The following is a 128,860-nucleotide window of genomic DNA, read 5'->3' on the forward strand; positions in this document are numbered from 1 at the left end:
AGGCTGGGCAAAAATCACCATGTCCTCAATGGACAATGATGTCTCTACCAGGACACTTGGTTCTGGTCCAAATCCTCCTGGTGTCTGAGAGCTCAACCCTATGAATGTCTACTCAGAAGTAAGTCCCATTATAGTCAATGGGGCTTACTCCCAGGGAAGTGTTGATTTGATTGGGCTGTGAGGCAGTGTGCCAAAGGCTGCCTTTTCCTTAACTGGTGATGTGCCAGTCTCTGTTCCTCCCTCTCTGTAGATTGGAAAAGGAAGAGGAGGACAGAGAGGAAAAGGAAAGAGTGAGGGGAGGAGAATGGTGGGCTAGCTAGAGCATCAAAGATGCTCTTCAGAATCAGCATTGTAGGTGGCTGGAGGTGGTATTGCAGCTACCAGCTCAGCAAGGACCAGGTGACATAATGGACCAGGAAAGTTCCCACCCTGACCTGGTCCTTTTGACTGAGCAATTGATCTGAGCTGTTCTCAGATTGACCATCCATGCTTGAAGGCTTCCCAGCTAGACCATCTGCTTGTCTCCACCCTGGCCTTGGCCCTTGCAGCTCTAGAATTCCCCTCCCTGCCATCTCCTTTCTGAATCAGCTCTCTCTCACCCTTGCTTATCTCCTAGGTCTCCCTGAGAATCCCTGGATTCCCAAGCTATGAATACGGCTATTCCCTGTGGATGGCTGTCGCAGGCAACCTGGCAGAGATCGTCGCGGCTGCTACTTCTTACTACCAAGTTGTGCGAAACAAGGTCCCCAACATCAGCCCAGCCAAGGAGCATGCTGGGAATGGCATTGGAACAACATACACATATGTGTGATGGAGGGAGTAGATAAGAGGTGTGGCAAGGGATCAAGGTGTAGATATGAGGTCTCCTATGTTACACCTCACAAGTTCCAGAGCTTTTCTTTGTGGGGACCAGAGAGAAAAGACATGAAAATACTCCCTGAAAATGAATACAATTTTTCCCTCTGCAGGAGAAGAAGGAAGGAAGCTTTCATCCACCCTCATGCTGGATTTTCAAGGTGCTTCCAGCACCTTTGAAGTTCAACATGATGTCAGAGACCAGACTGGAGGGGGGGAGAAGACGGGGACATTCAGGACCAGCCCAAGATCCCTGAACGCCAAATGCTGCCCCCCTTATCCAATAACACAGGCCAACACACATGCCATTCCTTAAATTTTACATCAATTCCTGGGTATGTTTGGGGTGCTGATTCCAAAAATGGCATCCATTTTGCCCTATCAGGTCTAGTTTCGGAGATATAGTATAGCCTCATTAGTGAATGGTTCAAGCAGCTTCCTCATGAGGAAGCCTACACCATGGCTTCCTCATGAGGAGATTGGCCCATCCATGAAGCTGACTGAGGTGGTTGCCTCAGGGAACAGATTGGCAACCCACCATCCACCCACTCACCTCCACTGCCTCCTCACATCCCCTTGATTTGAAAAGGAAGAGGGGGTTGGAACACAAAAGGCTGTGTAGAGGAGAGGAGAGTGGTGGGCTTGAGTGTCTCCACCTTGATGCTCTTCTAACCTGCCATTCTTCTCTCCTTCATTTGGGCCGGAGAACTTGGGCTTACCCTTCTTGGGTGCTACAGCTAGACAATAGCCTTTACCATGCAAACTTAGGTATGACTGTTCAGATGTCCCAATGTATCCAATGGGACTTACTCCCAAAAAAGTGCTTAGACTGAAAACTAAGGCTGCAAACCTATACACACTTCCCTGGGAGTAAATCCCATTGGACATAATGGGACTTACTTCTGAGTAGACATGCTGGAAGGCCCTGAATCCAGGCGCATTCTCTGTTCCAAACATTGTCATTGGAGGGGCCTCCAGTGAGAGGACTCTGCAGGCAGTATTTTAAAGTGGTTGGAGTAAGCCCTTTGAACTCAATGGATTTTATTTCTGAGTAAAGATGCATTAGAATGAGCTACAAGGGTAGAAGGGGGAGGCTTGAAAGAACAATTTGTTTTCAGGCACTTTGCTCCTGCTCAAAGTTATGTGCCCATTTTGGAGCTAGCCTCTGCCATAGATGGCCTCTCATCATAGGGAAGCCTCAAGCCATTAGTGAGTGAGGGGCGGGGAAATAGTAGCAAAGACTCTTGGTCAATATTATAATGCCATTAAACATATTGATGGTAAGGCCACACCTGCAGTGTTGTGTCCAGTTCAGGTTGCCACATCTCAAAAAAGATATAGTGGAAATGGAAAAGGTGTAGAAGAGAGCAACCAAAATGATTACTGGGCGGGGGACACTCCCTTATGAGCAGTAGTGTCACTAGGGTTTGCATCACCTGGTGTGGGAGGCCAGCATGTCACCCCCATGATCGACCACCTCACATGCAGTGGGCGGGATAATCCCTGGGTGGTGGGTGTGGTGATGCTCCATCTGGTTTTTTTTAATAAATAGAGATTGTATCCATGATAGAATAGAAACTGTAGATTGTAACTTTTGATGGAACAGATAATTTAACACAGTTTGTTCCATTGCATTCTGCATGAAAATATGCATTGAATTATAGGCATGCACCGCTTAACAACCATTCACTTAATGACAAACCGCATATACGATGGTGGTCACAGCACAGCAATGGTCTCCCATAGCCTAAAGCAGTGTGTCTGTTTGCACACCAAAGAGACAAATAATGCAAAGAAGAAGCAATCTATCTCCAGTAGCCTGTGCAGCCAACTAGTGCCTGGCAGGGAGTGTCTACACAATAAAGGTGCAAGATTTGGCAGTGTTCACTTAATGACCAAGTCACATAACAACAGGGATTGGAGAACGTATCCCTGTTGTTAAGTAGCACACACCTGTATATAGAACATGATTGTATTATTTGAAAATAGCAATATTTGAAAAATTTTGGCCAGTAGTGGTGTCACCTCCCCCTTTGCACGTCATCCGGTGCAACCCACACACCCCTAGAGATGGCATTGCTTATGAGGAAAGGCTAGAACATTTTGGGCTCTCTAGAAAAAAAAGACACCTGAGTGCTGGGAGAGTTAGAACAGACAAAAGAAACTATTTCTTTACCCAGTGTGTAATTAGTCTGTGGAACTTCTTGCCCCAGGACATGGTGATGGGATCTGGCCTGGCTGCTTTTAAAAGGAGATTGGACAGATTTCAGGAGGAAAACTCCATCACAAGTTTCGAGGCTTGATGGGTGTGTGCAACCTTCTAATTTTAGAAGTGCAAGAGAATGTCAGGTGCAAGAGAGGGCACCAGGATGCAGGTGCCTGGGGCATCTGGTGAGCCACTGTGAGATGCAGGAAGTTGGACTAGATGAGCCCTGGGCCTGATCCAGCAGGGTTCTTCTTATGCGCTTATGAGAGTCCAGCCAGGCTCCTCCTCCTCCAGGTGGTAAAGAAAGTAGAGCATATTTCTTTACCAAGCATGTCATTAGTCTGTGGAACACCTTGCCACAGGATGAGGCGATGGCACGTACGGTGACGTCCTTGAAGACACCCCCCGCCCAGGGACTCCCCCACACTCTCCTCCCCAGGCGCGGCGACCCCCTGCTCCCCCGACCTCCGGAGCCTGCCAGGGCGGAGCCGCGAGGCTGGGGCGGACCGAGGAGCCGGCCGTGGGAGGAGGGCGGAGCCGGAGCGGAGCCCTGGACGCAGCCTGTGTCTCGCGGAGCGCAGCCGGGAGGGACGTGCCGGGGAGCCGCGATGCGCGCGGGGCTGGGCAGGGGCGCGCCGTCTGGGCTGCAGCGGGCGAGCTAGGCGCGGCGCAGCGGGCGCCTCGGGGTCGTGGCAGGAGCGCCCCCCGCATGGCCCCGGGCGGGCGCTGAGCGGAGCGGGGCGGGGGCGGCATGGCCCTGGAGCGGGTGTTGCAGGCCGCCCGGCAGGGGGACGTGGACTCGTTGAAGGCGCTGCAGGCGGACGGGCAGCTGCAGCTGCGGCCGGCGGCGCTGCGGGACCCGCTGGGCGCCTCGCCGGCTCACCACGCCGCCCGCGCCGGGAAGCTGAACTGCCTCCGCTACCTGGTGGAGGAGGCGGCGCTGGCCGGCAACGGGCGCGCTCGCAACGGGGCCACGCCGGGCCACGACGCCGCCGCCACCGGGAACCTCGCCTGCCTCCAGTGGCTGCTGCTGCACGGCGGCTGCCGCGTCCAGGTGAGCCCCTCGCGCCCCTCCGGGACGGCTCCGCGGAGTTTAGCGGTCCCCACGGGGCTGAGACTGAGCCTGGCCACACTTTCCTGGGCGTAAGCCCTTCTGAACATAATGGGATTGACTTCTGAGTAGACTCCATTGAACTCAGTGGGGCTTACTTCTGAGTAGACATGCATGGGATTGGTCTGTAAGGCTGCAGTCATGTCCACACTTTCCTGGGAGTAAGCCCCATTGACTCGAATGGAACTTGCATCTGAGTAGATGTGCATAGGATTGGGCTTTTAGCCGCCCTGGGTCCCTTTAGGGAGAACGGCGGGATATAAATAAAGTTGTTTATTATTATTATTATTTTAGGCGACAATCTTGTCCCCACTTTCCTGGGAGTAAGCTTCATTGACTCTGATGAGACTTCTGAGTAGACATGCATAGGATTGGGCTCTTAAACTGGAGGGGAAGGCCAGTTCAAGACACTTCCGCCTCTGAGCACATGCAGAATTCCTTCCTGTCAACTCTCTTTTGCTGACAGGAGGCAGCAAAGTTTTCTTCAAAGCAGTCCTGGGGGGGTCGATGGGGGCTGTTGGCTTCTCTGAGAAGCCAGGCCAGCTTTGGGGCCATTGTAGGAAATTGGGGATGAACTAGATGGAGGGTTTGACCTCCAGTAGACAGGCTTTTCTAACGTTGTTATGGGGCACAATTTGGCCAAAGGGGGCAACCCAAGTGACCCACCTGAGAGCAGTGGGTGAGTCCTAGAAAACAGTGTTTCTCAACCGGTGGTACTTGAGGTGGTGTCTGGTGGTAGTCAAGGGATCCCCCCCCCACACACACACCTGCTACCTGGCAGCCAGACCATCAGGGCAACATGACAAGCAGCAGTAGGAGTCTCAGCTCCGTGGGCAGACTCCAGTGTGCGCTTTTCACACGGTCAGAAAAACCCTCCTGTCCACTCTGAGCCTCTTACCAGTGTTTGTTGCATTGCGTCTGATCTCCCAATCCCACAAAGTAACTGGCGGTGACATTATCTCCAGTTGCTTCCAGTGTATTTTCAATATGTGGACCATGCAAAGTAGTACAGTGGGGGACAAACATTGAGACGGTGCTATAAAATGATAGCTGGTTTAGAGAAGGAGAGATAAATCCCCCCCTTCTCCTTTCTCACAAACCTGGAACCAGGCTGAGTCACTCAATTAAACTGCGGTAGATTTAGGAAGGGGGGGGGAAAGAAGGGACTTCTTAACTTAATGCCTCATTACCGTCTGTGGAACTCTTTGCCACTAGTAGTGATGGCTTTAAAGAGTAATTGGACCAGTTCACAGAAGGAAAGGTTCATGACCACCAGTCACGAGGGCTGTGTTGAACTATCAGGTTCAGTAGAAGCTTGCTTCTGGACAGCAGAAATGGGGGAGGGGGCTCTTCCTTCCCCCTACTTGTGGGCATATCAGAGGCAGCTGATGGGGGACTTAGGGAAATAGGGTGCTGGCCCTTTGAGCCTCATCCAGCAGGGCTATTCTTATATTTGTATGGCTAAAATTGTAGGGACTCATGTAGGTGGGGTGGTGGTGGTAGATTTGGATAAGGGCCCTCAGTTCAAGTTCTAGGAACAATAGGAAGAGGAGGAATGGCCTACTATTTAGAGGGTGAATTCCCCCCCCCCCCCGTCTTGAAGCCCATGCTTGTCTGCTTCAGTTCCACTTGCTAAGATTGTCAAATGGCAAGGATTGCAGCTGATTGAAACATGGAAAGAGAGGCTAGAGTGTTGCTGAGCAAGCACAAAGTGTCATTCCTTTTCTCCTGTTAACTGGGAAAGGCTTTATAGGAAGGAGCAGCTGAGGTGAGTCAGGCTTCTGAATTGGAGAGAGTTGCTTCCATCCTGGCCTGTGTGAGTTCCACTCTCTGAAGCTCTCTGTAGCTACATCAGTGACTCTTCTGCTGGTGGGAGGAGAGGGAGCTCATTCAGCCTCCCTGTGTATGGGATCAGTGTGTCAGACATAGGGACGTGTTCTTGCAGCTCAGTCCCACGTGGCCTGCAGTGCTGTAGAAGAAGATCTCTTGTTGCTGTCTCCTATTTTGGGACTTGGCTTTCCCACACTTCACACCACAGGAAACTTAAGTTTGCCTTCCAAGTTGGAGGTTGTCTAGGAGGAGCAGGTCAGCCCTGGCTCTCTGCTGAGAGTATCTGTAGGACAGGGCTGCTTCCAAATGCAGTTGTTGTTGGCAACCTTCAGTCTCGAGAGACTATGGTATCGCGCTCTGAAAGGTGGTTTTGGAACATCGTCTAGTGTGGCTGAAAAGGCCAATTCGGGAGTGACAATCCCTTCCACAACGGGAGCAAGTGCAGTCTGACCCTGGTCTGTCTCCCTGGCTATGGGCCTTCCTTCTTTGCCTCTTAGCCTCAGACTGTTGGCCAAGTGTCTCTTCAAACTGGGAAAGGCCATGCTGCACAGCCTGCTTCCAAGCGGGCCGCTCAGAGGCCAGGGTTTCCCACTTGTTGAGGTCCACTCCTAAGGCCTTCAGATCCCTCTTGCAGATGTCCTTGTATCGCAGCTGTGGTCTACCTGTAGGGCGCTTTCCTTGCACGAGTTCTCCATAGAGGAGATCCTTTGGGATCCGGCCATCACCCATTCTCATGACATGACCGAGCCAACGCAGGCGTCTCTGTTTCAGCAGTGCATACATGCTAGGGATTCCAGCACGTTCCAGGACTGTGTTGTTTGGAACTTTGTCCTGCCAGGTGATGCCAAGAATGCGTCGGAAGCAGCGCATGTGGAAAGCGTTCAGTTTCCTCTCCTGTTGTGAGCAAAGAGTCCATGACTCTCTGCAGTACAGAAGTGTACTCAGGACACAAGCTCTGTAGCCCTGGATCTTGGGCACTTGGGCACAAAACTTCCTTGTTTTGCAGCTTCATATAGTACTTCCAGCCTGGGCCCCCACCCAATTATATCCACACCTGTAGACATTGCCTGGGATTTACTACAAGTCGCTTTCATCTGGGGGTGAGGGTGGGCTTGGAGTCCCAAAATGCCTCTTCCAGGACATCAGAGAGACCTTCTCTAGAGTAAACTACCTGAGGCTATTTGAATAGAGCAGTACCTTGACCAGTTGCCTGGTATGTATCGGGATTGACTGAACAAGACATATAGGAGGACAAGAAACATAAATGAGACATTTGCCATAAGCTTGTAAGTCATAAGTGATCATGGGATCACTTATTTTGAATTGTGTACTCTGTGTTGGGTGGTTCAGTCCAGATTCTAGGAGAACGCTGAACACATGGCAAAGCAATATATCTTTTAATTCCTTTGCAAAACACCAAGCAAGAGAGAGAGAGCTATCCTGAACATAACAGGGGGCAAATTCCAAAGTCTGGGGGCCACTTCTGTAGAGTTATCTGTTGTGAGTTATCTCCAAGCTAATGGTGCCGACTCCTGCAACAGGGTCATCTGAGATAACCTTGTGGGGTGGGTGGATTCACATGGAGGATACTGTCCCTGAAACAATGTGTTCATCTTTGAGGTACCACAAAATTCTATGTCAGTCCTGCTGTCCAAAAAATAACTGGGTTACCGACCCCCTCTGGAAGTTGTTTTCCAAGTTTGAGGAAGGAGAGTTTTTGGAGTTGGACTGTTGTGTTTAAATTGAACCAGTTTTGTCGGGGTGGGAATAGCAAATATTGCTACATTTGGCTTTCACAAAGTTTTGTGCTCAGGTCTGGGGGAGGGGGCATGATGTCGACACCCTGGCCATTGAGGTGCGGGGTGCCGCAGGGCTCAATTCTGTCCCCCATGCTATTTAATATCTACATGAAACCGCTGGGAGAGGTCATCCGGGGGTTTGGAGTGGGGTGTCATCAATATGCTGATGACACCCAGCTTTATCTCTCCTTTCCTCCAGACTCCAGGGTGGCGGTTGAGGGCCTGGAGCGCTGTCTGGAAGCAGTGAGGATCTGGATGGGGGCTAACAAGCTGAAATTAAATCCGGATAAGACAGAGGCTCTCCTGGTTCGGAAATCCTCGATGCAGGTGCTGGATTATCAGCTTGCTCTGAATGGGGTTGCACTCCCTCTGAAGGAGCAGGTCCGCAGCTTGGGGGTCCACCTGGACTCGCAGCTGCTCCTGGATTCCCAGGTGGCGGCTGTGGCTAGGGGGGCCTTTGCTCAGCTTCGGCTGGTGCGCCAGCTGCGTCCGTACTTGGATCGTGCAGACCTGGCCACGGTGATCCATGCTACGGTGACATCGAGGTTAGATTATTGTAACGCGCTTTATGTGGGGCTGCCCCTGAAGACGGTTCGGAAACTGCAATTAGTGCAGAATGCGGCGGCCCGTGTGGTCACTGGAGCTAGGCGGTTTGACTCTGTCAGCCCGCTTCTCCGGGGGCTACATTGGCTGCCCATTCGTTTCCGGGCCCAATTCAAGGTGCTGGTTTTGACCTTTAAAGCCCTATACTGCTCTGGGCCAGGTTATCTTAGAGATCGCCTACTCCCATACAATCTGGCTCGTCCTCTCAGGTCATCAGAGAAGGCCTTTTTACAAGTGCCGCCGCCTAAGGAGGTACGTGGGGCGGCGGCAAGAAATAGGGCCTTCTCAGTAGTGGCACCAACGTTGTGGAACTCCCTTCCCCTTGACTTGAGAATGGCTCCCTCTCTTGAGTCCTTTCGGCGAGGCCTGAAGACCTTGTTGTTTAACCAAGCCTTCTGACGTTCTGGCCTTTTTAACATCTTTTATATATCTTTTAGTTGCTTTTTTACAGGCCCGATTCCTCTAAGAACTGCTGTTTTATGCTCTTTTATTCTGACTCTTCTGACTACTGTTTTTATGGGTTCTGCTAATGTGTTTTTTAATATGTTTTTATCTGTGAAATTATGTTTTAATTTGTTTTATATGTTGTTAGCCGCCCTGGGTCCCTTTTTGGGAGAAGGGCGGGATAAAAATAAAGTATTATTATTATTATTATTATTATTATTATTATTATTATTATTATTATTATTATTATTATTATTATTATTATGTCCCCCTTCTTGACATCTCTCTAATGAAGCTTGCTAATGTTGTTGTGGGTCAAGGAAAGGGCAGGGTTTAGAGCAGCTGTGTCACATGCAGGTTCAATCCCTGAGATCACCAAATGGGGCTGGAGCTCTCTCTGTCTGGCGCCCTAGACAGCTGCTGATGGTCAGTGTGGACAATACTGAACTAGACGCTTCAGTGACCTGATTCAACATAGGGAGACAGCCCTATGTTCGTGTATTTTTTTTTCTGAATTAAAGCTGGTCTCCTTTGAAGAATGAGTAAGGAGCTTTACCATCCTCACTGGAAGGAAGCAAGGCATAGTAAATCAGGATAGTAAATCAAGCAGAGGTGCAACACTGCAGCCTCCTCTGTGGATAGCTAGCTTTGGATTTCATTGACTTATTACTTGTGGTTTCCATCGTGGCAAAATAGTATGTGCTGGGATACAGTTGGGGAATTCTTAGAGGAGATGTTCATGGTCTAGGTAGAGCTCCTAAATTAGCTGACTCAGCATGGCAGCCCTATCTAGCTCAATATTTCTAGACCCTGACTGGCAGCATCTCTCCTAGATTTCAGGTGGAGAAGGGGCTTTCCCTGCCCCTGGGATTGACCCTGAACTTTCTGCAAGCAGATCAGGAGTCCTGACACTGAGCTACAAGTTCTCCTCTTTAATGTCCGATTATTGTACAAGGCAGTGGTGTTGCTGGGGGTGTGGGTCTCACTAGGTGACGCGCACGCATGGGCCTCACTAGGATGAGACACCACTACTGGCCAAAATGTTTTAAATCTTTTGAATAATACCATCATGTTATATATCATTTGATGCACAAGTTCCTGCAGAATGCAGTGAAAGAAACCATGTTGAAATATCTCTATTTTATCTAAAGTTATAGCCACAAAAACCAGCGGGAGTGGAGCGATGATGCATCACCTCACCCACCATTCAGGGCATTGCCACACCGTATGTGGGTTGAGGTCCGTCAGAGGGGTGATGTCCTGGCCTCCCGCACTGGGTGATGCTAACCCAAGTGACGCCACTGGTACATGGCAAGGGCAGATGTCCTCTTTCTTTTGATGTGGATATGATTGGGGCTGTTACTCCCCCTTGGGGTTGGCTTCTGTCCATGCTGGAGGAAAACAGACAAGCCATAAATTCCATTTGTGTATGTTGACAGTTGCACCACCCACCTCATCACCCTCTGCAATTTTTTTTCCTGTTTAGAGAAAAAAATGTGATAAAGCTGTCAGGACTGGAGCATTTATGTCCAGTCCAGTTAGTGTTTATCTTTCCCTTCTTTGCTGCCTTGAAGGCTCAGTTCAGAAATCATACCCAACCTCTTCTTGCTACAGTACTTTGTGATGGCACCTAGCCTGGACGTCTTTAAAAAGGGAGTGCACAGATTTATGGAGGAAAAGTCCGTTGCGGGTAACAAGCCATGATGACGATATGCAACTTCCTGGTTTTAGAGGTAGGGACTGGCAACAGGACCCAGGGATCTTGTTGTCTTCTGTGCTCCCTGAGGCATCTGCTGGGCCACTGTGAGATACAGGAAGCTGGATTAAGTGGACCCTTGGTCTGATCCAGCAGGGCTCTTCTGATGTTCTTATGGTTTGTGTTAACCATTATGAGCACACAAACCATTTATTTTTAATTAAAATATTTTTATGCCCTATTTCTACCTCTATTTTGTAACATCTCGATCCTGCCTGTCCTAGGCCCATAGGAAGGCTCAAAGTAGCTTGAATTGTGTAGGTTCTCATGGTGGTTGATTGTGAAGGCTCAGGCTTCCAGTCTACCATCTGAGCATGTGTTGGTGTGCTTGTTTGCTCCTGTTCTCTGCTGTGCTGTTCTGGCACTGCGGGATGAGCAAGGGCTGTGACTTCAGCTTGGCCGTTCTCATATCCAACCAGAATGTAGTTGAGTTTCCTTAGGGGGTGTATCCAACTGGAGGTTGTTTTGCTTGTTTGTTTTCACATTTCATATCACCCTTCCTCCATGGAACTCAGGGAGGTGTACAAGGTTCCTCACAATAACCCTGTGAGATAGGATTCAGAGGCAGGATTGCGAGTCAAAGGCTATGGCTCTGGACAAACTATTACCCAAAAGATTAATCCATGTGGGAAGGGGATCCCTAAATGGGACTGATTTTCATAACAGAATATGTGAGCCAGGCAGCAGATCTGAACCAGGATGCTGTAGTGATTTGGAGTTGAATTTAGATATGGAAGATCCAGGTTCAAATCCCCACTCAGCCATGAAGTCTCCTGGGTAACCTTAGGCCTGTCATTATCTCTCATCGTGTGGAGGGAAGCTCATGGGAGTGGGAGGAGGTTTGGCTGGCACACCACTGGGTAAGGAGGGGCAGCATTTGGTAAGGAAGATCTTGGGCTGGCCCTAGACCAATTGCTCTTTTCCCTCATTCTTACATCATTTGTTTGTGGCTGTACCATAGACAAATTAAGGTTGCAGGCCTATGTGTGCTTCCCTGGGAGTAAGTCCCATTGACTTCATTGAGAATTGCTTCTAAGTAGACATGCATAGGATTGTGCCTTCTGCAGGCTTTCCTGCCTGGGGGCAGTCTGGGGAGGGGGATTATTTGCAAGCCTTATGTCTGTCTTAATTTTGATGAGCGTTTGTGAAAGTCTCAGCCTGGCTCTTACAATAGCATGTCAGGGCCTCGTTTCCAGTGTCTTGCTCCAAAGGAACTCTGGGACACCCAGCATTGCTGCATCCTGCTGAAATGCCACTCTCTTTACTGTGTTTTGTCACCCGCAGGACACGGATAACTCCGGTGCCACCATCTTGCATCTGGCTGCTCGCTTTGGCCACCATGAGGTGATCGACTGGCTCCTCCGCTTTGGGGGCAGCGACCCGTTGGCAGCCACCGACACGGGCGCATTGCCTGTTCACTACGCAGCAGCCAAAGGCGACTTCCCTTCTCTACGACTCCTCATTGGGCACTGCCCCAGGTAAGAGAGCGCAGGGGTGGCAAGTCTTGATGTTGGTGCTTGAGTTGACTGGGGTTCTTCTGGCTTGGCGAGTGGGTCACAGAGTCCTTAATCTGCCTTGCCGTGGTTGCCCATGAGTGTGGGGTGTGTGCGCCTGGAACTTGCACCCCTCGCTCTAGCTCTGTGTGAGTTCTCGGTAGGTGTGACTGCAGAAGCAGTTATATTTGTTTGCAAATAAAATGTGCTTTGGGGACTTTGGGTTATAGGGACCATTGAGTGTGGTTCTGCTGGAAGGAGTGTAGAACCTGCTTGAGGTCCTTGTGGCCAGAATGCCACAGTGTACACCTGGAAAATGAAGTGCAGAGAAGCTCCACCCTCCCCTTGCGCTGTCTACATTGGGGAAAGGTGACATACCATTGTGGGATCCAAACTGGCCACCAGAGTAGAAACTGGGCCACCTCCTCTTTGTCCTCCCTTGCTGAATTGGCTGTGTTCAGTTCTCTTATGCATATTTGTTTCTTTGAGGCTAGGTTGCGGGGCTGCTCCCTGCAAACAGAAACCAAGTACCTCTGGTGGAAACGTTCTGTCCCAGTCAGCTGTTTCTGTTTTTCTCTCTTCGGAGAGTGGATTGTATTGGAAAAAGGAAGATGTGTTGTCTCTGCTGTGCCTTGGGTTCCCATTCCCCACTGTACCTAAACTTTAGTACAGGGGTGCTCAATAGGTGGATCGCGATCTACCGGTAGATTGCGAGGCAAAATGAGTAGATCACAGAGTGCCGACCCCCCCCCTTCACGTGCCTCTGGGAAGAAACGCCGGGAGTAAGGCCCATTGTACTCAATGGGGCTTACTCCCAGGTAAGTGTGGCTAGGATTGCAGCCTCACAGCCTAATCCTAGGCATGTCTAGTCAGGAGTAAGTCCTGTTATACTCAGTGGGGCTCAAGGTACACCAACATACATTGTACACATAAATGTTATATGTTATGATGGCGCGAACATTGTAAAAAAAACTCTGGTAGATCTCCTGGCCTTGCTGGGTTTCAAAGTAGCTCTCGAGCCAAAAAAGTGTGAGCACCCCTGCTTTAGTATATGAAACGGAGACCATCACATCTGAGTCCCCTGCTTCCATCCATTCCTCTTTTCTCTCCCTTGAGTCAGTATCTAGATTGTAAGCTCCCCTGGGCAGGGACCTGTTGTCCTGTGTTTGATGCTTGCAGGCTGAGGTGATGTGGAAATTTGGCGTTAAGCAGTGTGTCTTGGCAGAAGGGCTTGTTTAGCAGTGCCACCTTTTGAAACGGCAGTGCGAGGAGGTGAAGGTCCATGCATAAGCCAGTCTGGGCGGTATGGAGGACACGAAAAATGTCTCTGTGTATTTTCCATATGGGAGTCTAAGGGCACAATCCAAACCACGTCTACTCAGAAGTAAGTCCTAATTTGCTCAATGGGGCTTACTCTCTAGAAAGTGTGGTTAGGATTGTAGCCTTAATGTATAAACTTGCTACCAGAATAATTCTCTGTATGGCACAGCTGTTGCCAACAGATCTTTTTGGGCTAAGGGCCCAAAATGGGAGAGATGCTGCCAATCTCTACAGGCAGTACTAAGCTAGTTGAGCCAGAGTCTGACTCTGTTTGACAGCTGTAAATGTTTATTATGGTACCCAAAGCAGACATCTAAATACTGTCCATGTTTTGGATGAAACAAAAAAATAACATAGGAAGCTCAGTTCTACTGGGTCTGCCTACCTTGGTATTGACTAGACCAGTAATTTTCAACCAGTGTGCTGTGGCACACTGGTGTGCCATGGATGGTGTGCAGGTGTGCTGTAGAAGTTTGGGCAGGGTCATTTATTAGTAGAGCAATTGGGAGATGTGAGCCCCCTACCAGCAGCCCAGTGTGTCTTGTCAGTGGTCAAAAAACTGATGGTGTGCCTTGACCATTTTATCGGCTTGTTAATATGCCCTGAGATAAGGAAGGTTGAAAATCGATGTTCTAGACCAGCCATTTTCAACCACTGTGCTGTGACACACTGGTGTGCCGTGAATGGTACCCAGGTGTGCCATGGGAATTTGGGAGAGGGTCATTTATCAAGAGGACCATTGGGGGATGTGACCCTCCATTGACAGCACAGTGTGTCAAAAAACTGATGGTGTGCCTTGACCATTTTATCGGCTTGTTAATATGCCCTGAGATAAGGAAGGTTGAAAATCGATGTTCTAGACCAGCCATTTTCAACCACTGTGCTGTGACACACTGGTGTGCCGTGAATGGTACCCAGGTGTGCCATGGGAATTTGGGAGAGGGTCATTTATCAAGAGGACCATTGGGGGATGTGACCCTCCATTGACAGCACAGTGTGTCAAAAAACTGATGGTGTGCCTTGACCATTTTAGTGCCTTGCCAGTGTGCCGTGAGATGAAAAGGGTTGATTACTGTTCTAGATACTGACAGGCAGCATCTTCCAAGCGTTCCCCCCCAACTCTACTGGCAAAGGCTGCTAAGGATTAAACTTGGGATCTTCTGCAGGCAAAGCAGAGGCCTGAGCAACTTTCAAAGTACAGAGCACAGCTGAGAGGGGACTTGAGTGCAAATGAAACATGTGCTGATTATTTGGGGCCAAAGGTGGACTCTGTTTACAGCACCTTGGAGAGCTCCATTGGGATGACTGGTACTTTATCAGACACCTAAAGGTGAGACCAGGTGATATACTTGAGATGTTAAGTCATCTATTGAGTATGATCTTTGGTAAAACTGAGGCTGCAGTGGGGGGGGGGGGGTAGAGGCAGCTGTTTAATCTTCTCTGCCATTTTTCTGCCTTCCCAATAGTATCTCTCCTTCTGCTGGGAAAAGGTATGGATCTCTTTAAAGCCAGAGGATGGAGAATTAAGTAGACCCTTCCCTTTTAATTTTTCCACTTGCCTTTCAAGTTGGGGGGGGGGAAGGATTGTTGTTGGGTTTTAACTAAACTGGTTGCAAGAGCCAAACTAGATCCTATGTTGAACTACACTTAACATGACTGTCTTTCTCTTTTTACTTTTCTGCCGTTGGCTGCTGGGGTGGGTGAGTGGGGCCTGTGGAAGGCTATGCCGCTGCCTGGCAAGTGACATCAGACCGTGATGACTTTAAAAGGGGGTTAGACAGATATGAGGGATCTTTTAGTATCCATGGCTGACCCAGTGGTCCATCAGAGAGACCACCTGGCTTGACTGACCCCTTAAGTTTTTTGGGGAAGCAGAAAGCTCCCTATTTTCAGGGAGCAGGCAGGGGTTGCTGTGAAAGGCTCTGAACATCACCAGTATTGAGCAGCCCTTGGTCACAATGACTATAGAGAACCTACTGGTTCAAAAGCAGTCTACCACTGAACACCATTGCTAGAGAGGGAGAGAGAGAGAGAGAAATTTGCCTCCTTCTCCTGCTTTTGGGCTTTGGAGAGAGATCTGATGGTCAGCAGTGTACTGGACCCATTCAGATCACCTTGGTGTCATCCAACTGGGCTCCCTTATTGGATTTAAACCAGTATAGCAAATCAGATTGTGAGTCACCAAGAGCCGCTTTTGGGAATGGGTGGCTCTGTCATAATATTGAGGTTCGTATAGAAATGTGTTGGTTCTCCTTGCATCTCTTGGCCTTTTGTTCCTATAATTGAAGCTTGGCTTTCCGTCATACATGTGTATGTGTGTGCGCAAGATTGTATATCAGAATCTGCCACCTTAGGCTATTGATTTCTGCACCATGGAAGCAAATGTGAAGACGTCTAGTATGCTTCAGGGCTCCTGGTGGGTTTCTGGATGCTAGTTTATCCATGAGAATTGCCTTCTCAAAATTGGACCCTTAGTCCAGTGAAGCAGGGCTGTGTTCTTGCACCAACCTTGTTTGGGATTTTCTTCGCTGTCCTGCTGAAGCAGGCCTTTGGAACTGCAACAGAAGGCATCTATCTCCGGACCAGATCAGACGGAAAGCTCTTCAACCTCTCCAGACTGAGAGCAAAATCCAAAGTCCAGCTGAAATGTCTGCGTGACTTCCTCTTTGCCGACGATGCAGCTGTCACTACCCACTCTGCCAAAGATCTCCAGCAGCTCATGGATCATTTTAGCAAGGCCTGCCAAGATTTTGGACTGACAATCAGCCTGAAGAAAACACAGGTCATGGTTCAGGATGTGGCCTCACCTCCCTGCATTACAATCTCTGAACATGAACTGGAGGTTGTCCATGACTTTGTGTACCTTGGCTCAACGATCTCCGACACACATTCTCTCGATACCGAGCTAAACAAGCGCATCGGTAAAGCAGCTACCACGTTTTCCAGACTCACAAAGAGAGTCTGGTCCAACAAGAAGCTGACGGAACATACCAAGATCCAGGTCTACAGAGCTTTCGTCCTGAGTACACTTCTGTACTGCAGCGAGTCATGGACTCTTCGCTCACAACAGGAGAGGAAACTGAGCGCTTTCCACATGCGCTGCCTCCGACGCATCCTCGGCATCACCTGGCAGGACAAAGTTCCAAACAACACAGTCCTGGAACGTGCTGGAATCCCTAGCATGTATTCACTGCTGAAACAGAGACGCCTGCGTTGGCTTGGTCATGTCGTGAGAATGGATGATGGCCGGATCCCAAAGGATCTCCTCTATGGAGAACTCGTGCAAGGAAAGCGCCCTACAGGTAGACCACAGCTGCGATACAAGGACATCTGCAAGAGGGATCTGAAGGCCTTAGGGATGGACCTCAACAAGTGGGAAACCCTGGCCTCTGAGCGGCCCGCTTGGAGGCAGGCTGTGCAGCATGGCCTTTCCCAGTTTGAAGAGACACTTGGCCAACAGTCTGAGGCTAAGAGGCAAAGAAGGAAGGCCCATAGCCAGGGAGACAGACCAGGGACAGACTGCACTTGCTCCCGGTGTGGAAGGGATTGTCACTCCCGGATTGGCCTTTTCAGCCACACTAGACGCTGTGCCAGAACCACCTTTCAGAGCGCGATACCATAGTCTTTCGAGACTGAAGGTTGCCAATACTAATAGTCCATCCAATTAAATATTGCTGGACTCCAGCGGGCAGTGGCTCTCCAGGGTTTCAGGCAATGAGGGATTGTGGCCAGAGCCTAGATCCTGTGTTGCTTGTGTGGTGTTACCAGGCAAAGAGGCTGGTCCAGTCACTGACACCAGAGAGAGGCTGCACCTGGTTGTACTGGTGTGAAAATTTGTTTCTGTTTGTTCACAATCCAGTCCCCTCTTCCCCACCAGCTTTTATCCTGGTGTGACAGTTTTATTGTGGCGGGAAGTCAAATTGCTTGTCCTTTGTAACGGTCTGCCAACAAAGCGAATTTTAAATCTTGATGGAAATATTGCTCTCCAGGAGACGCAGGACCGTTGAGGATTTGCACATGGGGCTTTTGGAGAGGGGCGATAACACAGCTGTCTTTGTTTCAACCGGAGATTATGTAAATGGACTAAGCCACTCTCAGGGAGGTTGGCCTGTTCCAATGAGTGGCATTGGAGTGGCTCCCTTTTTATGTTCAGGACGAGTGGAGAGCCGTAGGTGGCTTCAGAGACTTTTTGGGGAGGGGGGAATGCATTGTGGTGCACAGGGGTGGAACTGGGACCATATTGACTGGAACTATACATGGTGTAGCTGTGCTTGGAATGTCTGGCACAGTTCTGGGCATTGCATTTCAAAAAGGAGAATGTGGAGTTGGAAATAGTGCAAAAGAGGGCAAGCAAAATGACCAGATGCCTTGTTTATAGCCTTTTAGCCGGGGGGGGGGGGGAGCAAATATGGGGTGATGTGATTGAGGCTTATAAAAATGGGACAAAGGGTGGACAGAAAGAAGTTTTTCTTCTTAACTCAAAGACCAAGTCATCCAATGAAACTCATTGGTGGGAGTTAGGATAGACAAAGTTAGGATAGGCAAAGCATAATTAGCTTGTGGAATTCCTTGCCACAAGATGTAGTGATGAGCCATCGCTTGGCTGACTTCAAGTTTGGCCAAATTTATGGAGGACCAGAGGTTGATCAGTGGCTACAAGTCCTGATGGCTGTGTGAAACCTCCATGTTTGGGGGCAGGCTATCTTGGAATGCTGGTTGCAGGGGCGTAATGACAGCAGAGGGGGTGGCCTTCCTCTTTTGCTTGTGGGTTTGACAGAGGCAGCTGGTGGGCTACTGTGGGATATGGGAAGTTGGACTATACGGGCCTTTGGCTTAAAAGTGGAGTGCAAACAGGTGAAAGTAGCCTGTGGACAGTGGCGTAGCTAATGATCGTGTAGCCCGGTGCCAAGTGTTGCCCCGGAAGTGATATCACAGCTGGAAGTGACATCACGCCCGGACATTTAAAAAGTGAAAATTGGGAGGAACCCACCTCCTCCCCCCAGCAGCTCACCACCCACTTGCTCTGCTGTCTCCACCCAGTCAGTGGCATAGATAAGGCATATATCTGCTACCTGGGGTCAAAGATTTTGCAGCCCCCCCCACAACAAAATCAAATTTAATTAAGTAAATAAAAAGTTATTGGTTCCATGCTGAATCATAATACCATCTCATTGGCACTCAGAATAATCAGTCTCATAGGTCAGTTTGGAGTTAAGCAAATCCACGTTTTGTTCCACAAGGCAGTTGTGTTTTCATTTTCTGGTTAATCAACCGTAACTTTTGATAGAATACAGATATTCCAGTGCAGTTTGTTTCATTGCATTCTGCATTAAATTACCTTTCCAATGATCTATAGCATGGTGGTATTATTCATACAAACCAAGATTTTCACAATTTTGGTCACAAGTGTCAAGCTCAGCTTGTTGCCCCCCTAAAGCTTGATGCCCGGTGCAACTGCTACCCCCTGCACCCTCTTAGCTACGCCACTCCCTGTGGATATGGCCATCATTCCCACACTGTGCAGTGGGGCACGCTAGCATCCCATGAGGGATAAGCTCCATTTGAAAACACGAGCCCCAAATATTCAAATCATCCTGATACATCTCTGTGAGCCACTGCTCTAGTTTGACCTCCTTCCAAGCAGTCTCCTCTGGGGCAGGTAACTCTGTCATGTCTCTGTGTCAAGTGTGATCAGTTAATAAGTCTTGAGCACAGTGTGACTGGCCTTCAGAGGTTGCTTGTTGCTTCCATGCTTTCAAGCCATTTGAACCTGTCTTCTCCTGACTTGGAAGCTGAGTGAGAAGGTTCACACTTGAGCCATTCGTACCTTTTCGTAATCTAAGCATCAGTCTTTTGGGGACCAGAGAAGGCTCCAGTGTGGCTTCAGAAAGCAATGGTTTGATTTTGATTCTTTGCCTTGCTGATAATCTTGGGGAACAATAATTCACTCAGTAGAATTCAACTTTCTTGTGTGATTCTGCTGCACATTAGAGCAGAATTTTACAAAGTGGTGAGGGAATGCTCCAAGGGAGTATTGGTTGCTCTTTCTTCCCAGGGAAGTGGGGGAGGGGGGGAATACAGCACACAAGGTCAGTTTCCTCATGAGATGAGAATCCTGAGACTGGTTGAGGTGCTGTCATGTCTCCTGGTTTTGCTCAAGAATTTGAGAGCCCTGCCAGGCCAGACCACATCCGGGCCAGTTGTCTGTTTCCAACAGCAGCCAGCCAAATCCCTCTGAAAGCTCACCTGCAGGGCACAAGATGAACAGTGTCCCCCCATTTGTCCCCAGGTCTCTGTATTCAGAGGTATGCTACTCTTTTATATGGAGGTTCCACTTAGTCATGAACAGTCCTATTCTCTCTGAAATTGCAACGTTATGTGTTGAGCAAGTGGAAAGCAGCTATTTATTTGAGCAACATTTACGGTATATCCTGCCTTTCTTTCTGTGGTGGAACTTGAGGCAGCCTCTGTAGAGTTCCCAGCCACCTTGTGTCCAAACCCTGAGCAGATAGAGACCTTTTTCTCTTCTGCAAGGTGACTCTATCCAGTGCCTTCAGACCCCATCCTCTTGCTGTAGGAATCTGTTTGGTACAGTTGTCCCTGAGGCAAGCAAGATGACTCTTTTCTCTCTGGCAGAGACAGTGGAACTCCCTGCCTCAGGGACACTTAGCTATCCTGCCATTTTGCCTTTTTTTCTGATCTGCTTTTGATTTGTCCGCTGCATAGAATTACTCTTTTTAATTTGGTTTTTTTTTCTTGCTTGCTGTTTTGTCACAGGAAAAGATGCTGCATTGGGGTTGAAAAGAGCTGTTGCTCTCTCCTTACTAAAGCTAAGAGAATCTTCCCTTCACATGGCTTGCCTGAGTCCAGTTAGCAGGCAACACAGTTTCAATGTTTATTTCCATGATGTTTTCCCCATGTGGAGGTAGTTGTGCTGTTCAGCGGAGAGGGTGACCTTGACTGGAGGCTTTGATATGGCTGGAACTGCAAATGTGTAACAATATGGAAACCAGAAATCTTTATTTCCAGGGTCCAGCTCCATTTCTCTACACTGCTAATTGTCAGATCCTGTGGAATCCTTGCCCTTTGGGGGATGGGGCTGTAGCTTGGTGATGGTACAGCCCCTGGTTTGCATGCTAAAACCCCCAGGTTCAGTCTCTAGCAGCATTCCTAGGTAGGACTGGAAAAGACCCATCTCTGCTCTGGAGAGCTGCTGCCAATCTGTGCTGACCATTCTGACTTGGATGGACCGAAGATCTGACTCTGCATGGCAGCCTCATGTGTTTTTCTTGCCAGAATCTTTGGTTAGATATGCAGTATGAACTCTCTGGACTTGTAGTGTTGAACACAAATTGCCACCTGGGGCTTGTGTTCCTTAACTTGGCCACATGGAAAGTCAGTTGCTTAATTTTCTGCATGCGAACAGGTAGGAAAGTGGTTGGAAAATGGCTGAGAAGGGATTCTTTTCTCTTCCTCTGATTTTTCCAGTCTGTGCATTTTAGCGCTCTTGGACTGGTCTGCATAAGCAGGCCTGTAACACAGCAGCCTTCATTGAGAGCTGTGGCCATTGGCAGGCCTCTTCCTTGCAGTCTCATTCTTCCCCTTCTGCAGTATGGGGACAATAATGCTCTCCTTATAGGACTGGTGTATGGAGTATATCCAGAGACATGGAGCACTTTGCCCTTTCAGAAAGCGCTATGCAAATTTGAATAATAAACACTTTTTGTTTATGTATTGTCGATCTGATGAAAAATCTACAGTTGTTTTGCCCATCCAAATTCTGGCAAGAGAAGTGACAGTTTCTCTGATATCAATGTCATCATTTAGCAAGTACACATGAAATGGGGTCCACCAGGTTCTGGGCTGCCAGCTGCCCTTTGGTGTCCCAGGTAGCTCAGGGATTGGCAATGAGATGTTCAGACTGCATTTGGCAGGGCCTGAGCTATGGGGTGTGCAGGTGTCTGCCCTGTTTGAGAATATTGGACATCCTACACCTTCATGTTCACCTTTCATTGGATTATCACAGTTCGTGGCTACTAGACATTCTGGCTCTGCTGAGCCTCCAGCTTCTGCAGCAGTCAATCTCAGAATCCTGATGGCAGGAGAGCAATAGTAGGAGAGAAGCATGCCCTTCTCTCCGGCATGTGGGCTTTCATTGGAGCATCTTGTTGGCCACTGTGGGAAATGGGATGCTGGATGAGATGGGTCCCTTTGGGCCAGATCTAGCAGGCTTTTCTTATGTTCAGATTGAGAAAGGTAAGCATCCAGTCCTTCTTGCATGTGGAGAACCAGTGACATCTGGGCCAGTGACAGTGACATCCAGTGACATCTGGGCCAACTGTTCACTGAGAAAGAATGTGATTAGATGATTTTTGAACACATACGGTGATTTCCTTTTGTGTTGGAGCTATTCTACATTGGCTCCCTGATCCCCCACTCCACAGTTCCCGGTTATACAGGCCTATGTCATTAATTTATATTTTAGGAGAAATATAAGTATTTCATATTTCTTGCTTCTTAGTTAAGGTGCAGTTGGCAGCCACAAGGGTGGGGGCCTTTTCAATAGCAGTCCCCAGTGTGTGAAATTCCCTTCCACCACCGCTCCCAACAAGGCTGGGTTGGTTCTAGAGTTGGTGAGAAGTTGTCTCAAGGGTGGATGCAAAACTGCCCCCAGCCATTTCAGGGAGGCCCGGTGAATCTGTGCTCTGCAGCTTATGGGCCTTTTAATCTCATTTTCCATGATGAGCCAGCATGGCTGACCTATAAATAAGCAGGACTGGGAGCCTAGAGCTGACCCGTGCCAACTAACAGCTTACTCACCCTTGAAGTATTTGTATGGGAACTGTTTTGCAAACCTGTTGGGACAAAGTTGAATAGTTGCAGGTGTGGAGACTGGGGCATCTTCTTTGCTTAGAGCTGGTCCCAGGTTCGTATTCAGGTTGGACCAGGGAAATCCTGGACCGTGGAGGGCTGCTGTGTCAGTTCCTGTCACTATACTGGCTGATTCAGATGCAGCTGCCATCTGAAGATCTATACTTGGGGGAGAGGCTTTACAGTCCGTGCTGTGTATGTAAAAGGTCCTTGGCAGCATCTTCAGGTCAACTTGGGAAAGACCCTCTTCCCGCCTGATACCCTGTGGAATTGTTGCCAGTGTAGAGGGTATCAATCTAGATGGACCACTGCAGTGGCTCAAGGTAAAACCGCAATCTGTGTGTGTCAGGATCGGGACTTTGGTACATGGGAAGGAGAATATATAACCCTCTCCTGCGACATCACAGCCCTGCCCAAAACATCACCCCTTATCAGGAGGTGTATCTTCTACCAATGGTTGCTATCCATTCCAGTGCAAAGGGTAGCTTAAAGGATATAAAGATATCGGGATCATAACAAGAGAAGGTTAAAGACTTTTGCACCTGATTTGTTCTCTCCCTTGTTTTTCTTTCACTTAAAAATACAAAAAACCTCAAGTGCATAAGACTAAATCATGCATTTATTGCAGTTGCAATTTTGCTTTCAAAATAGACTCTCTGCTTCCCTCCCAACCACCCCAAAGTATCTAACTCTGGGGACTGATGAGGATCAGGAATTGGGAGGAGTATTGGATGAGACTTTGGGGTATAGTTAGGATATTTCAGCCTGGTAATTTTTTGTTTTTGAACTTTTGCAACCCAGAAAAATGATCCCCTACCTGTTATGCAAACTGGTGGCCATGTAGCCTTATGGCATTTCTTTTCCTTGCAGTTATTTTCTTTAGAATAGTGAGATCACAATGAAAGATGCCAATGGGTCAAATTTGCGTAAAAGTCTCTTTGCTCAATTCCAGTTTCACTAGTCAGTTGCAAGGCACCGACGTCCCACCCTGACCTTGCGGATTCAGCTACTTGGTTGGCTTCTGGGTTTTCCATAGGCGTTCCCACACCAATGAGGAGGACTAGAAACTTGCCCTCTTGTTTTGAAATGAAAGCTGAGATTCTCCAGTTACTGAATTGTAGGACTGGGCCAGCCTGCTACACTTTTTCTCAAGCGCCAATGGAATTGTGGCATGTCATCCAGCTCCTATCCAGCATCCAAGTGAGGTGGATTGGGCTATTATGGACTCCCAGAGAAAAATTTCATTTCCATTGGGGGCTGGTCTGCTCAAAGATTCCCTTTGCTCTATGACTGCAGCATCAAGAACTGACCAGCATGTGTTAATGGGCTGCCCTGGATCAACGTAACAAACACCTCTGTGTGTGTGTGTGTGTGTGTGTGTGATTCACCATCCCAGTCTTTCTTTCTTGGAGTTGGCTTCCATGGGAGGGGTTGGACAGACAGGACACGTTTCTGGGTTCCTTGCATAGGGTGTGATTGGATCATTCAGTCGCTCCCAATACAGAGATACGCAGTTACCCAGCTTTTGATGGAAGCTGCTTATTGTTACTCTGCATGAGTTGCTGCCTGAGTGATACATCCAAGAAGCAGATATATGGGGACCAAGTCCTCTGAAGGACTTCAAGAGCACAGAGCTGGAAGGGGCCTTATACAGCATGCAGTCTATCTCCCACTCACTGCAGGAAATCCAGAGCTGGGGCACCCCGAACTGTTCAGTCTTTGGCCTTGATCCGTCAGACACTTGATCCAGTGAGCTCAGGATTGTCTGGACCACTGACTGGCAGCCTCTCTCAGGGCTTTCAAACAAGATCTCCCCCAGGCCGTCCTGGAAACGCCATCAGGTATTGAATTCAGGATCTTTGGGCATGCAAAATTTTAGATTAGAGGCAGTAGGAAGTGTTATTTGCTATTTTAAGAGCTGCTGGCTACACGCCTGCTTGAAATCTGTTGTTGCCTGTGGCCGCTTTAGGAGGAAATCTTCGCAATATTCCTCTGCCCTCCCTCCCACCCTCTCCCCAGATTAGTCCATACAGGTAAGTACAAGTCAACTAAGTGGATTATGATAGAGCAGGCAGGTGACCTGGGGACATGTGATTGCAGAGAGCAGCGGGAGGGCTGGGGCGTAGCAGATGGCGGGAGAAGCGTTGGTTGGTGGCAGAACTGTGATCTCTGCAAGGGGTGCTATATTTTGCTCCTTGAAAGCGTGTGTGTTTAATCAAAATGGCAACAGTTCTCACCAAAGTGTGTGGCTTACTCTCCCCCTTAGCAGTGCTTCCACACGGATCTTCAATCAGGGCATATTTCTTCTTCCAAAGCATGTTGTGTTAATGCAGTAGTTGCATTTTTTAAATTCCATCTCTGCACTCAGTGCCTTCCCCAGTTACTGTTACTGCACCTTCCTTTCTGGACTTGTGTGGCTGCTCTTGCCCAATCAGGAATGTTGCAGTGTTGCCAATTGCAGCGCTACGTAGCCACTTGGATGCATCCAAGTGATGTGCTGAAGTGATATCATCGCCAAGGGCAAGCAAAGGCAAGTGAGGGCACTGCAAACAGATCGGTGAGCATTTTTAAGGAAAAGGGCAGGCTCTACATTTATTACATAAAAACAAGAACATAGGAACAGCCTCACTGGATCAGGCCATAGGCCCATCTAGTCCAGCTTCCTGTATCTCACAGCAGCCCACCAAATGCCCCAGGGAGCACACCAGATAACAAGAGATCTCATCCTGGTGCCCTCCCTTGCATCTGGCATTCTGACATAGCCCATTTCTAAAATCAGGAGGTTGCACATGCACATCATGGCTTGTAACCTGTAATGGATTTTTCCTAAAGAAACTTGTCCAATCCCCTTTTAAAGGCGTCCAGGCCAGACGCCATCACCACATCCTGTGGCAAGGAGTTCCACAGATCGACCACACGCTGAGTAAAGAAATATTTTCTTTTGTCTGTCCTAACTCTCCCAACACTCAATTTTAGTGGATATCCCCTGGTTCTGGTGTTGTGTGAGAGTGTAAAGAGCATCTCTCTATCCACTCTGTCCATCCCCTGCATAATTTTGTATGTCTCAGTCATGTCCCCCCTCAGGAGCCTCTTTTCTAGGCTGAAGAGGCCCAAACGCCATAGCCTTTCCTCATAAGGAAGGTGCCCCAGCCCAGTAATCATCTTAGTCGCTCTCTTTTGCACCTTTTCCATTTCCACTATGTCTTTTTTGAGATGCGGCGATCAGAACTGGACACAATACTCCAGGTGTGGCCTAACCATTGATTTGTACAACGGCATTATAATATTAGCTGTTTTGTTCTCAATACCTTTTCTAATGATCCCAAGCATAGAATTGGCCTTCTTCACTGCCGCCGCACATTGGGTCAACACTTTCATCGACTTGTCCACCACCACCCTAAGATCTCTCTCTTGATCTGTCACAGACAGCTCAGAACCCATCAGCCGGTATGTAAAGTTTTGATTTTTTGCCCCAATGTGCATATACTTACTGACATGGAAGCACATCTGCCATTTTGCTGCCCATTCTGCCAGTCTGGAGAGATCCAGACTGTATTTAATAAATACATCCAGAATGTACATCCAGAATAAATACATCCAGAAAAAATAAATACATTTTTTTTTGCAAGAAGTGCTTAAAAATATCCTTGATATTTTGGGGGTGTTGCAGTCAAAAGATTTTAATTTTTAAATTGCAACTATTTTTTAATGTTTGTTAGAAGTATGGGGGGTGGCTTGGTTCCTTTGTTTTGACTCTTCTCCCTTGACTAGCTGGACCAAAATTAAGTGCACCAATTAGGCAAGTTGAGCCTGGCACAGAATTTTGACTTTTACACACAAGCCCATGTGCAATAGCCCCGTCACATGCTCGGGAACCCCCAACCCCCCCAGCAGATTTTCGAGGGCTCCCAGCTTTAAATAGAGTTTTGTTTAACCATGGATTAGCCCCAGTAGACCTTCCTTGTTTAATGTCATTCTCCTGCTCTTTGTACTCGCTTTGGCTGGGATCACCTGCCCTCCTTAGTTAAGAAATGGCATGAATTATTCACTCTTGGGTAAGAACTCTCTATTCGCAGTACCTCCCGCAAGGCTGCTCTCCATTACCAGCCCTTGAAATTTGAGCTCCTGATGCCACAAGGTGACACGGGGGAGGCCATCAGCTTTAAAGAGGAGGGACTTGTAGCCATGAGTTGGTGACACAGTTCTCTTGCCACTCCAAAAAACTGATTTTGTTGCACACAACGAAGTTAGGTGGCTCGGGAGACCAAAGTTAGGTGGCTCAGTCTCAAGGCTGAGAGTACTGCATCCTATCTCTGTTCCTTCCACCCCTGCCCTGATTAGGTAGAGGAAGACAGAATGTGATTGAGTATGGTCTAGAGCTCATTTTTTGAACTCATCTATTTCCGTGATGTCAGCGGATACATGTATCTCTGCCACTGTTGGGTTGATGGCAAGCCATCTAGTCCTGCTTTTTTGTGGGGTTTTTAACTTCTGGACCTGTGCAGGGGTGTAGCACAGTGGTTCCCAAACTGTAAGCCCTGGTGGAAACTAGCCAGGGGAATCGTGGATACCAGCCAGGAGAGCTGCAGAATCCTCATGAAAAACCCTATACAATGTATAGGATCGTAGCTACACCCAATGGCCTAGTAGGTCAAGGGAGCCCTTGAGGAACCACTGGTGTGGTGGATGACTTCGCAACCCACTGCAAGAAATTTGCTAGTCACTGTGGATAAAACTGCTTGCTTTTGTCATGACTTAGATTCCACATTAACAGAACTGTTTCATGTACCCTCCACATCAGTGACATGCGGTGAGGTCCAGGCCTAGGCAGGCAATACATACTCACTCCGCTCTTAAGCTCATGTGTTTCATGAGCTTCATGTGCTCTTCATGTGTTTCATGTGCTCTTAAGCTTAATGTGTTTCAGACACATCCCCTCTCCCCCCCGAAATACATTTTGAAAACTCACATCTTCCCCTACTCGAAACTAGGGAGAGCTCAGCAACACACCCCCATGGCAACAGAAAAGCTGCCTGTCCTGGTGCTATACAGAGCAGTTGTTTGTGCAGGCTCCCTGATTTTTTCATGGCTTTTTAAAAACAGAGCTGAGGCAACTCTTCCCTCTGCCTCCCCTTAGCTTGCTGATGCAGGTGTCCTGCTGTTTTTTGATTGGAAGCCAGCTGCCCTGATTTTTTTGAATTGGAAGACACCCATGGTTACAGCCTAACCTGCTGGAGGCAACTCTTCCTGCTGCCTCCCCAGAGATTGCTGATGCAGGCACCCTGCTGGTTATTTTCATTGGAAGCTAGCCATGATGGCAGCAAATTGGCTGCTTCACTGAGTATTGTAATGAGTGTGTATGTTGTTTAATCTCATGGACTGTGCTAGAGAAGGTGCAGTGCAGAAAGGCAAGGAACTTTTTAAAAACTTGTTGAGCCCTTGGACTTGTTTTTTCCTTGTTGGGTCTGGTGAGGCTCTAACTCCCCTGACTGCATGTCACTGCTCCGCATCTGCTGGTCTTGTTAGGATTCTTTTCGGATTGCATTTTTTGAAGATGTGGATGGGATCCTTGGAAGTGTGAGGCCATCTATTTGCCCAGTGGATTCTTGTCCCTCTTTTCTGGCAAGATCTGTTGGGGTGGGGGGCGGGGGGCTTGGGCGAGTTGGTAGGGAGAGTTAACACCTTCTCTTTAGGGGAGAGAGAGATGCTTTGCTGCGTTAGTAGTTCACTCTTTCCTGAAGAAGGTCTTTGTTTTTCCCCATTGTATTGGAATATTATCTGCCAGTCTTTAACGTCCCTGTTTTTTGGGTTTTAAATTCAATTCCAAGAACTCCTAAGTGAGGTTGATATCTGAACTCATTGCAGTCTAACTTCTGGCTGTGTCTTGGAGCGGAAGTTGCCTTGGCCAATGGTCTACACCAGGAACTGGACAAGAAATGCATCCCTGTTGCTTCTGCTGGACCTCTTACCACCTTTGATACCACCAACCATGGTGTCCTTCTGGATTGCCCTGCCGGGGTGGGACTTGAGGACACTGTCTTGCAATGGCTTCACTCCTTCCTGGAGTGTGAACCTCAGAATAGGGTGTGGTGCTGGGGGACTCTTGCTCAATTCCTTGGCTGCTAGCCTCTAGGGTCCCCCATGTTTCAGTTTTTGTCCCCCAAAGTATATGAAACTGCTGGGAAGAGGTCATCTGGGGCCTCGAACTTGGGTGCCATCAACATATGGATGACACTCACTCTACAAATTGAACTTACATTGGTTAGGAGATCTGTGATCCAGGTCATGGCTAGTCAGCTGGTTCTGGAAGGGATGATACTCCCCTTGGAAGGGGGCATTCATAGGGAATGAATCTGGGCCTGGCCTTGCATCTGGGTGCCCAGGTGTTTGTTGCAGCCTGGGATGCTTGTGCCCAGCTTGGGTTGTTGGCACCTTGTGTGCCTTGCTGCCATAAAGAGAAAGCATGGGATAAAAATCTTGTAATAACTTGGGATATACAAGAGGGATCTGCAAGAGAAGGTTGTGTCTTCCTGACCCTAATGCACAGTGGACTCAAGCAGATCAACTCCTTTTCTCCCCCACCAATATTCTGCTGCTGCTGTCATCCTCCCCCCAACATATATGTGGGCAATCCATGTCTCCTGGAAGAATGGGGGGACACAGAGCATGCTCAGTCTGCATTGGACTGTTTTCTGGCTTTTTATTTTCTACAAGTTGCCAGCTTATCTTTTACTGTATACTTGGGGGGTCCCCCCAAGTGAGAAGAAAATGCGACCTGGCCTATTGGTGGCCTATTGTCTTTGCATTCAGGCAACTGCCTGATTTTGCTGTCAGTGTGTAATTGGCTCATTGGTTAAGGGTCAATCTGCTGCTCTAGCAAGTGTCCTGCCGTTCCTTGATCATCTGTTTATCTGAATACAGAGCATTTGAGCAGCATTTTCCAGTGAGCAGCATTATATGTATTATTTTAATATAGCCTTTGCAACAACTTTGTAAGTCAAGTGAGTGGTGTTATTACCATTTTGTACATGGGGAAGACTGAGGCTGAGACAGTGTGGTGTGGCATTGGTGAGATTTGAACCCAGGAAGTCTGAAATTGCAACTCAGGCTTCTAGTCACTATGCTATACCATCAGCCAGTCTGCTGGCCATGATTAAAAGATTTATTTACTAGTCTTTCCCCAGGTAACAAAACCTGATGCAAAAGGTGGTTTACAACCTATAATTAAAAAAAAAAAAGAAGATATAAAATGGCTAAAACACAGGACAACAGTAGCCCAAAAACAAAAATATGAGTGCATTAAACTTTGTTTCTGAGTTGCCGAAGAGTGGGAAATTGGTTCAGTGCACTCCTATGGTCATTACTTCCAGCCCTGTTAGCCCATCTGAAGGTGCAACATGAAAATCCTTGTTGTGATGGAGAAGTTCCAAGTGTAGACAGTGCCTGAATGGAAAACTGCCTGGGAACTCGTACGTTGCCCTCTTGAGTTCCATCGTAGAAGAGAGTCAGGCAGGACTGGCTCGAGATCTCTGGAGGAGTGTGCCAAATGCTGCCCTCTCTTTCATAGTGATCTGCTCCTCCCACTCCCTAAATCGAAAGAGGGGGATGGAGCAGCAGAGTGCTGGGTTAGAGTCTCTTTTCCTTTCCAGTCCAGAGAGTGGGAGAAGGGAGGAATGGAGGCCTGTGGGTGTACAGGGATGGGCACCCCTGGCCAGTCTCTTGCTTCAGGCAGTGGTCAGCTTCTTGGATGAACTGGCTGAAGGCAGGATAGAAATGTGACCAGTATAAATGAACATCTCTAAGGAGCATGAAGAGCTGGGTGTTGAAATTGGCAGCAACATTTTTGTTGCAGTGGGTGGCGAACAGAAAACTCTTAATAACTCCCTTTCAGTATCTTGCAACTTCCAATAGTTTCAGTGCAGTTTTCCTGAATTACAGTGTGCCTGAGATGAAGTATTGCCTGTCCTCTGGACAAGCTCCCCATGAGACAGTAGTTCTTTTAACGAAAAGAAGGCAAGCCCGGAGCAGTGACTCCACAGAGAGGCAACAGGTGGTCTCTGAAGGCAGGACATTGTGTTGTATGTCTGCATCTGTAGTGATTGAATGAGTCCTGTGTACCATGGGGGGGGTAGCTTTGAGCCCCCTATTTTAGAGGGGAACCCTTTTCTAGATGAGTAGAAAACACAGAGCATCTCTTGGGGTATCCGAGAGACTATTTCAGCATAATCTTTATTTATATATTTCATAAAGTCTTCGTGGCTTGCAACCCAGTTCACCGAATGCATGGAGTGTTGTCCATGAAGGTGTAAGTGGAAATAACTTGATGAGTCTTTAAGGGACAGCACATCACTTAGTCTGTGGGAGGACACACAGTTCTCCCTCTGGAAGCTGCTGCTATAGATCTGTGGAATTCGTCTCTTCCCCCTTTCCCACTTTGGGGATGGGTTAGATTTAATGCTATCTTTTCCAATGACTGTAGTCACTTCAAAATAGAGAGATTTATTTTCCTGCTCATCAATATCATATGGAATTTCTTACTAGAGCGCTCCCAGAGGGCGATATGTGGTATTGACCATTTCTAGAAAATGCTTCAGCAAACTTGCTGCCTCAGACTGTCACTACCAGTCAGGTCCACAAGGGGAGCCCATTCCCCATGTGTCATTGATGGCATTGACCAACTTTTTCCAGTATAGTATTTTGACATATCATAAAGGATCATTTTTATTGGGTATGTTTATACTGCTTCCTCTACTGTAAAACACAATCATTTGGAACAGTGTACTGTGAGCAGGGCCTAGGAGAGGGGGGTAAAGGGGATAATTTGTACCCAGACCCAGGGCAAAAAGGGGGGCCCAGGAGCCAAAGGAGGGGGCCCAGAAATTTGCTGGGATCTGTCATTTTCCTATCTACTCAGATTTGTTACATGTATGGGATGCTCGGGACATTATCATGACTGGGGATGCTGGGGACACTACTGATGCCACATAGGTGGTAGACCTGGGCTCCAAAGACTTTTCCAGTTGTCTCTATCCTCCCCTCACCCTACTTCACCCCTCCCCTGCTCTGTTTCACACAGCCCCTTGCAAAGGGGCCCAAAAGAAATTTTGTACCCCCTGATAAAATTCCTCTCGGAGGCCCTGACTGTGAGACCTTGAATAACAGCATTGCCACTTCAAAACAAGCAATAAAACAGCCTGATTTCTTTTCTTTTCTTTTTTTTTAAACAAGAGCTGAACCTTCTCCATTATGGAGCACACATGGCCACTGGAGAAGGTTCAGCCCAGCGTCATCATTCATGCTGAAAGCCTTGCCTTAGGAAGATTGCACACCTAGAGTCTCCCCTAGGTTATACCCACAGTGGCGGTGTGGTGCTGGGGAGGGGAAGGCTTGGGACACAGGATCTGTCCAGCAGCCAGTGGCGTCACTAGGAAGGTGCGGGCCACACTAAGAGCCATGCACAGGGTGTATGCGACAGCACTACTGCCAGAATTTTTAAAATCTTGGTATTTTCAAATAATACCATGGTGTTATATATCATTCGATGCGTAATTTCATGCAGAATGCAATGAAACAAACCTTGTTGAAATATCTCTATTCTGTCAAAAGTTATGGCCAAAAACCAGCAGGGGTGTGGCAGTAGAGCATCAATATGCCCACTGCGCAAGGCGCTGCCCCACCCATTGCATGGGAGGAGATCCATCATGGGGGTGACACGCTAGCCTCCCACAATGGGCGATGCAACCCCTAGTGGCACCACTTCCAACAGCAAGATGCGGATGCCCCGTTTCCTGTGCCACTGGTGTTTTCTAAACACTTCCCAAACTCCACATAGAACATGCTGCAGTAATCAATCATGGCAGCATCAAGATTCTTGGATGCAACCTGTGCTATGCCAGGCACATGTGGGGGAAGCACTGTTCATGCACAGAAAAGACAGCCTTGTCCCCAAGCCTCCTGATTTTACACACCTGAACAGTAGCCCATGATAGCTTCTGGGTTTGTCTTTCTGGTTTCACAAAGCCGGGAGTGATATGGCCTGGAGTGCTGTTTTTAAATCTAGAAGTGCAGGACTTCTGGTTTTATTTACAGGGACAACCTGAATGTGCTCCCAGATTTAAAAACAGTACATCAGCTGCAAGGTCAAGAGAGGAATGATTTTTATTATTTTCCACATTTTTTTTACCACCCTTTCTCCAAGGAGCTCAGGGTGGTGTGCATAGTTCCTTCCTTCCTTCTCTCCTCACAACAACCCTGTGTGGTAGGTGGGGCTGAGAGATAGCGACCGGCCCAAGGTCACCCAGGAGGTTTCATGGCTGAGCAGGGATTTGAACCTGGATCTTTCAGGTCTAAGTCCAGCCCCGCAACCAGCACACCATCCAGGTGAGCAAGAAGCAGTTCACTGCAGCTTGCATCAGTGGCCAGCTGGAGGGAGGCAGCACTGCAGGCTTAGGGTGAAAGGCACCCCTGAATCCTCCACCCTCTTGGACGCTTGGACACTCTGCTACTGATGCTAGTTAAGAGACCTCATGAATGGGCCAGCCCTGCACAAGGTGTGATGTTGCTTTTGCCAGAACTGACTCAACATGGCTGCTTCCCCTTTGGAAGTTTGAATTTTGCTTTCACCTGGGGCATCTTTCTTGGGAATGTCCCCTGGAGTGGCGGGGGGGGGGGGGAAGAGAATATCTTGATAGTTACCATGCCTGGAATAACAAAGAGATGTTGCTTGTTCCGGCTGTAGCCAAGTAGTTTCACATGCGAAGTGCACAAAACAAATGGAGAACCGCAGGAAGGCAGTAAAGAGGCAGTGTGCCTTCACAGGAGAAACTTGGAGCTGGTTGCAGCAAGGTTTGACTGATAGCTGATGCAGGGGCTTCAGAAGAGGGACTGAAATTGAGTTTGCAGCCCCAGATGGCCAGATTTGTTCCCAACCTGTTTCTGCTCTCTGAGAAGCCCAGCCTGAGAAATGAGGCCATGCTAATGACTAAATTAACTGCTGAGGTTCTGGCTGTTAGCCGGTTTGGCTGCGCTGGGGGGCTTGAGGACCTTCTCAGGAGGCCTCTTCAGCTTTCAGTGGTCTAATCCTGTCCCTAATCGCAGTGCTTTTAAACCTGATCAGGGCCCAGGCCTTTGAGATTGTAGGCTTTGTCTTGTTAATTCTTAATCAGCTTGGCTGGTGGCAGTGATGGAGAAGGAGAAAAGGCTGGTTTCCACCTCCTGGTTTGCTGCATTTGCTGCTGCTGCGGTAACAGGCAAGCTGCTAACCCATCTGTCTTTAAGGGGTGAGGCAGGCAGGCAGAGGTCTGTGCCCTTGTGCATCAACAGCGCACAGGAGGGAACCCTGTGTGTTAATCTGTGAATTTGCAAACTGCCCCAAAGGTCACTTCCTGAGCCACCAGTTTTTGCTCCCCCCAAATATTTATTTAATAAATTTATAAACTGCTTTAAAACCTAAACTTGCTGGCCTCTCCCCCTCCACGCCCTCTGCTGCTGATGTCAACCACATCAATGCTTCATGGTTGTTTCATGGCTGAGCATTGCCACGATCTACCTGAAAACAGGTCACATGATAGTTCCAGGTCCTGACCTACCTCTTGAAGACTTCTAAGCTACAGCATCTCCCAGGGTAAATGGGGGAGGGGGGGAATTTGGTGTCCTGCTAGTGGTGCCCTGGTTCTAACCCTTCCATGACTTGAGCTTGGTTATGCTCACAGCCTTCTTATAAGGTAGAATGATAAGGTTATCACTGTACTGCAGATGTTGTAGCCTGGGGCTGAGATGAGCTGCACAGTGGCAGAGATGATGACATGGAGCACCTCCTGCTCTGTAGCTCAGTTGTTCGGCCGCTAAGGCTCAAACCAAATCTGGTTTCTTTGTATTTCTGGTTTCTTTGCTTTGGAAAAAAAAAGATCAACTGTGATGAAGCTGCTTTTTGACCCAGGAGGGAACCCGTTTTTATACCCTTAGTGCCTCCCCTCTTGGGGCAAATAGCTTCTTTGGGGGGCTGCCCTGATCGTTATTAGGATTGTGATGGGGAAAGGGTTAAAAATGCTCCTCCCACCCCACTCCTCCTCTGTGCTGTGGTTCCAATCAAGCTTGGGGGCCCCTGTGCTTATTTTTGCAAAACCCTTTTAACAAGTCAGTAATGCATTTAATAGGACTCTAACCTACACCAGCTGTCAAAATTTAAAGGCTCACTTTCGCCCCCTGCTGGGCTGGCCCACTCATGAAACAGTAGTCTCAGATGCTGGATTGGTGGGGAAAGCACCCTCCACTTGGTTCTCCCACTGCTGCTTCTCCAAATCCATGGATTTGAAATGAAAGAAGGGGAGGTGGAGCATAAGAGAAGAGAGTTTTAGGGTTGGAAACGAGATTTCCAACATTTTTCTTCTCGTGGCACACTGACCTCTATGGTCTTCACACTGACCTCTATGTCATCTCCATCTTCTGGGAGACTCATCCGGGTTCTGAGGATAGTTTCTAGGTCAACTGTCTTTGGTAACGAATTGCCTTCCCCCCTTCTGTACAGCCAGCAGAGGAAGAGGGACAGACAATTTGCTACTATAGATAGTTGCCCTAGAAATAGCCACAGAACCCTGAAGAGTTCTTTGCTGGTTTTCAGTGCTGTGCTCAAAACTTCCACCGCACACCTGAGGACCTTTCGTGGTACAGTTGTTGAAAACCACTCTGCCAGAGTAGCAGAGAGTCTCCGCCATACTTCCTTTTGTGTTCCATTTCCTTGGAGGAGCATTCCAAATCCAGGGCATGGCAGGAGGAACGGTGGCCAGGACACTACTGGGTAAAAGGGGGGGGGGAGAGACACACCGGGTGTACTGCCTTGCACATTTTGGGCTGGCCTCCTGCTGTATCCCTCTGCCACGTTTTTGTGTCACAGGGGAGGAAAGCCTGAGTAGGGCAGAGACTCCTAAGCGCAGCTGACATCTAGATTTACAAATAATTGAACTGCAAAAATAAGAAATGCCAAGAGTGATGACTCCTTTTTTTGGTTTGGTGTCAGGACAAAGGCTTGGAGCATAAGATGGGTTTTTGTGAGGAGGGACAGAGAAGGCAGCACCGGGTCCCATCCATGCTCTTAGGCTCAGAACTGGGTCTCCAGCAAGTGCCTGCAGGCTCTTCCCTTAAGCTGCATCAGCCATTAACCGAGCAGTCTGGGGAAGGAGGCACGGAGGCTCTCCATTGTGTGCTTGTGGTTTTATCGCTGACCGTTTCTGCCAAGCTGGTGATGCCTTTAGAGCTCTCGTGAAGCTATCTGCAGCCTGGCACAATACAGCAGGCCTGAAGAGCTCTGATTTATGGCCCTGCCGGGGCCTCCAGATCCGCCCAGCTGTAAATCTCACTGCTGTCTGGGTCTGTCAAGACCTCCTGTGAGTTGCAGAGATATCTCTTATCAGAGTAGCTGCAGCGCCAAGGGGCTGGACCTGCTTTGCCTAGAAGATGCTTTGACAGGCTGGGTCGCCCAGAGATGTTCTTTTCCCAGATACATCAGATCTTTTGGCCTGCAAACTAAGGAGCGGAAGCTTTCCCGTGTTCCTCCCCACCGGTGGATGTGGGACAGGGCACTGACATCTTAAAAACTGGCCTTTGATATATTTTATATTTAGAAAAAGAGACTCCAGTTCTCGTTTTGACTTGCTAACTCTGAAAATTGTCCCAAAGTCTCTCGCTCACAGTGGAACTTAGTAAAACACATAGATGTTAATGATTAAATGTTCTGGCAAATTTTCTCTTTAAAAAATTGTGGACTTGGGGTTTTGCAAAGCTTTTACAAGTGGTATGTGCAACAGAAAAATGAATCTGCAGCTGAAGGGAAGAACTTAAACAGGTGTAGCTGTTTTCTGAGTCTGGGTCGTCTTCTCTATGTCTCAGTGTTGTCTGACTCTGGCAGCAGCTCTTCAAGGCTTCAGGCAGAGGCTTCCTATCCTTACCTGGAGATGCTGCCCGGGATTGAGGCTGGCATCTTCTGCACACAGTGCAAATGTTCTCCCACAGGGGTTGAGCCTTATCCCTCCTTAGTTTGTACTTGCTCAAAAATGCTTTGGACTGTGTTTTGGGGTGGGGTTGTTTTTTTTTTTAATCTTATTTAAGAAGTTGGTTGCAGGATTTTGGGCTTACCCCAACCTTGGAGCGTGTGCTTTAAGGGGCAGCAGCTTGTGGGACTTCCCTAAACCTCCTGGGATTACTCAGCATCTCTGCAAGCTGCAACAAAGGTTGATTCATGAAAGGGCTGCATTTCTCACATTCCTGGGGCTTGGAACCAGAGGCCATGGCCCTTCCCAGGCTGTTTGCGCTAACCCTTCCCTTGAACTTTGGAAGATGGTCATGCTGGCCTTTTGCAGGGCCTGGTTTACTTTGGAGGCAAGTCTGGAGGCTTGTAATGTCTTTGAGAATAAATTGCTCACCACTTTTCCTGAGGAGCAGCTAGGAGGTAGGAGGCACTTGTGAGCAGGCACCTCAAATCTCCAAGCTGCCACCTGCAATTCCAACAAATTGTTTCTGTCCAACTTCTGAATACCTTACAGCTTGGAGATGGAAGAGCCCAAAATGACATCGCCTTCCGTCGCTTGGAGGTAGCTTGACATCTGATGCATTTGGTAGCCAACCCACCCATGAGGCCAACTAAGGCAGTGACCTCAGGCAGCAAATTGGCAGGGCTTGCCCTCCTACAACTGCCCACTCACCTCTGTTGCTTCTTCTCTACTTTCCCCACCCAGGTTTGGAACAGGAAGGGGGGGGCAGAGCAGAAGTGCAGGTTCAGTCTCCAGGTAGGGCAGAGAAACAGTCCCCTCACTACGTGGAATCTGCAAGAGCTGCTGCCAGCCTGTGTTGACAACCCTGACCTAGACGAGCTGATGACTGGACTTGGTGGACTAGGCCTTGTCTGTTCCCAGCCTAGTTGCGCTCCTGGTTCCTTTCACAGCTGTCTGTGCAGTCATGTCTCCCTTGCACAGCTTTGGCACTGGGAAAAATGAGGCAGCCCTGGCTCTTGCCTCACTGTCCTTCTCGTGTTGCACCTGTCTTTCATGTGACGCCCAAGGAAACAGGTGCTACAATAAGTGTATTGCCAGCAGAGATTTTCCCTCTTTTTTGATTTTGGCCCAGTGTGATAACCCGGTTACCCGTCTGGAATTTTGCCCAGCTGGGATGAGCGCAGCAAAGGAATGTCCCCCCCTTCCCCTCACCCCGTCACTCACTCCAACATCTGCTGCCACAGCGCTGCTCCCTGGGGACGTGCAGAGACCAGATGGTAAAGCCACTTGAACCAGGAGCCTCGAAGCAGTTGCTGGGCTGCAGTTGGAGTTGTGGCTTGGAGGGAGCAGATTAAGATGCCTGATGGGAGAGGATGTCAGAATTGACTGCGATGGGTTTAGGATGGGATCCGTCACCCTGATTAGCAGATAATAGGCCTCGGCTGGATTATCATTAATGAAACAGATTGAAAATATTAAGTTGCAGAAGGTCGTCTCTTCCCCCCCCCATCTCTGGGGCTTGTGTGCGTATTAGAGAAGGGCAGAAACACAGTGCCATAGATGGTTTCTAGGTGGTGGTTTTGCACGTATACCCCACCCTTCCTCTGAAGAGCTCAGGATGGTACACTTCATCCTCCTGCCCTCCTGTTTATTCACATCACAGCCCTGTGAGGTGGGTAAGTCTGAGAGAGGTTTAAAAAACCCTGGTCACCCAGGGAGCTTCAAGGCTGAGCGGCGACATTTAACTCTGGAAACTGCCTTCCCCGGTGTGAATGGAGTGTTCTGTTTCGCCAGGGAGCCTGCTTCTCTTGTGTTGATCTCCCCCATGCTGTGCTCCAGCCAGCCACATCTGCCCAGAAATTCGAGTGCGAAGCCTGCTGGGGTGACAGAACCTGGAAGTGGCTGGTCAGAGCACAATTTGGGAGAGATTGGTGGTAGGGAATGAAACAGTAAGCTCCATTCACATGGTGGGAGGAATTGGAGCAGGCGCCGGATCTGGCCAATGAGCCAGAGTCTGTGGAGCCCTGCTTGAGATCTTCTGAAATTCTAATCATTGCACCAGGCTGCCTCTCATTCAGTCCCTGGCTGCATCTACAGGTAGGGCTGAGAAAGACCCTTTTTGTTTGAAATTCAAAGCAGTTGTCCAATGAGAACCAAACTCCAACATGCTGTTAAATGGCTCTGGTGTAACCTGGAAGAAGGGATTGAGTGGGGTGCCATAAGGCTCCCTTTGGGCCCTGCGCTGTTCAGCATTCTTATAGATGACCCGGATGAGGGGGTAGTGAGAACGCTGATCAAATTTGCAGGTGACACAAAGCTGGGGTGGGTAGCAAATGCCTTTTGAAGACTTAATTAGGATTCATACTGATCTTGACAAGCTTAATCACTGGGGCCAGACCAACAAAATGGTCAATGGACAAATGAAAGTCTTGGATATAGGGACAAAAAACCAGAGGCATGATGGGGTGTCTAGGCACCTAGAATCTAGGTGTCAGGCAGCAGAATCCTAACTTGCACTGGAACAGGCAGGCCTATGGGCTTACACTGTATCCAGTGCAAGTTTGGGGTCAGCTGAGGCTTGGCCTGAGGCAAGGGGAAAAAATTCCCCTTACCCCAGGTAGAGCTGCGGCGGCCCCAAGGGGTCTACATGGATCTGGGCCACCTAAAGAAGTGCCACAGGTCCAAGCAGCCTGGAACTGGTCTGCGCTGCCTGGGAATGGGGCTTCAGTCTGACATAACTGCCGGATCCTGGCCCCACCTCCCACTCCCCGCTCACCCGCCCTGAAATGTCTCCTCCCTGTCTTCCCCACATCCCACAGATTCCTAGTGGCTGAGCTTGGATGGTGAAGACTTAACTTTCCTCGCCCCCGTGGAGGCTGGATCTGGCCTTCTGTGCACTTCTGTGTGCAAGTGTGGCTTTTTCCTACAGAGGCGCAAACATGCTTTATGGCATATTTGCAACCCTCCCGGGCTGGCATATGAAACTTGCTTTGGCCCAACGAGCACTTTAGATTGTGCTCTTAGTGGCCCATAAAGTGGGCCAGCAATGTGCTGTAGCTGCAAAAACAGTGAATGCCATACAGAGCGATAAAAACAGAGGCAGAGGCTAGGTCACGATAAGTCATAGTCTGACTCTATTCTGCATTAGTCAGGCCTCATTCTGAATGCTGTGTCCAGTTTTGGGTGCCACATTTTTAGAGGGCAATAGATAAGCTCGAGCAAATTCAAAGATGGGCAGCTCATGCAGTTGAGGTCTCTCCCTTGTTCATGGTTTCCAAGCAGAGGCTGGATGGCCACCTGTCAGTGATGCTGTAGCAGTGGGGTTGGACTAGATGACCTCTAAGGTGGCTTCCAACTCTGACATTCTAGGATTCTATGGCATGTTGCAGATACTGACCAGAATTGCAGAGCAGCTACCATGGCTGGGCGAGAGAGAACCAAGAAGCCTCTTAGGAGCAGTCCAGAGCTCTCTGTGCAGTCTCTGCTGCCGATGGAAGTTGGTGCATGTTGCTTTGGGTAACCTGGCTGCTTCCTGGCATCAGATTGCCAGTCTCAGGATGTTGCAGAACCTGACCGAGCTCTTTTGGAAACAGCTGCCTTTTAGAAGACCAATGGCGGGTGGCGTGTCGAGAGAAAAGAACCTTGTTTGCGTTTTGATCCAATCTCAACAGGAGATATCCAGCAGGTGGCCTGCTCTTTGTTTGCTGTTTATTGAAAACATGCCAACTCCACATTTCCACTCAATTCAAGGGACCATCATGGTGCCTTTGCTTCTGAACTTGTGTGTGTCACACCTGATTTCTTCTGAGTTCAACTCTGAAGGCCAAGTGAAGACTTTTGGCAGAGTTCCAACTGCATCAAATGCACCAAATGCAGGAGAGCAGTCTTTTATTCTGCAGGCACAGAGCTGTGCATTGCGTTTTGTATCCGAACCTAAGCTCTGCCAGGGCTCTGCTCTACCCCAAATCCCTAGTATTCCTAGAGCAGTGGTTCTCAAACTTTTTAGCACCAGGAACCGCTTTTCAGAATGACAATCTGTCAGGACCCACTGGAAATGATGCCATTAACCTGGAAGTGATGTCATGGCTGGAAGTGACATCATCACGCAATAACCTGGAAGTGATGTCATGGCTGGAAGTGACATCATCAAGCAATAAAATTATTAACGTCCCCATATAACAAAATTAAATGAAACCAATTAATTAAAGAAGAGTTAAAGAAGTAAATCAAAAGTTTATAATAAGTTCAAGAATTTATTTGAAATAAAGAACCCTCCTAATATTCCCATTCTGTTTGCTGATCCCTTTTTAAAAAATTCCCCACACATCCCAAAGGCTGCAATCATATCCACATTTCAAAAACAAAATGCACATTGAAATGAATGGGGACCCACCTGAAATTGACTCACAGCCCCCCTAGTGGTCCCCACCCACAGTGTAAGAATCACCGCCCTAGAGTCTTTCCGAGAAATTTTGCTCATCCCCTCTGTAATGTGATCAGACCTATTTTTAATTCATTTATTTTACAATTACCGTAGATACTCATGTATAGTTAGTGAAATTTTTGCCAAGTAATCCAGCTCCAATTCTCACTTCGCCTGATCTCCGGGTCAATCAGAGGGCAGAGCCTTTCCACTCTGAGCTGTTGCTCAGCTCAGGCAGACACCTCCTTAGTTGCTATAGTTGCTTTCCAGGGACATTCCAGCCAAAGTTAACCTTTTCTTCTCCTTCCTTCTGCTGCAGCCTGGTTCTGCTTGGCAAATGCTTGCAAAGCAGGTCTGTTTTTGGAAACACCAGGATGGGACCCTCCTTCCCAGGCTACAATTCAGTGCACCATGACTTCAGAAGAGCACCCATGGAAAGCAGTGGGTCTACTTCTGAGTAAAAAGGGCTGCAAATATCTCATCTCTCTGCTGTGAATTGAATTGCACACTCTCAGTTATGTGTTATGGGTTGTATGTTGTATGCAGAGCTTCTGGCTTAACACACCAGACACCCTAAAGGTGTCTTTGATTCATGGTTTTCCTCATGTCCACCTTAAAGGTGGATTTGATTCATGGATCTCCTGCAGTGGTTCCCAACCTTTTTCACTTGCATATCCCTTGGCAGCCCATTTCCATCAATTGTACCCTTCATATTAGCAAAATGTTTGTAATAATATAAGCCCTCATCTCCTCCCAGACTTCATGTATTCATCACAGTGTTTTCTCTTTTTATCTGTTTGAGGAACAGAAGACTCTGCACTGTTTTGCACCAGAAGTGTGCTGAGAAATTCTGGGTGATTGATCACTTTCCATATTATGTTTCAACTTTTTTACTGTGCTCATTTTCAATCGATGGTTCTAGATGAACTGATGACCAAAACTAGTTATTTTGTGGGCTTTCACAGCCAACTAGCTACTCCCCTTCCTGCCTTGCTGGTCCTTGCAAGGCATTCTGGAGCACGGTCTGTCTTTTTCTGCCATTCTTTTTCAAGTAGCCCTAAAGGTCCTGTTGAGTGTCCCTGGGAGTACATGAATACCAGGTTGGGAACCACTGTTCTACTGGTATGTAGTTTACAGTGCACTTACTCTGATAGTGTTTACAAAAAGGTGGTGAAGACCAGAATTTTAAAAAAGAATAAAAATGTATCTTATGATCTTTTACTATGTTTTTAATAAATTAGAGATTACAGTTCTTAGGTAACTATTAGTGGTAGGTTATTTTTCAGGATCTGGCCTTGGGTAAAATCAGACAAAACAATAGTCAGACACCCCCCTAAGTTTAACCCCCGACTTATCCGAGGGTCATAGAAAATTCCATGATTGTTGGTTCAAAACCTGCCTTTGGCTTATCTGTGGGGTCGACTTATGAATGGGTGTCTGCGGTAGGTCGACTTGTGGGCGAGTGTCTGCGGATTATGTGTATACTGCTTTTCAACACAATGGGGTTACAAAGCGGGTTATGTAGCAAAATGAATGTAGAAGTGGTTCCCTGCCCCAAGGGACTTACAATCTAAACAGAAGGGAGACACTAGCAAACAGAGTGACAGGCATTCTGCTGGGGTGAGTTGGGACAATTGCTCTCCAGCTGCTAAAGGAGATGGCCTCCATTTGTAAAGGTGCTTCTTACCCAGTTAATGAGGGCATTAATGTTTAGAATAATTCTAAAGATATGATGAACTGAGTTTGAAAGCCCCAGAAATACAGCTCCAGAAAGCCATGGCAGAAGCATCATAGCAAATAAATATTCCCGCACCGGAAGTTGGGTGGTGGTGGTCCACACCAGGTGATGTACCTTGGCAGGATGATGGAAACACAACCCGAGTCCACACCAAGCAGTGCCCATTCTGCATTTGGTGGTGGATGGGCCCTCCCACTCTCCCTGAAGCTCTGAACAGCTGGAAATGGCCACCCTGGAAATGGGAAGCAATTCGGTGGTGTGTATGTGATGATGTCACTTTGTCACTGCCAAATCACTTCCGGGTGCTGCGTATTGCTCTGGGTAAGTCCGGGAGTGTTGCACAGCATGGGGAGGTGCCACCCAACCTGGGCATTGCCCCTTGCTGGCAACAGTGCTGGCCCTCATCCCTATATCCCTCTGGGATGGCCACTTTTAAGCCCTCTGATGAAATGCCCACCTGATCAGTTTCAAGGTCTAATTTTTTAGGTTGATCTTGACTTGTTTATAACTTGTATTGGTTATGGTGCTTTGTTTTGGCCCTGATTTCTTATGACATTAATATTGTGCACAATTTGGGGTCTGTATAGAGAAGAGAAACAGCAAATGAGCATTAAAAAAAAACAACAACAGCCACAAGCAGCCCCGGGTGAAAATTGACCAGCATAAGGATAGCCTGGATGCCCCCAGAGCTCATGTCAATTCAGTAAAAACTCAGAATGAATGAACCACTCCAGGAAATGGGTTGATGTGTATCCCTTGTCCTGCCTGCTTGCCAGGTGTTACTTTTTTTCATAGCCTGGAAGCATGCCTAGGTAGGAGTGGCACACTGAGTCTTTGCAAGGCACCTGAATTCTGTGTTGATTTGGACAGCAACTGTTACCCTGCACATGCCCAATCTCGTCTGATCTTAGAAGCTAAGCAGGGTCAGGCCTGGTTAGTACTTGGATGGGAGACCGCCTGGGAATACTGGGTGCTGTAGGCTTATACCATAGTCTTTCGAGACTGAAGGTTGCCAACCATTTTGACTCCATCAGCATAGCCTGCAAAAGGGGGGGGTTGTTGTTGTTGTTGGAATGGGTAACATGCCGGTGATGCAATTAGCCACATGCTGAAAAGGTCGAGGCTTGAGTTAAGTTACCTGGTGTGCTTCTTCGCCAGCAGTAATGGCAGGGCCTCTCTCATGAGAAAGGGCTAGCATTCCAACCCCACCCCATTCCTTTTTGCTTGATCAAAAAATGTACTCCTGTTGAATAGTTTGGCTATTTTTGAATGCGCAACCTCCTGATTTTAGAAATGGGCTATGTCAGAATGCCAGATGCAAGGGAGGGCACCAGGATGAGATCTCTTGTTATCTGGTGTGCTCCCTGGGGCATTTGATGGGCCGCTGTGAGATACAGGAAGCTGGACTAGATGGGCCTATGGCCTGATCCAGTGGGGCTGTTCTTATGTTCTTATGTAGGATTGGGTCCTAAATCTATTTGTGCAGCTTCCACTGGTGTACCAACTGTGTCCCTCCCTGAAGGAAGGAAGGGGCTGTGGCTCAGTGGAGTCAGTGTGCCTGTCAGTGCAGAAAATACCAACCTCCCAATGGTCTGATTCAGGAAAAGACAGCTTCTTATGAAGAAAATCTAAGGGTGCAGTCCTAACCCCTTATGTCAGTACTTTCCAGCACTGGCATAGCGGTGCCAATGGGACGTGTGCTGCATCCTGCAGTTGGGTGTCACTCACGGAGGCCTCCTGTTCCCTTAGAGCTGCGTTGCCCTTATGTCAGTGCTGGAAAGCACTGACATAAGGGGTTAGGATTGCACCCTAAGTTGTGTATAACTTAACCCCATTGCGATTGAACAGCTATAACATTCTCTATATGGGGCGGCCCTTGGACACTGTCCAGGTGTTTCCAGTGGCATAGAAACGAAGCAGCCAAGATGCTTTCAGGCACAAGCTTCCATTGCATGACACAAATGCTAGCAAGATTTGCTCCAAACACATTAATTCCCACTGAGATATGGCCCTGTTTGCTGATGTTACCGAGGTACGCATTTGAGACATTACATTGTCTTGGAAAACCTATAAGCATTTTTAGAAACTGAAAACTTTCTATGGGGGAAATATTGCAGTGAAAAATTCCCTCCTTTCATGCACATGATTGCTGCATTGCCATTTTCACTGTGTCATAGTTTCCCCTTGTAAAAATCATGACCCCATCTCAGGATTTTATGATCTCAGAAAAAGAGCGAATCTTGATGCAGGAAGTAGAGGGGGCCTGTGAGAGTCTGTACCATTCTGGGCAAAGATTGACCATCAGCAAAGGCTTCCCAGTGAACTGGGTTGACTGTGCTGAAATTATCCATGTGCCAGCAATCGTATAAACGGAAGGGCCAAATGCCAGAGAGAACCACATGTGGGAGAAGGTGGGAAAGGAAGGTGTGTCGTTTTTCCAAAGTGTCAGCACCTGGCTTTGCTCCCTCCCAGAAAAGCTGTCCTCCCACCACCCTTCTCGGAGTTACAGAGATGAATTATTGAAGCTCTTGGCAGCTGTTTTGATATAGAGAGCAGAGTATGTATTGCTTCTCCTTTCTGAAATATTCAGCAGGTGAATTCAACAGGTATGGAGTGCTTCATAAACTGGCCGTTGTGATGCCGGATGCCACAGTGTTCACCTGTGCCCACCTTTGGGGAGGTGGGATTGACCCCTGTGAGCTTTGCACCCAAATCCACACCCTTGAAAGTAGGATGGTCATTTCCAATGGGGAAGCTTGCCCCTGAAATGCCTTCCTGCCTGTCTGCCCTATTCCTCCCTTCCCACAACCTCCTTATCCATTTCCTTATCCCCATTCCCACAATAACTTGTGCTGCAGACTGGACCAAGTTAATCTGTAGACTTTGTATTTCCGAAAACAGCAGGGGCCAGGGAGGAGCTTCACTATTTTTTGCTTTCTTTGTCAAAGGCAAGGGTGCCCCAACATTTTGACAGGAGGGCCACGTCATCTCTCTGACACTGTGTCGGGGGGGGGGGGGGAAGGATTAATTTACATTTCAAATTTGAATAAATTTACATAAATGAATATATTAGAGATGGAATTTATATGAATGAATGAAGGTCTTGCAATAGCTCAAGGCCTATAAAAGGCCTTGCACAAAGCAAGTCAGCCTTTCCTTTGCTGCCGCTGCTGCATCACAGATGTGAAACAGCAAGCAGTGGAGGGAGCCGTCGTCCCACAGCTCAGGCGAGAGGTTGAACAGTTGCCTTCATGCTGACAGCAGTTGCGTTGGGCCAACGCGGGCTCCAGCAAGTCCGGAGGGCCACAGGCTCATTGGAGACTGGGTCTCCCTGAGGGCCAGATTGGGAGTCCTTGAGGGCCGGGGTTTGGGCACCCCTGGTCTAAGGAACTCTGTGTGTGCACTGAAACCGCCTTGTTCTTTTAAGAGGTTGATTGAAGTCTGCAAGGAAGCCTCTAACTTCCCATCTTTAGGTTTTAGAAGCTGCAGGGGCTCCTGCAACATCCCCATCCCCTCATCAATTCCTCCCCTTCTGTCCTTTTGTTTCCATCTGCCTGATGAAGTGTTGTGTAGAACTCCAAAGCTTGCCACTTGCTTTTTGGTTAGTCTCAATAACCGTACTGCCTGAGAACTACAGATCCCCCCCCAATTCATTTGGAAAGCTATCTTGTAAATATAAAAAAATCAGGGTGTGGGGAAAAGCTAGCTTTTCCTGCTACAAATATACATCTGCCCCTGATAACTGAGCAAAGAGGCAGCTTTTAAAGGGGCTGTTCGCTTTTCTTTAGCAAGTAGAGAGAAACTGTCCCCATTCACTTTAGCAGAGCATCGTTTCCAGGGGCTGTTTGCTGGTGAACACTTGTGAACCCTTCTGGGGCAGGGAAGCAACTTCTCATTCCTTTTGCTCTGCAAAATCACTGTTTGAACTTTGTTTTTGTTGAAAGGCAAGACATACAAAAGCTGGGGTGGCTTAGGCTCCAATCCTGTGCATACTTTCCTGGGAGTAGGCCCCACTGGAGACAGTGAGACTTACTTCTGAGTAGATGTGCATAAGATTGGGCTGTTAGTGGCTCAGAGAGTGAGCTGAGGATCAATCAAGATTATCCTATTTTGAATCTTGATTCTGCAATGAACTCAGGAGTCCCTGAGCAAGCTGCTCTTTACCTCAGTTTTTCCACCTGCAAGACGGAGATGATACTGCCTGCATACCTTACAGAGGTGTTGTAAAGACAGCATCTAGGAAATACCTGTGAAATAATAATCATAATGATTGCATAAAGAGAAAGAAGGGCTTATATGTATAAGATATTTATATACTTAAGTACATAAATATAAATATATAAAAATATATTTTTTTACATTTTATACCTTCCTTCCTTCTATACCACCTTCTATATCACCCTGACCTAAGGATCTCAGGGTGGTATAGCTAATAATAACTCCCTTCCTTTTGTCCTCACAACAACCTTTTGAGGTAGGTGAGGCTGAGAGAGAGACAGTATGACTGGCCCAATTCCAGCTGACCATTCAGTATCTGGTCTCTTGTAAAAGATCTGTATTTTAATTTGATCTTTTGTAAGCTGAGCTCTGGGATAATGACTTAAGGACCTTCCTTGGCCTTTGTGTGCACAAGGTCTTTTGTGATTTGTCTCTATTTGGGGCTGTGGTGTTAGTTGGTTTGCTTTTGAATTCGGATTGTAAACACCTGCTTATTGCCTGGTGGTTAAGAATCATTTCTCTGTTTGCCAGCTTGCATATGGAGATGTGCCTGGCTTTTGAGATGACTCCTGTGTACGGGTTATCCACTGCTTAACTGATGGTCAACCAGATCTATTCCTGGTTGCTTGTGTTTCTGACCTTTGTAGGGTCACTCCTTATAAATAGAACACAACAGGCTACTGGGAGGAGAAGCTGTGGGCCTGGATCTTAGTAACAACACGTCCGGGTCCAGTGCTGGGGAGCTCTCTCCTCCAGTCCCCAGCACCTCCCCTGCCAGGAGTAAAACAGTCAACCTCCCTCTCCCCTTTTAATAACAAATAATAATAACAGGTATTTATATACCGCCTTTCTTGGTCTTTATTCAAGACTTTATTCAAGGCGGTTTACATAGGCAGGCTTTATTTAAATCCCTTATTAAATAGGGATTTTTACAATTTGAAAGAAGGTTCTTTCTTTCAAGAACCACTACATTCAGGTGTTTCATTCCGATCTGGCTTCACATTCTGGCCTCCATCCTCCCACGCTCAGAGCAGATGGAATAGCTCGGCTTCAGCTTGTCAGCTGCTTCAAGGTCGCACGGTGCCAGTGGCCTCGAACTGGCGACCTTGTGGATGTTATTTTTGTCCTTTTAGTTTTGGAGTTAGTCCTTTTGTTTTGGACTGGGAAATGGCAGGATTGAGTTCTCTGCGTGTTTGCGAGTCACAGCACCACCTCGTGGGAGTTGTAATCTTGAAGCTGGGCCCTATGAATTGCTGCCACATGTTTTCCAGCCCAGATTAATAACTTTTTGGGTTGTCCTCTATGAGAGAGAACTGCAACATCACCCCAAATGTTCTTGTACTCAGAGCTGGTGTTGGTGTCACTGCCCTTAATCTTCTCCAGCGGCCATATGGAGATAATCGGCACTCCCTGACCTTAGAGAACTACATCAAGGTAACACACTAGATGAGACTTGCACACAGTGTTATACAAATGCAATGTGTTTTATTATTGTACAGTTTTTTTGATATACCTGCGCCTTCTAGGTGGCTGGATCAGATGCCCTCCAAGGTCCTTTCTAACTCTCACATTCCAGGATTCTCTGATCTCTCAGGTCTGGAACCTGCTGTGGCAGGGGTGGCTTTAAACCAGTTGGTCCCAATTGGGCCCCGCACTAGGGTAATCTACTATTATTTACTGTTTACTTTTCAAACATAAGCTACATATTTTGTTGAGTCGTAGGCTTACATGTATGCAATTTTTGTATTAAAATGTGTGCAGCTCCATTTGGTCCATTACGGCTGCAATCCTAACCACACTTTCCTGAGAGTAAGCCCCATTGAACAAAATAGGACTTACTTCTGAGTAGACCTGGTTAAGATTGTGCCCTAAGTCACATGCGCTTTTTAAGTGCATAGTTTGATGACTTTCCATGCTACCACAGGCATATAAAATCTACAGTAAAGTTTACTTATACTTCTACAATTCAACAGACCTTGACTGTGAACCTGGGGCTCTGCAAAAAAATAATGTATTGGGCCCTGCAGCGCCAATTGGGCCCTGCAGCTCCTCAGGCCAGATCTGTGCTGTGGGTTTGAACACAGTGCCAAGAGTGTTGGTGTTCTTTCTGAGCACTGAGCACATTCAGTGCTGAGCATAGGCAGCTGCTGCCTTCTGGATTGGTCCATCATGTTCGGCATTGTCTGGACACTGACTGGCAGCAGCTCTCTAGGGTTTTGAACAGGGGTCTCTCTCAACTTTACTTGGAGATGCTGCCTGTGATCGAACATGGGACCTTCTGCATGCCAACCAAGGGACCTTCCATTGAAAATCTATACAGCTGATCTCCCAAGAATTTACCACCAACAGATCAAAGTGGCTTAATCTTGGCAGGACTCTACCACACAAGTTTCTGGTGTGCCTAAGCAATCTTGCATCTGTGTCCCAGTTCCCACCCTCTTGTGCTTGCTACATTGTGATGTAGGGTGTCCCAACACTGCGTGGACTCTCTTGCCAAGGGGGACGCGAACTGCTTTGCTTCTGAGATGTTTTCCCAGCAGCTGGTGGCCACCTCTCCCACGTTTACTATATGTGTAATCTGCTTATTTTCCAATACAGCAACATGGCCTGCTTCAAAAAGCTGGTGGAAGGAGCTTATTCTAAGCGTCATGATTAGCCTAGTGACGCTCTGGGGTGGCACAATGTGGAGAGCAGACCTGGCCAAGTTCAGGGGGAAGGGCAGGGGTTTCTTCTCCCAAGCCCCCTTTTGTGTGTGTGTGTGTGTATGTGAGTGAGTGAGTGAGAGAGAGAGAGAGAGAGAGAGAGAATTAAGAATGTATATCCCCAGGGCCATCCTAAGCTCCTGAGGCCAAATGCTACCCCCTTCCATGATGTGCTCTAGAGCCACTGAGAGGAATTTCATCAGAGGGTTCTTTTGGACCCCTTATCGTCTCCCTTCAAATATGAATTTGACTCTTGGGCCACCTTTTTTTTCCCTTCTGGGCCCCCTTTTGACCCTGGCCCAGGTACAATGGATCCCCTGCACCACCACCAACCCCAGATTGGCACAATGGTGTTGGCCTCTGAACACCCTCTGATGTTCCAGCTCAGCGCCCTCCTCTGCTCCACATTTCCTCCTCCTCTCTGTCACTCTTTTCCAATCAAGAGAGTGGAAGGTGAAGGAAGAGCATTAGAGGCAAGTAGTGCCCCCCCATTAATTTGCTGCCTGAAGCAACCACTTCAGTTGGCCTCACTGATTAGCCAGCCCTGTATATTCCTCCTTCAGAGTGGGTTTGCAAAGTTTAAGAGACTACTGCAATTCTATACACGTATCTGGGAGTAAGTCCCATTGAAATAAATAGGACTGACTTCTGAGTAGACGTGCATAGGATTGCACTGTGAGTTGGGGATTCTGTGGTTAGAATCACCCTTTGGCCATGAACTCACATAGTAACGTACTCCCTTTCTTGGTCTCAGTCTTTCCTTTCTGCAATATGGGCATAACAATGCTCCCTTATTATACAGGGTTGTTGTTAAGACTACCTCAAAATCATTTTGTCCAGTGTTTGTAATACTCAAGAAACAGTATGAGTGCTAAATATGATTTGCAATATAGAAGAGGACAAGTTCCTGGCCTCTGCCCCAAGGCATTTACAGTCTAAAATTCAATGCAAAAATTCAGGCAAAGGTCTGACTGCACCCCTCCTTTTTTGTCTCTGCAGTTCCGTCAGTGCCCAAACCAAGAATGGTGCCACACCTCTCTACCTGGCCTGCCAGGAGGGCCACCTGGAGATCATCCAGTACTTGGTCAAAGACTGTGGAGCGGACCCCCACGTACGCGCCAATGATGGGATGACCCCTCTCCACGCAGCTGCCCAGATGGGACACAACACCGTCATCGTCTGGCTGGTGAGCGGGGGGAGCTTGGGTCAAATTGGCCACAGCAACAAATGAAAGGGACTGCTTGGAGGTCTGGTTTTCCATTGATGCCCTCACATGATCTCACAGACCTTCTTCCTCTAGGTCAAGGGTCTCCCATAAGAGCGTCAGGACCCCAAAATGGGTTGTGACCAGAACCCAAGTGGGCTTCTTTGAAAGTGTCACAGATTATGGTCACGGCGAGTTCCAGCCAGGGCTGACCCAAGAGTTTCTGATGCCTGAGACACTGTGCCAAATGCTTCCCTCCCTAACTGATGATGTGCCAACCTCTGTTCCTCCCACTCTCCAATGTACTGGCTCAGCACTCTCCTCCGTAACATGTGCAAACGCCTGGCTGGCTGTCAGTTGGGTCAGCAACCAATAATAAACCGATTAAGGATTGGTTAATCCTCCAAAATACACAGTCTCTTAGCTGTTTGATTGCATAAGTTTTTATTCCGAAGAGGCATTCCCTCCTGCGCTGCGTGAAGGGGGGAATGCCTCAATTAAGATGGGACTTTACCATCTCCAGCAGTTCTATATTCATGCATTATAAACCTGTAAAAAAAATCTGCTCAATTAATGTGGACACCTCCTTGGCCAATCTAAAGTGTTCTTAACTGTAGACTGGTGTGCGACTCAAAGGCAGCCATCGTTTGAGTATGGGTAATGGGAAAGAAGGCAGATGATGGCTCAGATCTGAATGGAAAGTCCTTCCTTTCTGCTTTTTGAAAGTCCAAGTGTTCAGTATCAACTGGCTCACCTCTTTCCACCTGCCCATGGACACTCTCAGAGAACTCCAGAAGGTTGATGAGCAGAAACCCTGCTGGTTCTCCATCAGCAAGTCTTGTTCTTCTATCTAGATCAGCCATTTTCAACCACTGTGCCATGGCACAGTGGTGAGCCATGAGTAGTCCACAGGTGTGCCACAGGAATTGGGGGGAAGGTCATTTATTAGTTGGTTCAGTTGGGGAAGTGAGCACCCACTAGCAGCATGGTGTGCCTTGTCAATTGTCAAAAAGCCGATAGTGTGCCTTGACAATTTTAGTGCCTTGTCAGTGTGCCATGAGATGAAAAAGGTTGAAAATCACTGTTCTAGATGTCTGATAACTTTATCTTGATGTTTCATAACTTTATCATTAATTATGCCTCCACCAGGTTACGTGGAACAAATCTGACACAGATCGGCCTGTAATTTCCCGGATTCCCCTCCAAGAATCTCCCTCCCAGGATCTCAAAGTGCCTGCCACCACATTCCCAGTTTCCCACCCAGAGAGTGGGGGGGGGGCACTCTGCAGCAGAACCACCTCACGTGTTTCCCCACCTATTCTCTGCACTCCATTTTTCTTTCTCTTTCACTCACAGATGAGCTTCACCGACATCAGCCTTTTGGAGCAGGATGACGACGGGGCCACCGCCATGCATTTTGCCGCCAGCCGGGGCCATGCCAAAGTCCTCAGCTGGCTGCTTTTACACGGAGGGGAGATCACCACAGACAACTGGGGAGGAACCCCTTTGCATGACGCTGCTGAAAATGGCGAGCTAGAGGTGAGTTTGAGCATCCCGCTGGGGGAGCTTCTTGGGGAGCAGTTTTCTCCATTGGGGTTGGAGGGAGCTGGTAAGTGGACACTCTGCCAGGACAGGCAGGAGAAATAGAAACAGCCTTATTTATTAAGGAAGGTCAGGGAAGTCAGCCGTTCTGGGCGCTGGGTGGGTTGTGGAATAGCAGCTGATTTCCCAATCAGCTCCATGTGCCGGCAACCCTGAATCATGCTGGCTCCCGAAGCTCATGCTCTCCCCCCTCTGTGTCCATCTTCTTCCGTCAGTGCTGTCAAATCCTGGTGGTGAACGGCGTGAACCTTGGCATCCGGGACCAGGACGGCTATACGGCTGCTGACTTGGCAGACTACAATGGGCACTTGCACTGCGCCAAGTATCTGCGCACGGTGGAGAACATGGTGCGGACCTGGCGGTGGGGGTGGAGGGAGGCAGTGGGATCGGAGAGGCTGATGAAGAAAGGGGGAGCGCATTGTGCGTGCCCAGAGCATCCTCATGGAAGGGCAGCCCAGAGCTTGGTGTACTGATGAATAGACACATCCAGCATCATATGGAAATGAAGGGCATGTGCTCAAGCCGAATTACAGAGCTTCTGCCTCACATACGATTGGAGTTGAAAGCCCTTTGACCTCCAAGTGCAGTTCAGTCTTTGAATCTCCCTCTGTCCGTCTGTCCTTCAAGTGCCTCCTTCTGTATTTTTCTACTCCATGCTTTGCATCTGCTCCTCCCCTTATCTTTGTGCTGGGGCTCCTTTCTTTTAAACTCCCCATTCCAGAGCCTCCTCTGGGTATTTCGCAACCAGAAAATCTCCAGTTGCCATTAAGGAACATTAACTCTGCGTCTTGGTTGTCCACCTTCCAGGTTGCTTCCTTCCAAAAGAAATGGCCAGACAGCAGCCCAGGACAGTTTTATTCTGCAGAGTCCTAAGCAGGGCCTTTTCTGTAGTGACACCCTGGTCGTGAAACCCTGTGCCTGGCACCCCTCCGTTTTCCTGCAGGTGCTGGCTGGAGACATTTTCATTTTGGGAGCCTTTTAATGACTGATTGGTTGCTCACGGCAGCCACATTTGCTTGTTGATCGAAATTTCGTTCCTTAGAATCAGCCGGTGTGGTGGAATGGCTCTCAGGGCCAACCAAGACTTTCCACAGTTGGAATGGCACCTCTGCCACGAACTCCCTCGGTGTCCGTTGGCAAGCCCCTCCATCTCAGCCTCAGTCTTCCCCATCTGCAAGATGGGGATAAGAATGCTTCCTCAACTGAAAGAGTTGTAAGATGTGCATCAAGATAATATGTGAAACTAAAAAAAAAATGCTAAACATTATTTGTTTACTGCTTGTTAATTTATGTTTCTTCTTAACTGGCTTGGAGATTGATTTAAAAAAATAAAAAGGCAGGTGGGAACTCTTAAATGCAATCAGTAGCTGACCTTCCTCTCACCTGCTGGCCGGGTTCTCTGGGGGATTGTGGCAGTGCATGGTGATGTTGGAGGTTCTCTTGTGCGCATCGCAGCCGGGCACAGGATGCTATTCCATGCCTTAAATGTGTAGGTGGGCAAGGGGTGGTATGTCAGGCTGCATTACCTTCCTCTCGCCCCATAGCTCCTTCCCCCCTTCAGCTCCGTCCTAATAGATTTCAGTTCCCTGGCCTCTCAATTTAGAAAGGAAGAAGTGTTCTTGAAACGGATTAGGGAGGCCAGAGGGAGCTCCGCAGCTGGCAGGTTACCCCGGGCAGCCAGGCTAATGATTCCAGGAAACCCTTGCAGTGAGGCAGGCTTGCTGCTGTCATTGGGCCCCCTGGGACCGATTCAGCCCTGCCGTGTTATGTTTTCCTCCTGTGCCAAAAAGGTTGATCCTCCGGCTTGGGCCACGCTGGAGGGGAGCAAGAGGCCACCCACTTTTCTGGGATCATGGGCAACGTAAGCAGGGTTTTCTGGGGGGGGGGGAGCTTTCTGGACAAAATCTATGCGGAGATCTATGGGGGTGTGTCACCTTTGGGATCTTGGGAGTTTCTGGAGGCTGTGATTGTGCGATGCAGAATTGCAGGCTGGAATTTGAAGGGGCAGGAGGAAAAGTTGTAGGGAGGCAGGGTAGAAAAGAGGGTGGGCTCCTCTTCCTTGCTGTCCCTGATGCTGGGCATAGATCCTCTGTCAGTCCTCAAAACCCATCTTTCCTCAGGCTGAAACTAAGCCCAAGTATTTACAGCAATAGCTGTGAATGTCTTCCCTCCCTCCCCTTGGCTCCATCCTTCTTCCCACTTTCTGCTACCTCTTCCAGGACTGAATTCTAGATTGTAAGCTCCTTGGGGCAAAGATGTATTTTTTTGTTTGTGTGACTCAGTAAGGCATCACATACATTGATCTGATATATTGATGGTTCCCTGTAACAAATACACATTTAATAATCATTGATAACCTGATACCTTTTCTGTGTACCTTTCAGGAAGAGCTTCTGTTCTCCTCCCCCCACCTCCATTTTTGATTCTCAACTTCATTTCTCTTTCCTCCACGACCTTGGGCTGCATACACCAGAGACAGGACACTGGGTTGCCCAGAGAGGTTGCTCTTATGTTGGGAGTGGGTTGGTGCCTGGTTTGCTGTTGGCTCAAGTACCAGGCCAACTGAGCACCACATTTGGGATGTGGAAAGAATTTGCCCCGAGATAGGTTGGTTGATAATTTCAGAGGGCTTGTAAAGTGCAGCTTGACTCAGTTGTTTGAGCTGTCTAGAATTATTTTCCTAGATGATAGAAGTGTGTGTGTGTGTGTGTGTGTGTGTGTGTGTGTGTGTGTGTGTTTGTTTGTTTGTTGTTTGTTTTAAAGAAAAAGAACTGAGATTCTGAACATCCTCAATAAAGCTCCAGGTATGGGGGGCACCATTTTCAGTGGGGTATGGCAAAAAAGATATCTATGTCGAGGGGGTCATAGTGCATAGTTCCAAAAAGGCTTAAAAGCCCAGCCTTAGATACATTAAATTGCAAAATAAACTACAGGTTGAGACTAATTATTCCTGTGGGTTCCTTGCACTATAGCAAATCAATTTAAAAAACAAAGTTTCTTTGCTCTAGTGATTGAAAAACAGCCTTGCTGACCTTTTGACTCTAAGATAAGAGTCATTAAGAAGACAATCCATCAGCACTTCACTCAGCCCCTCCCTTCACCAATGCAAAATGATCACTTTACTTTCACCTGCTAGGGGAAGGGAGGGGTCTGAAGGAGAGAGAAGGATTGATGGATTGTTAGCCTGCTGCCCCCCCTCTCATTAAGGAGGCTGTTGTTAAAGGACTGTTCAGTTTTTAAAACTGATTTTAAAGGGATGCATTTTTCCCCTTCTCCAGGGATCAGCACATTCTTTCTCATTTGCAGGGGCCATTTGTGTTGAGTCAAATCCGTGTATAAATAGGCTGGTCCTGTATGTGTATTAAGGCTTTTGGCATGTGCACCACACACATGGACCCATTTCACAGCTTGTAGTAATTGTTGTTCCATCTGCAGAAACAGTAAGTGGGCCAGAAGGAGCTGCCTGCCTTAATGATGTCCCCCGGCTGGAACCCAAGTCTGCCTCATGCGTGGGAGCAGCACATAAGCATCCATAGCATTTGTGTAGCACTTTGTCCATGCACAAGTATACTCTTATACAGTCCTTAAAATAGATGTATTATTGCCCCCATTATTGGCTCAGACTGAGGCTGAGGGACTTGCCTAGGGCCATCCATCAGGATCACAGCAGATTTGAACTGGGGAAGTTCTGATTTGCAACTTAGCCTCTTAGACACTATGCATCAACAGCCCTACTCTGAGTAGACCTACTGCAGAGTTATTATCTTTCTGCTCCATTTGTTCACTTCCAGAGACATCTACCCATCGCAGAAGGAAGAATGTTAGGCCTCTCTGATCCAATGCAGCAGAGCCCCTCTTTACGTCCTCCTCGTGTGCACACATCTTTTAGACCTGGGAATGACTCATACAAGGACTGTCTGTCATATTTTTAGCACTCTTCCTCCAAGGAGCTCCGGGTGGTGTACATAGTTCCTCCCCTCCTTGTGTTCTCACAACAATCCTGTGAAGTAGGTGAGGCAGAAAGAGAGCAACTGGCTCAAGGTTACTCTGGAAGCTTCATGGCTGAGCGGGGATTTGAACCTGGATCTTTCAGATCCAAGTCCAACTCCCAAACCACTACATCTCCCTGGCTGACAGGGAGTTTTTCTTGTGTATTTTGGTGTGTGTAAGTGTTTTATATTTTATTTGATTGTATTGGGAGTCCTTTTGTAGGCTAAAAGGTTAGGGTATAAACCTATGGATAAGTATAAAAAAGCAAAATTAGTAACCTGACCATTAGGGTAGCTGCAAGGGTTGTTGGAGAGGGGGACCATCAATGGCAAGGGGTAGTCTTGCATGAAACCAGTCCCAGTTTCAAGGGGTGAGCAAACAGGTCTGGATCTGGCCTCCTCTTTGGGGCATTTTGTCTGACTCTCCCTCCCAATGTGCTTGTTTCTTTTGCAGAGCGTGGAGCACAGGGTCCTTTCGCGGGACCCCTCCACCGACCTGGAGTACAAGCAGCCCGACTCCGGCATGTCCTCTCCCAACACCACCATGTCTGCCCCCCAGGCCCACTTTGACATTGGCTCGCCAAGCAGCACCTTTTCCAACTACGACTCCTGCAACTCCAGCCAGTCGAGCACCGGGGAGAAGAGGAACAGCCAGGGCTGCCGTAAGCAACTCTGCTGGGGTTGGTGACAGCAGCAGACCTTCCCCATTGCAGACTGGTTTGTTGCAAAGCTGCTCTCTGGAGCAAGGAGAGGAGGGAGCAGCAGTGGTGCTGGTCATTGAGGGGGGAGTGCCACCTGGTGGCCTTTTGCTGTACTTTTGTTTTACATGTCTTCCTGCTGATTGAACCCAATACTGTACCAGCTTAATGAAGCAATTTAAATTGGCAGTTTCTTAAGAGAAACGCTTAACTGGAAAACAGTGAGCTTCGTCTCAAAAGCTGTGCGACCATATGGTTAGCTGTGAGGTTAGCTGTGATGATTAACTGTGAGGGCAAAATTAAACCTTCATGGTCCAAGGCAGTCTACCTCACTGAGAGCAAAGCAACAGTGGAGGGCTGTTTGCCTTCATGCTGTGGTTGGGAGCTCACCTGGTGGTTGGCAGTGTGAAAGGAGGAGGCTGGATTGAAGAAACCCAGCTAGATCTAGAACACAACATGGCTCATGCTATGATGTATAATCTTTTAGAATAGTGGGGGTTTTTTTTAAGGGTTCTCTGAACATGTTCTGTGTCCGAACATGTGGCAAACTGGGATCAGGTAGTCCTCTTCAGTAGATCTTAGAAACTTAGGTGGGTTTATTTGACAGAAGGTGTTCCTGCAAGTCCACTAGATCCAAGTTTTGTAGATCTGGGTATGCCAAAGCCATATTTTGAGGTTTTGGACCCACCTGAGCATGACCAAGAAGCAGAACTTGCCCAGGGCTGTGCAGGGAAGGTCTGGCTTGGTTTCCAGTGGCTTCTGCTCAGGTCCCTAGGAAAGTGTTTTGGGTGCATTCAAGGAAACAGTTCAGGAGCCAAAAACCTGATTCTCATTCCCAAATAGTTTAGCTGGGGGGGGGACCCCAATTGTATTTGAGGGCTCCTCTTTTTTTTTTTTTCCCTCGTAAGCAAACTCGGATTCTTCATCCCTCTGCCTCCCAATTGAAGTGCATTGGCTGGTTTTAGAAACGAAGAACTCATTGGATCCACAGTTTGGTTAAGATTCACTGAGATTTGTAAGTTTTGGTTCAAGAATGACCACTGTTTTGCAGAACTACAAATCCCAGATTGCTTTGTGGAAAAGCCAGGCAGCTCCGAAGTATGTGATTCAAGCAGCTGGCTTTCAGAGGCAGACTGCCACTGACTCTGGAGGTTCCACATAGCCACCATGACTAGTAGTCACTGATGGACTTGTCCTCTATGATATTATCTGATCATCTTCTAAAGCCATCTAAGTTTCTGGCTGTCACATCTTGTGGCAGCAGGTTCCACAGGCTAATGATCCATTGTGTGAAGAAATCCTCCTTTATTCCTTCCTGAATCTCCCACCAATCAGTTTCATTGGATGACCCAACCTGATTCTGGTCTTGGGAAGGAGGGAGAAAACTAACAGGGTGTTGGCATTCATAACCCACTAAGTGCAGGCCTCCAGCCCAGCACTCCCTCTGTACCACTTTTCCCTGCCAGTGAAAAGGACATTGCCTCAAATACAATGCACATCATGAGCCACTGAGCCATCCTGAATATGTGCACAAACCCACTACTTCTTCATTCCAGGAGTTCCTGAAACGACCATCACAGACATGCAAACCTATATGGACATGCTGAACCCAGACCTAGCGCCAGGGCGTGGCAAGAAAAACGATGATGGCTCCCTCCCGCCACCTCCCAACTTCCCAGCGCCGCCACCTCCCCCCAACACTAAGGTGCCCCCTCCTCCTCCCGGCTATCCAGCACCAAACCCTCCTGAGGTCCAGCACACGGCAGAGATCTACGTGCAGGCCAAGAACAACCTTCGCCACGTGGAGAGTGAAGTCCTCAAGCGAGAGGTGAGAACCGGGATGCGCAAAACAGGGCGGGTCTTCCTGATGCTCCTTGGATATGTTTTGTCCCAGGTAGGAGTGTCCCAATTTGCCATTTGTCCAACTACTCTGGGGATTCCAGAGGTCTTTAGAAGGTGACTTGGACCCAGAAGTGGGTGGCAACTAGGACTCACATGGGTCCCAGCATGACTGCCACCTCTACCATTTTGTTTTGAGTCTCAGGCCTGCAGAGTGTGACCATAAGAAAGCAGGTCCTAGAAGAGGTGAACCCTTCCCCCAAAATCTCTTGGGGTTTGCTTTAACCAGGTCCTCCCCTCTTCAACAAGCCTCTACAGTCTCTTATTCATCCACCAGCTCTTCCTTGCTATTGCTGACACCACAATTCTCTTACATTGTTCAAATGTTGAGGGGGGAAACATGAAAGGTAGTGAAAGTTTGAATTTGCTAATTTTGGCATGACCAAAAAGCTGTGCTTGATGGATCTGTTTATTACTTCATCCCACTCTTCCTCCAGTGAATCTTGTGCATGTGGTAGTGCATGTGGGTCTCTGATCCCTTTGAATCTCTACAACAACCCTTTGAGGTAGATTAGATTGAGAAAAGAGACAGGTGGCCCAGGCTTCTATTAAGCTTTGTGGCTGAGTGGGGTTTCAACGTAGATCTAACCCTAGCTGAAGTCCAACACTTTTTCCTTGACACCATCCAAGGGCAGAGTCCCCTAAAGCTGTTACTTGCAGCTTTGCCTTTGCTTGGTTTGTCTGATATCCTGTCACTTTGCTGCTAATGAATTCATTTGAAATTATGCATTTTTTCAAATGCGTGGAGAAAGTTCTGCCTTGCAAACTGACCTTTCCCTGCATCATGCAGCCACAGGAGAGGGTCCGAGCGAGCTTATGCTCTGAGTGCCGAATGGAACCCCAAAGGCATACGCCTCCATTTTGCTCTCGGGGCCCAGAATGGCTCAGAAGAGGAGGGGGAGGGGCCTCTTGCATGCTGCGGCGAGGTTCTCTGCAAAACTTAGTACTTTGTACCCCCTCTAGCTATGCCACTGCCCCAAAGTCCTTTTTAAGAAAAGCGATTGCTTTGGGGAGGGACAGTTTGAAGCAGAGGAGCAGTAGCGCAAGAGGGTACTTTTGTTTGCTGCTTTTTTACTCCAGATCTCCCTCCTGGCCACATCCTCCTCTCTAGGCTCTAGCAGGCTTGCAAACCTTATTGGGACTGCTTCTACCCTCCTGCTGATCTCAACCCAAATAGCAGGTGCAAGGACCAGTGAGGTCATCATTGGGGAAAGTGCACCCTCCAAGGTGGATTAGGATGGTGGAACTATTCAGCTTATGCCCAGAGCCTCTCTCCTATGGAGTCATACCTGAGAGACTGAGCTGTGAATCCAGACATCTCTGGTGGAAATGTCCTCTTCACCCTGAGCTCACTAGATAACCTTAGGCAAGCCAGTTTTTTCATCCTCTGAATTTCCACTGGCAGTATGGGGATAATCATTCTTCCTTATCCTGTTGTAAGGAAAAAGATAATACCAAGTGAGTACTTTGCACACTCTTTTTTTGTTAGCATCCTTCAGTCTCGGAAGACTATGGTGTCACGTTCTGAATGGTGGTTCTTGAACAGAGTGTCCTCTCCAGTGCGCGAAGCCTGGGTAAAGTAGATATGGAGGATAGACTGTTTCCCATGCAGCAAATCCCCCCTCTCTACGTCGCTGAAATGGTCCAATGGAAAGGCAGAGGCCAATACGGTTGGTTCCAGCGGCGTCGCAGGAGTTGCCAGAACGTGACTGTGTTCAGCCATGAACTGCCTCAGGGACTCCGGCTCCGAATTTTGCCTCGAGGTTGACTCCTGAAGCCTTTTCCATAACTGGATGTAGCCACAAGGCAGTGGAGATTTGGGATCAGAGTTTTCCTTCTCTCAGATGAGCTGCCTTCCCAGGCTGATGAGTCCCATCTACCCGGTGGCTGTTTAGTCGCCTCTAAGTGTCTGGTGTGTCTTTGCACACTCTAAGCACTGTGTAATCCATATCTTTTAGTTGTTCTGCCTTTCCACAACTTTGTTTCAACTCACACTTGCCCCAAAGCACTCATTCAGCCCCAGATGTGTGAAGGCTAGCTGGGATCATATAGTGCTGAGAAGAGGGCATTCTCTGTGTCTCTCTGGTGGGATTTTGCCTCCCAGACAAAATCCTAAACCTTCCTATTCTGCAGCTCATCATCTCTGCTGTCTGTCATGGAGGGAGGTGGGGGGGTGGAGCACCAGTGGTAGGGAGGCACAGAGAGCTAGGGCAGCAAAAGACAATAGACTGATTGTTGGGCCTCGCCCTAGGGCTGTAGTTACATGATGGCTTCATTTGTAATTTGGTTAATTGCATGGGTTTTTGTCCCCTGCCTCTGTTCTGGCTCATGAATGCTGCTCAATTAACAGCCTTGATGCAGGACTCTTCCTGAGGCTTCAGTTCCACTCTGTGGGTCTCTTGCAGACAGACTGGGGGAGACTCTTTGGGCAAAGAGAGCTCCTTCTGTTCTCCTCTTGGCCACTGCAGGATCCTGAAGACTTGACTAAGGGTTGACTAAAAAGTGGATCCTGATGCTAAATGTGTGAGAACCACTGCTCTATAGTGCTGGGTTTTTGTTTGTTTGTTTGTGGTGGTCTGTTATCAGCTGCTGGACTGTGTGGCATAGATACAATTGCTGGGAAACAAATACACAAGTCTCCAGTTTCCCTGCAATGTGACCCCTCCCCCCCCAGCTAGCAGTGCACAGGGCTTAAAAGCACAACAAACTTCTGCTGAAACTTCTAAATCACCCCCTTTAGCAGCTATTTCCTCTTGATTAGCTGTGACCCCTGGAGGTTGGCATCTTGGGGCCCCTCTGCGAAATCAGCAGGTTCATGTGCCCAAGCTTTAATCTGATTGGCTGTGACAGGTCATGTAGTTATGTTGATACATTCACACAAGCCTCCCAGATGCGTGAGGTACATTGTGTGTGTTCAATGTATCAGCATGTATGTGAATCAGCATTCCCAGGTCCATATTAGTTTCTTCTACTGCACAAGAAATAGAGGGCCGAACCACATGGGACAACAGAGATCCTTTATTGATTTTCCTAAATCTCTACAGTGGGGGATACTGATTTGTATTACAATTGTTTACAGAAATGGGAGATCAAATCCAAGGGTCTTTACAACCCTGGCAAGTTTGGCTCATGAGAGTGATGTTCCAAGGCTGGTCCAACCATGAGGACAGCTGAGCTGGTTGCCACAGGGGGCATATTGTTAGGGTGCTGCCCATCTTTGCCAACCTACTCATTTCCTCCACTTTTTCCTCCCTGTGCTCCCTTGATTAAGAAAGGCAAAGGAGGGAAGAGCAGAAGTGGATGCATGGAGGAAAGAAGAGTGGAGAGCTAGGGTCTCCTCCACACTTCCTCTTTTGCTCCATTTCCCCTTTTCTGATTCAGGGAGTGGCAGGTGGGGCAGCTAGAGTGCTGCCATGCAAAGGGATAGTGGCATCTGTTATGCCCAGAGGTCTTTGGAAACCCTGGAACAATCACTTTTTTATATTTTATTTCAGCCCCCTAGATTTCTAAGTGCTGAAAATAAACTCTGAAGTTGTATCAGAAATTTCTTTTAGCTTCAGCTCCTCCAAATGGAAAGATTTGGAGGGGGAGATCTGCAAAAGTGTTTACCCAGCTCTGTGTGACGCCTTAACAGGGCACAGACTCAGGAGATCTGTTATTGAAGCGAGCTTGCACATAGCTTTGCTTGCATGATTCGTTAGTCCCTCTGGGATTGGACAGTCAGTCTGAAAGGTTATGTTCTCTCTGAAAGTCTTATCTGAAAACTAGATGGTACGGAGAGTCAGCTGACGGTAGGGGACAGAAAATTCTCCAGCCCTTTCTGATTCAGATGCTCCTCGGACTGCTGGTCTGTTTGTCCTCTTCTTCTCAAGTCCTTTTTGGGAATTATGGGTAGTGCTGCATTTTGAGTTTGGAATGCTTTTAAAGTCAGGACAAGGCGCTAAGTTTGGCTCATTGAGACCTTTTTTTAAAAAAAGTATTATTAAATGCAAACACGCACACAAAGATTAAAAAGACATGGCAAATTATGTGACAAGTGCGGAGATCTTGAACTTCATTTCTTTGTTCTACTACAAAAAATCATACAAAAAATTAATTATCAAATCTTAAACAGTCTACACTTATTATAGAATGCATTTTCCACACAAATAAATTTTAAAAAAAAAAACTATAAAAATTAACTCCTATCTACTCATCGAATGCATAGATTATTTGGCCCATTTTCTCCTCAATGCACAGAAAATCAATGAATGGTTTCCAATTATTCATAAAAGATTTTACTGACTTATCTTTAAGAAGAATTGTAAGTTTATCTCTTTCTGCCAAATCCAATATTCTTTCAGCAGCTATCATATATAGATTGTCACCCCCGAATTGGCCTTTTTAGCCACAATAGACGCTGTTCCAGAACCACTTTTCAGAGCGCGATACCATAGTCTTCCAAGACTGAAGGATGCCAATGATGGAATGTTGATATCATATATAAAAACATACATAGTCTTTCTGAATCAAATCATGCAATATTCCCAACAAAAAAGCTTCTGGTTTTATCTGTACATTTACTTTCAATATCAACTGCATTTACTAGCATATCAAAAATCCAATATTTTTTTCACTTTTATACAGGTGATAGAACACCTGTCCATATGTGATAGAACATTCCTTCTTGTCTTTTACCCTTACAACATCTATTTGGTACATTTTGATACATTTTTGCCCATCTACGTAGAGTCAAATACCATCTATACATCATTTTATAAAAATTCTCTTTAAGGTTTACATTCAAAGTAAATGTCAGTCTTTTAATCCACAAACTCTGTTCCTCTTCTGTCTCATATTTTAACAATAACAGCATTGTCCATCAGAGTCTCCTCCTGACATTAAGGCTGCAATCCTAACCACACTTTCATGAGAATAAACCCCATTGAACAAAATAGAACTTACTTCTGAATAGACCTGGTTAGGATTGTGCCTTAATCCTGTTACACGTCTTCTTCCCTCTTGTCCTCCTAAATCCTCCTATTCCTCCTGCTGCATAAAATCTCTTGGCTTTTGAACTGTATCCAGCCGGTACATTCTTTGTTGAAATCTGAAAATAACACCCTCCAGTTTTCCCCATCTAAACATAATCTTCCTCTTTTTTAGCTCTTCTGTCAAAAATACATAATCCTTCCTCTTCCTTAGGATTCTAAGAGGGATCTCCTTGAAGATTATGTGTTCCTTCAATCTTGCATGTTGCTGTAACACCTTATGTCTCAGTTTCTTCAGTAAAATGGATCAGAATATCTCTAGCAGCTTTATGTAGTGTGGCAAATCTTGTATTAACTCTATAAACCTGGTCAACTTCTGAATCAATGATTTGTTCATCTGTTTGCAAATACTGAGCTAGAACCTGTACCATTCACTGTCTCAAATCTTCTCCAGCTCCTCCAAAATTCTCTGGTGCAACTCTGAATCTCAATATCTTTTCTTTATTTGCCTGCTCCATCAGACCTTTTTTTTTTTTTTTTTGGTCACTATCAGGATTATAGTCTGTTCATGTTTTTTTCAAGTGCTCCCCTGAGCAGAATTTATGCAGACATTTTGGAATGCAAACATTTTGGAAAATAATATATAGCACTTGTCTGGCACTGATGTATCAGCCTGACATCATCCTGACAACAACTGTGCAATGTGAGTTTTATCCCCATATTGCAGATGAGGAAGACTGAGGCTGAGAGGGAAGGGCTTGCCTAAGGACATCTGGAAAGAAAGGATTGGAAATGAATCTGGTTAGCCACTACTCAACATCACTCTCCAGTCTAAACTCCAAATTGACCAGTGAAATAATGTTTGCCAAATGTATTTATGTGAAAATCAATTTTGGCTCTAGTCTGTAATGTCTGGTATTAGAGGAGGCAGTAATGCCTAAGAGACTGAGGTGCAAATACAACTTCTCTATTTCAAATCCCACCCCCATTATGAATTCTGCCATGGCCTTAGTTTTCCCCATCTGCAATATGGGGGTAATATTTGAGGATAACATCTTGATAACCCACTTTGCACACTCAGAATGCACTATGTAAATGTTCAGTATCCTAACAGTTCAATCCTATGTTTCCCCATGGCACAGTGGCACCAAAATGGCCACCACTATATCCAATGGGGCCTGGGAAGCTGCCAGAGGTCTCCTTGGGGTAAGGGAACATCTTTAGCTGGTGCAGAACCTGTTTTGGGCTCTGAAGGTGGGATAGGATTCAGCAGCAGCTTCTGCCTTCATTCCTGCCCCCTTATGGCACTTTGCTGCAGTTGCCAGAGTTGGCTTTAACAAGGATGCAAAAATCTGCTTTTTTCCCAGAGGAACACTGCCTTAAACTCTCTGAAGCTCCCTTTTGTCTGCCTCCAGCCATAGAAGGAAGTGCAGCAGAATCATTTCCTTACATAGTTGCTACAAGGACAAAGTTTGAATTAACCCAGATAATGATCCCAGCAGATGGAGGTTCATTAACAATTGAATACTCCTCTTTTCAGCCTGGCTTTGGGGAAATGGAATCCATCTCCATAAGAAAGGGGAAGCAGAACACAACTGTAGGGAATTGAGTACAGGTGGAGCCTATTTATCTGCCTTAGTTCCCTTTCCTTTTGACTATTAACAAAATAGTTAATTTTGGTGATAAATTTGTCCATTAACAAAAACGTGTTGTGCTAAATTCCATAGAGTTACAAAAATACACTGCAGCCTGACACTTCCGAATGGAAGGAAACTAAGGCAGCTGTTATCAATCCCCTCCGTACTCAGCCCTCCCCATTGCCAGCTGCCCAGCTTCTTTCACATGGGATGCTGATCTTTTAAAGAGTCCAGCCCTATGCATTTCTACTCAGAAGTATGCCCCATTCCAATCAATGGGGCTTACTCCCAGGAAAGTGTGGAGAGGATTGTAGGCTAAATTTCATGCTTTGCTTGGTGGGAAGGCTTGCTTGTGTCGTGATAGCCTGCACCATTGGGGGGGGGGTTGCTTGTGTTGGTGATTGCCTGCACCATCTCAATGGGGGGGGGGAATTTGGCAAACACTCCCTGGGTTTTTTTAAACAATCCCCTCTGTTGCGACCACACCTGCCCCTGTGTGTGTGTGTGTGTGCACACCTTGCTGCACCTTGCTATTCTGGCTACAGAGATTTTCGCCCCCCCCTTCCCCTCTTCAGCCTCTTTGCTGGCTCAGGGGCTCCAGGAGTGTTACTGTTCCTTTGCAAGGGGAACCTCTTTCAGGGCTCCAGGGCTATTTCCCTGTCTGGGTGAGGCAGAGCCTTTTTGCAGTGTTTTGGGCTGCCTGGAAATGGAGTGAGATGCCAGCACAGGGCAAAGGAGGCAAAGGTGTGTGTGCCTTTCGGTTCCCCCACCCCATTCTAGTAAAAAATAAAATAAAATAAAAATAAAATAAAAAATCCGTGGATAAATAGGCTGCACCTGTAGTTGGAACTAATAGCCCAGCAAGGGAAGCTGAATTCCCCTTGGGGAGTCATTTACACTAAACCTGTGGATGCAGTCTCATTCAGCTTTGGGATTTGGTAATAAAGTGTGATTGGACTGGAATTTCTCTCCATGAGGTTGAGATAACCCACTGCAGATGGTAGGGACTCCTGTCCTGGGTGCAAAACAGGAATCGAAGCTCAATAATATTCTATCATGTAATGTTCTTCTGTTGGGTAATTGAGCATATTTTTCAGTTGATGAATGTGAAGATAGACATCAGCTTGCTCAGAGGCTTAGTAGGGGCAGCAAGCCAGACAGGATGGCACTGTTAGGACAGCTTCACTTTGGCTTTTTTGACAGCAGCTTAACCCAGTGAAGCACATCCAAATGTTGAATACCGCAAAAGAGCAGGTATAAAAAATAAGAGAGATGTGACCTGCAGTGGGGTTGGACTTGATGATCTTGTAGGTACCTTCCATTCTATGTGCCTCATCAGCAGGCTGCCTTTTTTCCACCCCTGCCTTGGCTGGTGTGTTTATGCAAAGTCTGTTTTGCATGCACCCGACCTGGAGAGTCACATTTGGGCACTCCGAAGGCCGAGGCGAGATATGCGTGTGTACACAATCTCCCCTCCTTTCCACTCCCTGCAAAGTTCTCATTAGGAGATTGCACGGGCCCGGGTGATGTTACTGCCTGGGACTTGGAGGCTGGTGTCCCATTTCCCTGGCTTGCTTTGCTCCCCATCTTGAGGTGTCTCCATACCAGTGATTATTCGCACAAAGAACAACTTGTGCACCAGGAGAAGATGCAGCCTCAAGCCAGAAGGAATGCCCTGGATAACATTCCCTTTCTGAGTGGGGTCTTGGGCAACATAGAACAATTTTCTGCTGTCTCTTAGGATAGAAGTCCCTTCCGGGCCCCAAAACCGGCCATGATCCTGTCGAGATCCTCTTTTATTACTGCAGACTTGGGCTGGAGGTTTGGGATGTGACTCTACATCAATGTGTACCCTCACCAACTCTCCTGTTGTTAATGGGATTGGCTCACTTGAATACAGCCCAATCCTACATGTCTACTCAGAAGTAAGTCTCATTTAATTCAATAGGATTTACTCCCAGGGAAGCATACATAGGGACTCAGCCTGTACAGTGCAAGACTGATCTTCCAACCTACCGAAGGTTCAGGGTTAACCCAATTTGCCCCTTAACTAACAGACCAGTTTGGAAAGGAATCAAACCCCTGAGTGCAAAAATTCTGACCACTTTCAAAATCCGTCACTCAGCAAATCAGGCGCTCCTCTTTCCATTGAATGATTCTGCTTTTTATTTTTCCAGGGGTTTTTTTCCCCATCCTGCTATTTGTAAAAAGAAAAGGTTTAAAACAACACAGAAATAAAGAGTGAAAAATAATACACAGATAGGATTTATTCTCAAGTTAAATTGTTTTGGCCATGTTCATTGTGTAGAGTTAAGTTGCACACACAAAAAGAGGGGAGGTGTCATAATTCTGCAGGAAGTTGTGTCAGGCTGGTTCAAATGTCCCACTTTGGGAAAATGAGTGTCTGAACCAGAGTGGAACCCAGTGTTTGGAAGGGTGGGTGCCCTGGTTTTCCTTGCTCCCTTGAGTTGAATTCGAGTTGGGAGAAACCTCTCTGGATTCTTCCTGCTGCCACTCCATCATCTCTGATCCTTAGTTATGGCTCTGCCAAGAGAGAAGCACGAGATCCTGCCATGCTGCGATTGGCGGCTGCACCGGCCTGATGTCACTGCTGGGTGAGCTGATAGGTGTTGCTAATTCATTAGCGGGCCCCTGTAACCGGAGAGGCCGACTTGAGTGTCACAGGTGTGCAGGGGGCAGGTGTCAGGTGACACACGGATGTCTCAGGCTTGCCGAACAGCTTCAGTGGGGCTTAGCGGTTCTCCACACAGGTAGGAGGAAATAATCTTTTTTTTTTTTTTTTTTGCTTCATTTGATGACAGCAGTCAAAGGTTTGGTACTGGGAGGGTGTTTCAGACCAAAGTTGAGCTCTCTCTGCTTCCTTGCAGGGCTTTTGAGCTTGTGGATGGAACATAGTGTGTCGTGTAGCTGTGGTGTGTTGATCTTGGGAAGCCCAAAAAATTGTGGTCCAAAAAGAAGGAAGGATTGTGTGGAGCTGGATGATAAGCTGGGGGCCGGGATGTTGGTTGCTACTGGAATTAGTGGGGGGGGGGGATTAAAACACCAAGTGGTTTATGTGGCACTGCATGATTTGAACACAGTATATTGTTGGGAGCAAAGCCTGGTGCTGGCCAGCCCCCAGTTCAGAGCTTGCTTTAGCCATGCGCTCACTGTTCTTAGACTGGCTGTCAATCACCTCTGTGTTGCTGGTGGGGGGGGGAACAGAGGCTTGAAAGGTCAGCCTGGCCTACACAGCAGGGCTGTTGTTATGGCTGTTGTGAGACTGCCATGAAATGCCCCTAGAACTTCATGCATGCTTTGTTAATACTAAACAGCACTGCCGTTATTCGGGATGGTCCCATCCTGTGTGCAGAGGCACCAATGTGGGTGAAGGGCCAGATGCAGAGGGTGACCCAGCACGTCCCTTTGTGGGGGGGGGGGAATCCTACTTCTGTTCCCACCAAAATTAGCAGAGACCAAGACTGTGCACATGCTCTGCCCTTATTCTGCCAGGTGATAGAGAATAAGGGCAATAGAGAGAAGTGGACAGGTGGAAGTTCTTCTCCATCTGAGGTGGGGCCTAAACTTTGGGGGGGGTGGATTGAGCTTGGGCATTTCCCGAGACTGCTTTAGTTGGCAAACAAAACTGAAAATAAGTTTTTTTTTAGATTAATTAATGTTAAAAAAGAACAAGACTTGCTGCTGCTTCTGTCTTGGTAGCCTGAGTGAGTTCTGTAATTTCATCCAGTCCTTCCACACAGCCTTTTTACCATTTTCTCCTTTAAAACCACGTGTTTCCCTCAAGCTGTCACTCCCAGCAAGGAGGGACCAACGGTGCCTCTGCTCCTGGTCCAAATGTCCAGTGGGCTCTTCTGCTTTTCTCATCAGGTTAACAGTTAGACTATGGGGCAAGCAGACTGGAGCCTAATGGGGTCGCTTCCCAGACTTGGAGGCAGCTGTACCCTTCTGGAAGGAGGAAGCCACAAATGTCCCATTTCATGTTCCAGTAGATATGTTAGTGAGACATCTGGGCATGCCTCCAAGTGGGATTTGATGCACCTTCTAGCACAGGGGTGTCCAAACTTTTCAGCAGGAGTGCCACATCATCTCTCTGACACTGTGTCAGGGGCAGGGGGAAAAAAAGAATTAATTTACAATTTAAAATTTGAATAAATGTACATAAATGAATATATTAGAGATGGAACTTATATGAATGAATGACGGTCTTGCAATAGTTCAAAGCCTATAAAAGTTCTTGCACAAAGCAAGTCTGGCCTTTCCATTACTGCCAGTGCTGCATCACAGACGTGAAACAGCAAGCAGTGGAGCTTAACCAGTGGCCCTACGCTGAGAACAGTTGCCTCAGGCTAGCATGGGCTCCAGAAAGTCTCTGGAGGGCCAGAGGCTCATTGGAGACTGGAGGCTCCCCGCAGGCCGGATTGGGAGGCCCCGAGGGCCGCAAGTGGCCCCCGGGCCGAGGTTTGGGCACCCCTGTTCTAGCACATTGAAGGCAAGGCAAGAGAGGATGCACATCAAGAGATGCACATCTGGTGTCACCTGACAATTCTTGATCCAGTATCACAGAGAATGCTGCCGCTCCTGCTTTTGATTGGATCAAGTGAGGGAGCATTGGGGTGGGATGCTTATAGAGTGGGATGGGAAAAAGAGACCTAGTTAGGGGGCATCCTGGTAACTTGGCAAAGAAGCACCTTTAAGAATAGCAGCTGTCTTATATTAAGCAGAGGGAGAGCAACCGTCCCTATGCATCTCAGCAAAGCATCCCCCCCCCCATGGCTGTTGCTGTCACCTGTTGCTTTGTTAGATTGGGAGTGGGGCTAGCCCATTAATGAGGCTGATTGAGGCAGCCACCTCAGGCAACAGATTGTCAAGGGAATCCACATTCTCTGCTTATCTCCCCAGCTCTCCTCCTCCTCTTTCCTCCAGTCCCTAGATTGAAAGAGGAAGATAATAGGGAAGAAGCTCTAATGAAACCCACAAGCCCTGTCTCCCTCTCAGTTTAGCCACACCACACACACCCTCCCAGTAGTCTTCTTAAAACAATACTTTGGAGGACTGGTACAAGACGTAGCCCCCTTCGTAACTTGAACACTGGACAACTGTTGTTGTTAAAACTGCAGAAAGGTTGATTTAGGTGAAGAGGAGGACAGCAAGCAAGCTGGAGGGATAGAATGTCCTACCTATCTTCCTTTACAGCAAGAGGAGAGTGATCTGGCCTTCCAGTTACCAGAGTATCTGATCTGAAAAGGGCCACTGCAAAAGCTTGTTCACTCCCCTTTCAAGTTATGTTGGAAACAGCTGTACGCTGAGTCAGGACATTGGTCCATCTGGATCAGGAATGTCAGACCCTGGCTGGCAGCAGTGCACCAGGGGATCAGGCTTGGGGTTTTTTTCCCAGCCGTCCCTCAAGATAATGTCAAGGATTGAACCTGGGGTTTTCTATATAGGGGCCCGGTCACTGAGCCACAGCCCCATTCTCTGTGGTTTGCAGTTTCTGATTTGCCAGAAGTCCATGTAGCTTGAGATTGGCAGAAACGCTACATTCGGTAGACTCTTGTCCTGACACAGAACGGTTGTTCTTACACATCCTCTGCTTGCCATTAAGTGTTTCCTATTGCAGGGTCCTAACTAGATCCATCCCATTGTGGACATGAGATAATTGGAAGGATAACCAACCCTGGGAGTAGATACCCCTACTAGAGGCAGTAGTTCTCTATTGATGTTACTACTACCTACTAGCGTTGATGTGGAAGTTTCGGTGAAACCCCATTTAAAAACCAGGTTTCACACAACCTTTCATTGTGGACTTCCCAAGTAATTCAATGTAAATCTGAATGTGTCGTTTGCAGATATGGAGTGAGATTTTGATCCCTCTCCACTGTGACTGGCAGCAGTTGTAGGGACTTGGGTCAAGAGAGGTGTTATCCAGCCCTGATAGCAGAGATCCTTCCTAAGTGGAAATGTTGGGGATAGATTCGAACTACTGCTCTTCCCAAAGGACAGGCAAGGAGCTACCCTAAGGGTATATCCACCCCATAGACCGAGGTGGCCAACCCATGGAGGGTCTGCCACTAGTAGCATGCAGACACTTTCAAAATGGTACACACAGCATAACCAATCCCCCCATCAGCGACCTGGGTGACGCCTCCACACCCAATCACACAGACTGGCTTGAAGGCTGCTGCCAAGCCAGGGCTAGTGCAGGCAAGTTGCCATCAGTCGCCCATGTGCAAGGCATGCTGGGACAATACCTTCCTGGCCCAGGGTGCAGTCAGGTGGGATGGTGTGGCAGGCCCAGTCCTTGACATGCACCAGGCTCTGCCCCCTCTTGATAGTGCGAGCACCCAGCAGGGATGCTGCCAGAGGCAGGTAGAGTGCAATGTTCGAGATTCTATAAAAGAATTTCAAGATTCTATAGAAGTTCAAGATTCTATAAAAGATTTCATTAAAAGTGGCACGTAGCGTGCTGCGGGTTGGCCACCTCTGCCATAGACTGATTGGGCCAGTCTGGGGAGAATCTCAGGAATAGTTGCCTGGGGGGGGGTCTTTTGTTGGAGACCTCTTGCAAATGGTGTGCTATGCTGGGTTGTATGCTGGGTTGTATGGGGAGAGGGAGTGAGTTGTAACTCATTTGAGTCACCCACTCAGGGTGACCAGAAGTTCTCTTTTTCCAGGACACGTCCTCTTTTTTGGCCTCATGTCTTGGAAAAGAACTTAAATGTCCTCCTTTCCCCTGTAGGCAGACCCTGCAGACAGCCTTCTTGTAATTAATAAATTATATGCACCTATAATATAGTTTTAAATTTAATAATAAGTAATACAGTGTTTAAAAATAAACCACACGTAATCAATATACAAGTGTTTTTAGCTTTTATTTTGTCATGTTCTGCATTTTTCTTGGTTATCCTACATTTAGGGGTGCCTTGTCCTCTATTGCGGTTATAGTATCTGGTCACCCTGCACACAATCCAAGCTCTCAAGGCAGATACAAGGTATTTTCCAGTCCAGTTATTGGGGATGCTGTGGGTTGAACCTGGGGCTTTTTGCCTGGTTAGCGAGTCCTCTATCTTGAAATTGCAAAAGGTTTTATCACCCTCTCAGCTTCCCGTGTCAATCTCTAAGACAGTCCTGACTGTCTTGTAAGCTGATAGGACACATGGGCAGCAATGAAACAAAATTATTGCCCACGATTCCAAGGAGTGTTGGTCTCCTTTGCCGAGCTGCTTGGATGTTACAATCTTGCCAAGAAGTGCTGTTGATGGTTGTGTTTGCGATATCTACAATGCCACCTTTGTGCATGGCCCTTTGCAGGGAGATGTGTCAGAAGATGGAAAGACCTCTGCCCTGAGGAGCTTACAGTAGAAATGCTGGCTGAAGGGGAGCGGCGAGTGTTGACAAAGGATAAATATGAATGTGTCCAGTGGTTTCAGTTGGGACTAAGGGCTGAAGCTGCACAAGGCAGGGCCTGGTGATCCTGACTCCAAAACTTTGGAATGTCCTCTTTAAAGGTCCAGCCTGGTCCCCCTTTCAGCATAGTGTCTTGTGCAAAGGCTTGGCTCTTTCAGCAGGCTTCTGGGCTTGCAGCTTTTGACTGTAATTATCTGTTTCTGTTTTGCTTTGAGTGTTGTTGTTATTGTTATTAGAACTAAGGAAGCCACCTCCAACTGAGTCTGGTCCTTGGTCCATCTCTGACTAGCAGGGGCTCTTCCGAGTGTCAGGCAGAATCCTTTCCCAGCCTACTTGGAGATGTTGCCAAGGCTTGAACCTGGAACTGTTGACATGCAAAGCATGGACTCTGTCACTATTAATTATTAACCTTATTATTATTGATTCTGATAGCTTTATTGTTAGCCTCTGAGGGAGTGGGGATTCATTTGACCGAAAGGCCAGGGTGACAATATTTTAATAAATGCAAAGTCATCAAAAGATCCATCCTGGATTAGAACCAAGTTGAATCCACCTGGGTTCCTGATGGCTAGTCAGAAACCCACAAGCAGGGTAGGTAAATGCTAGCTCTCCTCCACTGTTGCTCAGGCAGCAGCTGGCATTAAAAGGTAGACTTTCCCTAAACATGGAGGTTCCATTTATCCCAGCTATTGTGATAACCACTCCTCAGAAGAGAGCGGCTTTCCAGAATGATAAAAGTGGTAGCCATAATTATTAGACTTCGGTGCTGCTTTTTCTTCCATCATGGAACCTAAAGTGGGGTTTCTGGGGTTTGCAGAAGGTGTGGCTGGACCATTCCTATTCCCCAGCAGATCAGGTTTCATAAGATACAGAGATATCTATGGATTCTGTGCATTTTGTATGTTGGTGGGAAAATGTGTTCTTGAATGCTTATTACTGCACCCGCTGCAAAGTAAGAAATACGTAAAAATCCTCAGCGGGGTGAGGAAAAAAGACAGACTTCAAAATAGATTTTTTTGGGGGGCTGGGGATTTTTGGCAGAAGAAAGTGGAATGAAAATCAAGGACAATGGCACAAAATTTGGGCAGAATGAGAACAGAGAGAACTGTCCATTACAGGAAGCTGCCATCAGGACCAGCTTTAAGCCAACTGGGTCAGTTGCTCCCAACTGGGCCCTGTGCCTAAGGGGGCCCAGCTCTAGGGTAATCTAGGCTTACACGTATGCAATTTTATATTAAAATGGGCTTAGATCCATTTGGTCCATTAACTCACATGCACTTTTTAAGCGCACATTTTTATTTTTTCATTCTACCATAGAGACATAAAGACTATAATAAATTTTATTTATATCTCTAAGATTTTACAGATCTGAGGCCCTGCAGAAAAGTGTTTCCAATTTGACCTCACAGCTCCTAAGGCCTGCCCTGGCTGCCAATCTTGCTCATTATTATCAACACTGGCTGGCAGAAACCTCTCCCGAAAAGGGTCTTCTTTCCCAGTCCTACCTGTCAGGAGCTGAACCCGGGTCCTTCTGCATGCAAGTGTTTGACCACTGAGTTACAGCTTCTTCTTGGCCCTAACTCTGCAGCCTGGGGCCATAAGACCTAGAGGAGCAAAAGTTACAGGAAGGGATTTAGGAAAGAATACGGGAGGGCAGGGGGGGTATGTGTGTGAGGCCATGGGCAACTTGAAAGGAAAGAAAAAGGAGACTGAATGCTGTTGGTGATGGGAGCTGAATTCAGGAGGAGCCTTGCCTGCTCTGTTTGGTGAAAGAAGGGGAGAAAATGTGTCTCCAGCCTGCTTCTTTGGAAAAGATTCATGTCCCTCTGTCCCTTCCACCTTTTCTCTGTTTGTGTTCCTCTCATCTCGTGTTGCGTGTCTGCTGGCCAGGGTTGGCCCTTTTTCTGGAGGGGAAAGGAAGCAAACACTTTCTGTCCTCTGCCAGGCCTTGTTAAAGATTAACGGACCCCAGCAAATGAAAGTCTGATTCCCACTACTTGGCAGCTGCAAATTAAGCCTCACGTGTTATCTTGCCAGCTGACTCCTGTTGGGCTGAGTTTTGCATCCGGGCAGCAGGCGCCTGGCCGTTCTGTCATGAAGCTCACTGAAAGATCTGGCATCTGACTTGAATACAATTGCATTATAGAGTCAGTTGGGGCTGGCCCATGCATGAGGCCAGCTGAGAAAGTTGCCCCGGTGGCAGATTGGCAGGGGGTGCCCATTTCCCTCTGCTGACTCACTTTCCCTTCTCCTCCTCCCATTCCCTGAATTGGAAAAGGAGAAGAGGGGGCAGAGCAGCCTATCCCCCTCTTTTTCAAGCCCAGGAGTAGCAGAGGCTGGCATGTCACTGGGAGCAGCTCTGTGGCACGAGTGGGGAAAATGTTTGCTATCCCAAAGCATCCTAGAGGAAGGAGGGCTTTAAATGTAGTTAATTATTATTTTTTACAATAAATATAATTAATACAGTTAGCAGGAGTAAGTGAATGGGTATTTTCTTACCCCAGTATTGCAGATGACAAAAACTGAAGCTGAGAGAGAGAGAGAGAGAGAGAGAGAGGCTTGCTGGGGGGGGCACTACTGAACAAGTTCATGGCAGAGGCAAAATTCCCACCAGTGGGCTTCTTGGTTCCCAGCTTATCGCCAGTACACTGCAGTAAATCTCAATGTTTAGGGTGAGAAAAATTCATGGAGGGAGGAGTGGTCGAAGGAGATCAGCCAGGTCAGATAGATAGAACGTCCATGTTCAGGGGCAGTCTACCCCCTAATATCAAATCCTGGCAGAAGCAATGATGGAGGAGTGGTTAGTGTCATGCCCGCGCTTGCAGACTTCCCAGAGGCTTCCAGTTTATACTGTGGGAAACATACAGCTGGGGCAAGATGGACTTCTGATCTTAAGATGGTATTTTACTGACTATGGACCAAATCCTATCCAGTTTTCCAGCACTGGTGCCAACAAGGTGTGCAATGCACCCAGCAGTAGGGGAGCAGTCACAGAGGCCTCTTCCAGGTAAGGGAGCATTTGTTCCCTTTCCTCAAGGCTGCATTGCGGCTGCACTGGCACCGGAAAGTTGCATAGGATCGGGCCCTTTGCCTGTTTTCTTAGGAACATCAAAATGTGGAGATCCTGCCCTAGTTGGCAGCTGCAGACCCAGCTTACCAGTAAGATTCGCAACAGGTAGAATTACAAAGAGACAGGTGTGTGTGTGTTGTGTTGTGTTTGGACTTCTTATCTGTTGCTAACTTTGAGTCATGGCACTGCTAGGAAAACAATGTTGGGGATATCAACAAAGGTTACCAATTGCTCTGGGCTTCCTCTTTCCCATCAAAAGCCACACCCAGGATAGGGATGATTTTAATACCAATGAAACCAGCTGGCATCTTCTGCTCTCCCATGCCAGAAGATTAGCATTGTGAAAGTTAAGCACGCCTCCAGTTTTTATCCAGGGCAAAGAGAGGAGCCTCAGCTGTTTGGAAGGGGGCACTGGTTGAAGGGAATGGTGCTTTACAATGGGTGACACAGGTGTAGTGGGGGGCGTGTTTTTCCATCACCCCCACCCACCCCCTACACACACCAGGAGGTACTATCTTTTTCTGTGGGACTTTGCTCCCTGAACCCTCCTTAACCTCCAATACAGGCTTTTGCTCCTGGGTCTGCCTTCTGCTTCTTGACCAGGAGCAAACTCCACATCCTTGCAGGAAGTCTAACTTTGCTCCATGGTAATGAGAGGTGAAATTTGACTCCTGATTGAAAAGAAGAGGAGAAGGGCTAAGAAAAGATGGATCAGGCCCACAAGCAGAAAGGACTAGATTACAGAGATGTCAAACAGAAGGCCCGTGGGCCGAATGCGGCTCGCAGAAGCAACTTCTCCAGTTGTCACACTGTGAACCTTTCCTTACACAAGGCTTTCAAAAGTCTTCCAGGTGGTTTATGCATTGTAACCTACCCTACTCTATTTTGTTCCCATGTTTCTGAGACACAAAGCAGACTTGGGCTCTCCCAGCTTGATAATTGGGCTCTTTCGTATCTGGAAAATATGAACAAGATTTGCACATTTTCTTTTCTGTCATTTGCAGCTATTGAGTTTCTATGTGAGAACAAAGTGTTTATTTCTGGCCATCATCTGCTTAATGGTATCACTTCCTACTTAAATGATATAACTTCTGGCCCTCAGCAGGCGCCATGAATGCTTCAACCTTCTGTATGAAATGAGTTTCACATCCCTTGGCTGGAAGCTTATTTTTTCCAGTAAGGGCATAAGCAAAGGAGGCACACCTCATCCAGGATCCCATTTCCCACAATGCTCCTCAAGTACCCTAATGGGAAGCCCACACACAGGAGAGAAAGGCCTGCTTCTCTCCCATTGTTGCTCCCTTGCAACTGAGATTCAGAGGCCAACTGCCTGTCTAGACTTTTGGAGAAATGTTCCCTGCTGGATTTTCACTTGTTATGTGACTGTAACCAGCACATAGGAGCACCACTAGGAAAAGAGTTGTGCACTCAGGCAAACATGCATACACTAAGCAGCAAAAAATCTGTGGATTCAAGAAGTGCATCCTCACTGAGAATTAGTGTGTTGTTATGGCTGTGAGCCAAGAAATCTTGGGGTCCAGTCTTGCTTCTGCTTTGAATTAGTAAATTATTAGTGGCTTACATGAATCTGGCTGTGTGTGCATCACCGTCTCCATCAGCAGTGTAAGGGTTCTACCTTACATTGTTGTTGTAAGGGCAACTTCCCATCTGGTGGATCACTAGATGCTGGACTAGATGGGCCTTGGTCCTGATCCAGCAGGGCTCTTTATGTCATCATAAAATGCATTCTGGATCTCATCTCCCCAACCAAAACCTGACGTAGTGTCTCTGCATGGTGTGGACCAAGCAGAAGAAATCCAAGTTTACAAGGGGGAAAAAGAGGCTTAACTGCTTCTCTCTCTTTGCCCCTCCCATGCTGCAAAAGCCAGTACATGAAGCCCCTTAACACTGAACAGCTGCAGAAATGTTGCAAAATATTATTATTAATCTCTAGTAGTGTTCCTAATATTTTGTGTTTGGCAAGGTAGCAAGCTTCTGAGTGCCACAGAATGCTCTGTCAGTCAGGAGAAGTTTTTGTGTTACCTTGAAGTCTGTGAATGTCTGACAGCAACATGAATTTGTTCTCCAAAAAAAATCCAGGCCTTGGAACAGAGAGAGGTGCCAGGCACTGTAACGTGGGTCTGCCAGCATCACCAAAGGAATCTTTGTTACTTAATGAGAGAAGGGGGGGGGGAGAGATGTAAGTTAGGGCCACTGCATGTTTTTACAAAGGGATTAGCTACAGTCCACAGTAATCCTTGGGTCCCGGGGTCATTTCCTCTGTTTCCAACTCAAATCTCTTCTTGTGTGTGGAAATTGCAGGATCATTCTGGCTTTTGCAAAATGGGAGGGGCAAAGGGAGAGAAGCAGTCAAGCCTCTCCCCCCCCCCCCCCGGGAAGCTTGGATTTCTTCTGCTTGGTCCACAGCATGCAGAGACACTATGTCAGGTTTTGGTTGGGGAGATGAGATCCAGAATGCATTTTATGATGACATAAAGAGCCCTGCTGGAACAGGACCAAGGCCCATCTAGTCCAGCATCTAGTGATCCACCAGATGGGAAGCCCACAAACGGGAGATGAAGGTCAAGACCTCCCCTTGCATACTGCCTCTGACCATGGAGACAGAGCTAACCATCATGGCTTCTTTTGGAACTCTTTTCCAAATGTTGTTCAGGACTCAAAGGCACTGCCATTTTCAAATAGCACAGAGAGGCCATTAGCAGCGGGGAAGAATTCTTATCTGCAGGGTCAGCCCAAGACCTCTGGGCGCCAAATGAGACAGGGTGTCAAATGCTGCTCCTCTTACCAGGTGATGTGCCAGCCTCTACTCCTCCCACTCTCTATTAGAAAAGGAAGAGGGGGTGGAGCAGAAGGGGGAGGAGAAGAGAGTAATTTCTGATACACATGCCCAATCTCGTCTGATCTTGGAAGCTAAGCAAGGTCAGGCCTGGTTAGTACTTGGATGGGAGACCGCCTGGGAATACCGGGCGCTGTAGGCTTATACCATAGTCTTTCAAGACTGAAGGTTGCCAACCAGCTCTCCCCTGTCCTCCACACTTTTTCTTCTCTTCTGTCCCTTTCTTCCTCTTCTGAACCAAGGAGGTGGGAGTAGTAGAAGCAAGTAGGTAATCAGAGGTGCACACCCTTTGCCAGTCTTCTGAGGCAACCTCCTCACTCAGCCTTATGGATGGGCTGAACCTGCTTAAGAGAGATTCCTTCTCTCTTCCAGGTTCGGAAAACCTCTCTCTCCCCTCCCCCCCCATGTTTAGTTATTTGTTTTTCTCTTTAAACCACTTTGTGAACTTTTTTTTGGCTGAAAAAGAGGCATATAGCGATGATTATGCTGCATAAGCATGAGACCTGTTTGGTGGCAGTGGTGGTGACCACATAATAGCCCCATGCAAAATGGAAGCAATTGCCCATTCTCTCTCTCTCTCTCTCTCTCTCTCTCTCTCTCTCTCTCTGTGTGTGTGTGTGTGTGTGTGTGTGTGTGTGTGTGTTTTAAACAGCATGCAAGAAAGTGGATTTAAGTGGATTTAGTTTGAATTGATTCATGTAGTTAAAAGGCCCAGTTTCAGCTGGAGAGAGAAGAGTTTAAGGCATGTGCACTGATGTTGATGACAGTTGAAAGAGTTGGCTCCCCATCTAGCAAGGATAAGGTGACAGTTGTCACTCAGGCACATCTCACGGGATGTTTGTGCAGAGGATCAAATGCAGTTGAGGATATTAGGTGACTTTGGTTGAGTCAGACCAGTGGTCTGGCTGGATCTGAGTTGCCTCCTCTGATTGGAAGCTCCCCACTTCCAAGATCTCCAGCATGGGAGGGCCTTTTCCCCTCCTACTGAGACCCATTACCTGAAGTCATCCAAAACTGGGTCTCAGAAGGAGGGTTGTCACCTGACTTTTTGTCAGGTCTCCTGTGCTCTCCAACTACTACTGTTCAGGCAGAAGTTGCGCAGGGAAAGCTTTTTCTGTCACTCCTATGCCAGAGAAAATTCCTGGCAGCTGTGCAAAGGGCATAGGATTCCTGACAGGGCAAAAGTTGGCATCCTGATTCAAGGTGCATCTGTACTGCAATTTCAGCCAGTGGCTTTCCCCATAGACCCATGGGAGCTGTAGTTCTCTGCCACTGTTGAAAACTCTTTGTAATGTATCTTAACCTTTCAATATGGTGACAGTGTATTCTCAGGGGTGTCATGGCATTTGAATCGTTTTCAATCTGTAGCATAGACAGTGCCTCTGAAGCCAAGGAAGAGAATGCCAAACCAGAGTGATGGAGCTGGCATTGATGTGAGCAATATAGTAGCATTTGTATAACCCTTCCTGAGTGTGTGCCTGAGTATGTGCCTTACAACCTAGTAAGATGTTATTATCCCTATACTGCAGATGGGAAGACTGAGAGGGAGCGGCTTGCCTAAGATCACCTAAATGAGAACTCATGGCAGAGCTGAAATTCACATTGGCCTAGTCTCTTAACTAGCATGCTGCACCATTCCTCCACAGGAGCACCTCTGGACAAGAGTTGCTAAGTAGATTTGATCCAGGTCAACTATCGTGGCTTTCCCCAAGGAATTTTTGACCCTAAAATGAGCCAGGCAGTTTCCCATTCCAAATTTTTTTGAGCTCTCAGCACTTGGTTAGAGGGGTGTCTGCTCAGGCCAGATACCTGCCCAATTCGATTCTCCCACCATTGCTGACATTAAATGAACCCACCTACTTGGCTTTGCAGCTGACCTCCCTTGAGAACAGCCCAGAACTGCGACGCGGAGACTCCAGCAGGAAATCGAGAAATTTCAACAAGCAGCCCAGCACCGGAGATTATTATAAACATCTGGACAGCGGGAGTGGCGGAGAGCCAATCAGGAACCACTGCAAGATGGCGCATAGCGAGGAGGTGAGCTGACAAGGAAAGAGGTGTCTGGCTGGTTGCTGTTGTTTCTTTACCAATCAGATTAATAAGACAGTTGGGGAGGATGATTTGCATGGCCATTTCCTGGTCATTGGCGAGGGCCTCTCCATAGTGTACTCACAACCACATAAAATGAACTAGTAGTGTAACACTGAGATAGATAGATAGAAAGAAAGAAAGAAAGAAAGAAAGAAAGAAAGAAAGAATAGTTGCACAACTGCTCCAGGGATTGGGGAGGAAAGCCTGTTTGTGATGGTAGAGGTATTAGCCAATGTGTGCCCACCACAGCTGCTGTAACCCAATGCTCTGGAAACTAGGTGCAGTGGGCTACTAGTGAATGGCCAGCCAGCAGCACAACTACGTGATCACAAGTGGGCTCGTTTCCCACTCACACTCTTAAATCCTGCCACCCACCAGTGAATAGGCCTTGAAATCTGAGGTGTCAGACTTCTCTAGTGCACTGCACAGGGGTGGTCTGGGGGCATTTTTTGGCTTTGTACTGATGTTTGCCTGTCTTCCACCCCACCCTTTTTAAATTATTGTCTCCAAAGGCTTCCCTTCTGTCCAACAACAGTGTGCACAATGGAGGCACGGCTGAGAATAAACCTTCTGGAGAGGTGCCTCCCCCTCCTCCACCCCCACCACTCCCTGAGAGCATCTGCTCCCCACCACCACCACCTCCTCCACTGCCGATGGAGAGCCATTCGTCCTCTACCAGCCAGCGAAGATCATCTTCCTCCACTGGAAGTAAGTCCAGACCTGCATCTACAGAGCAAACTGGTTTAATACTTATTCCCTCTGCTCCTCTGCAGCTTCCTGGAGCCCAGTTTTAAAACCACTTTCCTAATGGTCTGATCTGGCAGGGGCACTCTTCCACACCTATGGGTCCAAGAGGGTTCAGAAATACCCATCCTTCAGAAATAGCCATTCGCTGATGACTTTCAGCTAACCTTCCTTCATAGCGACTGTTGGTCACACAGCCAGCGCATCTGCTGGGCACATGTTTACAAGTCCCCTTTCAGTGTCTCTTTTGGTATCATAGTCCACCGGGTTGCACAGCAGAGCTGTAAAACGGCACAGCTTGGAACTGCTGTATAAACGTCAGCTTAAATGACTGGGCTGTTTCATGTTCAGATTGCAATTTGGGCAGGATCCAGTGTTGCCAGCAATAAGGGGCGGAGGCCTGGTTGGCAGTTCCCCCTTGGAGTTGCCAATAGGTTTGGGGGTGAGGCAGATTCCCTCTCTCTCCTTATCTCTTCTCCAACCTCTGCTCCTCTGGCCCGACTCTGCCCTTTCACTCAACTGCAGCGAGCAATTGCTGACTTCTCCTCTCAATTCTCTGGTGCCTGTTTTTCCCTTAACATCACGGTGGCCAAATGCCTGTCTTGCGACCAGCCCTGAGTGTGTGCGTGTCGTCTTGAACTCCCCTTCTAGGGAGAAGTTCTCCAGTTGGAAGCAATGAAAAGTAAGTCCAATGGGCTGTTGATCTGTTTCAAGATTTCCAAGTGTGCCCGTTCAACAGGGAGGTGTGGACTTCTGTTCTACTGAGTTTGTATTCCATGCGGGCTTATAGGTCTGCACACTGGGCAGTGTTGACTCCACACAAAAAAAGGAAAATGGAAATTCTCTCCCAAGCTGATCCAGACTCACTGATGTGCAAAGGTTTTGCAACATGTATGATTTCTCTTATTTTTTTGCCAGTCTGTTCCAGTTGTCTTAGCCATGTGGGGAAGGGACAGCAAGCCAAGCATAGTACTGTGAACCCAACCCCAGTGACTAGAAGTCTTGTTCAGCTCCTCTGGTTCCTGCAATTTCAGTGCCATCCCATGAAACCTGTCAGGGTCATCATGAGGGTTAGAAACCTGAGCGTTGTCTTAAAAATGAGAAACTTGAGCGTTGTCTTAAAAATGAGAAACTTGAATAGTGGCCTTCCTTTATCCGGGAGAATTGTGGCACAGCACATACAGCCCCGACCCAGTACTGAGTGGGATCTCACAACCCTTCTACAAGAGGTTAAAGTTTAAAATAGTTAATATTTGGAGAGAAAGGTGTGCCCGGGGCAATGTACACTCTGTGCTTGTTGAATGCAAATGTTCTGGCTTGTCAAGCAGCAGGGGAATAACCCTTGTGCTTGATTTCAATAGTCCTCACAACAGCCTTGCAAGGTAGGTTGGTGCTACTGTCCCCATGTTGCAGATGGGGAGGGTGAGGCCAAGTGAAACCTGGAGCTTTATTTACCATGCATTCCCTCTTGCAAGGAATGGGACACTTAAGAACATAAAAACAGCCCCATAGGATCAGCCATAGGCCCATCTAGTCCAGCTTCCTGTATCTTACAGCGGCCCACCAAATGCCCCAGGGAGCACACCAGATAACAAGAGACCTCATCCTGGTGCCCTCCCTTGCAAAGAAGAGCTTGCTCTCTGACGGAATCTTCCACACCTTCACGTAAAGATTATCTGAAATCTTTCACTGATCTGAAACAGAGACAAGTCATAGGGTCTGGTTGAGGTGTGTCAGTTACGGCTGTTCTGGTGAGTGCTGCAGAATTCCCTCCCCCCCAAGGCTTCTCAGTCCATTCACCATTCACTCCCTTAGCAAAGGCTCTGGCTCCTTAAATATTGATGGTGGTTTAATCCGCTGCTTTTTGTGCTTGACGGTTACCTGTCACCACACCCCATGCAAAGCATGCATTATTTAGTGGGGCGCGAGGGGCTCGGCCGCTGGGCATGCTGCTGGAGGATTTGTAACAAGGGAAAGGAGAGGGTGGCAGGAAACATGAAAGGCTTAATATTTTTCTCTCTGTCATATGCGCGCGCACACACACACACACACACACACACACACACACACACACACAGAGTCAGTTTCTCTCACATCCTCCTAGCTATGGCTGACTTCACATGTGTGCTCACCATATGTGGGAGAGGAGTGCATGTGGTAGGAAGAACGAAGAACTGACTTTCTGGATGAGCCCAGGGGAATCTGCCTGGCAACCAGGACCCATGAGAGGGGGGTGCAGGGGGAAAATTATACCCTGGCCTGGTGTCAAAAAGGGGACCCAGGAGCTAAAGGAGGGGGCCCGAAAATGTCCTGGGATTTTATATTTTCTAATATCACCAGTGCTCATGAGAGGGAAGCGCAGGGGGTACATCGCACCTGGACCCAGGAGCCAAAGAAGGCAAGCTGGAACTTTCCTGGAATCTCAGAAAATGTGTGCATATATTGTTTCAAGATTTTCATTTTGTGTAAGATTATGTAGGCAATACACAGCTGTGTACTGTAATCCATAAAAATTATGATCCAGTGGAGAAGGGGCAATCCTGGGGATCACGCCTCTGCCTTCCCCCCTTTCCCTGCCCCTTAAAGGGAAAGGGACAGTGCATCCCAGGCTGGTGGGTTGTGACCCACTAGTTTGGGAACCACTGGTCTAGACACTGACCGGCAACATCTTTGTGGGATTTGGGGCAATGGTCTTACCCAGCCCTACCTGCAAATGCTGCCAGGAACCTTCTGTATGCAAAGCTTCTGCTCTGTGACCCCTTCCCCAGGTCCCATCTCCACTATTTTGATGATTTCAGGTAGGGCAACTGAGGGTCTTTTCTGAGATGCGCCTAATGTTTGCAAGATATGCTGCTGCCATTCAGAGTTCACAGTCGTGGGCTAGACAATACAAGGCACTGACCAGACATAAGGCAGCTCCATACTCTGGCAGGGTTTGATAGTCACCAATACAGGCCCGTCCTGTTGTGTTTAACAAGTGTTGCTCAATGTGGAGAATTGTAAGGACATTGTAAGGGGGGGTAATTGTATACTGCCAGGTTGGGATATAGAAATCTGGCTTGACCAAAGTCCAACCCTTTGTCCATCTGGCTCAGTATTGTCTAGACACTGGCTGGCAGAGTCGCTCTATCATTTTAGGCAGAGAATGGTCTTTCCCAGCCTACCTAGAGTTGCTCAGTGACAGGACCATTGCGCCCTGGACAACTGTGTCCTGGTGTTGGACATTTGTGTCCCTTCTCTTTGCAGCCCAAACATTTGTGCTCCCAATATATGTATGTTTATATCGAATGTGCTTTTTTATTTTTGAAACCCAAATGTAGGCTTAGGGCAGAGGCTGGGATATATAAGAAGGGGTTTGTTGCCCAGTTATAGTGGGACGCAAATAACCAGGACACAGAAAAAAACCAGATGTCAATGTCTAGGGATACCAATGACTGGGTTGCATTTGACTAGGACACAATAATCCAAGAGGCAAATGCCCTAGTACAGAGTTGCTATCAAAGATTGAGTCTGGGACCTTTTGCATGCAGAGCAGGGACAGCTCTATCCACTGAGCTACAAGCCCTCCCAGACAGCACCTTCTGCTCCAGCATCCTGAAGAAGTCCCCTTTAAATGCTCATTGCAAGAGGTTTGGGGGAGGGAAGAGTTGCTTAGCAACAGTTTACCTGAGACACAGGCACCTGTGCGGAACTGCCTTGAATTGTACTAGTGAGTTAGCACACACTCTTTGCTTTGAATTGGTGCATCTCTTGCTTCAGTGATGTGTACAGCCTCCGCACCGGCCAATATATTTGTGGGCATTTGCCCTGGGTGTATTAGTGCTGGGACAGACTGCACTTGCTCCCAGTGTGGAAGGAATTGTCACTCCCAAATTGGCCTTTTCAGCCACACTAGACGCTGTTCCAGAACCACCTTTCAGAGCGTGATACCATAGTCTTTTGAGACTGAAGGTTGCCAACAAAAATTAGTGCACAGTGGAGATGCAGGGAACCAATCAAGGGGACTTTTGGAGTAAAGCAGAAGGACTTTCTGGAAAACCATTCCAGACTCATAGGGGAAAAGCTGAACTGGCAGCAAGAGTATCTCTCTGTATTTTGTGCTTTGAATCAGCAGACTGATCAAGCCATCCAAAGGGCAAGGTGTGGTTATTACTGGGAGACTCAAAGGGTCTTCCGAGTCCACTCGGCTCCTCAAGCATGAGGGAGCCCGGCAACAGGGCATTGAGGCTGGTATAAATGGTGCCGGAGAGGAGGCAGCTGTAGTGGCACACATTGACACCAAGGGTGCTGGGAAATGTAGTTGGGCGACCCTGGCAGACTCTAGGCTGCCAGGTCGGGTGGTGAAGGCCACGCCCTCCAAGGTAGCCCCAGCATGTCTTGCTCCGCACTTGATATTGAATTGCAGTTGTGACTTGGTTGTGCATTTCTCCAGTTTGGTGAGAATCCTTTTGGAGAGGTCCTTTTGGGAGTCCTTGACGATTAGCTTCCATTTCTTTTTTATTCTCTTCTGGGCAAGACTTCTCTTTTCTGAAAGGGCCCTTTTTGCCTTTCCTAGTTTTCCTGAACTCCACTCATGAGCCATACTGGCTCCAGGGTTGTCTTTCCTACTCAGTGGTAGGCAAGGATGCCTTGTTCCCTCATTGTGCCTTTAATTAACAGAAGCTTTAGTCTAGAGATCTTGGAGTTGTGTTGGGTTTTAGCTCAATGCAAACCCAACCCAGTGCGTGGCAACTGTTGAAAAGGCAAATTCCATGCTGGGGTTGCTAGAAAAAGGGTTGAAAATAGGACTGCTAATACAACGTCTCTATGCAAGTTATTTGTGCAACCACTTGAAATAACCCGTTTGGCTGTGGTTGCCCCACCTCACCCCACCTTGTGGTTGCCACCATATGGCTGTGGTTGCCCCCACCACGTAGAGCTGGAAAAGGTAAAAAAAAAAAAAAAAAGAGGGCCACCAAAATGATCAGAGGGCCAGAGCATCTTCCATATGAGGAAGGCTATAGCAGTTGGAGCTTTTTAGTTTGGAACAAAAAGATGAGACTTATAAAAATTTTGCATGTGGTAGAGGGGGGGAAGGCTTTTCTCCCTCTCTCTCAATACTTGAACCAGGCTGGGTCCTGCAATGAATCTGACTGGCAGGAGATTTAGGATGGATAAATCCTGAATTGAGTTGGCATCCTTCAGTCTCGGAAGACTATGGTGTCACACTCTGAATGGTGTTTCTGTGGAACAGAGTGTCCTCTCCAGTGCGCGAAGCCTGGGTAAAGTAGATATGGAGGATAGACTGTTTCCCATGCAGCAAATCCCCCCTCTCCACGTCGCTGAAATGGTCCAATGGAAAGGCAGAGGCCAATACGGTTGGTTCCAGCGGCGTCGCAGGAGTTGCCAGAACGTGACTGTGTTCAACCATGAACTGCCTGAGGGACTCCGGCTCCGGATTTTGCCTCGAGGTTGACTCCTGAAGTGTTTTCCATAACTGGATGTAGCCACAAGGCAGTGGAGGTTTGGGATCAGAGTTTTCCTTCTCTCAGATGAGCTGCCTTCCCAGGCTGATGAGTCCCATCTACCCGGTGGCTGTTTAGTCGCCTCTTACGACAAGTACAGCCAAACTGAGGGCCTATTCTTATCCCCAGCCCCCAGGGGAAAAATCCTGAATAGTCCAGCACATAGTCCATGGAACTGACTGCCGCAAGGTGTGGAGGTGGCCGTTATGTTGGATGACTTTCAGAGGGGAGTGGACAAATTTCATGGAGGAAGATGGATCTGTTATTGGCTTCTAGTCACGATGGCTATGTGCCACCTCCAGGTTCAGTGGCAGTCAGTCTCCAGACACCAGCTGCGTTGAAGCACCGGTGGGTCTGCCTCCATCTCCCGCTTGAGGACTTCTCATTGGGGCACCTGGGCTGCACTGTGGGAAATAGGGTGCTGGGCTACACGGGCCTCCTTGGTCCAATAGGAAACACTGATGAAACCAACAGGGCTTCTTTTTGCTCTTATGCATCCAATCCTTGGTTTCCTGAAGTCCATATGATGGTGATTGTGGTTGAAACAATTGATCCTTTCAACAACAACAAAAAAGCAACGTGAAGGGGGTCCTAACCTCAAAGAAGCAGAAAGGGGACGCAAGCGAGCAGCTGTTGGGTGGGGACATTCTGCTGGGACGAATAACTTCAGCGGCTGTCTCCCTGCAAAACAGGAGCTGCCACTTTTCAGAGATGGCTCTTTCTCCAGTTTATTTACCTCCTGCACCACCAAATATTTTTAAAATAGTTTTTTTTAATGGAATGTTTAAAAAATGTTCTGATGAGGCCGAAAGAGTCAAGTATGGGTTTTCCTCTGCCTGTTGCCCCACTTGTGTGTTCTCTTCCACCTGGTAGGGGAGCAGCACCTTCCTCTGGATTGGGGCCACCTTGCTCCTGGAAGCATGATAGAGTCTCCTGCTGCCCTCCCGGTCCCCCTTGTTCTACATTTCCTCCCTAGCCCTGAATATTTCCATGCTCTCCCCCACCCAACCATGGTGGACAACACACTGTTCTTTTTGTTCATGCTCATATGCTCAGCATTAGCTGGACACGTGACAGCCCATCGCGTCTTTGTGCTCCGGTGGCTTATTACGGCTCCCAGTTTGGCAGGTGGCCAATGCGTTGCGCTTATTAGCCTTGAATCCAGGAGGATTTGGGGTCTCAAGCTGGTGCTTAATAGCATGTCATTTTCCCAAAGTGGGCCATTAATTCCTGCAGCCTGTTGTCCACAGTCCCCAAGGGAGAACCTTCTCCCCAGCCCCATCTGTTGATTTCCCCTGGCAGAGAGGCAGGCAGGCTGCCACCGCAAAACTTTTCCATCCCCTTTGAAGCGTCATGGCCTGCTGAGGAGCTGGACGCCCCGACTCACATGGCCCAGGACGGATGGTGGCAAGAAGAGCCAGGCTGTTGCTCCGCAGCACTGGTTGCACAGGAGCGCTGGGGCTGCGCTCTCCGGGCCACGCTGCAGCAGGCTAAGCAGGGCAAGTATCTCTCCTGATGTAAGCTAGCGGTAGCAGTTCCGTGAGTAGCGCAGGGTGCTCTGACAATGCAGACTGTTTAAGCTCTAGCTCCCTGCAGAGCTGGGCATGTGGGGTTGAGAGGTGCCTCTTGGGCCAGTAGCCAGGAGTGCCGTGAAAAGAGAGGAGGGCAAAAGCCAAGAAGTGAAGTCGGCACTGTGGGATGGGAGGACCGAGATGGGTCATGGTTAATGGGTCCTGCTGCCTCCTGAGACAAGATTTTCATTATCCCAGCTCAGTGCTATTCCAGGTCTCCCTTGCAAAGATGGGAGGTGTGTGAACATCTGCCCAGCCCAGACTTAACCTTCCCCTGGCCTGCTTTATCCCTTCTTAGCCTCTACCTGTCTCCCTCCAGGCACCTGAGCGCTGAGTATTCTGTCACCTCCGAAAAAGGTGAGGCTGAGCTGGGAGGTGCCAGGATGGGACTGGACACAGGGCAGTGGTGGAGGAGCTGCCCAGAGGTCTGTGGGGAAGGCATAGTTTAATGTGGGGCCCGGCACTCTCAGAGCCCCCTCCGGACCGCTTTTGGCCACTCTTGCTCCCTGTGAGTTGCTTTACTTTTAATGCCATCAGACTAGTTGCTGTTCTGTGGGATGGAGGGGTTTGCCCAGATTTAGCTGACGATATGTAACTTGGGGTCATCAGAGACTCTCCGCTCTCCCTCTCTCTCTCTCTCTCTCTCTCTCTCTCTCTCTTTACCTGTGTTGGTGCTGCAATTAGATTGCTCTTGCATTTGATGGTCTCCAGCTTCATCCAAGAGGGATTACTTCCAGTGCTGCAGGGCTGCCGGGGCTCTCAAGGGCAGCATCACCCCTGAGTTTCATTTCTCCTTTTCAAATTGTCCATCAGGGAGCTCTTAGTTAATCCAGTGAGCGATTGCATATGTCGTTCCCCTTATGGCCAGATTTTTTTTCCTTGACTGTGGTGGTCCTTTGGATAACTTGACCCTGACGATCGAAGGGGGAGGGGTGGAAGAAGAACCAGCAAGGTGTGGTTCTTGTGTGGTTGGTCTGTGGAACTCCTTGCCACAGGATGTGATGACAGCATCTGGCCTGGATGCCTTTAAAAGGGGTTTGGACAAGTTTCTGGAGGAAAAATCCATTACGGGTTACAAGCCATGATGTGTATGTGCAACCTCCTGATTTTATAAATGGGCTGTGTCAGATGCAGGGGAGGGCACCAGGATGCAGGTCTCTTGTTATCTTGTGTGCTCCCTGGGGCATTTGGTGGGGCCCGCTGTGAGATACAGGAAGCTGGACTCAATGGGCCTATGGCCTGATCCAGTGGGGCTGTTCTTAAGTTCTTAAGAAGTAGTGGGGATGAACAGATTGGGAATGTTCTCGAATCTCCTGCAGCATCACCGAGGACTCCAGGGGCATGCCCTTCCTTGGTCTGGGATCTTTAAGGGATTGCTGACAGCAGATTCTGGGCCCTGACCACTGGCTCACCTCTTGCATTCTTATAGAATCCTAGAATGCTAAAGTTGGAGGGTGGGGAGGAGGTTAACTTTTATCCCCTTGCTGTTTCCCAATTAAAATGTCCCACTCTAAAGCTGCAATTTGCCCTTCAGTGTAACACATACAGCTACCATAGAGCAGATACTATTAAATTTAATACAAAGCAATTAGTGGGAGGGAGCTGATGATGGGAGGTTCCCCAAAATTCACTTAACCCTGTATGAACCCCAAAAGTTGTCTTTTTCAGAAATGCTGAAACCTTGAAATGCACAGAAGGAACAGATCTTGTGAATGAGTAGTCTGGCAAGACCTTGGAAGAGCAGGAAGCGGGAATTGGAAACCGCCCATAAAAAAATTAATGTTTGATATGGGTCTGTTAGTTTGGGGTACAGGGCTTTTCTAGCAGACTTCAGTCAAACCTGGAAGGGTATGAGATGGTTTCAACAGAGACGCATAACTGCTGAGAGAAAGCAAAAAATGGTTGACACCTGCTTCTCCTCCAGTCTAGAAATTTAAAGTCAGGAAGTCAGCTCAGAACGCATTTGAAACTTGCAGGCTGTTTCTAAGGCAGATCTCCAGAAAAATCACAAACTTGGAATTTCCATTCTTAAAAGCCAAAGAGAAATGTGGAGTGTTGCGCTTGGCTGAAGTTTTGTCGCAGCCAATAGGGATGCCTTTCCTAGTGGATGATGTTTCACCTTGCAGAAATGCAGTCCTGTCATTGGGTGGCAAAAAGAATAATTTTTAACATTGACAGGTAGAGTTCAAGCTGTCAAAGACTTTCCAGTTAATATGGTCTTGCTGCCTGTCTTGTTGAGAATCAACAGCCCTATAAGCTCAGTCCAGATTGTTTCCCCGCATTGCACCTGTGGGACTGAGGCTGAGCAAGACCCAATTATTCTATACCTCCGGTAGGATTTGAACCTGGGACCTCCTTATGTACATAAGATGGCCTGGTGGGTGTTTCTGGATTTTTGTTAAAAGAGGTAGCCCTATCCCAGCTTCCAGTGGTAATGAGAAAGCCAATCAAATCCTAAAAGGGACTTCGAATAGACATATGATGGTGTCATTTAACAATACCTCCTTGTATAGAGTAGCCAGAGGTGCAGAGATGAAGTGATGAAGTGCATGATCAAGAGATGCACTTTTTCTAGTTCGGGCCAGTTGGGCTTCAGGCAGCTGCTGTGTCTACATGTGTCCATTGCAAGAAAGCTAACAAAGAGCCCTGTGAAACCTTAAAAATTAACCTTCTTTATCGGAGAGTAGTTCATCTCATTTTTGGGATCTGGCATGGTTTAGGGCTATCTATTATCTATTGTCTCCCAGTAATAGAGATGGAGATCTGCCCAAGTCATCTCCTTGGACACAGATTCCTAGATTTTTTTTGTGGGAGGGGGGCGGAGGGCAGCAATGTTAAGGTGCCCTTTGAAATAAACTGAAAGGTTCCTGGGAGTCTAAAACAGTGTTTCTCAACCTGTGTACCACTGGCGGTACTTGAAGTGGTATTCACTGGTACATGCCAGACCTCCAGTCCCCCACTGCCTGGCAGCAAGACCAGTAATGCAACACAGCAAGCAGCAGTTAGCTCAGCAGTCAGAGCTCCAGTGTGCACTCTTTCTGCACTTGAAAAAGCCCTCCTGTCCACCTGGAGCCTCTTGCCAGTGCTTGTCGCATTGCATCGAGCCTCTTAATTCAGAAGTAACTGGTGATGACATCCTCGCCAGTTACTTCCGGTGGTACTTCCAATAGGTGGACCATGCGAAGTGATACAGCGGGGGACAAATGTTGAGAAACACCAGTCTAAAGCATTCACTACTGAACACAATGGAACTTTCTTCTGAATGCATAGGACATGCATAGGCTTGTGCTGTGAATCTCTTGGGGACTAATTTGACATAAGCTTCCTGTTTTAATTGTGGTCAAAAGTGTAAGCGTCCATCAACAATGGGAGGCTGCTGGTGTGCCTCAGTGTCACTCCAACCCTCGTGCACCGCGTGGTTGGTTTCTTCCCCAGGCGAATCTCAGAGGACTGCAGGATCACCCTTTGTACCTCCCAGAAGCTGGTGTGAACTTCTGTAGCTTTGTGGTAGTTGGCCCCCGTGTTTTTCATGTGTGGCGTACCAGGCTCACTTCTCAGGATCGCCTCTTAAGATAGGGGTCAGCAAGCAACCAGCTGTGTGGCAGCTTAATCCATCTCCTGGAGACTCCCACCTGAACCCCAAGGACCCCCCCCCACACACACACTTTAATCTGCACCTCCCCTGTTTTCATCCCACGTGCTCCAAAATGCAGGTGAAGAGCTCTGATGACTTAAAAATCAAGAGGAGCTCAGTCCAGATTCTTCCCTTCTGCATCTCAGCTTGCATGCCTGTGTCCTGCCTCACACAGGAAAGCAAGCAGCTGAGGGGAGGAGAGGAGAATTCTCACAGCACTTGGCTTGCTTTCCACTTGACACAGGGAAGGGGTTAAAGGGCCTTTAGCCTTTCCTAACTATCCATCTCCATGTTGTGCCAAACTCCTGGCTACCTGGTGAAGTTCTGATGTGTTAATTTTTCCCATTACGCTTATCTTTGATTGGTAGGTAGATTCCATTTTCAAAAGCCAGTTTAAGTGCTGTCTCTCTCAAACAAAATCTAGGAGGGGTGTGTCATGAATTCGCTATACAGTCATGTGTCCCCCTGTATCCATGTGGGTTATGTTCCCGCTCTCCCTGCAGATACCACGGATAACAGCAAACCCTATACAGGTCATACCTTCCCCTGGGGTTCCATTCCAGAATTCCAAGTGGATAAAAGAAAAATCAGCGGATACCAAATCAGTGGAAAAATAGCATTAAAGTTGCACTTCCAGGTTTCTTGCTCCTCCACTCTTGCCGCAGAATGCACTGGTATAGACACTATTTTGCATTCAGCCATTAGATGGGATGAATATTGGAATCTAATGGAATGAAATTATAATTATTTAAGATTGCGAAGGTAGGAAATTGGATTTTGGTGCTTTTTTTCCCTTGTTGCAAGGCATTTAAAAGTGTACTTCGGTATCGGTGGTGAGTCAAATCAGTGGATACCAAATCAGTGGATAGCAAGGTCCCACCTCTACTCATAGTTGTGCAGGAAGCAGACGAGTCTTCTGTGTTGTTAATGAGAATTTAGCAAAAAAGCTGTTAATAGCATTCTGGAGCAATAACTCAGCTGCTGTAAGGCATTCTGGGGGCTGCCAGTACTTCACTGGCTGTAGAATTGCTTCAGAACGGTGGTGGATAGCTTCAGGGTGGCTTCAAAAATGGCCACCACGAATTCAAAGTGGCCGCCACCAATGGAAAGAATAGCTTGACGTAAGAAATGCTTGCTTGTTGAATATACAACCCGCAAGAGGAAGACAAATGAAACAGAATCAGAGAGTCATGAATGCAATGGGAGGGGGGATTTGTGAACCGCAGGTAAGTGGAACTGTGGATACGGGACCCACACATACAGAGGGCGACCATGTGTTTCTGTGTGTGTGTCACGGTAGAGGATTTTACAAGCCTCTTTGCCTCTTCCTAGCAAAGCATTTCAGAGGCTCCTTGTCTCTGGACCTTCATTTGCATCCAACTTCCTATAAAACTCAAGAGTGTGGCAGGGCATTGTTACCTGGGCTCCAACAAAGGAAAGGTAGAGCTCAGGTTTCAAGGTGGCCAGCTCTCATCCAATCAGAAGACAGGATAACGTCATTCAGGCGACAAAACACCCCAACCAGGAAAAGTTCTGTCTTTCTTTCCAGCAAGGGGAGAGCTCAGCAGGTCCGTTCTCTGTGACTGGGAGTGGGACAACCTGGTGGGTCCAGCATCCAGGTACAAAGATAGGAACAAGCATTAGCCAGAAACCATAAGCAGTTTTGTTTACTTTATTCTGTCTGTGATCTGTGCCTTACAAACTCGTTATAGCTAGTTTGTGCAGTATAAGCCATTCAAAGCTCCCGGCAAGAACGCTGATTAAGAACGCATGCGTGAGATTCTGGAGTGCATCAGCGCCCTCTGCTGATGAGATTATTATTGCAATTGGGTTGGGTTCTGAATGCAATTCTTATATTTTGTCTTGCATGTGACTTGGTCGTTTCTTTTTTCTTTTACTTGACTTTTTGAATAACGAACCATTTTGCATATTATCCTCAGTCGTCCGTTTTGGGAAAACATCAGTGGGATTGTCACGTCTCCACACTCTGCAGGCGCTACTGTGAGAGCGGTTTTAATAGAGACCTTTGAGGTTCTGTATTGTTCTAGGTGAGGGGGGGGGGTTCTGCCCTGGGAGCTCTCTCGCTAGCCTGATCTCCTGGGCTAGTGGCAGTGGATTCAATTTACCAACTACCCCAGTAAGTTGCGTGTCCAAACACACGGGCAGAGAGGGGAATAGGAAGGGAGTGAGCACTAAGCACTAGGCACTACTGCCCTGGATCGGCATGTGGTCACTCGTGGCCTTTCTGGATCCTGACATGGTGTCATGGATTGCACCACCATGGTGTCATGGTGGGAAAGGTCATATTTTTGAACACATGCTTCCTGCGTAAAACAAGCTCCCTGCATGTGGAAAATTAGCACATAAGGGACAAGCGTTTGGGGCTTTAAAAAAATGTTACAATTAATTTTATTAGTGCTGGTTTTTGATGGTCCTGTTTCTAAGTAGTGGTTTATAAGCATTCGCTTATAAATTATGTCCGTGTTTTTTTTGGCTCAGTTTAATGATTAATGTTGATATGGCACTGTCATAAAAGGAGGGGGAACCAAATAAAAAAAAACCGGTAGATACCTGCAAGGCAGAATGGTAGAACCATAGACCAGCATGTTGATAGAACAAAGGTTGGTAGAATTGTAGCCCAGGCACCAGGAGAGCCATCCTGGGGAGACTGTGGCCGTGGACAGTTCCATGGAGTGGGCTCCACCACTTCCTATTAACTGAGTACTTCCGTTTTCAATCCTTCCCCCCCCCCCCATTTCTCTGTTGCAGGCACCAAGTCATTCAACATGATGTCCCCGACTGGCGACAACGCAGAGCTGCTGGCAGAGATCAAGGCTGGGAAGAGTCTCAAGCCGACCCCTCAGAGCAAAGGCTTCACTACGGTCTTTTCGGGCTGTGGCCAGGCCAGTTCCAATGTAGGTGACAGATTGGGTTGGGACCCTGCTAATCAGGTTCCTCTTTTAGCAGGATGGCCCTGGGTGGGAGGGGGCTTGATATGAGAGCTGCTTCAGGAGTGAGCTTAAGTCTTGTAATGACAAGCTGAGCACTGGATTGTCCAGAAAGAGAGAGAGAGAGGGAGAGGGAAGGAGATTCTCTTGGCGTGATCAGCTTTGGCATTTAAGAAGCCACGCATGCAGTGGGGGGGGGCTATCCAAAGGGGCTTAGCCTCTACGGATGCAAAAAGGGAGAGTCCTAATTTGGATCCCAGGGAATATTCCACCCACCTTGCCCCAAATGGCTCTAATGGCTTAATATGCTGGAGACCAAACTCAAGCGTATCCTTAACCTTAGTTTGAAGTATGGAGAATGACACCACAACAGCTTTTTACCCTCCAAGATGTATTTTGAGCAGCTGATCTTACCGTTTTAAGCAAGTGCCTCAGTGGTGGTTTTCAGTTTGATATGAATGGACTACGTTGTGAATGGCGTCATATTGTGAGTTCTTGAGTCACAAATTACGGTTTTATATCAAATTGAAAACATATAAATACATTGGCAAAATATGAAATCATTTTTATTTCTGATCTGGACTGTTTTTCATTTACTTGTCCTTTGATATTGGCTGCAATCCTATCCACACTTACCTAGGAGTAAGCCCCATTTAACACAGTGGGCCTGACTTCTGACTTTCATCCCTATTGTACTTTACCTTGTTCAAACCCAAAAGATGGGACAGAAATCTTTGCATTTAAAGAAATGTAATAATTTTAATTTGATTTGTTACTGAATTGTTGTTATACTGATAATTTGCGGGGAGAGGGGGATCCCTGATTGTTATATAAGCTGCCTTTATTGTTTTAAAATATTTTTTTTCTATTTGAACTATGTTAAGCCAGTGTGGTGTATGTACAGTGGTGGTAGTGTTTATTTTTCAACTGTTTTGTTTTTGTTTTTCATATATATTGTCGAAGCTGCCTTGGAGTCCTTTGAGGGGCAAAAGGAGGGATAGAAACCTCATGAATGAATGAAATTATTTGCTGTACAGTAATTCTGGGTGTACAGCTACATTAGAAGGTGGTGGTAGCCTATAGACCTGTTCACGATGTCACAATTTAGTCAAATCAGTTAATCTGGCCAGGTACAGAGTTATAGAATGCCAGAGTTGGAAGGGACCTTCAAGGTCATCTAGTCCAACCCCCTGCTCAGTGCAGGCAGCTGATACACCATCCCTGACAGGCGGCCATCCATTTCTCCCAAAGTGATTTCTACCACGACTGTGTTGCAGTGTAGATGCCTGCCCTTGTGTGGCAGGAGCTGGTATTTGCCCTGAGTCAATACTGTATGCTTAAAAATGGAACAGAATTGAAAAATTGAACAAGAATTCCCAAGAGGACTTGATCCTGAAACAACCTTGTTAATCAAGTATATGTGGGGAGTTCTTTCTTTGGGAATGCTCACTTGCGGCTTTCTGTCTCCATCCAGGCCGAGGTGCCCAGCTCCTCCACATCCCCCACCAGGACACCGACTCCTCCGTCTACCCCTGAAGCAGGATCCACATCCAGGCCCAGCGCTTCACCTGAACCGGTTGTCAATGGCTCCTCGCTGCCACTCGCCTCGTCCGCTGCAGCTGGCCAGGTGGACATTGAGGCTCTGATTCCCACCCACGATGAGCAGGGGAGACCCATTCCCGAATGGAAGCGGCAGGTGATGGTCCGGAAGCTGCAGATGAAGATTCAGGAAGAGGAGGAGCAGAGGCGCAAGGTAAAAAGACGAGGGGGGGAGGCTGGCCGGCATGGTGTGCAAGTGGTTGCTGTGATCTCTGTGTGTGGTGAGAAAATGACCCTTTCCCCACATGGCCTGTGCTCCTTTGCTGACAGTCTGCCTTCTGAGTTCACCGAGGCTGAGCCTCCTCTGTCCTGTCAGCTCAGTCTTGCTCATGCGCTCCACCCAGTCGCTAAGTGGTTGCACAATCACAGGGGAGACTGAGCTGCTGCAAGCTCTGATTTCTTGGAGAGTCCTAGAGAGACTGTCCGATTCGCTCCAGGAGACTAGAGCAGGGGTGTCAAACTTAAGGCCCGGGGGCTGCTTGCGGCCCACAGAAGCTTTTTATCTGGCCCTCAGACTCTTTCCCCCATATCTTGAAATATGATCACGATTTGTGAAATTTCTCTTATGTCAATTGCAGCTAATGAGTTCCTACATGAGAATAGAGTGTTTATTTCTGGTTTTGACCTGTTTAATGACATCACTTCCTGCCAAATGACATCATCGCTACCGACCCTCAGCAGGCATCAGGAATGCTATTTGGCCCACTGTATGAAATGTGTTTTACACCACTGGACTAGAGCTAGAAACAGCAGCAGTTTAGCCTCCCCTGTGATGGCACTGGAGTTTCTGGGATTGTGCAGGCACTGGGGCTTCATGATGCCACCCAGGAGCTCTGTGCTGTGCCTTGCCAGCCCTGGATGACACTGCCTTGCACAGAATTTGAACATTGGTTCATCCACCCCTCTGTTGTCAACTCTGATTGGCAGAGGCTCTCCAGGTCTTCCTCATCCCTTAAGATCCTTTTAACCGGACATGCCAGAGATTAACCCTGGGAACTTCTGAGTTGTGGCTATGAATGGGCCTTTGGCCAGGGCACTTCTTATGTCTTCACCAGGTTATTATCAAGTTTATTCTTAAAGAGCCCTCCGTGTTCATGGCGTTTTACAATAGATGAGAGGACAGGTCTCTGCCCCAAGGACCTCACAATCTAGATGCAAGGGAGGCAGCAGAAAAAGAAAGGGGAGTCAGAGCAATCAATTTTTTTACCCTTGCACCAGGGCCCCATAGCCCTCATCAGTTTTGTTAAGTATTAAGTAAAATTATAGCAAACTCTTTTGTTTCTTCTCCCATAGTACCAGAACCAGGAATCATTCAATGGAACTGATCGGTGGAAGGTTTAGGACAGGGAAAAGGAGGCACTTATTCACATAGCACAGAATTGATCTGTGGAATTCATTGCCAGAAGTTGTGGCAATGACATAATTTTACATCTGGCTCTGGTTGGTGAATTTCATGGCCTGAAGTCGGCCTGATGGTTTATATGAAAGACTGACCAAAATTTTGTGCCTTGCTGTCATCTTTCATGATCTGAAAAAGTAAGCAGAAATACATCCAACCTCTACCCCCCCCCCCTCCCAGGGTTGAGACGGTGCAGGGAATCACTGGGAACAGGCAGGCAAAGCGAAGGCAACTTCTTCTTTTAGAGAAGTTGGTCCATAAGAACATAAGAACATAAGAACAGCCCCACTGGATCAGGCCATAGGCCCATCTAGTCCAGCTTCCTGTATCTCACAGCGGCCCACCAAATGCCCCAGGGAGCACACCAGATAACAAGAGACCTCATCCTGGTGCCCTCCCCTACATCTGGCATTCTGACTTAACCCATTCCTAAAATCAGGAGGTTGCGCATACACATCATGGCTTGTACCCCATAATGGATTTTTCCTCCAGAAACTCGTCCAATCCCCTTTTAAAGGCGTCTAGGCTAGACGTCAGCACCACATCCTGTGGCAAGGAGTTCCACAGACCAACCACACGCTGAGTAAAGAAATATTTTCTTTTGTCTGTCCTAACCCGCCCAACACTCAATTTTAGTGGATGTCCCCTGGTTCTGGTATTATGTGAGAGTGTAAAGAGCATCTCCCTATCCACTCTGTCCATCCCCTGCATAATTTTGTATGTCTCAATCATGTCCCCCCTCAAGCGTCTCTTTTCTAGGCTGAAGAGACCCAAACGCCGTAGCCTTTCCTCATAAGGAAGGTGCCCCAGCCCTGTAATCATCTTAGTCGCTCTCTTTTGCACCTTTTCCATTTCCACTATGTCTTTTTTGAGATGCGGCGACCAGAACTGGACACAATACTCCAGGTGTGGCCTTACCATCGATTTGTACAACGGCATTATAATACTAGCCGTTTTGTTCTCAATACCCTTCCTAATGATCCCAAGCGTAGAATTGGCCTTCTTCACTGCTGCCGCACATTGGGTCGACACTTTCATCGACCTGTCCACCACCACCCCAAGATCTCTCTCCTGATCTGTCACAGACAGCTCAGAACCCATCAGCCTATATCTAAAGTTTTGATTTTTTGCCCCAATGTACTGACATTGAAGCGCATCTGCCATTTTGCTGCCCATTCTGCCAGTCTGGAGAGATCCTTCTGGAGCTCCTCACAATCACTTCTGGTCTTTACCACTCGGAAAAGTTTGGTGTCGTCTGCAAACTTAGCCACTTCACTGCTCAACCCTGTCTCCAGGTCATTTATGAAGAGGTTGAAAAGCACCGGTCCCAGGACAGATCCTTGGGGCACACCGCTTTTCACCTCTCTCCATTGTGAAAATTGCCCATTGACACCCACTCTCTGCTTCCTGGCCTCCAACCAGTTCTCAATCCACGAGAGGACCTGTCCTCTAATTCCCTGACTGTGGAGTTTTTTCAGTAGCCTTTGGTGAGGGACTGTGTCAAACGCCTTCTGAAAGTCCAGATATATAATGTCCACGGGTTCTTCTGCATCCACATGCCTGTTGACCTTTTCAAAGAATTCTATAAAGTTTGTGAGGCAAGACTTACCCTTACAGAAGCCATGCTGACTCTCCCTCAGCAAGGCCTGTTCGTCTATGTGTTTTGAGATCCTATCTTTGATGAGGCATTCCACCATCTTACCCGGTATGGATGTTAGGCTGACCGGCCTATAGTTTCCCAGGTCCCCCCTCTTTCCCTTTTTAAAAATAAGCGTGACATTTGCTATCCTCCAATCTTCTGGCACCGTGGCCGTTTTGAGGGACAAGTTGCATACCTTAGTCAAGAGATCTGCAACTTCATTCTTCAATTCCTTAATAACCCTTGGGTGGATGCCATCAGGGCCCGGTGACTTATTGATCTTTAATTTATCAATGAGGTCTGAAACATCTTCTCTTTTAACCTCTATCTGACTTAACTCCTCGGTTAGGAGGGGCCGTTCGGGCAGCGGTATCTGCCCGAGGTCTTCTGCCGTGAAGACAGATGCAAAGAACTCATTTAATTTCTCTGCCATCTCTAAGTCTCCTTTTATCTCCCCTTTCCCTCCCTCACCATCCAGAGGGCCAACCGCTTCTCTGGCGGGTTTCCTGCTTCTAACATATTTGAAGAAGCTTTTATTATTCCCCTTAATGTTGCTGGCCATGCGTTCCTCATAGTCTCGCTTGGCCTCCCATATCACCTTCTTACATTTCTTTTGCCACAGTTTATGTTCCTTTTTATTCTCCTCATTAGGGCAAGACTTCCATTTACGGAAGGAAGCTTCCTTGCCCTTCACAGCCTCTCTAACTTGGCTGGTTAGCCATGCGGGCACCCTCCTGGATTTAGTGGAACCCTTCTTTCTTTGCGGTATACACCTCTGCTGGGCCTCTATTACTGTTGTTTTAAGCAGCCTCCATGCACTCTGGAGAGATTGGACTCTTTTTACCCTCCTTTTCAACCTCCTTCTAACCAGCCTCCTCATTTGAGGGAAGTCCGCCCGTCGGAAGTCAAGGGTTTTTGTTAGAGATTTGCCTGGTATTCTTCCCCCAACGTGCACGTCAAAACGGATCGCAGCATGATCACTGTTCCCCAATGGCTCAGTAACGTTTAAATCTCTAACCAGGTCCTGCGTACCGCACAAAATTAAATCCAGAGTCACCTGTCCTCTGGTGGGCTCCGTGACTAGCTGATCTAAGCCACAGTCATTCAGCACGTCAAGAAATCCGGTTTCCTTATCGTGACCAGAACACAAATTGACCCAGTCAATATGAGGATAATTGAAGTCCCCCATGATTACAACCCTGTCCCTCCTTGTCACCTCCCTGATCTGTTTCCTCATTTCAAGGTCCCCATCAGATTTCTGGTCTGGAGGACGATAGCACGCCCCCAGTATTACATCGCTGCACAAGCCTGGTAATTTAACCCACAGAGATTCTACGGTGGAGTCGGACCCACCTTCAATCTCTACTTTGCTGGATTCTATCCCTTCCTTAACATAAAGGGCCACCCCACCTCCAACACGCCCCTGCCTGTCCCTCCTGTAGAGTTTATAGCCCGGGATTGCGGTATCCCACTGATTCTCCGCATTCCACCAGGTTTCCGTTATGCCCACTATGTCAATATTTTCCCTTGTCACCAGACATTCCAGTTCTCCCACCTTTGCTCGTAGACTTCGGGCATTCGCATAAAAGCATTTATACACGGAATGCCCCAGGATGGGCTGCTTATTCGCTCCTTTGTCCCCGCATCCTCTCATTGTGCCAAACCGTCTATCACATCCCATCACCCTACCTTTCCCAATTTCTTCTCCTACCCTGCCTTTGTCTTGTTGTTCTCTAACCTTCCCATCCTCATCCCATAGGGATGAGGAGTCCCGAACCGGATGCCCCTCGGCTCCTGTCGGCCTTCCCCCAGGGATCAGTTTAAAAGCTGCTCTGCCACCTTTTTAATGTTATGCGCCAGCAGTCTGGTTCCATTCTGGTTCAAATGGAGCCTGTCCCTCTTGTACAGGCCCCGCTCGTCCCAAAACGTTCCCCAGTGCCTAACAAATCTAAACCCCTCCTCCCTACACCACCGTCTCATCCACGCATTGAGACCCCTGATCTCCGCCTGCCTAGCTGGCCCTGCGCGTGGAACAGGTAGCACTTCAGAGAACGCTACCTTTGAGGTCCTGGCTTTCAGCTTCCTGCCTAAAAGCCTAAATTTGGCCTCCAGGACCTCCCAGCTACACTTGCCCACGTCGTTGGTGCCGACATGCACCACAGCCGCTACCTCTCCCCCAGCACTGTCTACTAGCCTGTCTAGACGAGAAGTGATGTCCGCAACCTTCGCACCAGGCAGGCAAGTCACCATGCGGTCCTCACATCCGTCGCAAACCCCCCTCTCTATGTTTCTAATAATCGAATCCCCCACTACAAGAAGCCCCCGACCCCCCTCCCGCCGAGGAGTATCCCGAGTGCGCTCGGATACGGGCCCATCCCCTGGAGAAGGGATCCCCCCTAGGGGATTGTTTCCCTCCTCTCCAGGATGACGTTCTCCAGTCCCGAGACTTCCCACCCGGGCAGCCGAGGAGCTGCACGCCTGAGGTTGGGACGAAGCCTGATCGTCCCCAGAAGTCTCCCCACGGTCCTCCTCTGGCTGCCTGCGCTTCTCCAGGTTGGCCACCAAGGCTTCAAGGGAGCGGACGCGTTCCCTGAGAGCCTGGAGCTCCTTGCACTGAGGACACACCCATGACTTATGCCCCAGAGGCATATAATCATACATGTGGCACTCGATGCAGAACACTGGATAGCCCCCACCCTGCTGCTGGCTGTCTGACTGCATAGCTTTGTTGTTGTTGTTGTTTTATTTAGGGGTCCTTTTAAAATCCGTACAATGGATAGCAGCCCTTTTCTCTAGGGAAGAGGAAGGGCAGTGTATGGGGCCCTGGCCTCCTCGCCCTGCTGCTGAACTCGCCCAGATGCTAAACTCTTGTGCCTTACCTGGCACTTAGTTCCCGAGGCACTGGGTTCCCAGAGGCCACACGCGTCTGCAGAGAGCCTCACGCGATGGCCGGCCTAGCTTTATACTCCTGGCTGGCTCCTCCTCCCTCCTTCCTTCCTGATTGAAAGGGGGCTGGCCTTCCCAGGTGAGTTTACAAAAGCTCAGGAAGGCAAACGGCTGCTGATGGGCGTGACCTACTCTGCAGGCTCCTGAATGGACTGCTTGGATTAGCCTAATGGGGCTCTTAATGGGTTGGGAATTGGCCCTTCCTAGGTTCTTTCCCTCCTAGTTCTGTTCTCTTAGGCTGGACTGTTTTTGTAACCTCAAGCTAGTTTTTATTTGGGTTTGTTTAATTATTTATTGCTCTCTAGATCCTGTGTCCCAATTTACTGACCTGTTTAGGTTATGTTCTAACTTAGATTAGGTTTAACCTGGGTTAAGTATAGGTTTAATTTAAACAGACGTATTTAAATACGTAATTTAAATACATCCACTACACGTATTCCTCCATTTGAAGAACTCTGAGTAAGCTTTCCAGGGTTCCCTATGACACAGTAAGAACATAAGAAGTCTCTGCTCTCCCAGAACGTTACATAGAATCTGGGCTGTGTTACATAATCAGGAACTCTGAAAGATCTGGTTGGGTTGGACTAAATTACCTCTAAGATCCCCTTCCAACTCGAACATTCAATGATTCTGAGTTGATGCATGAGATTTTATCTCTAGGCAGCTTTTCCTTGATGTAGAACTCTCTCATGAATCCTTAGGCTCTGTTGTTTCCTCCAACCAACTTTGTTTTCTGTTTCCTTGCTGCGTCTGCACAGTCTCCTGCCTTCTGTGACTGACCTTTTCCCTGTTCAGAATATTTGTGGACATTCTGTGTTGTCACAGCAGCTGGACCAGATAGCTGTGGGGCAGAAGGCAGGAGTGTGTAGTCTCTGATTTGAGGTGTGGCTATTCCTTCCAAACTCTCTTGCTCATGTGAGATTTTTCGGTGGGGTGGGATGGGGGCTGCATGCCTCTGTTGTGCCCTCGGCATGGCTCTGTTTGCCTTGGTGTGAGACGACTCTGAAACGCATTTAACCTGCAGTATGTGCCAAGTGTCGACCCCTAGGGCGAGGGCCGTCGCAAAGAGGACATGATGATGACTTGCCAAGTTCTAAAATGGGAACTGTTTGGTGTGGGGGGGGGGGAGAAAAAAGGCACCCTCCCTAGCAAGCTCCCGTGTCTGACAAACATGATACTGCAGGGGTTAAATGCCTTACATGATCACTTAGTGGTGTAATGTGTGAACACCTCCCGGTGGCGCCTGCCGTTGTGTCGATATTGCCATTGTGTTCCTTGTGAGGTTCTCTCGCATGCCCACCACGTGAGCTGGAAAATGTAAGTCTCTCTCTCTCCCCTGCTCCCACTCTGCTCCCCTGCCCTCCCCAGCGCAACACCCTTGAGCAGCCCGGGCCGTTCCCATTACACCACAAAGGGACATGTAAGGGCCACCCGTGTGCAAAAGGAGAATTTTGAAGCTGGTCCTGAGGGAGACGTCTGCCCTCTGTTCTTTTTGCCCCTGCCATAGCTCCGCTCCGGCAACTACTATCCGCAGGAAGGCTGGCGTTACTCCCACACCCACAACGCCATCCTCGGGCCCTTTGGGGAGCTCATGACCGAGGAGGACATCCTCCGCATCGAGAAGCAGATTGAGAATCTCCAAGTGATGCACAAGGTTCAGAAAGTGGAGACCCAGCTCGAGCAGCTGGAGACGGAGCTGCAGCAGCTGCTCCCTGTCTCGGCCGCCCTGGCAAAGGAACACTTCACCATCAACCCCAAGCGCATGCAGGGCCGAGCAGATGACCTCCCGGCCTGGTGCAGCAAGATCTCGACCCTCCTGAAGAGCATGGCCGTCCTCCTGGCTGCACTGGGAGGCAAAGCCATTAGCCTGGCCGACATGGTGACCCCCAGCACCCTGGAGCCAGCGGAGGCCACGGCGGAGGCCTTGTCTCAGGCGGCGCCTCCTCTCCGAGAAGTCCCGGCCAGCATCGGCCGGTCCCAGTCCTTTAGCTGCACCCGGGAGGAGGTGGAGAAAGAGATCATGCAGTGGGGGGTCTCAGTCAAGAACCTCAAGGCTAACTACGAACTGCACATGCAGTCTCAGCTGCCAGATGCCGCACCTGGACGGGTGTACAAGAGAAAGCGCTCTCTGCCAGTGGGCACCTCGTCATTCACCCTGGACCGAGAGCCCATCTTGGAAGAGGACTATATCACCGGCATCGAGTCATTCAACGGGTTGAGCGAGGACGGCTCTGTCCTCGAGCTGGAGCTGCCCACTGAGCTCTCGCATGCCCCACTGCTCTATGAGGAAGCAGGGTCCCTCTTCCCCAGGCATGAGGTGGTTCCATGCATGGTGGGGGATCCCTTTGGGGAGGCTCTCCTCAGTCCCGACCAAATGACAAGGAGCCTCCCGGTGCAGACAGAGCTGAGCTGCGTCCAAGACTACATTGACATGCGGAAGGAGAGGATCGTATACCTCTTTTTGGAGCACTGGAAGAAGTGGACCTTTACAGAATCACTGCGGCAAGCATCCCCCAAAAGGAAGATGGCCGTCTCTGATGCTCCGGATGCAGATTTGGATGAAGACCACCTGTCAGTAGTCACCAGGAAGACACCGAGCGAGGACGACCGGCTCCTCTACTTCATGAAGCAGCGGCAAGTAGTTGGGAAGCTGATTGCCCACTGGAGAAACATCATCAGCCAAGTGCCGACCCGGCAGATCCGGCGCTTGAGCCGCACTAATATGCTCTATTGGCCAGAGCACTTTCTGCCCCACGTCAGTGGCACACCAGTGGGCTATGACAGCCTCACCCTGGACCTCTTCATGCTGGGCTACTTTCAGCTCCTCGAGATGAACATGACCCGTGAGGAGCGCAAGTTCCGCCACCTCCTCTGCTACGAGATGTTCGACCGGCTGGGCAGCCACAGCTGGGAGCTCATCCGGCAGTTCCACAAGGTGGTGATGAAGGAGTTAGAGTCCGGCAAGCGGGACTGGCTGGATGGCTTTGAGGACCTCAAGCAGAGCTTCTTTGGGGACAGCGTGAAGCCCGACCAGGCGGAAGCGGAGGTGGCAGTGGAAGTGGAGATAGAGGAGCCAGAAGAGTCGAGCCGCCCGCCCTCCGTCCTGTCCCACCAGGAATCGTCCCAGACCTTGCTCAGCAATGTCCCAGGAACCAGCCCACCCACAGATGAGCTGATCCCTACTCCAGTCTCTCAGAGTCGGAAAAACTCCATCCAACTCATTTCAGAACTGGAGGAATTCAGCAACGAAGACATTTGCCGCTACATAGACCGCAGCTTCTCCTTCTGGAAAGAGAAGGAGGCAGAGATGTTTGACATCTGAGTGGGCCCCCTGGGTGGGCGGAGAGCGCTGCTGTCCTTCACACTTGCAGAGGTCTGGCCCAGTTTCTGCATTCAAACTTGAGGCCAACCAATCCAGAACCCACCCAACTTCCTGGGTGATCTCGGTTCCTCCCCAAGACAACAAAACTTCCAATAAAGCTGGTGGCTGTGAGGCAGGGGGACAAGGGCGCAGTTGCCCCTTGGCAAGGGATATTGCTCACCTTCCTGGGTCGAAGGCTTGAGCTTGTGGCTGTGCTTATTCAGTTGGGCATCAGGATTCCCCTGATTGGGGGGAAATGTCACCAGTCCTAGGAAATGTCAGAGCTACTAGAACTCAGGGTAATCCGGCAAAATTGTCTGGCAGTAGCTTCAGGACAGACAAAAAATGACTTCCTTCAAAGCCCTGTGAATTATCGGGATTCATTGCCACAAGATACGGGCCGGTTTTGTGGAGGGGAACAGAGGAGAGCTTAACTCAATGGCCTTTAACCCTGGTGGTGAAATGGGGCCTCCATGTTTACAGAGAATGCTGGAGGTCGACAACAGGAGGAGGCTGGCATCTTCTCGTGAACATCCCAGAGAGGTCTGGTGGGCCATAGATGGAGCAGAGTGCTGGAGGAGAAGGCTCTTTGGTTAGACCCACCAGGGCTCGTCGACAGTCCTAGAATCAGCCAGGCTGTGGATCGCCTGTGTTTGCGGACTCCCTGCAGTCTCGGACCCAGGGGTCTTCCCAGCCTTGCCTAGGCACCACCCTACCTCCTGCATCCAAAACATGTATGTTCTACTGCTGGACAGTGACCCCACACTGGAGCTACCCCTCATCGGAACTTCACCCGCTGCAAGTAGCTTCCTTACTTACTGAGTACAGTGAGATCCAGTCTGTCTTCCACGATGGAACGGAAGGCAACACAGCACAGGATCGCAACCAGGCATTGACCTGTGTGGCTTTGGCAGGGTGACAGCATCAGATGACTTCAGATCTTGTCTCCCCACCTGCTTGCCAACAGTGGCATGCCACCCTTGGCCACTGAACAGCAATTGCTTTGCTTCCAGCAGGAAACCCTTGTGGAGGGTTAATGCTGACTGTGTAAGCCAAGGAGACCAGAATTTTCAAGCCCTTTGTCAATGGAAACAACTCTATGAAGTCATCTTCATCCTCATTGTGATGAGCCTTTGCCAGAGACCTCTTGTTGAGAGTGTGTCGTGTGACCCTGAAGAGGAGGTGGCACAGAGGACAATGGAAGTGCTTTCTTGCTACCACCAGGCTTGCTCTTGGGGTGATTTTTCCCCCAAACTGTGCTCTAGGAGACCCTGGCATTCCTAAGAACTTGATCAGGAGGTTCGCGGATGAGAATGGTGAATAAACTCCCTGGAGAGACCTTTGGCCCATGACCGTTGCCATCTCTTGGCAAGGCGCAGCTGTGGCGACCTCCTAGGGCCTGGGATGGTGTGCGAGATGTTGCCCTCTTTGTATGGGGATGATGGGGCAGCCTCTTGCCCTCCATGAACTGGAAAAGGAAAGAGGAGCAGAGAAGGCAGAGGGGTGGACTGGATCATTCCCGTTGGTTTAGTCCACCACTTTCCCCTTTGTTCTGTTCTCCCTGTTTTCATCCAGGCAGTGGGAGGAAGTGGGCAGACAGAGGTAGCCCCCCACTCTTCAGTCTGCTTGCCTCAGTAAGCCACATGGATGGGCCAACTCAGGGTGCACTCTTGAGGATAGAGCTTTGTGTGAGTCAGCGGCAAAGCTGAGCTGGCCTGGTCGATGCCCTGCACAGACTGCAAAGGTGCCCCAGAATCCTCTGCAAACACTCTTCAAACACTCTTCAGTGGACAAATCAACAACTAAAGGGTTATCTGAGCATTGGAAGTTGGGAGAACACTCCTGTGGGGGGGGCAGGAGGAGGGTGACAAACGTGCTAGTGTTTCGGCTCCCTATGCAACCCAGACTCATTTTGGCACACAGCCTGGGCTAGTGTGGTCCACTGTAGGATACATTTTGCATTGATTGTATGTAGATGCTGTGTGTATACCCATGTTTCTCTGACTTTGGATGGCAGTCATTTGCTGAATTCAAACTGAAATTGCACTTGAAAAACTTTTAAGGGAGGGATGATGTAAAGTAAGTACAAACTACCTGTATTCAGAGGAGTGTCCCATCCCCCCACCCAGTGCTTCTGCCTGAATTGCTGCTTTGTGCTGTCCCGATTGGTAGGAAGCTGACCCAGAGCAGGGTTTCATGCAGAGATACAGCATGCAACCTCCTCTGCAGGAGTCAGTGTCTTCATCTTTGCATTTGGCATGGTTTGTATGATCCCATCAGTCCAGATGGCGAGAAATGACCAGAGTGCACATCACTGGTGCAGTCTGCTTTGGAAAAAGGCAGCGTCAGAGTAGTGAATCCAGCAGAGAGGTAGCAGGTAGACTCCCCCTTGAACATGTGCTATGCTCTCTCAGGAGCATTTAACTCTTCAACCTTTCAACTAGTTGGTCTGCTCGGAAAAAAAAATATATATATATATATCAGAGCAGTAGTCATGTAATGACTTGTCATGGGACCAGCTAAAATGTGCACCTGTGATGTTTTGATTAATGAATTTAGTTTAATTAATTCTGTTTCCCTAGCATACTAGTGTGCCTGAATGAACAGCTTCAGAATTCCTGCTTATGTGCCCTGGGGAGTCACTTCCCAATGTATGCTCATGTGGTAGGGAAAAGAACCCCACATGCCTGAGCATCACATGTGTGGTTAACTTCCCCCGAAGGAATTTTGTGATGTGGACACAGACTATTGCTTTTGTTTGTTACAACAAAATTGAACTGCTAGAGGAAGTTTAGGGGGCTTTAGGCAGGAAGAGATGCATTGCATTCCTCTTCTGGTTGGGTGTGCTTTAATCCTGTGTGGTTTCCACTCGTGGCTGGAGGGTTCCGGTCCGATTGGGTTTGTGTTAACTTTGTGCAGATTTGTCATTGCTGTTTCTTGTTCTTTGCTCAAGACTGAGAAAGTGATACTGTTAAAACAGAGGGTACGATTCCCTTTGCCTGTGGGGAGGACGTTGTATGCCCTGATGAACAAGTGGAATAATAAAGTTCTCTCTTGCATGGAAGGGGTTGGTCTTATTTATTGTTCATTGGGCGGTGGGGTGGGAGAGATTGTTTGTGACACTGTTTAAAACGCTTTTTTTAAAAAAAGGAACAACAGAATAGTCCAGGAAAGAGGGGGTGCCCCCAGAGTAGCTCTCTCAGCATGTAGGTCCAGTCCTCAATTGAGGAGCTTGCTTTTAAACTGTGTTTCTTTGGACCTGCTGTGTTGTAATGATACATATACCCCCCACACACACACACACACACAATTCGGGGCATCTACCAACCCTCTCCTGAAATATTGAGACTAGATTGTAAGCCCTTTGGGGCAGGGAACTGCCTTTTCACTCTGTGCATGGATGTCACAATGGTCGTTAAGAGTACCAAGAGGAAGAGTTGGCTTTGGTGGTGTTTCTCATCCTGGTCACCTGGAGTGACGATTCATAGGCAGGCAAGTGAACCCTGGCTCCTGACATGCACGAGGAAGTCAAAGAAGCAGATCTTTGAACCAGGCAGTGCCAGTGACAACCCACTGGTGACCCATGAACATGGACTAGAGAGGCAAGAGTCAAAATCTAACTAGTTCATTAAAAATCCAAAAGAAAAGAAATGAACAAAGATGGGGAAACAGGATAGTGAGGTGCCTGCAGTCTGATGGAGAAGGCCTGAACTTGGCTGGATGGGTGCAAGGAAATAGCCTGACCACACTGGATGCAATGATTAGAAGTCCCCAGCAAAGGGAGCTTGGAAGCTACTTGAGAGCAAAGCACTTGGAACCCCCAAACCAGCGAGATTTGCAGGCTGCTTTGCAGTGGAACGAGCTAAAACAAACTCCCTAAATGTGCCTAGCTAGAAACACAGTCCCAGGCTAGCTGCTTACATTGTCCCCCTTTACCCAGACAGACAGGTTTGTCTGCCTAATGTGCCAGTCTCCGTAAGAGATTTTGGCTGTGATCAGGTCTGCTAAAGAAATTGTCCAGGTAGTTGATTGTACGTCTGTCTCATGCACAGACACATACCCAACAGACAGAAAATGGACATAGTTTCAGTATGCAAAAAATGGCCAGTGGCTTAGCTAAGGCATCCAGTACCCAAGGGCACAAAAATGTTTAACCCCCCCCCCATGGCCTCCCTGTGTCTCAGAAAGCTGCTTTTTTGCCTCAGTTTCACCATTGAGGGGTTCAGCTTGGCACCCCCTCAAGGAGTGGCACCTTCAAGGTGTGACACACAGGGCACTCACCCTGCCCCCTTAGCCATGCTACTGGAAATGGCCAGTGTAGGTGCAGAAGTCCCAGAGAGATGCTAAGTCTACGCCATTGTTAATTCAATGCAAACAGACCCTTCTCTCCCCCCCCCCACATGAATCCCGTTTCTGATTGGTCATTGCTGTTTGCGGCAGACCTGATCAATTCATGACTTTCAATGACTCCTCCCTTTCCAGATGTCCCACCATTCCTACAGCTCAACTCTTTCAGGTTGCCTGTGCACATCCAGTGAAGGTCACCCGGGAGTCAACTCCCCTCCCATCTCCTGAAAAGGTGGCTGCTGCTTCCCAAAACAAGCCTGGCTGTGGTTTCTCTTGGCCCTACAGCATCACCAGCCTGGTTTAGTTCTGCATCAGAAGCACCTGCTCACCTCCGGTAACCCTGGATTCCTCCTCGATCCTCTCAGGGCTAAATCTCTTAGGAATGTAGGTTCCGACTCTCTGGGGGAAACAGAGCTTTAAACCCTCTCATGCGTGCAGGATTGTCCCACCTAAGCTCCTTGCCCTGGTGGGTTTTCTGGGCACTTGGCCAGCCCTTCCTCCAGCAAGGAGGAGATGGTCATCTGAGGACGCCACGTTGTATGCCAGCCACACGGCAGAGTTGTGTAGTAAGCTTCTGGGGTGGGGTGGGGTGAAGACTGCGTCCATTAAACCTCCTTGCAAGGGGTTCAGAGGGGTGGCAGAAGTGGGTGCAGGAATACAGGAATGCCTCTGGGGCATGCTCCAACCTTCTGCATTTGCAGCTCAGTCCTCTCACCTCTTATGCCAAAATCTCTTGCCTATCTCATCATTCAGACCATGTATCATTCCCTCTGTGTGTTCGTGCTGTGGCTTCTCATTCCGATTCTCCCACTCTCAAGCATGGGAGATCTCCTGCTTTCTTAATGCCTGTTTTTTCCAGTTAGTTTCCCACCCCTCACCAACAGCTGCAAGGTAGCTGACAGAGATTCAGAACCACAAAATTAGAATGAACAACAGACAAGAAAGCTGTAAAACCACCACTTTTGCAGAGGCCCCCTCCAATCATATACTGGAGGACCTGTCAGAGTAAGTGTTCAGACTTTCTTAGAGGCTGAGAGAGTGGCATCAGACCCCTCCTGTGGCAGGGAGTTCTGAAACCTAAAAGCCACCCTGAGAAGACCTTATGTGCACTGCAAACCTTACTTGATCATGCTCCCTTAGCCACATTAACAGATGTACCTAATAACAGATGCACCAAGATAACAGATGCTCCTGTAAACCTCTGTCCATCTTCTTTGCTGCCCCTTGCGCCTGGAGCTTTTTCGGCATCCCTAATGCTGCCACCATCCAGAGAAGCTTCCCCCAAATCCCTCCTCCCCAGCCAAACAAAACACACATACATTTTATCTCATTCATCCTATGCTGTTGTCCTCACTTCCACCTCTTTTCTCTCACTTCCATTCACAGTCAAATTGTATATTGTAAACTCCTAGGGGGCAAAGCCTCCCTTTGGCCTTTATATCATAAAGCCCAATAATTTATCCTGAGGAAGAATAAAATCCACTACAAACTTAGATACCAGCCTTATATATCCATCATGATTCCAAGTTATTACAATATCCACATAAAATTCCTTCTTATGGTGGATTATTTTGTTGTCTTTACTTGTAAACAGTGTTTTCTTTTTCATATGCTTTGTAAGCTGCTTTGGAGGTTTTTAAATTGAAAAGCGGGTTATAAATATTCTAACGAATAGATTTATTTTCTCGAGACGGCTCTTCCGCAAAACTGGCAAGCAAAGTTCAAATTGGCAACCTGGTCCATTTAGGAATCCTCTGGGGCATGTAGGCTAAGCTTGGAAATGACCAGCAACGCAATTAGGAGCTTGGCTGGAAGCTGCCGTGCAGAGTCTGACACTTGGTCCATCGACCTCAGCATTGTCAACACTGACTGGCAGCCTTTCTCCAATGTATCAGGCAGAGAAAGGTCTTTCTCAGTCCTACCTGGCAATGATACTGGGATCTCCTGCGTGCAGTGAAGATCCACTGCACTGCGTCCATTGCTGGTGCTGTCTACATTTGTTTGTCATCATTTTCTTTGGCTCCCAAGATGGTTTCCTTTCTGCCTCTCTGAACGCAGCCACTTGCCCTTCATGGTTATTCTAACTTGCATTTATTTGGGGGAGATCAACATCGTTTCAGCAATGAATATGGCACTTTTCTATAGGGTGAAAGAGGAGGTCAAAGCTGTTTCATGCAGGGTCCAAATAGCATTCATGGCACCCGTTGAGGACTGGAAGTGACATCGTTAAGCAGGAAGTGGCACCAGTTAAGTGGATGATGGCCAGAAATTAGCCCTGTTTTCTCTAGTTGGAACTCATTAGCTGCAAATGACTGAAGAGAAAATGTGTGAGTCTTGATCATATTTTCAAGATATGAGATGCCCAATTTTCACTCAGGCTACCCTTTCTGCAGTGCTGCTTCTGCCGAGGAGTCACTTTGTAGCTCGGCAACTCAGAGGTGCTCTGCAAAGTGGTGCCTTGGCAGAGACAGCACTGCTGGAAAGGAGGCTCACATGTTAACTGGGCTCTCCCAGTGCCTTGACAGCATCTCCCTTCTCCATCTCCCCTCTTCTTGTTCTCCCCCTTTGCCCATAGTGTTCCTTGCTTTCTGAGGCCTCCTTCCATCTCTCCCTCCCAGAGCCTTGCTAGAAGGGCAGCACCGGGAGAACCCAATTACCATGTGGGCCCGATAAAGAGCTTCCGTGGGCCATATCTGGCCCACTGGCCTTATTTTTGACACCCCTGCTCTAGAGACTATGTAGATAGTAAGCACCTTGTCTTTCAACTTGTGTTTCACAAGTGCCTTGTGCCTGTCAGTGCTGCTGGGACCTCCTGCATGCAGTGAAGATTTTAGACACAAGGGAAGCCGCAAAAGAGGGAGGGCAGGAGAATTGATGCAAAATTAAGTAGCAGGAATGCAGTGACTTTTTCAGTTGCATTTTCTTAAGCTTAACTAGAGTGGAGAAGGGCGAATTAGGTGGAAAAGGTGAGTTTTAAGAAGGGATATGAAGGAGGTAAGAGAGGAGGTGTTGCACAGGTGTTCTAGGGGGCAGCTCCAAGAATAAAGGGCAATAAGGGCGAAAGACAATGTCATTTGAGGGACAAGGAAGTTCCTTTACTATAAGTCAGATCCTTGATCCAGTTAGCAGCAGCTGACAGAGAAGACTTCCCAGCCCTACCCAGAGATGTTCCTGGGACGATAGGAATCGGTCCACCTGCTGTTTGGAAACCTACCTCTTGGCCCCATGGAAAGTGCATGCTTATGTCTTCTTAGCAATTTATCCAGGATCTTGCAGGAAACTGGTTTTTCCTGGGTCGGGTTTCAACTTCTGCAAACCTCTGGAGTGCCAGGAGGACCTGAAACCTCAGTGGTCTTTATGGCAGCCTCATTTTGGTTGCCATTCTATCAGCGCAAGGGTGAGGACGTCAGTTCCACCTACAGCACAATGTCAAATCGATCCCCAAGGTGATCTCCAAAGTATCTCAAGAGGAGTGCTTACTGGCTCCTCTTGTGCTCAATAGAATCCCCTATTGTGATTCTATTGTGCTCAATAGAATCCCCTTCCCCAATCCGAGCTGATTTTACAGTGAGCGTCTTACGTTTTTCAACTCCTTGGCTGCTTCCCCCAGCCCTGGTGTAGGGTAGAAAATTTATGTTCAAAAAATTGCTTTTGGAAACACAGGAGACACACTGATGTTCATGATGTATTGTATGTATCATTAAACACTGATTATCATTTATGTATTACGATAAAAACAAATGAACCTTGGAATTCTTTTCCTAACACATTTCAAGGTTTCTATAAGGGGCTTCTATGGTGGAGGGTAATACATTCCCATGCTGCAGTTCAGCATTTGCTGTGTCTGTTTAAAAAAAAAAAAAAAGCAATAGGATAGTCTGCAATCCTCTCCTATCCTAACACTTACCTGGGAATAAACCCCACTGACTAGCATGGGACTTACTTCTGAGTAGTCATGCCAGGATTGGGCTGTTGATTAACTTCAGCTGCATTTTGCCAAAAATGTTGTCCTCTAGTGTAGTGTGGTCAACAAGTTCCCCAGAAACTGAGCCTGCACAAACTTATTTACATATTTAATTCATTAATTTATATCCCATTTTTCTACAACGTTAATACCTAAAGTGGTTTGCCTATATGAAGCATCAATGCAGGATATCCATAAAAAAGCAAACTCCGCTGTGTAAACTTTAATATGAAAAGAAGCTAGAGCAGCACAACACTGAAACAAATTCTGTAAGTATTGCGTAGTTCATGCTGAGTGTACAATGTGCTTCACATATAGCTCTGTAAGATAAATATCCCTGTTTTGCAGATTGGGAAAACTGAGGCTGAGAGGTAGGGGCTTACCAGAAGTGAGGATTCATAGAAGAGCCAGGCTCTGAATTAATTTGTAACTCAGTCTTTATGCAACACCAACCTGTATTCATGTTCAGAACCTACTAGAGCTTGAAAGTCTATCCAAAATAAGTGGGTTTTAAATGCCTGATTGAATGCAGGGAAAGGAGGAGGGAGACCTGATGGGTCACCCCAAGGGAAAACGTTCCGTAGTTCTTGGCACCATCACTGTAAAGACCCTGTCTCTTGTACTCCATATCTTTAATACGTGGTGATGGGATGCAGGGTCTGAAGCCTTATCATAAACCATAGCTTTCCATGGTCATTTGTATCCTGCCAAAAATGGGGAGGAGTTGACCTATGCATTAGGGGCAGCTATGTGGCAATACAGTCCATCTGTATCGACCCCATTTCACAAGTAGCATCTTGATCCCTCCCTCCCTCCCCTGCTTTAAGTCCTACTCTAGAGCCTCACCTCCTCCTCCTCCTCTCTTGAGCCACAAACTCTTCCCGCAGATCCAGAAATGAGGACAGAGACACTCCCTGCTATTCTGGCCTCTCTTCCTTGTTCCTCTTCTGCTTCTCCCAGAACTTCAATTGCTTTTGTTGTGTTCCAGGAGCGAGAGGAGGAGGCCCGCTTGGCCACCATGCCAGCCTGGCGGAGGGATATTTTTCGCAAGAAGATGGAAGAGGAAAGGTGAGCTTTGCAGGGAGTATGAGGGGGCACAGGGCATTGATTTGGTTCATACATATCCCACCTGTCACTACAAAAACATTTTCCAGGGGAGTTAAAAGAATAAAATCTCAGGAGCTGCCAGCTGAGGTGTGTGTTCTGCAGTTACTATACTTTGTGGTCGGGAATCTTACAGTGGGGAGGTGAGTTTGGCAGGCACACAATATTTTTTGTAATCTGTGTGTATTCCACATTGGCTATGCCTGGAATCTGCTTCTTCTGAAAGTGAAGAAAATTAGATTTGTTTTGCTTGAATAGAACAGCTATAAGGTTCTACCAGTGTGGGCAGAAAATGGCACAACTGGTGTATGGGGGTGGGAGGAGCTGTTTCCTGAGATTTTGGTGACATACCATATGTTGAACTCCCCCATTCCTTCTTGTTGACATCCACTCCCCTCCCACAGCAAGATGAACCTTTGCCTTTTCACTCTGGTTACCAGCTGCAGAAGGTTTTGTTTCCCTTTGGCCTGATGTGCAGGGAGCACTTTTCTGAGTATCCACTTCCTCGGTTTTTTTGTTCTTAAGTGCCACTTATTACTCCAGGCTGCCTCTCATTTACCTGGCTGTGCTCCTGGTATTGCAGAGGAAAAAGGCAGCAGAGGAAGTGTGGAGAGGAGAGTTATGAAGTAGAGCAGCTATTTTCAGCCCATGTACCATGGTACGCTGGTGTGCCGCAGGAATTTGGGAGAGGGTCATTTATTAGTAGGACCATTGGGGATGTGAGCCCCCCATTTCCTTGTCAATTGGCAACAAACCGATGGTACGCCTTGACCATTTTAGTGCCTTGCCAATGTGTCGTGAGATGAAAAAGGTTGAAAATCTCTGACCTGGAGACTGTCTAGCCCAGTGATTTTCAGCCTTTTTTATCTTGTGGTACACTGACAAGGTACTAAAATTGTCAAGGTACACCATCACTCTTTTGACATTTGAAAAGGCACACCATGCTGTTGGTGGGGGCTCACATCCCCTAATGGCCCTACTAATAAATGACCCTCTTCCACACTCCTGCGGCACACCTGCAGACCATTCGCGGCACACCAGTGTGCCACGGCACAGTGGTTGAAAATGGCTGCTCTAGCCCCTTTTACTGCACACTTCCTCTTTCACTCTGTTCCCCTTTTGCTTTAGAATGGAGGGAACAGGAGGGAAAGGAGCAATGGAAGACTATCAGATGTGGGCAGGTGCTCCCCCCCGTCTATTGCCTCTTACTGCTGTTAAATTATTTCTTGTTTTGAGGACTTGAGCACTTGGTCACACCTGCATCTTTTTAAGTCGTGAAAAAATGGCAAATGGCTGGAAGCAAATGTGGTGATAGGAACAGCAGTGGCTGTGGGAGCCTCCAGGCAGCACATGAGAACCTTGGATCTCCTCAATACTTGGGGAGAAGAGAAAGTCCAGGTGCAACTCTGGATTAGTCCCTAGAGCACTGATGTGCAGTGTGATCCTGGGAAAGTCTATTCGGAAGTAAGCTTTGTTGCGCTCAATGGGACTTGCTTCCAGGTTGCAGCCTCATTTGAGTACGTCTCAAGTCAAATGGCTGAACCTACAACTGTAGTCCTGGGGATTGTCGCAGCAAGACAAAAGGTTTGAAGCTGAAATACAAGTGGGTTGGAAGTGCCAGGCTCCTTGGCAGCACTTTGGGCTTTTTCTTTAAGAAAAGAGATGGATTCAGCTCAGTGTCTAATTGGCGCTTTTTCCCCTTGTTTCTTTCTCTTCCTCCAATCTGCAGAGAGCATAAACGGTGAGTCTGGACTTCCCTGACCATCTTAACCCACTCAGCGAAATGTTGGTTGGAAACTTGGGAGGGATCGCTGTGTCCAAAAGCCCTGTGTTGTGCCCCGTCTTGATCCTGCAAGTTCATCATGGTGAAGCCCCACAGGCTTCACCTGCTTGGACCGGGTCACCTGCCTCAGTCCAGAGTTCTCTAACAAGCAGCATCACTCCGAGCACTCAGTCGCTACCTGGTAATCCAGTGCCTCCTAGAAGGCACTGCAGTCTACCCACTGATCTGCAGCCTTGCCTGATCATGTGTGATGCTCTTGGAGGTTTTATTTGTCACTCATCCATTCGAAGGGGAAGGCACCCAAGTGTCCCTTTCAAAACCCAATATTTCCTTTGAAAAGAAAATGCCCCTAAGCAAAGTGGGACATGAGTTCAATTGTTAGCCATATCAAAGCCTCTCTTACCCTCTAATGTCAGTGGATATGCAATAGGCTCTCATTCCTCCCCTGACACCCTCCAAGTTTCTATCCACCCACCCACCTTGCTTGCAGCAGCTCTAACAGTGGGAGGGAAGGATCGCCACACCTGTCACTTTCTGCATCTGACACCTGGCATCCTGGTTCAGCTGCATTGGGAGATGTCATTTTCCCAGTGCTACCCATGCATATCCCAGCATTGGCGCTCTGGGGCTCATAGCTGCACCAGCGTAACAGAGGGAAGAGAAGGATTCTTCTCCCAACACACACCCATGCACATGTTGCTGCAGCAGGAGGAAGCCAGGTCAATGGGGAACTGTGTACATGGGTGGGAGGAATGTGAAGGAGATCTGTGGGGGGGGGCATCCCCTTGGTCCATCTAGTTCAGGGGTGTCCAAACTTTTTGACAGGAGGGCCACGTCATCTCTCTAACAGTGTGCCAGGGACTGGGGGAAAAAGAATTAATTTACATTTAAAATTTGAATAAATTTACATAAATGAATATATTAGAGATGGAACTTATATGAACGAATGAGGGTCTCATCATAGCTCAAAGCCTGTAAAAGACCTTGTGCAAAGCAAGGCCGGCCTTTCCTTTGCTGCCACTGCTGCTTCACAGATGTGAAACAGCAAGCAGTGGAGGGAGCCTTCGGCCTGCAGCTCGCACGAGAGGTCAAGCAGTTGGCCCTCGCGCTGAGAGCAGTTGCTTTGGACCAGTGCAGGCTCCAACAAGTCTCCAGTGAGCCAGACGCTCATTGAAGACTGGGGGCTCCCTGCAGGCCAAATTGGGCATCCCTGAGAGCCGCAAATGGCCCCTGGGCCAGGGTTTGGGCACCCTGATTTAGCTCATCATCACCAACCTAGACTAGCAGCGACTCTCCAGGGCTCTCATGCAGAAATCTCTGCCTGCATCTATGCTGCAAAATCCTATTCCATGTTTACTCAGATGTCAGTCCCATTGTATGCAATGGGATTTACTCCTGTGTTAGTGTGCATAGAACTGCAGCCCAAGATTACCACTTGCCCCAGGCCCAAGGTAAATCTGAACCAGCAAAGGTACATCTCATCTAGAGTTGCCAACTTGAACCAAGTTAATCCTGGAAATTTATTTTCCAGCATGATGTCATGTTGGAAATTGTGGAGACCCTGTTAAAATCTCCAGACTCCAGAACGAACCTGGAGAGGTGGCAACCCTATTCCCCTCGGAAATTTACCTTCCTTGAATCCCAGGCCTTGTTAACCAGCCCAGCCTCCCCCCTCATTTTTTCTCCTTCTGAACAGGAAAGAGGAAGAGAAGCTGAGACGGGAAGAGGAAGAGAAGGAGAAGGAACAGTCGGAAAAGCTAAGGACTCTTGGGTACGATGAGGCAAAACTGGCACCTTGGCAAAGGCAGATCATCCTCAAAAAAGGAGACATCTCAAAGCACTAGGATTGGGGCGCTTCCCTCCCACCCACTCACCTGTCTCCATTGTGCATTGGACCGCTTCCCTCCTGTAGATCTCAGACCCTGTGAGTTGCTCAAGAGGAGGAGGGGAATACTCCCATCCCTTCCTGTTTCCGGGCTTTTCTCTTCTCTTCGCCCAGCGCAACAACACACTCACACCCCCTCTTCCTGTCTACTTTCACCACAACCCCTCAGTTGCTCATTTACTTATCCGTCCATCCTGTACACATGTAAGACCAGCTCTGCTCCCTAAAGGTGAAGACAACCGTACCGTTCTAACTGTGACAGAACTCATTGGTGAGCACATCCACTGCCCTTCAGCTCTAGAAGTGTGAAGTGCACTGGAAAAAAAAACTGGCTATGGTTGGTGAGCACCTGTGACATCACTGTCACACATATCCCTGGAGCAGTGGTTGCCATTGGTTTTTAAGGCCTTTGTGATGCTTAGATACCACTTAAGAAAACTTTTTTGGGTGGGAAAAGGTTTGCCAGAAGCAGAAAAGGTGGTGTAAGACTCAAGGCAGGGGATATGTGGATTCCTGGAATGCATACTGAGAAAAGGAACCCACAGTTAAGAATGTTAAGTTTGTCTTCATCCTAAGGCCGAGTTGTAAAGAAAGCTAGTCAGGAAGCCCCTTTAGCAACTTGAGAAGCACATGGCTGGTGCAGAATCATCTGCTAAATATCCAAGGTGTCCATCTCCGTGCAATAAAATAATTTCTTCATGTTTGACTCTTGTTGCTCTCTTAGCACCCCTGATCCCTTGGGCTCAAGCTGAGATCTAATACCAAGTGTGGTATGAAAGACACTATACAGCTTCCTGAGAGTCTCTGCTTTTGTTCAGGCAAGTTTCTAGTCCCTGTGGCTGAGAAGAAATGCTTCAAAGCATGTGGGCAATTCTTGCTGAAACCTCAGAAGGTGTGGGGTGGGTGGGCTGAATAAGATTTCCACCCTGTGAAGCTCCTTGCCCTCCTGCGGTGATTCATATAAACAGCAGAACTGCACTATAAATGATGTAAAATGAGATTGTCAATGTACACAGTGTCCCTAATTTATGCAGAGTGCAGAATCCAGCTGTCCCTGGTGCAGAAATTGGATTGGCTGCTGAACTTGAGTAACACTTTTTGTAATTTTGCTTTACACAGAAGTCCCACTGTCACCAGTGTGGCTTGCTGCTGTGGACCAGAGGAGAAGATTGAATGTGTCAGATATGTTTAAAGATCTTTGCTGGGCTATAGCCTCTTTTGCACTTAAAACTAGCCGGACCATTCATGAGATCAACTGAGACAGTTGCCTCAGGCAGCGTATTGGCAGGGGGTGCCCACTTCCATCTCCCCTTTTGCCTTCACTGCTCCTCCTCCTCTCCTGGGATTGGAAAAGAAATGGGGTAGGGCAAAAGAGGGAGGAGAATGGTAGGCTAGAGCTTTGGAAAGAGTCTAGCTCAGCACTCTTCTCCAGACTTCCTCTCCTCCTCTTCCTCTTCTTTTCCAATTCAGGAAAAGGTGGAGCAGAGACAGGTGCAGCATCAGATAAAAGCTGCTCTGGGTCTTGGCCTAGTCCTACCCAGCCCTCTGGCAGAAAACCCAGTGAGGAGCCAAGGCTGTTTTCATTGCACAACAGATATTCCCTCTACCTGGCTAAGAAACAGAATTCCTGCTCTGTTGTCTCTGCCAGCAGTGCTCCTTCCTTGCCCAGGTCTTCTGTTAGTCGCACATTCCAAGCCAAGTACAATAGTTTTCGGTGGAGCATCCCAGAGCTTCCCACAACCAAATCTTGCCCGAGGCTGCTCCATCACAGCTGCTTGTCCCTTCCGCTTCCTCCTCCCCTTTCCCAGTACGGCCATGCGGAATCACAGTGCTCAACTTGTCCTGTGCATACCTATTCTTCTTTTGCAAAGCAAAAAACTGGCGTGTCCTTTCCAGGAACACAAGAATTTGGAGGGGCTAAGGCAAGAGGTTTCATCAGCTGCCATATGGACTGATCTGTGTCTTTAGCCATAGAGCTGTACATTTCTTAGGATATTTTTCTATTCAATTTTGTCATGTCCTTTCTTGAGCCCTCCAGTGGGCAAAGAGTCCAGTTTGTTTCTATCTAGCTCTTTTTCTCTTAACAGCTATTAAAAAAGCAAACCCCCTCCCTCTCCAAGATGGTCTGTTGTCCTTTTCCCCTTGTTCTGTCTCCTTTTTTTGGTTCTCTTGGAACAGACTTAGTCCTGGGACTGTATATTTCCACCTTATTGTTGCGACTTCCTCCCCTTTGCTTGAAGGTTGAAAACCCCGTTTTGGAGATATTCATATTGTTTGTTGGTATAATTTAAAATATTGATACCCTGCCTTTCCATCCTGCTAAAGGGGTCTTTAAGGTGGCTATCAACATATATCAAAACAGGAGCAAGCCAATTCAAAAGTCAAAAAAAAAATCAAGCACTTAAAGGAGGCAGGTGGGCCATCTCAAAAGTGGTCTGAGATAAGAGCAGTGAAAAGAGACTGAGTGCAAATCGGAAAGCTGCAGAAGGCCGACAGTTAAAAGCATGTCTTCTATTACCCACCACAAGTTTGATAATGACTGGCCTGGGCCATCTCCCTACGGTAGCAATACCACAATCTGGGGGCCACTACTAGAAAGGCCCTATGCCACAATTCTCCATAAGCACTGGGAGATAGAGAAGTGATGACCTTTTTAATGTCAGTGATCAGTGGGGCAGAGAAAGTGAGACAAGCTTCAGTAATATTGCCATTTTATTTTCACAAATGTGTATCCCGCCTTCCTTCTGCAGGTTCCAAGGCAGTTTATGATAAAAAAATTAATAAAAATAACAGAGTAATAATCAGTAAAATAACTTACAACTGTCTTTTTTTTTTTTTTTTTTTTGCTTTTAAAAGTAGTGGCCTCAAGTTAGCTGTCGCTAACTGGTCAGCATTGCTTCCAAAGGGACATCACTGGGGCTGTTCTGGGTTAAAACAGCAGTTAATCTGGACACAATAAATGGGGATAAAGACTAAAGCAGTGATTTTCATCTCACGGGACACTGGCAAGGCACTAAAATAGTCAAGGCACACCATCAGTTTTTTGACAATTGACATGGCACACTGTGCTGTCACATCCCCCAATAGCCCTACTAATAAATGACCCTCTCCCAAATTTCCACGGCACACCTGGGGACCATTCACGGCACACCAGTGTGCCACGGCACAGTGGTTGAAAATGGCTGCTATAAAGACTCAGTAGATGGTCTAAGTAAAGACTCAGCGCGTGGTCGGTCTGTGGAACTCCTTGCCACAGGATGTGGTGCTGGCGTCTAGCCTAGACGCCTTTAAAAGGGGATTGGACGAGTTTCTGGAGGAAAAATCCATTATGGGGTACAAGCCATGATGTGTATGCGCAACCTCCTGATTTTAGGAATGGGTTAAGTCAGAATGCCAGATGTAGGGGAGAGCACCAGGACGAGGTCTCTTCTTATCTGGTGTGCTCCCTGGGGCATTTGGTGGGCCGCTGTGAGATACAGGAAGCTGGACTAGATGGGCCTATGGCCTGATCCAGTGGGGCTGTTCTTATGTTCTTATGTAGATGTGGTCCGTGAAATGGAAATATACCATTTGCAGGTGCAGACAAAAGGTTTGACTCAAGCAACGGGGGGGGGGGGGGCGGAGAGGAGCCCATTTTTGGTCCATCACACACAATGGGGAAGGAGGGTAAATAATCAAGCCAGTCTGGCCAGTAAACCAGCACCTTGTGTGATAGCCAACTGGTCTTAGCTGTAACTGGGGAATGATGGCGAGCATGGCTGAAGCACTAGTACATGAGTGTGCAATAGGGGCTGGTTTCTGGTTTGACAGGGAACACTGCACTGTTCTTGTCCTTACCATGTGCAGCTATGATGAGAGTGGACCAGGATCACTGGTCCTGACCCTGACTAGAAGCCAGATGGAAGTAACCAGGGGGTGGGGATGAATACACTGTACATCTCTAAGCATATTTTGCTCTTCTCCAGCTCCCATTAGCCTGTTCAATTGTAAGGACAGTCCCATTTCTAGGAGGGTGTAGGGGACAAATAAGGACCCCCCCCCAAGATGTGAGCGGTAAGGGGTGTGTGCCTGCTATATTCCATCACACCCAGCTAGAGAACTGCAACCTCCATGGCTCAGGCAGCCCAGAAATTAACTTTTGTATAGTACCAAACCATCACACTAGGTCTTCTTCCTGATGTAAAATCACAGAATGTTCATAAACATTTTAACTTCTGAGGGGGAGGCTCAGACACAGAAACAGTAAAGGAATGAAAAGGTGACGAGGGCAGGCGGAAGGCTTGGGGGAGACAGCGAGGAACGGGAGATGAGGGCATGTGGGGAGATGTCCTTGCCCTGACCAGGTGCAGCAAAACTTGGAGATGGTGTCCTGCATGCCTTATATGGCAAGGTCTCCTACTGAGCTGACAGCACTTCAGAGGGCTCAAAGCTCTCTCAGCACCCTTTGTAAGGTAGGTCAGTAGCATTAGCTCATTATTGTGGATGGGCAAGCTGAGGTCATCTTGAGAGTTCATAGCTGTTGCAAAAATGGAGCTGCAGCCATACTTGGCTCACAATCACAACTTCATCTCTGAGTATGAGCTGCAACAATAACTAGAACAAGAGCAAATAAACTGGCCAAGTATTCCTAGAATACATCTGCTACTACCAAGCAGGAGAAAAAAAACCTAAATACATATTTAAAATGGACATAAAATGTCTACAAGCCTTCCAACCTTAAACGGTTTGGGGTTACTTTGCCCAGGGAGCAGCAATAGCATATTTTGTATCTCTGGTGTGCGACATCTAGTATGCAAACTGTTTTGTTTGCTTTTCCTACCTGGTGAGAAGGCTATCAGCATTCCCATTTTACAGATGGGGAAACTGAGGCCAAGACAAGCATGTGACGAAATTCTGGGCTTGTCTTGCACTATATAACCTTACTCTACGTTAAAGTATACAATAAATTGCTAAAGATATATCTCTCTCTCTGTCATGCACATTCATTTGTATTTTATGTAGCATGATGCAGGAAAGTGCAACTGGATATAGTATCATTGGGTATTGTACACAGGTACAGTGCAGTAATGCTGGGGGAGGGAACTGAACCTTTCCTCCTGCACCATTTCTTCCCAGGAGACACTCTAGTCCATCACTCTTTTCTCCTCCACACTTCCTCTTCCGTTCCGTTCTCATGTTCCTTTTTGAACTCAAGGAGAGGGAGGAGGAATGTAGGCTGCCATAATGCCAGTTAGCTGGAGACAGGCAGCATTTAGCACAGCGCCTCTGGGGCCTAGAGGTCGAAGGCCTCTATATGTCAGCAGTGCCATCTGAGGAAGGGACAAGCCACCCTGATCTCAGGGGCTGGGTGGTGAGTTGTTTGGCTGAAGTAGTTGCCGCAGCTCTTGGGCGCAACCCCCCAACTCCATCTCCTCCAGAGCGGCAAAGATGGCTTCCATTGTGGCACCTTGCTTTTGCCACCAGCACTTCAGCATCTCATACTGCTGTTCCCGGAGCTGCCGGTGCTCCAGCTCCACTGCCTCAATCTCGCTGTCCCGCAGGCCCAAGCTGCGCACAAACTCCTTCCAGCGGCGAACGGGGACCACGTCGATGATGGTGTATAACTGTCTGCCTTGCAGGGGTGCGCTGTGGCACCGGGTGGGCCTGAGCATCGGCAAGCCAGGCTGAGGAAGGGACAGAAGGGAACCTGAACAGGAGAGGAAGAGTCAGCGCACTTGCGCTTGCAAAAGAGGCAGTGCTTAGCCTTGTTTCAGCGTCTCTGTTTGTGGACTACTGTCCATTCCGTGCAGGCTTTGTTCACAGGGCTAGCCCAAGACCATCGGGCTCCAGCTGCCCACCCTTACCTGGTGACGCACCAGCTTCTGCTTCTCCTCCTCCCTGGATTGGAAAGGGAAGAGAGAGACAGAATGGAAGAGGAAGTGTGGAAGAGAGAAGAATGATGGTGTTCGCAGCGGTCTCCGCTACACACCGGGAATGCCTTCTCTGGTGCAACCAGCTCTTACCATTCTAGTGCACCATGGGTCTTCATGTCCCCAGATCGGGACAATGCGAGCTCTGGCCAGTCACATTATGGTGCACCATGGAACCATGTCCCCAAATTGGATGACATGATCTTCTGGGCAGTTGTATCTGCCTGGAAATCCAGGCGTTGGGGCATTGCGCCTGGATTTCCAGGCAGATACAACTGTCCAGAACATCATGTCATCCCAATTTGGGGACACAAAGTCCCATGGAGTGCTGGAATGGTAAGAGCCAGTCACCGGGGGGGGGGATTCACCCAAACGGTGGCGCTGGCTTGTGGGCTGGGTTTGGAGGGGGCTGGTGTTGAGCATCTCCAACTCTTTATATCACTCTTTTCTATTACATCCCCTCTTTCATTTTACAATCCCTGGAGAAGGAGGAGCAATGATGGGGTTGGTGGGCAGCTGGAATGGGCTTCCCCATACCAGTCTGCTTTCTGCGGTAACTGCCTCAGTTTGCCTCACAGATGGGCCGGCTTCATTCATGTATCTCTGCGGTTTTCAAACTCTCCGGGAGTTTGAAGCCTGCAGTAAGTCTTTGCGGGGGCAGGGGGGAGGCAGCAGGGGCGGGGGGGAGGCAGCGACGCCATCCCCAGGAGCGCGTCGCTCAGGGGGCTGCAGGGACTGGTGTGCACCCTCCAGTCCCTGCAGCAGCCGTCCCTGTGTGCAGGGAGCTCTGCGCAAGCGCCCCACTCTCCCTTTCCCTGACCTGGGGCGCCCTGCAGGCGCTCGCGCAGGGCTCCCCGCACACAGGGACGGCTGCTGCAGGGAGTCCCTGCAGTCCCTGCAGCCCCCTCAGAAGGGAAAGCGGAGTGATCATGCTCTGCTTCCAGTTTCGCAGAGAGGGGCGCAATCGCTCCGCTTTCCCTTTTCCTGACCTGGGGAGCCCTGCCGAAGGCAAGTGCACCCAAGCCCCTGCAGCCCCCCTGAGTGGCACAATCTGCAGGATTGTCTCCTGGCTGCCCCGTCCCTTAAGGGGGCAGAGGCCAGGACCCACAGATTGGGGCACCGTGACACCCCAGTTTGAATTCCACTGATGTATCTGATGAAGTGGTGTATGATATCCAAGAAGCTCATATTGAAATAACTTGGTTTACCTTTGCAGACCTCCTTTACAGGCCTCTGTGCTGTTACATTACACTTTGAGCCCCCAAAAGCACAGGATGATTCTAGGAGATTGGTGGTGGCAACGGGGTCCTTTGGCCAAATGCCCTCTATGGATCCCCTCTGACTTGGATGCTCCCCCAAAGCTGCCCGCAAGCTGACCAGCCACAAATGAGAATTTTCCCCCCAGTGTGGAGTCTTGGGGTTGCTGGGGAGTGGAAAAGAGAAGGACAAGAGAGTTGCTCTGTTGCTGCTCTGGGCAGAAGCAGAAAGGTACAGTTGGGCAGGGAGGAGCCGCAGGTGGGCTCCCCTGAAGGCTGGGAGGCCCTTGGGCACTGCCCAAGGAGGGTGTTCCCAACATGGCTATGTGAAGACCTAGGGAGACCCATCTTCCATGTTAAGATAAGCTTGACAAAAGAGGCGCTTACCAGCAGTGGGGGGCTTCTTGGTCCATCTCCTCTTGCAGTACATCACGAGAACCCCCACTAGCAGTGGACAGATGATGCACAGGCTCACATATTCCACTCTGAAACCTGGAGCAACTTGCAAGGAGAGACAGCAAAAAGTGAGGCACGATTGTAACTTCCGACACTCCCCTTGGCTCCATCCAGCACCTGGCGCATGTAACAGATGCCTCTGCAGCAACTCCTCCCAAGGGGGGCCAGCGCAAAAGAGGACCTGTGGCAAGAGCAAGCTACAGGCTCTAGTCTCCTGCTCCTGGCTCTTTTCAAATCCAAGGAGCAGGAGGAGTGGCAGAGGGGTCTTTTTAAAGGCAAGGTAACCCTAGGAAGCTGAGCCCTAGTGTTGCCCACCAACCAGAGAAACGAATTAGCCTGCAACCTTAAGAGCCTCTTGATTGCCAGAAGTCAGAAGGGGTGCTTTGGGAGGGGGAGGGAAGGATAAGTGCCTGCTTACAGCTGCAGGTCAATTTGTTGCTAAAGGCACAGGAGCAAGAATGGAGGAAAATGGTGGCAACCCTAGCTGGGAATATTGTTCATAAGAATTGTCTGATGCAATGTTAGTGGGGGCATCTATTGGGACTGCCTTTTGAGAAGGGAGAGAGCAGGCATTTGCAATGGAAAAACATGTGTTAAGTTGCAGATAGTTTTACTAGCGAGGCCCAGATTCAAATCCTGTCAAGTTTGGCTTTAGAACTGATTCTTTCTCTCTCAGCCTAACTGATGTGACAAGATGAGATACCCCTCAAAGGAGTTTAGGGTGCACACAAAGGGAGACAAAACAGGAACAGAAAAATAACCCTATTTTTCCCAATCGTGAGTGTGCTTTATGGATACAGCAGTTACCATCAGACAGCAGGTTGCTGTTAACTGGTATAAAATAGCTGCAGTCCTATACCTGGGAGTACGCCCCATGGCACTCACTTCTGAATAGACATGCGCAGGTTTGCACTGTACGTGTTTGAGCTCTGAATCAGGACCTCCCTCGGTTTGAATCTTGCTCTGCCATGAAGTCTCACAGGGTGGCTGTAGGCCAGCCCCTCCTTCTCAGCCTCAGTCTTTCCCATCTGCAATATGGAGATGATAATACCTACTGTACCTGCCTTACAGGGTTGTCATACAGCTCAAATTGAGACAATGCAAAGCACTGTGCCTGCTCAGAAATCACCATACAAATGTATTAGTGGCGGGCCCATTTTACAGATGGGGAAAACTGAGGTTCAAGTTTGGTTTAAATGCAGCCCAAGCATGCAATTTTCATGGTCAGGGTGCAGCAGCAGGCCTTCTTGCACCACGCACAGAACCTTCAATATGAATCAGAGCCTGACAAGGAGCCAGGAGTTCCAGGACCACCAAGACATACCAGGGTTGCAGAATTGCATACCAGGGTTGCAGGGTTTAATGTCAGGATTCGAGCTGTAAGGCAAAAAAAGGGGGGGGGTTATTTAAGGTAACAAGAGGACTGTTGCAAAACGATGAATCTTGGGAGTGTGATTCTGTGCTGGAGGAGCCAGGGATCTTGCACAGTGGAATCTCAGAGGCCCCCCTCAAATGACATGACAAGTGTGAAGCAGGACCAATGTGCCTGGAGCTTGATTGCTCTTCCTTTCAACAGTCACGCTGCCCCTTATCCTTTCCTCCCTTGCCCCTTTCCTCCCACATGCCCAGCAACAATCACCATTATCTGTGTTTTGACTTTCATCAGCCCCCCTTTTCTACTTTTGCAGGAAAGCACAAATTCAAACATTTGAGATGGGCTGGCTCATCTGTGGGGCTGGCTGAGAAACACACCTCTGGTGGGACATTGGCAGGGGGAGTCTATCACAGTCCTCCTACTCCTTGGACTGGAAGAGGAGGACGCAGCTGAAGTTTGTGGAGAAGGGAAGTGTGGGTGAGAACATCTCCAACCCTCCTCCACCCTTCCTCTTACAATCCATGCCCATCTTCCTTTTCCAGACCAGGATGTGGGAGGTACATCACTTGATGGGGGGGGGGGAGAGTTGCCTCTCTTGGGCCAGCCCTGATCTGAGGTCCAGGTTAGGAGCCACAGTACA

General features: G+C 48.2%; 2 protein-coding genes and 1 pseudogene across 2 annotated transcripts in view; all 3 read left to right on the plus strand.

Annotated features, from left to right (window-relative positions):
- LOC136660340 (claudin-16-like) overlaps positions 1–811 on the plus strand; it is a 6,717-nt gene extending 5,906 nt beyond the window's left edge. The window contains exon 5 of the mRNA XM_066637467.1: positions 617–811. Coding sequence (XP_066493564.1) covers positions 617–811 — 195 coding nt within the window. The remainder of the gene's footprint in view (positions 1–616) is intronic.
- Positions 812–3,812: 3,001 nt separating this feature from the next.
- ESPN (espin) lies at positions 3,813–119,896 on the plus strand. Its single transcript, XM_066637267.1, has 16 exons — positions 3,813–4,115; positions 11,889–12,082; positions 50,354–50,540; positions 51,915–52,097; positions 52,376–52,507; positions 56,604–56,773; positions 56,909–56,916; positions 57,198–57,224; positions 58,407–58,675; positions 80,578–80,742; positions 81,309–81,504; positions 95,019–95,164; positions 96,672–96,950; positions 115,441–115,520; positions 117,286–117,297; positions 119,036–119,896. Exons 1-16 carry the CDS (start codon positions 3,813–3,815, stop codon positions 119,181–119,183), a joined length of 2,499 nt encoding a protein of 832 aa, XP_066493364.1. The 3' UTR covers positions 119,184–119,896.
- On the plus strand, positions 43,300–43,416 carry LOC136660912 (5S ribosomal RNA; annotated as a pseudogene).
- Positions 119,897–128,860: the final 8,964 nt, after the last annotated feature.

This window comes from Tiliqua scincoides, chromosome 9 (genome assembly GCF_035046505.1).
Source record: "Tiliqua scincoides isolate rTilSci1 chromosome 9, rTilSci1.hap2, whole genome shotgun sequence".
In the NCBI taxonomy this organism is placed as follows: domain Eukaryota; kingdom Metazoa; phylum Chordata; class Lepidosauria; order Squamata; family Scincidae; genus Tiliqua; species Tiliqua scincoides.

Coding starts and splice junctions, on each gene's coding strand:
- ESPN (XM_066637267.1), top strand. CDS start 3,813: ATGGCCCTGGAGCGGGTGTTGCAGGCCGCCCGGCAGGGGGACGTGGAC. Junction 58,676..80,577: donor GTGAAGTCCTCAAGCGAGAG/GTGAGAACCGGG, acceptor TTGGCTTTGCAG/CTGACCTCCCTTGAGAACAG. Junction 80,743..81,308: donor AGATGGCGCATAGCGAGGAG/GTGAGCTGACAA, acceptor TTGTCTCCAAAG/GCTTCCCTTCTGTCCAACAA.